Consider the following 144179-nt stretch of genomic DNA (forward strand, 5'->3'; position numbering starts at 1 on the left):
AGTAACTTCTTTAGGTTTTGTTCGGATCTAGGGTTTGAATGCTAGTGGACAACCAAATATTCTTCTTCGCAAATTAAGATACGACAATTATACCGCACATGCATTTCCGATAACATGTTAAGTGCATTAAACATGATATATGATTGACAAGTTTTGCAGAGACGAGCTTATTGTACACCATCAAGTGTTTAACGGAGCGCTTCAAGGTGATAGCGCAGTCACCTGTCCCCGAGTAGAGAAAAAGAGCTCAATAATAGCATATTTTGATATGGAGATCAAAAAGTGATATGGGTTTGATTGACATAAGAGATAAAAGATCTAAGAATAAAATCAAAAATTTACTCCTGGAACATCATCATCAAATCATATTTAGATTTTGTAAGATCTAACCAATAGCAGCGAGCTATTCGTATGATCTTGAAATATCAAATGTTCCAGGAACATTTTTCAGATATTATTTTCAGATCTTTTATCTCTTATATCAATCAAACCAATATCATGTTCTGATCGTCAGTATTTTACCTCTACCCGGGTCATAATCACCACCTGTTTCTCCGACTTCCCTGTGTTAACAACAACTAGGATAACGGTCGAATTTTGGACCCTTATGGGCGATTTCTTCACCCTGACTTAAGCGTTAAACCAGGTTTAACTATATGGGTAAGCCTAGCTTACCGGTTAAGCCGAGATGAAGAAATCGGCCCTTAGAGACATTATGAAGTTTGGATCGAAGTCAAAATCAAACAGATTAAAAGGACGTTGCACAAGATGATCATGTTAGTATGATCGAAAAAGCCTCCACTGTCCATTAAAAAAGCCCACAAGGTCATGTCTGGCTGAGAATTTGACGAAAACAACTGATTTCTGTGGCATCAATTTTCACTGTTTTGGACACTCAAATGCATTTTGGATTCTCTCAAGTATACCTATATTTTGGACCCTCAGTGCTTGAACCCGTTTGAAATCATTTTCTTCCAAGCTGCCACATGAACATGCAAGATCACATTCTAATCACTTGATTGACAAAGGTTAACTAGAAGAACTTGGTGCAGAGTAATCCGATCTTGCGAATGATTCTGAAAGGTTTAGATTGACCATCCATCCCGTATTTAACGGGACAACTCATTTTTCAAATATTCACCACTGGCATATTGCTTATGTTTTTGACTAAATTATTCGTTCTTTCAGTTGAAATAGTATTATATGTCAGCACAACTGTGTTGGCAACAAATAAAGTTATTAACACGATTTACTCCAGTGTAGCTTACGGCACACAAACCAATGTAAACTAAAGATAAATAAAGTTAGTTCGTACGCGTTTCTTCCAGACAACAGACGTTGTTCTTTTATTCTCTCTCGCTGTGCATAATCCGCCAACAGGTTATGGGCCTGTGCGTGGTAGAGAGTATCGGGACGGAAGAAAATTTGACGCCATTTTGAAATTTTGTCGATTTTTGCGAAAATCGTTCGTTTTTTGCCAAATATCGAAAGTTGTTCGCGCGGAAATGGATGGTAATCGGTTCAGCCTCCAAAAGTTGAATAATAACAACTATCCCACCTGGAAATTTAAGGTGGAACTGCTCCTTATCCGTGAGGATCTGTGGCGTTGCGTCGATCCCGGCGTTAAAAAGGCAGGAGAATCCGACGATGCCTGGATTGCGCTGGATGCGAAGGCCCGGGCAACCATTGGCCTGCTCATCGAGGACAACCAGCACGGGCTGATCCGTGCGGCTCCAACAGCGAAGGCGGCCTGGATCGCGATCCAGAATCACCACCAAAAAGCAACTCTAACCTCAAAAGTTTCGCTTTTGAAGCAGATCTGCGATAAGCGCTTCGCGGATGGTGAAGATATGGCAGAGCACATCTTTGCCATGGAGGAGTTGTTTGAAAGGCTGAGGAACGCAGGACAGGGACTGGCAGAGAATCTTCAAGTCGCGATGATTTTGAGGAGTTTGCCGAGTTCCTACGATACCCTGACGACCGCCCTTGAGAGCCGGTCCGACGCAGATCTCACCCTGGAACTCGTAAAGCGAAAGCTCCTGGACGAGGTGATGAAACATCAAGGCGCATCCGGAAACGACCAAGTCTTGAAGGTTGCTGGGGTACAAGGCCGAAGCAGCAAGAAGAAGAAGCCTCTGATTTGTCACCGGTGCAAAAAGGAGGGCCATAAGCAGTTTGAGTGCCCGCAGCGCGCTCGTGATTCGGACGGTGACCCGAAGCCGAAAGGAAAACAACCCCCGAAGAAAAGAGAAGATTGTGTTTCGTTTGCTTTCGCGGCCGGCGCGTGTGCTAACTCCGACGGCTCGAAGCCGTGGGTTGTGGACTCTGGTGCGACTAGCCACACAGTTGCCGATCGGAGCTTCTTTAGTGAACTGAACAGTTGTGACATTAAATACGTGAAGCTAGCCGACGGAAAATTGACGAAAGTGGAAGGCCAGGGGTGTGGCACGATCAAGTGCTGTGATGAAAACGGACTACCAAGGCAAATGAACATAAGTGTCGCGCTTTACACACCTGACCTTGCCATGAACTTGTTGTCGGTGCCGGCGATAGTGCAGAAAAATGCCGAAGTGATTTTTGATTCTCGTGGGTGCCGAATCACGCGCGACGGAACGACGGTGGCCGTGGCAACGTTGAAGCATGGACTGTACCAGCTAAAGCAACCGGAGGAGGTGGCGTTATCTGTGAGCGGTCATCACAACAAAGACTGTCCGCACGTCTGGCATAGACGGTTCGGGCACAGAGACCCGGCAGCGATTATCCGGATGAAAAAGAACGACCTGGTAAGCGGTTTGGAAATGTTTGATTGCGGCATCGATGAGCCTTGCGACTGTTGCCTGAAGGGGAAGAGCTCGCGGACCCCGTTCCCCAAGGAATCGTCAACATGCACAAAAACGACGATGGACATTGTGCACACGGACGTCTGCGGCCCGGTTGAAGTGCCTTCTGTCAGCGGATATCGTTATTTCATGTCTATGATTGACGATCACTCGCGCTACTGCGTGGTGTACCTACTCAAACACAAGTCAGAAGTAGCAGCCAAAATCCGGGAATATGTGGCAATGGTGCAAAATCGGTTCGGTCGGAAGCCCAGAATAATACGTTCGGATCAAGGTGGAGAGTTCACCGGGGAGAAGTTGCGTGAATTCTATAGGAAGGAGGGAATACAGCCGCAGTACACGGCGGGCTACAGTCCGCAACAAAACGGGATAGCGGAACGAAAGAACCGTTACCTTGTTGAAATGGTCCGCTGCCTCTTGTTCGACGCCAATCTGCCGGAGTGCTATTGGGCGGAGGCACTAAACACGGCCGTATTTCTCCAAAACATCCTCCCGACGAAGCCTGTTAAGTTATCACCATATGAGATCTGGTACGATTCCAAACCGGACGTGAAAAACCTGAGGGTTTTTGGATGCAGTGCGTGGGTGCATATCCCGAAAGAAAAGCGCAAGAAGCTGGCCCCCACTGCTAAGGAGCTCGTTTTCGTAGGCTACTCACTAGAGCACAAAGCCTACCGGTTTCTGGATAAATCCACGAAGAAGGTCATCGTAAGCCGTGACGTTCGCTTTATTGAAAGCGCATCGGAAGTAGGAGCTGATGGGGCTAACCGGAAGCAGAAACCACTCGTGAGGCCAGTATCCGTCCCCGGCCCGGAAGAGACAATAGTATTTGATTTGATCCAGAAGAAGAGCGATCCCGTCGTCGAAGTACGTGTAGAGCCAGGAATACAAGAAGGTTCCGGAAGCGATGTGTTCAACGAACCGGAAGCAGAGGCGGAAGACACTTTCCGCTCCGCACAAATCGACAGCTCCACCTCCGAGGAAGATTTTGAAGGTTTCAGTGACAGCGACGCCGAGCACGGTATTGAAGGCCCCATTGAAACGGTCCATCGTGAAAGCGAACCGAGGAGGTCCGAACGAGTCACTAAGGGAATTCCACCGCAACGTTTCGACCAGATGACCAGTGTCGTGTGACCAAACACTTCGTCAGTGAACCTCGATCATTCGAAGAAGCGATCCAGCGACCGGAAAAAGCCATTTGGCAGGCAGCGATGGAGGAGGAGATTACAGCCCTTGCAGAGAACCAGACCTGGGAACTGGTGCAGCTTCCTCCTGGCAGAAAGGCCATTGGCTGCAAATGGACTTTCAAACAGAAGGAGGACGAGAACGGCCAAATAGTGCGGCACAAAGCGAGGTTGGTCGCACAAGGGTTCTCTCAACGCTATGGTACAGACTACGACGAGGTGTTTGCCCCTGTAGTAAGGCAAACAACTCTTCGCACACTGTTGACAATCGCGAGTCGTGACGGGATGATTGCCAAACACCTGGATATCAAGTGCGCCTATCTCTACGCCAGCCTCGAAGAAGACATCTTTATGAAGCAGCCTCCCGGATTTCGGTCGGATGATAATCTGGTCTGTCGGCTGAAACGCTGCCTCTACGGCTTGAAACAATCCGCGCGGGTTTGGAATGCAAAAATCGATGGCATTTTCAAACAGATGGGATTCGAGCCCGGCAAAGCGGATTCGTGCCTTTACGTGCGAAGAAACAAGGACGGTAAGATGTGCTTCATAGTGATTTACGTAGACGATATGGTCGTCTTCTGCCACTCAGAGCAGGAGTTCGAGGAGATTCGAGCCAAGTTGGGACAACATTTCAAGCTGTACTCCCTAGGAGACCTTCGTCAGTTCCTCGGAATCCACATCGAAAAAGTCGACGGGCACTACACCATGTGCCAAGAAAGCTACATCGAGAAGCTGCTGGGAAGATTTGGACACGGAGATGCAAAACCCTCGAAGGTACCGCTTGACCCCGGGTACATAAAACAAAAGGAGGAGACAGCCCTGCCAACGAACACATCCTATCGTTCATTGGTAGGCAGTTTGTTGTATGTGGCGGTCAATACCAGGCCGGACATCAGCGTCGGGACTTCTCTACTATGCAGGAAGGTCTCGAACCCCACCGATCGTGACTGGACCGAAGCTAAACGTATGCTGAGGTACTTAAAGGGGACGAAAAACTTGCGGCTCCATCTAGGCGGCGGATCTGAAGGCCTCGAATGCTTCGTCGATGCGGACTGGGCCGTCAACGAAAGCGACCGGAAATCGAATTCTGGCCAAATCATCAAGTTCGGCGGCGGCGTAGTAAGCTGGGCCACGCGGAAGCAGAACTGCGTTGCCCTCTCTTCCACTGAGGCCGAGTTCGTAGCCCTGTCGGAAGGCTGCTAGGAAGTACTCTGGATGAAGAAGCTCCTCAAGGATCTGGCAGAGGATAACTCGGAACCCATAGTCGTGTGGGAGGACAATCAGTCCTGTATAAAAATGGTGGAGTCGGACCGCATCGAGCGTCGATCTAAACATATCGACACTAAACACGAATTCACGAAAGATCTACGTCAACGGGGAGTCATCGATCTCCGTTATCTGCCGACGGATAAAATGGTCGCGGACATCATGACCAAGCCATTGGACAGGATCAAATTGGAGCGGCACCGCGAATCACTTGGTGTCAAAACTTCTATCGGTTGAGGAGGAGTGTCAGCACAACTGTGTTGGCAACAAATAAAGTTATTAACACGATTTACTCCAGTGTAGCTTACGGCACACAAACCAATGTAAACTAAAGATACCGTGGGTACACAGTCATGGATCACTTAGTAGTATTTTTGACCTTCAAAATTCAATTAAAAATAAAAGAAAACAAATACTACGACTTTGAAAGCACCGTTGGCTATGTTTTGATTCGAACTTTTCATTCCCGATCTATTTGAAGTATAATCGCAAGTCATTTCCGCGTTAAAAAGGAATATTCCACTGTTTACAAAATGCCTTATTATGGATCAGCTCCACTGAGTCCCACACATTATGGAACATTTTTTGCCATATTATGGATCAGTGCAAAATTACTCATAATTCCAACTCTAATAATAAATTTGCATTTGTAAGGCTAAACTACGCAGTGCATTGGTTATTTTACTGGTGGAGTACCCGATTTTACAACAGGAATAAAGAGAAAACATTAAAAAGTCCGGAACCCATTTACTTCGATAGAGGTGCGCCACTAGGTTTCAGTGATGCTCTCTATTTTAAGTCTTATTTTTACAACTCTGTGTTTCAAGACACCTGGTTTTCAAGGTTACATGTTTTTTTAATGATACTTTTGATACTTTAAGGTAAGAATATTGTATCAAGAGCGTTGAGTGGAGCAAAAATCTATATTTGTTTAAAGTGATCCATAATAGCGTCAAACGATCAGTTTTTGGGTCACATTATGGATCACTGTAGAAAGTCACATTATTTTAGTATTTGAGTCCCAGAATAAAACAAAACTTCTTCTAATAGATACATACATATCTTATCCAACGTGTACGAGCGATTTTTATATCAAAATTGATGGATTTCGACACTTTTAGAGCTCCTGCAGCGGGGAGTAGCTTCTTATGGAATTCGGCTGTTTACTGGCATATGTAAGAGGATAACACTATCGTTGCAATAATATACATTTTATTTTTAGATTGAACTCTTGTAAATGGTTTTTTATCTCAGAAAACAAATTGGATCATGCTACAAAAATGATTTTCGTGCCGAAATATATGTTTTGAGCAAGATATTCGACTTTAAACATCAAAGTGATCCGTAACTGTGTGTGATCCATAACTGTGTAGAGACGGTAAATAAAGTTAGTTCGTACGCGTTTCTTCCAGACAACAGACGTTGTTCTTTTATTCTCTCTCACTGTGCATAATCCGCCAACATTATAAACAACATCCAGTTCAGGTTTTGGACATTGATTTCCTTTTTGTTGAATTTTCAAAATGTGTCCCGTATTAAAACGGGACAAATCTGGTCAGCCTAGAAAGGTTTCATCATGTCGTTATTAAATCAGTGAAAGTCTTGGTAATACGACCAAGAGGGTCCAAAATATATTGGTTATCCTACCTCAATTTTGAGGTGACCCAATTTTAGTTTCCTGGCGCTCATATATTTCTCCACAATTGCAATCGCAAGAGCAGTCATCTCCACCTCTTCGATCAAACCTGGAACTCTGCAGAAGCCCTTCAGTGTCGTATGTATATCAGTACTCGATTCTGGACAAAAAATGAGAATCTTGCACAGCAGACTTAATGAACTTCCTAGTTTAAATTGGTGTTAATAAAAGTGGCCCAATCTTAAGATGCTTGAGGTCATTCCTTGTCAAATGTTTGACTGCGTGTACTCGGAACCTTGGGAGCGTTCTGGCAATAGTTATCCAACTGGCGCTTTTGAACGCATTCCTTACGTCGAGAGTCACTAATTAACAGTAGCGGGTTCCCCCTCTTACTCTGGAGAGTTTGTCACCTGCTACAAAATAGCATGCGACAGATTTTTATACATAAAGCCGTGGAATGGATGATCCCAGACCAAAAAGAATGTTGGGGTTCTCAATTTTGTACTGCAGAACACCTACCAACAGAACCACAGAACCCATCGTCGATAGCCGATCGTAGATCGGCGAAACACTCAAATGAGTAACTACCTGTCTAGGCGGTGGGACAACAGACCGGCCTCAGAATTCTGGCTACCTGAAAACCCGATATTCAAGCACAGAACTCAGTATCGATCGTTTTGTACTAAAACTGATACCACTCAATTGCCGAACAACATTTCCATCGTGCAGTGGTGAATATCGATCCGTATGAGATCTGAGTTCAATCCTCTAAGCCAATTTTTCTACGATCAGTTCCGATCGACCCGTGCTGCACCAAAGAACACAGTATTGTGCCTATTAGTATTTCTTTTAACAAGTGCAGTGAACAAGATTAAGTCCCCTCTGGGGTTGTTAGATCATTTTTTCTATCGGAACTTTGCATGCATAGCATGCGTAGCTTGGAGTAGTTTAAAAGTGCTTGAAATGAGATCGGTAAGAAGTTGGATTATAGTGAAGTGGCCAAGGAACTTATATACGCATTGATCCCACCCTAGGCCTATTTGTTAATGCCACCGAAAGTGTCGTCGAGGAAGATCCGGTGAAGGCCAAGGTCGACAAACTGCATGTGCGGACCGCAGTCGTGCCGTGGCGTCACGTGGGTAGCTCCGGTGGACACCGTCCGGGGCCCAATGACTTCGCCGTTGGGATACACTTATATACTTCTACACATTTACAACACTAGCAGATAAGTACAACCATTTAGATTTAAGTTGATTTGGGGGGGAAATAAAAGGGTTTTTGCATGTAAAATTTCAATATTCTTTTTTTCATCTGGTGATTCACGGATTAGAATCGTTAAGCAAACTTTTGAGCCAAGCCGCGAACCTGTTCAGGCTGTTTTCTGGTAGAACAGCACTTCTGCACGTGTTCTTTTAAATAGGAATTTTTCAATTTTTGTCTCATGCCAGTGGGTTTTTCCCCGTGTGACAAGTTATCTCGGGACCCTAACCTTAATTATCTTGTAACTGACAAGGTAGCTTCTACAATCGACCTCCTCACACGGAAGCCTACTTATTACTTTAGAGATCATCTACACCCTCGGTCTGTCTGAACAGTCTTGTGGTGAGCAAGTATATTTGTTCTATATATCGACAGGTCACGGGGTCGTTTTCGCTATGGCAATAAGATCAGGCTCTATCGAAATAAGATCTGCATACATATCTGAACAAATCGGGAGTCTCTGCTTTTTAAGGCCAGGTTCGGAACTCCGTCCAGGTCTAGGGCCTTATCTACATTAATAGATTCTGCAATCTCAGCAAGTGCCTTATCGGTGGCCTTCCTCTCACCGCCAGTCACAGCCACCAGCGTCTCCAGTGGCTCTGGAGACTGCTCAGTGATAGCCATTACGCCTCGTGTCTTGGTCATCATAACCATGTAGCATCTACATACAGGTTCGTATTGGTACTCTGACACAGGCCACATAACATAAGTGGAACTCCATGGTCAGAGCGAAGGAAAAAGTTGTATCCTTTTCCAGCACGCGAAACTGTTATATCTCTCATAAAAGGCGTCGAACTGTCATTTATTTTGGTAAACAAAAAACATCTGATCCAACCAGTATTACAGTTGTGGCAAAGAATACAGGAACGAAGATTGGCATCTGAGATATGCGCAAAACTAGCTGCTGGAAATCCACTTATTCATTTTGTCATAAATTCTTTGCAATCTTCGAAATAACACATCCACGTTTCGCATATCGATCTCCCTTTATATTTAAAGCCATAAAACGTATTTTTGACTTGAGTTTACAGAGTTTTATTACAATTTATGTCCGATTTTAGTTCTCCACGTGCTGCCAGTCTAATCTATGAGGTCTTTGTTTTACTTCACAGCAATGAAAAATGGTATACGTGCTGAAAAATAGTATGGCAATAATGTTATAATGCATTTGACATTTCGATGCCCTGTCCCTGCGTACGAACTCGGAAAGGCATCAACTTTTTGAGCCAGAGTTCCACTTATGTGCACAGGCCCTCATAGCAGTCCATATCTTGTCCTTATTTCGGCCTTGAGCGTGACTCTGGCAGCCGCAAACGCCAGCCGTCGATCATTCCACAATTCATGGAAGTCACCCGCAATTAGCAAAGGACTTCGCCCTGTCAACTTCTCCGTCATGCAGCCTAAAATATGTTCCGTCGACCACCGAGAAGGTGCATAACATCTACAGAATAAGACCCATTTACCTTGGCGACCACGAAGTTCTCGTGAGTGGTTAACACCAACTCCTGGACTGTTACCTGGGTATTTACCCGGCGGCCATATTGCCGCCCACTCAGTAACTATGTAGTAAGCTGCGACCTACACGGTGATTTACCAGCTGAGGTTCTCTTGAAAGCCGGGTACTCTGGACATCCCGTCGGGTCTTGACTGTTCTCGAGTTTCCCGGAACAGGTCAAAACCTTAGGAGGTTTAGTGCAGTATTGCGCCTTACGGCTTACGTCTCTGCATCGCTTACACAGCTTGCTCTTGTTAGTGCCTTCACAGCCCGACGACTTATGCTATGGTACAAAACACCCGAAGCAAACCTCCGGTTGCTTGTGTATGCTCATTGCCCAGCGGACATACCGACCAGCTCACCTTGAGCTTACTTTAAGCTACTTTAACGGACTTGTTTGTGTTCGCCCCAGGTAGCTGAATCCAACTCGGATCCCTGTACCAGAGATTACCTTCGATAGTGGACATTGCTTAGGCTCCAAAACGTATAGATGATGGTGAATGCCAACTGAACTGAGCGGCGGATTGGTGGGATTTCCTTGCAGTCTTGTAAACAGTCGACACTTTTCACTACCTTCATTTCGGTGCCGCAGTCGGGTGTCAGCTTGCTTTGTTACATTCATTCACTACCGTTACTTCTTACACACAACACGAGCGGTAGGACGCAGATCAATAAACATAAACATGGGTCAAATCAATGTCGTCTGACACGATGACATTTGTCTAATTGTAGCTTTTCGTATGGATTTCAGTCAATTCCGATTATGAATGTTAATATTAGTTTATTCTTGCTTGTTGAATTGAATACGACACACATGTGGCCAACACAGCTCTCATTGTGGAAGAAGACAGGAATAACAAAAGCCGAACCGTCTCCCGAAGCCGCAATCGTGGTCAAGCGCATTCGTTTGACATTTTTGTTTCGTACGGTAGTTTGATTGATTGTGTTGCGAATGTAGGAGACGAAGGCAGCCGAATATCGACGAAAAGGTGTCAATGACTGTGATCTCTAACAAGACTGTTTCCTTGGCATGAACCCATGCATGAACCATGATGATGGTACCACTTCTTCGGGGTTTCCAGTATCCGAAAATCCAGTAGTGTAACACACAAAACGTTTATTTTTACTTGCAATAATACACTACACATCAATTTATTTTATACTATATACATTACTTCATAAAAGTTACACAATCTAAATATCTAACATTGAACACATATTTGCCAGTCCATCTGGACGTTGTCGTGGCTTCCTAAGCACTAAAAGTAGCTCGTATCCCGTATGATATTGCAGCTTCAGCTATTCCTTAACTTCGGCTTACTTCGGAGAGAATGCTCTTGCCTTACGATGGGGATTATGGGGTGATATGGGTAAGGATGTATTTCACCTAAATTCTTGGATGTCTTACTCCCAAACAACCCCGTCCCAGTCTAGTATTTCCGTAGTCGAATGGCCGTTACTAGCTCTTCCGCGTCCGTGAAATCGTCCTGGTTTTTAACCTTTATAGTCGTTACAGCGGGGGTCTCCAGTTAGCCTAGTGGTTAAGGCTATGGATCGCCAATCCGGAGACGGCGGGTTCGATTCCCGTTCCGGTCGGGAAAATTTTCTCGACTCCTTGGGTATAGTGTATCATTGTACTTGCCTCACAATATACAAATTCATGCAATGGCAGGCAAAGGAAACCCTTCAATTAATAACTGTGCAAGTGCTCGAAGAACACAAAGTTGAAGAGAGGCAGGCCAAGTCCCAGTGGAGACGTAGAGCCAAAAAGAAGAAGAAGAGTCGTTACAGCGATAAGAGACCTCACGTCGACCCTCACCAAGGACCTCTTCCGTCAGACAGGTGGCGTCCTTGCAGAGCTTGAGGATAATTTCGCCGGAACGCGTACGTAGGTCGAATACTGCGTACGGCATATCCAAGGTCCACGAGCTTGGCGTTACATCTCATTGCTTTCAAGACTTCCGAGTACTTACATAGACTCATCCGTCTTGATAAAGAACGCGTCACCCTTTTCTCGCTTGGCACCTGCTCTTCTGCCTTTCTTTGGCTTATCGTTCCTAAGCTCGTGTTCTTCCTCCTTCTTCTACAGGCTTTAAGTATTCGCAATAATCGGGACACAGAAGTACGGCTGTAGCTCTGTAATGAATCGGTAAAATTGGCCAAATAATTGGCCAAATTTGTGCCAAATTTCATAAAAATCGATGCAATACTTTTAACTGTGGATGATAAACAAACAGACGTGGTATTAAGCATTTTGTACAATCATGACCAATTTTCATTTGCATAATAGATGGTTCTTTTACGATACAGTTCAAAGTTCTGTGATGATAATAATGAAATTTCGTTGGCAGTTATGATTATTATAGAGACACTTTCTTGCAAAATTTCATCAACTTTGATCAATTGGTTTGAAAGCTACTGGTGTTGATAGGGGTGAGCGTTGGTGAAAATTTTTCGTGTTGTTCATATGCGATGTTTGCCTATTTATAACTTTTGAATTTCTCTGCCAATATTCATTAAATTTTCACAGATGGTAGTTGATTATGTGTATTAGATTGGCCCACATTTGTTATTATTATTATTATTATCATTATTAGCGCGCAAGCTACGACCGACAAACACGTGTTGCATATAACAACCGAGAGTAAACGGGAGAAGATGTCCTTATCCTGCTTTTGTTGGCCGAAACCGCAACTAAATTAAGTTTTATCATGATATGATCTTTTATAAAGTTGTTTTTTGGGGTATCAACTACCATTCCTTAAATTCTGAGCCAAATCGAACACGCCAAACCGGCGTGCTGAATGAGAGACTGGAGGTCATCCAATTTCCCATATATTTGGACTGACCATCCCATATAAACCTTCAACTCATTTGCGCCAGCTCAGTTTTCAACCCATTGAGCTGAATCTTCCACAGATTGTTCTTCTCATACGAAGGCACAATTCTAGAGGGTGCCCCGTTGAATTTTTAATTATTTTTTTTGGGTCAGTTTAATGTGTATATTATGCCTGCAAAATTTGATGATTATTGGTGTAGGGGATTCTGGGGTAATACGCACCACTTAAGGAAGATGCGTCCAAATGCATATAAAAATGCAATAATTTATTGGTTTAATGCATGCATTTGTTGCATATACTTTAATTCTAAGAGAAACCAAACAAAATTTCAGCCTTAATACAGTTCAGCTCTTGAAAATAACGTTTTTTGTAAAGACTAACATTACGGCTTCGTATGTTTATGCGGGGCAGTATGCACCCTTGCTCGGGCTAAAATGCACTACAACAAAGGGGCAAGACGCACCACAACATTGAGGCAAGATGCACCGTCGAGTTTAGAAATCTTTTTACTTCTTAGACAAAATGCATGTTTTATAAGGTTTTAAGACAAACAATAGCTCATTTTTGTTTGCGATTACTTACAGAGCACTTATAGATATTATTACAGCTTGTTTTCTATAGGTGCGTTTTGCCCCAACCAATGGAGTGCATATTGCCCCAATCAATAGCAAAAAATAAAATAGTTTAAAACATATAATTTACGTAGATTACTGTTTAAGTTATTTTTCCTATGCTTAGCATTGCCCTCAATTAACTGAATAAACACAACAGCATTAGGTGTTTGGTCGGTTTTCACCATCAAATCATTCGACAAACGATCGGGAAAATTACATCAGAATCGTGCTTTTCAATTTTATTCATTTTTCTCACTAATTACGTAACGCAGATATGTAAAATTTTCCAGATGCTCATTTATCAAGACGTTCTATTAGACTGATAAGGTTTCAAAGCTCTTAAACCGATAATCCTTGAAAAACAAAGGCAAACGTTTTGCCTCGACAGTGCGTATTACCCCAGATGCCCCTAATACTTCCAATAGTGCAACCGAAAGAATAGAGAGTGCTGGCTGACTATAGAAAGTAGAGTATACAATGTATACATATAAACAATATATACTATACATAGATCCGTGATGATGAATTCTTTGTATTCAAACGAACTGTCAAAATCTTTATGCAAACGAGCATGACGTCATGATTCCAACAACACAGATGGAACGCATAACGTCATATTCAGCCGCCGTACTCTTGAAAAATACTAATCACACGCTTGAAACATTTTACTCGGCGATGTCCGCGTATCTATGTTTACTCTACTATCTACCTATAGTGCTGACTAATTGCTGTCTGAGGGGCTAAAATCACGTTCAGTCTCAATACATGTTTCGACTATAAAATTGTTGATAGTGCATCGATTTTTTTTTGAAATTTTGCCTATGCAACAAGAAAGGTTTGTGTTCAAAATTTCAGCCATTTCCTTTGCCAAATTCAAAAGTTACAGCACTGGCAACAAAACTAGGGGCTGTACAAAATTCAATGGCGCACATTCTACTTTTATTGCTACAACAAAAAGTACTGCACCGATCCACATGAAATTTTGTAGGTAAAATGAACACATCTTAAGATGTTATTAGGCCAAATTTGAGCAATTTTAATGTATCTATTGCAGAGTTACAGCTGTATTTCTGTGTCCCGATTATTGCGGATACAGGCTTTATATACACTACTGCCGTGTTTCCCGGGCAGAAGAAAATAACTAACGAAGAACAAATTTTGATATTGAAAATGAATAGCTGAATGGCAAAATTTGTTAATTGGTTTGTTGGGAATAAGAGCTAAAGAACAAAAATAATAACTGACTTTGTTCTGGAAAATAACTCAATAATAACTAAAGTTATCCTTATAAGAACAAACCAAGGACAAAATATTTCAAAATGGAGAATAACTGAATAAGTTATTATCGAGTTATTGAGAGCAAAGTAAGTACAAAATAAGTTATTTCAAAAGAGATCATCATAATTGTAAATTTTGTTCTTATGAATGGAAAAAATGTAGTGTAAGTTCAGAAATGTTTTGTCCTTGGTTTGATCTTATTATACGAAACTAGTTATTATTTACTTTTTTTCTGGAACAAAGTGAGTTATTATTTTTTGTTCTTTTAGCGCTTATTCCCCACAAACCAATAACAAGATTTGCTCTTCATCAATATTCTATTTAAACTAAAATAAATACAAAATATTTCATCAATTACAAAATAAGATATGATTGCGAAATATGCCTTTGGGATGATATTTTACTTAGGATGCTCAGAAGAACTTATTTTGTTATGATTGCATATTTTGTAATTTTTCAATTATTTATTGTTATTCAATAATAACGATAATAACTCATAAATAACATTTTTTGCAATAATGACGTTTTTTGTTCTTAGCGAGTTATTTAGTGCTATTCATTAATAACATAAGACTGATAAAATGAGATATGATAGCAAAATTTATTATTTTTATGTCCTTGGTTTGTTCTTTGAGTCTACCCGGGTTCCCAAACTCTGTTTTCGCACCAGCCTCCTGCAGGTTCGCTTAAACGAGTAGAAAAAGCGAGCCTACGACACGTTGGGGCACCGCGAAAACCGAGTTTGGGAAGCTCTGCACTACTGCGATCTAGGGAGCGTTTTTCTCTTCACCCGCCCTCACCTGTGGTGACCCACCCTACTAGCTTTCGTGGACACCTGGTGGAGGTCTGACTAAATTGCATTACTGCCCTTCATTTTCGGAGTTAATCACCTCCTGACCTTGCGAGCGCCACCTGATTGCTGTCTCGCACGCTTCTGCGATTGCTTGTCGTAAGCAATCGCGTCTGGCGTATCCTTCGGGTTACCCGCGCATGCGAAGGCCTCCGTGCGAAGCTTCACAGGATCTATTGATGTCGCAAATGCATGGTCCTACCGTGGATACACAGTTACGGATCAATTCGATGTTTACGATCGTATGTTGCAGCTTAGCATCCCGACTAGATGAACATAACAAGAATATATCATAATTATATCTTAATGTGATATAACCAACAAATTATGTTATAATTTTGTTATGACATGGACTGTTTATTACTTTTTCAAACTAAATTATAACAAAATATATTATAATCTTTTGTAACTAGTTTTGTTACAAATAAATCAGAACAAACTCTGTTATAACTTTATTATTTTTGCAACTGAACAAAATGATCAGTTAAAAAAATAACATAATTATATCAGAATATGAAATTATTTTAATTTTTAGCTAAATTACAAAAAATAAGAAATTTGATTATGTATTCGTTTTTTTCATTGCTTGTAGAGCAATAGGTCGATGGAGGCAGGTAAAAGATCAAAAAATGCTTATAAGGAAACAGCTTTATTCTATGTAATTGAAAAATTTATGAAAAAACATTCAATTGCTGTTGAGGGGCTGCAGTTTTGCTTGTTTTTTATTGCGTAGAATGCCGGAAGCGTATCCGGCTAGCCTCAAAACTGAAAAGTACTCATATTTTTTCAACTTTGATCTGATTTAAGTGAACTTCGACTCGTTTGAATAAGAAATCTTTTTTTTTCATTGATTGGTTATGCGAATAAAACGATTGGGTTACGCGGTGTTCCCAAAAGTCCAAATTTTCTGGAACATGTTTTTATGCTATTGAGGGGCCCAGATGCAAAGATGTGTAAGTGACCATTTTGTCGAGTTTGAGCTGAGCATATCAAAAAATCTTCAGATTTCAAGCTTTCAGGAACATTTTAAAGATTATTTTTATGATGATTAGAAAAAAATACAGTACTCAGAGAAAATTGGGTTGATATTGAAACTCCATACATTTTGAATGGGATGAAAAACTGGTGAAAAACTTCAAAGCTCATTTACTCGAAAGTGGGTTTTTGTAACTTACACCCCTTTGCTTCTAAGCTCCACTATGCTAATATCGTCATTGTTGGAGTTAGCGTATTGAAAAGACATGGTCTCTCGTGAAACATGCTTCGTAATGATTACTTTGAAGTCAATACTTTGGGCCTAGGCTGGGCAGATATGCTATTGCAGCTGGTCTATGGAAAATTCCACGCGTATGGCAATTCGGGGTTTCCTTAACCCACGATGACCAGATCGGTTCAGTCGGATTTGTTTTAGATGGAAAAAATAAATCTGGATTTAATGAGATCAATATTGTCAAAATCGGAGAAAATTTATCGCAGATATAACCATTACATAGTATACCTTCTTTAGTTTATTGACTGCTGTTACATATTATGAAGTAAAAAATAAAGACATTGCAACTTCTAGAATTTTTATCAGACTCTTCCGTATTTTTTTTTATTTTATTCATTGGTTCAATTTCAGTTTTGATATGTTTATCTAAGTATTTATTTCCTCCTTTCAATATACCAGTCCCGTTACGGTGCCAAAATCCTATCACTTTTCTACGATTCCCAATTCTTATAGGTTAAGTAAAATTTTAGCTTCAAAAAGTGATACATCTGCACATGAGTTATTTTTAATCTCAAAATTGAGTAAACTTACACACTTAATTTTGAATACCGTGTTCGGTAAATTTTTGACGAAAATAGAACAGCTGAATACATCAATAACGGATGGTTTACCTTTTGCACCCGTTTTTGACAGTTGGTGTACTGAGCCTCAGTAAAATCGATTACCGTGATTTACCGAAAAAGTTCTGCTGTTCTATTTTCGTCAAAAAAGTACCGAACAGGCAATTCAGGATTGAGTGTGTAATTGGATTTATATGTCATTTTAACAGTACAGTGGCGTTTCGGTTTTATCACTAGTCGTTTTAATCACTACTCGCCCAAATTCACGGTTTTCTATTCGATTTTATCACGATTTTCATTTCGTTTTTATCACACTTGTTTTAAAACACTCCGAAATCAATATTAAATCAATACAGTACTCTCCAGTCCACCAAAACAGTTGAAAAATATGAGCTACGACTCATATATTTTGCAGAAGAATGAAAAAATTACATTTATTTCTCGTTTCGCCAAATTCACGGTTTCGTTTATATCACGGTAAAATTTTTTTTGACCGTGATAAAACCGAAAAACCACTGTACTGCTATTCTAACTTCTAATTATAGCTTCAAAAAGTACCGAACAGACTATGTATTATGAAGTAAAGAGTGTTAGTGTTAAGGGCCCATATAGCCGAGGCGGTAAACGCACGGGTATTCAGCATGACCATGCTGAGGGTGACGGGTTCGATTCCCGGTCGGTCCAGGATATTTTCGTAAAGGAAATTTCCTTGACTTCCTTGGGCATAGAGTATCTTCGTGCCTGCCACACGATATACGCATGCAAAATGGTCATTGGCAGAGGAAGCTCTCAGTTAATAACTGTGGAAGTGCTCATAGAACACTAAGCTGAGAAGCAGGCTTTGTCCCAATGAGGACGTTACGCCAAGAAGAGAGAAGAGAGAGAGAGAATGTTAGTGAGCGTGGAGATACCAAATGTGGTACCTACTAAATAATTCTAATCAATAAAAATGTCAACTATGTATACAGACAATTCTGCTCAATTGATGATTGCATTTGTCTATTATAACTTTTTTTCTTTTGATCTATTATTATTCGACCATATATTGTTAGATATTATATCATAAATATCTTCTTTCATTACTAAAAATAATCTAAAACAGAATAAAACTAAACAGCATCTGCAGAAGTAATCATATCGGTATATGATATAATTGTGATCAATTAAAACAAAGCCACATTTTACCTTCGCTCACGTAGGTACGTGTATGATCGCCGTTCTCGCAGCGCGAACAAAACAAAAAATAAAATAAAAATCATCTCCGTCCGGAAAGAATCTTTGTCGCCGCCAAAATGCATCCCATGACGAAGCTCAATCATAAATAGTCGACTAGCAACTTTTTCGTCGTTCTCTTAGTTCCTTGATGGAAATAGCCGACGACGGGCCATGCGAACGCCACCACTGTTATTAGTGTTTCAGTGCGCATGTCTGCGCACCGCGATAGCGCTGTTGGTAAGAGAGAGAGGTTCATTGTTTGATCTTGCATTCAAATCTCTGTCTATTTTTGTCCTGCGACTGACAAACAAGAAATGGTGGAATAGGGAAACTGGCAATACGTAGAACCAGTAAAGCTTCTTTCGTCGCTCACTTCAAGTGCTGTGATAGCCTCATTGGTAAAGGCGACTGAAAATTTACGATGGTAGGATTGGTGGTTCAAATCCCGTCCAAGTTTGTAAGTTTTATAATGAACTTGAAAGTTTTTTTATGTGACCTATCATTTTCTAAAAATAGAATAACACACTTAAAGTAATTACCCAAAAATGAGTAAAAACAAATTAGTTTTTACCCTATTTGATTTTTACCCTAATTGAAAATATCAAACTGTATTATAATTTTGATATATTTTATCAAAAACTTAGAACAGGGCTTGATATATTTTTGATGTATTTGTAACAAACTCTGATACACTTGTGTTAGAACCCTTATGATTTTTAGTTAGAATTTTTGTTATTTTAACAACATCCTGCATCTAAATTATAACTGCATATGTTAGAAAAAATCTGTATAACATAATAACATATTATGATATAATTTTGTTATGATCGGCTAGTCGGGATGGCATGGCGTTGCATAGTATAGTGTTTATGTAATGAAGATCATGCTGTGCAGTGAGGCGACATTTGACCGTAAACATCGAATTGATCCGTAACCGTGTGTGATCCATAACTGTGTATCCACGGTACTTGGCCGCCAGCGTTGACTTACGAAGTCTCCACGTGGACTGTTTGAGGTCCATTTGATGTTTGACTTCGAATCGAAGACGCAAAGTCAATAAACCTTTTCCGGTACGCTGGATTCCTGGTACAATGGGATTCCCTACGCTGGCACTTCGCGCACAGCTACCTCCTCCTGCTTCTGCTCTCTTTAGAAGAGACCTAGCTTACTCAGGTAAGGTCTAAGGCCGATTCAAAGTACGATTAAACCTGCTTAGAGCGATATCTGAGTGATGTTCGCGTAGTAACCAACAGTCAAGTCTACAAGTAGCTGTTGCTTTTGTCACCAGTCTTTTTTACGGGTCGAAATTACTTGTCGGGCAGCGGAAGAGCTACTGAAACCACTAGGCCCAGTTTGCTATACTGCCATCCGCACAATGTCTGGATTATTATCTTCAACACCTGCCCTGCCTAACAGCATTTGCGGAGGTGGGTACACTGCCGATCCAACATGGATTAGCTCTGGCGATCGGTTGCCGACTGAATATCTTCAAAACACAATTAGCGATGGGACCGCTTTTTCGGATGCAAAACCATCCAAACCCTATTGGATATGGTGATCCCTCTGCTTCCTCCGGTGGCTGGCATCCACCGAATCTTTTCTTCAAGATGGGTAGCGAGCGAAAATACCAAAAGTGGTCGTTGCTGTTAGGAAGCACTTCCTCAGGGCGCGAATGCCTTAAAGCGTCAGGGCCAGCTTTGCAAAAGAGTTTGCGAGAAGTACCGAGAAAAGGATATTCAGTACATTGACAATCTGACTCTAAAAAGGACGACCTGGTTGGCAATACGGTATACACAGACAGCCACAACAACAATGCTTTCCGTCGAGCCGGAAGCCCATGCTGATCAAATACTGATTACGTCGGACTCGGCCAGCGTTATCGACGCGCTCCTCCCGATCTAAGAAACTTTTTGTTCAGGAAATGCAGGATTTACTAAATAACTGCCGAAATGAGATCAGCTTCATGTGGATACTGGCATCAAGGACAACGAGGAAACTAACAACCAGGCTGTTCTGATGACTCGTGAAGAAACACTTCTTGTATCAACGATACCGGGCGATGATGTCAAGTTGTGGCTCAGAAATAGAATCCGAGAAGGATGGAAAATACTCTGGGTGAGACAAAAATCTTTCATCCAAAAGATCATACCAATTTCACTGCAATGGCCGAATCCCGAAGAGCCCAGGTTATTCTGTCGAAACTGGGAATAGGGCATACTAGAATCTCTCCATGTAACTGTTCGGCCTTTTCAGAATCGAATGCAATAGAGTACTTCATCGCAAATTGCAGGACTCTGAAGGTCAGTACACAATTACGGATATTAAAAGCGCCCTATTTCCAAATGAGGTATGGCAAACAACTCCAGTTCCTGCATCTTGCCCATTTCTGTCCCCTGTGACTTCCAACTTGGGACCTGAGGGAGACCACACCATAGGAACTCTATGTTGAACATGACCGGATTCACAAGCCAAAGTGACTGACCAGCAATGAAGAACAGATTCCGATGGGTGTTGATAACCTCCACCAAATTAGATGATGAAAGACCCTGCCAGACCCGGACCTAGCAACCAGTTGCCAGTTCTTTCCTACACCTGTGCATGAAACTCTGTTGAGGCTGTTGCTTTTATTTGTGTCATTTTTTTTTTCTGGAGTATTTCAAAATGTTTGAGTCAGTATGTATTACCTTAACATTGGAAATAAAAAGTTGTTGCAGCCCATCAGCGGCTTGCAACAACCGATATGATATTGTTGTACACAGTTGAGGTGCGTCGTTTGTCATGTCTCTCAGTTTGAATAACAAACGTATATCGTGCAACAGTTATATACACGATAATACAGCAAAGATATTTATTTTTGTTGCTTATGGTAAGCAATAAAGATAAAGATACACTTTTTTTTTGTTCATACATAATGAAGCGCTGTTTTTGTCATTGTTTTTTCGTAGCATCAAATTATTGATACACTGGAAAGACCCTACCAGACCCGGACCTAGCCACCAGTTGCCAGCTCTTTCCTACACCTGTGCATGAAACTCTGTTGAGACCTTTCCCTCTTTTGGAACCCTCACCCAATTTTCGAAGAGATGAAACTGCCAAGGGCTTAAAATCACTATTATAAAGAAATAATAATAATTTGCCATTCCTGCCTTTTGTTTTTTTAGCTTCTGTAGCCGAATTCCGGCGCACTATTTCTTCAAAGAAAAGAAATTTCTGCTTTTTCACATTGAATTTTCTTCCTTGTCGGTTCATCTTTCAGTTTTTTAGCTTTCTGGCTGTTTCAATCTTGATAATTTTCCATTCCAATGAACTTACTACGCATAAGCTAACATTATGTAAAGCTAAACAAATTGAAACCATGTTCGGAGAATCTGTTCAAAATAGATCATGTTTAAAGAAACCAAGTAAAACAACAACAACTTTATGTTTTACTGTTTCTACTAGGTATTTTTGTCCATCTAATTATAAATTTGTCATCGAAAGGGTCATGACTTGTGAGTGCTTTTAGTACATACACTGTGAAGCACTGAAGTAGCAAGCGTGCCGTCACACTTGAATGCAATTGCGCGATTTGTTGAATAATGGTTTCCAAGGTCAGAGCGCATAGCTTTGCATTCCTAGTAAACCGCGTGTCGCGTATGCGTACGTTATGTTCTTTCTGTTGAACCATCACCCTAATAAAAGATCGATTGTGTCTTTTCTGTCTCTGCTCCCACAGAATTCCGTCGACGAGATGGAGCGGAAGAAGGAGAAAATTATGCTGCTCTCGTTGCAACGGCGGCAGCAAGCCGAGGAAGCCAAAGCCCGCAAAGAGATCGAAGCCATGCAGCGGAGGGAGAAGGAACGCGAAAAGGAGGAGGAACGGACACGCAAAAAAGAGGAACAGTTTGCCAGACGGCAGGCCATCCTCGAAGCGCACAAACTCAAAAAGGCCATCGAAGAAGCGGAGAGAGAAGTATGTTTCTTTTTAGAAGGAGTGAAAAATCGTAGGAACGAATATCATCAGATCAAGATCAAAACAATAACAAATTTCACAATTCGTAATGCAATTGACATGTTTCTTTTTTCATGAATCATATTGAATGACGCTCTAAAAACAAAGTAAAAACTGAAAACGAGTACCTACCAAAGTTTATAATTTCTGAGTAAGACTTTGATACTTTGAACAACAAAATTTAGTATTATTCCTTTTTCAGGCATTTTGTTCAAATTATGCTCTATTGAAAGAGCACATTTTGAAACAAATATTCGAAAAATAATTATTTTCTTGTATTCTTTGTTGTTAGAAGTAAGAATTTATAAATTTTACTATTTGTGTTTAATTATTACTTTGTTTTTACTGTGTTATTCAATATGATTATTTAAAAAGAAATATGTGTTCTGTGTGAAATTGTATGGCTTTCAACTAAAGACATACCATTATATTTCATACTTAGTTTTGCAGTTCAAAAACCTTAAATCGTGACCAAAACAATTTTCCCTCAAACATCCGCAGGGTAAGACCATCGATCGGGAACTCCTGATCAAGCACCAGCAGAGCCAAGCTCAGCTGCAACAGTCCAGCCGAGGAGGAGGAGGCGGACACGACAGTATGCACCACCAAACCTCATCGACATCGTCGGCGGCGGCCAAGATGCGTCCGCAGAAACTCACCCGGCCGCGACCGAAGACGATACACGTCGAGACGGGCTCGGTTGACCTGAGCGAAACCTCCAGCCTTAGTAGTCGGGGTAAGAAGGGATCCAACTCGAATCTGACCGGTAAGTATTGATCTGCCCATCTGATGTTGATGTTTTCTGTGACCTTCATACTACCTACGGTGTTATCAGTGTCTTGTCCGATTTTCTATGTGAGAAACTTAGAAGAAACACTTACTGCACAAGGCGCGCAATGAGGAAATACACATGAAACGCCAACAAATATCAATAGAATAGCTTGAGGTGGAAAGAATGCAATGAATTTTTTTATTATTAAATAGGGGAGCGTATCTTCGGCAGTTTTGTTTTCTTTGTCACGGGGGGTTTTTTGAAACCTGTTGAGCCGAGAGTTGGCCAATCAAGCTGAATTATATGACCAAGTTGCAATCAACATGGCCACCAAAAACCCCCTATGACGAAGAGAACAAACCTGCCGATAATACTCTAAGTCACCCTAGTAAATATGCTATGTAATCGAACAAAACCCGTTTCTACGTATTGGATTTGTCGTACCATTTCCATATTAAACCATATCCGCCCGCCTAAGCATCATTTTAAAGTGAAAAAGACTTGAGAAGGTATTCAGAACTATTATAAAATCAAAATAAAATCATTTAGGTTTTTTAACGGTTCTCAAAACCTTCTCAAAATTATCAGTTCATTGAAAGGATGCTTGGACGGCGTTATATTTATAGGACAGTACTTTTGATGTGAATATCAATGTTTAGCCATACTATCTTCACAGAAGTTGTTCAAAAGATCAATAGATCTTACTTGGCGAACAATTTACTTCAGGATCTGTTCACTAGGTGGTGCAAATTTTGCTGCAAGGATTACAACAGAGACTGCAATTTATAAGCAGTTTTTGCGTTGATACATCGACCATGCTGAAAGATATGTAAGGTAGTTGGAATCGTTGGAAGCATTGTTCATCTGATTCTGATTGTAAACCATTTATCAAAGATATCTCTACTTTGACTTAGATGGCGCTACTGTTCAATTAGGTTGTTTTACCAATATTTCAGTCTAACAAAAAGATACAATTTTGGTGTTTTCTGCAATAAGATGTTCAGCTAGCCAAACGCCTGTTGCGCAGGGCTGCAAATAACATTTTCTCCGGGGTTCATCTTTGTAATTATTTTCTTCCATGTATTACTCCTGGGATGCTATAATGATTTCTCCCGCAACTTCTTCCTAGATTTCTCCAAGGATTTTACCCTAGATTCTTAGTTTCTCTTAAATATTCTTCTTAGAACTGTTACTGGGTTTCACCCTAGGACTCCTCACGGAAGTACTTAAGGAATTCTTCCCGGCATTCCTCCTGGAAGTACTAAAGAGTCTCTTACTGGTATTACTCCAGGGATTCCTACCGCGGATCCTCTAGAGATTGTCCTAAGGATTCCTCCAGGGATTTTTTCCAAGCTTCCTTTGGGATTCTTTCCTCCCGGGTTTCCTCCTTTAGCTATTTTTCTCGGAACTCTTACCGGGTTTTATCGCAAGATTCCTCCCGGGAGTACTCAAGAGACTCATCATGCCTACAGAGATTCCTCTTGGGAGTACTCTAGGGACTTTTCCCGCTGTTCCTCCAGGGATTCCTTTAGGGATTTCCTTAAGGATTCATCCTGATGTTTATCCAGGGATTCTTCTATAGTTTCCTTTAGGATTTTTTGCGGATCTCTTCACAGGAAACCCGAGATTTCTTTAGGGATTCATCCAAGGACTCCTCACTAAACTCTTCCCGGGTTTTTCCTGGAACTCTTAACGAGTTTCATCATATGATTCCTTCCGGGAGTACTCAAGATACTCTTCATGGGATTACTACGGAGATTCCTCCTAGAAGTACTCAAGATACTTTTCCCGGAGTTCCTTTAAGGATTCCCTTAAGAATTCATCCCGATATTCCTCCAAGGAATCTTCTCTAGTTTCCTTAATGATTCTTCCTAGTACTATTCATAGGAAACCCGTGATTGCTTTAAAGATCTATCCAAGAATTCATCACGAAACTTTCGAAACTCTTCCCGGTTTTTTTCTTTCAGTGATTCAGGATTCAAGATTCTTCATGGAATTCCTACAGAAATTCCTCCTGGGAGTACTCAAGAGACTTTTCCCGGTGTTCCTTCAAGGATCCCTTTAGAACCCTCTAAGGATGCATTCTGATATTCATTCAGGGATTCTTTTCTAGTGTTTTTAGGATTCTTCCCGGAACTTTTCACAGGAAATCCAACAATGTTTCCAAAATTCCTCACGATATTCCTTCCCAGAGTACTTAAGGAACTTTTCTAGGAATTTTTCTTTTGATTCCTTCCTGGATTTTTTCCAGGATTCCAAACGGTGTTCCTCCCGGGTTTCCTCAAAGAATTTCTTGAGGGATTCATCCAAGGTTTCCTCCCGGGATTTCTACTAGATTTTCTTTCGACATTTCTTCCGGAAGTACTCAAGGGACTCTTCCTAGAATTCTTCCCGTGGTTTTTCTCGGGATTCTTCCGGGGACTCCCATAAATATCCCTCAGGAATTCCTACCGGACTTCCTTCAGGGGTTCCTCATGAAAATCATGCCGAGAATCCTCCAAAGAATCCTTCAGTGGTTCTTTCCGGGATGGCTTCAGTTTTTTTTATCTGTATTAACGAGATTTTTAGCCCTAGGCTAGTTCATCTCGGGACCCACGCTTCACTTCCCTTCCGAAGGAAGAACTCACTTTTTGTGAGTTTGTCGGGAGTGGGATTCGATCCCAGGTCCTCGGCGTGAAAGGCATGCGCTTTAACCATCACACCAGGTCCGCTCCACACATGGCTTCAGTATTCCACAAAAGATTCACTTATGTATGGTTCCGAGTCTACTCCCGGGATTCCATCAATGATTACTTCAGATTTTTTTTTTCCGTAATTATTCCTGGTGTTTGGTTTCTGGTCCTCATCTTCTCTGAGAGTGGACTATATTTTGATACTTGGGGTTGTGATTGCCTGAAAAGGGCTGATGTGGATATATCAACACCAGGATTTCCTTCAGCTATTTCTCCAGCAATTCTACCCAGGATCCCTTCAAGGTTTCTTACAGGGATTTCTTCCTGAATTTGTCTCATGATTTCTCCAGGGATACCTCCAAGGATCCCTCTAGAGATTCCTCCAGGGATTCTTCCAGAAATTCTTCCCAAGTTTGTTTTTGGGATTCTTCCCGTAAAACTTTTACCGGATTTCCTCCTGGGATTCCTATAGGGATTTCTCCCGGGAGACCTTCCTGTATTTCGCCAGGGATTCCTGGAGGTATGTACCCAACTAACATTTTCAGCGCTATAAGCTTCAGTCATTTGCTTTCTGTTGTGTAACCATCGAGTAAAAGCAGTCAACGCTGAATAAAAGGAAAGCTAGTCAAATATAAATCATAAGCTAATACACGACTGCAAAACAAGCACCATACAGCTACCAAACTCGGTTTTCAGAAATCCATTGCTTGTCACTGGGGCTGCCTTTACTCCACCCTATTCCAACTCCGGGAGATTTCCCGGAAGATGTGAAAACTTGAACACATTGAATAGGAGTCCCCACTAACAAAACAGCTGCTACTATACAGTACAATTCATTATACTGACAAATCCCCAAACCAGCAGCGCTTTAAAGGCCGTTATGCGATTTCAATACGGCTAGAAGGTGTAATAAAGAAACTGTTGGTTTACCAACACGGCTTGTCGGATATAAACATTATTGTCAAAACAAACTTTAAGCGGGATATATAGCTACTACACAAATTCTTTACAACTATCCATGTATGTGCTGTGAAATTATTTGGGTTGCTTTTATTGCACTTTAATTCAATGCCGGAAGATTTGCCGGATGATGTGCAAATCGAGTAAGAGTCCCAGCCACTACAACAGCTGCTTTTATACAGTACGTTTTGTAATGTTGCCAAAACACAAAACAGCAGCGCTTCGTAGCCGTTTAAAGAACACACCGAGAAAAATTTCTACTCAATGACTGAGTTGGCCTTACTCATAAATCGAAAAATCCTTTGTTTTCTTACTCAGTTTCGGCTAAAAGTGGGACAACCCATTGGCAATGGGTTGTCCCACTTTTGACGGAAACTGAGTAAGAAAACAAAGGATTTTTCGATTTCTGAGTAAGACCAACTCAGCCACTGAGTAGAAATTTTTCCCTGTGCACTCTTTCAGCTAGAAGCTGTGAAGAAGAATCTGTTGGCGCAACCACACAGCTTGTTCAATGTAAACATTATTGCGTTTGACGTTTCACAAGCTTTTACAGCAAGATGACGTTGGGTAAGGTTTCTTGTGGCAAAATTATGAAGCCTTGCCTGGAGTAAAACAAAACGGGCTATTTTCTATGTTATTTATATATAGTAGTGTGGCATCGAGGACATCATCGGGACCAGTGGATACGGAGATCGGGAGTTCGATTCCAAGTAGCGGCAAGTACTTTAATTATTCAATTTTAAAAATGATAATTCCAGATCCACATGTATTGCGTCACGGTATCCATAACCTAATTATATTTAATCGTTTAATTTGGGGATGCCGTAAAACTATTACTTAACAACTGCGAAAAGGCTGAAAAAGCGCCTTCTCAAGATGTTATTCAGTTAGTGGTTACATAGGAGCCGAGAAAAGAGCTATGACTAGGTGGCATAGAAGCTGATCGCACAGCATGTACAAGCTGATTAAGTTCGCCAGATTCATTGGTATAGGGCTTGCATAGAAGCTTCCGTCCATATGTACAACACAGTAACTCAGCATTAAGCCGTATTAGGGACGCTTTGTTGACGTTTACATTCACAATAAATGTTAGTTGGGTATTCTTATCAATATTCATTTAGGGATTCTTGCCGTAACTCTTTCCGAGTTTTGTTAAAGGATTCTTTCCGGAATTTCTATAGCGATATCCCTAAGGATTCTCCCTGAAATTCCTCCTGGGATTCCTATACGGATTTCTACCGGGATACCTCCCTGGATTTCTCCAGGGATTTTCCCAAATTTCTTTCGTGCATTCCTGCCGGAACTGTTACCTGGCTTCATCAAAGGATTCCTCCTGGGATTTCCACAAGGATTCCTCCAGGGAATACTCAAGCGATTCTTCCCGGAATTCTTTTAGAGACTCGTGGTGCTACAGGAATTGCCCTAAAAAATTTTACCTATTTTCCTTTAGGAATTCTTCCCGGAACTATTCACGGGTTACCTTAAGGGATTCCTCCAGTGATTTTTTTCTTCAGGAATTACTACAGGATTTTCTCCCGGAATTATTCTTACGTTTCGTCTTAGTATTTCTTCTAGAATTATCCCAGAGGTTCTTCCACAGAATCCTGCAGGGGTTGCTTCTCCCAGGTTTCCATCAAAGATTCATTCGTAGAATTGTGTTTCCGAAATTACTCAAGGGATTTTTCTGGTATTTCTCCCACAGTTTCAAGGTTTGCTACAGAGATTCCACCGAAGTTTTCTCCATGGATTTTTCCAAGAATCGCTTCAACGTTTCCTCTTGCTTTTCAAAAATTTATTCTGGACTCAAAAGATGTATTCTGGGATTGTATCAGAAATTTCTCTCGGGATTCTTTCGAGGATTCATTCCGGGATTCCATTAAAGATTTCCTCATGGATGTTATCCAGGATTCTTCTTGAGATTTCTTTAGGTATTTTCTTTGTAAATATATTCCTTGAACCCCTGTAGGTTTTCTTCTCGTTAATCATCCCGAGTTTCCTTCTGAGATTCCTTTCGGGTTTCTTACAGGGATTCCTTCCGGGAATCCGGAAGGATTTGTTTCTCCTCCAGTTTTGTTTGTTGTTCCTCCAGTCATTCCTACCAGAGTTTTCTGTTGAATTCCTTCATGGATGTTTTAGGAATTTTTCCATCGATTCTTCAGGGATTCCTACCAGTATAGCTCCCGGATTTTTTCCCAGGATTTTTTTTCAAAATTCCTGAGAAGTAATGTATAGATGATGGGATAAAGAGAATGGAGAAAAAGAAAAGAGGAAATGATAGAATAAGGAATGGATTTCATAGACTTGCTAGTTACATTTGCTAGTGAAACATGATACCACCTTACTATTATATCTTTTTTTTTCGAACAACTATCCTCTGTTCCTTTGACTTGTTATTAGTTATTTTGCTATGGGTAGATCATAGCAGTGGTTTGGATTTTGTACTACAATACAGTTCTAATAAGCACTCATACGTTGAGGACCCAATTTGAAGATTTAGTAATTTTAAAGTTTTAATTTTGTGTTATCTTGGGTGTTAACAGATTAATCTGATTATATTCTATTGTACAGTTTTCAGAGTTCGTTTTGTGGCGTGATGCCAATCGAAACTGTTTTTTCAACGCGGTAATCTGTTATACTCGTTAAAATCGACGCAACCGAGTTTTTAATGGTTGATTCGCTATTTCATTGTACTCTTCCATCTCTTCGCTAATACAATGTGGTAAATTTGCGCTTCATTGTATCATCACGCTACGTGACAGAAAGTTTCTCAATGTGTGTTTTCCCTATATGTTAAGGCTACCCACCCAACTATGAACAGAGACAATTTTTTTTTCTTTTAGTCATTACAGTTAGTTTTAGTACCCTGTTTTAATCCTTCTTAACACAAATCGTATGTTTCCTTCTCTAATTTCCGTTTTATTTTTAAACCTTTCCGTTTCCATTTGTATTTTCTGTTCCTTTTGTGCTTTTGTGTGCGTACGTACTTGAACGCGCGGCGGGCTTATTGTTCTACGCCACATCATCATTGTTGTTGTGTGGGCGACTGTGGGTGGTTATTCAGGAATCGGCCTGCACAGCTCAAACTCCATGCGACGAGATTACTACCGAGGATCGCAGGACTCATTAGCGATAAGAGGTAATGTATATATTGTGAATCCTGATTTGCATTTCCGTGTTTTTGTTTTGTAGTACGTTGGTTCTGTTTTTTAGTTATGATTTTTTGTTTGTTTGTGAATATTTTGATTATTATGTTGTTGTAAAGTATGATTTAGATGTTTCGTTTTTATTTACGATTTGTTGTAAACGTCTCGCGTCCTGAATTGTTCGGATTGCGGTGTATGCCATGTCTTCGTTTTCGTGAAATGTGTCATTACTATTAGTATAAGATCAAACTGAGCAACGATGTGAATTGTTTGCACGAAAGTTGATGGTGGTGGCATTTCAATGTATGCGTCTACATAAAACCTATTTGTCTGTGTTCAATCTCTTTATATCATCTTATTACTGTTTGGTTTCTATTTTTTAAGGAGATATTTTACATGAATAGCAAATGCAAGCAAGTTGAGCTGGTACATACCACATTGATAATTATTAGTTGTTATACTGCTGGATTATTATTAATATGCTTATTCAAATGCGATAAGGATTCAATGGGTTTTTTGGTAGAAAATGATCGGAGTGATTCTACCTGCTTATGTATTCTACCCACAAGTATTCCAAGATTCAAATTCTACAAAAAATACACATTCCTAGTACCATTTGCTAGAGCTTCATACCACTAGGTCTGCCTCTGTCTCTATCCCCAATCATGTTTTTTTAAAATTTCATTGTATTTGTGAATTTTACCTAAAGCTATTTCTTCACACACCCTAATCATGTGCTCCATATTATTAGTAGAACCAACCCTCCGAGGACCGCAAAGCGATCTAAGGCATGTGGAAAAAGTTATTGACTAAAACCCGAATGGGGAGCCAACGCTGTTTAACATGTAAGGGATAACAATAAATAATAAAATCTCGTCATTTTATCGATCGGGAGGGGCTTAATAACTTTTTCCACGAACGTCGCATCGGTTTGCGGTCTTTGGAGGTCTGATTCCTCGTGAAGTTTTCTACAGAAATCATTCATCGACTTATTTTTAGGGATCTAGGGGTGACTCCTAGCGATTTTTCTTTGCAGAAGTAAAATTTCTCCATAGTGAATCGTATGAAAAACTAAGAATGGCGGGCGCTAAAATATAGTTTTTCCGAACGATCTGTAATTTTGCACAGTTGATATGGAACCAAAGTGGAACTCAAAAAGTATACAGGAGTTAGAGTTTTCCATTTTTTGTATTTTCCCATATAAACCGTGTACCAGGCTAGTGTCCATACTGCCCCGCCTACCCCTATTACCGAACTTTTGGTAAACATTGCCTGAACTTTGGTTAAATTGAGCTGGAATTCGGTAAGCCAAACTTTTACCTACACACTTCGAAAAAATCTTGTAATTTTGTGTCATTTTACGCCGACATATGACAGCGAGCCAAATGACACAAAATAAAGTTTGATCTTATTTTTACATGATACTGATTCAAGCGGGTTTGTAATTTTACCGCAATCATCTACTGCCGTTAGCATAACCTCAATCCCTTCGTTTTTTTTTACCAGAATTTCATTTCCCAGATTTTCTTTAGTATTGAATAAAATACAGACTAGACAACTGCTTTACATAAACTTTATTCAGTTATTTATCACTATAAGTGCAAAACGTTTCAAACACTGCTTTCCATATTGGTAAATCACTTGATCTGGAAGTTCTCTTTCCGCAACGCAGATTCTCACTGCCCTGCTGTTGTCAACTGTATCTGTAGAAACAGTATCGTGACGCATGCTGCCGTCCTCTTGGCCGTCCTTTTTCGATATATCCAAGATTTTCACTATATTCACTACACAAATAGATACTCAGTTTTCTAATTAAAGACTAAAAACGTACCGCGGATGATGTTCCATAAATCACAAAGTAACTAGCACGACGGAGTTTGACGTTTCGTTGTCAACAAACATAGCCCAAGTCGATTGCGTTATGTTTAATGTAAATTTATGGACCATAAAACTGAAAAATAAGTGTCGTGTTTAAATGTTGCTGGAACTCACTTAAAAACAAGTTCAAAATGCCTATAATGTATCTGAAAATGATTGACTCAGCATTCTTGTCTTCAAAGACGTAATAATAAATCATATTTCCGTTTGTGTCATGACTGATTACGTCAGTTTCTTCAATTAGGTCATTAGTAAAACTGAGATTTTCTTAGTGTGTAGATAACAACACGTTATAAGGCGTCTGGGATTTCAGAGGGTTTTATGAGGATCAACACCCCTGAATGTTCTGAGGAATGTTTTACGGCATTCCAGGGCGATTCAAAAGCCTTTAAGGTGTGTTTTAGGGCTTTGAGATGTCGTCATAGGGTTAGAGGAGCGTTTTAGTGAGCTTAATAGAGCTTCAGAGACGTAACGTTTCTAACCGTGAAACACTTCCAAAACTCCATGGAATGTCCCGAAATCTCCTAATACGCCCCTCCTGAGTTGCTCCTCAAACCCCTTGAAACGCCCCTCTGGGCCTTTCCTAAAACTCCTTCAAATGCCCTGGATGTCTCCTGAAACCCTTTTCCTGAAACCTCCTGAAACCCCCGTTAAACGCCATGGAATCCCCAGAGACCTCTAGAAATGCTACCGAAACTGCTTGTAACGCTTGAGATCGCTAAAACGCTCCTGAAACTCCTTTGAAACGCTCCTGAAGCGCCCCTGATAGCCCCTTGAAGCTCCCTAGGGCTTAAGGGTATCATCAGGCGCTCATAGAACCTGAAACTCCCCGAAATGTCATAAAACGCAGCAAACCTAAAACGCCTTGAAATCTCCCTGTGACCTCAGGAAATGTTCCTGAAAGTCCCTGTTACGCTTATTGAACCTCAAAGCCTTCGTGAAACTGACCTGATGAGAACCCGAGCAAAGTCTGATAGCAAATTGAAAACTAATTTTGAGGTTGTGATATTCTGAATTTGGAAAACTCAGGTTTTGGTTAAAACATCAAACTTAAGTGCAAATTGATAACTATTTTCCCTTAATTATCATAGATTCTAACTTTTCCGCGTACTGCATCTGCCATATTCGAGTGCATTCTTCCAAAAGTTTAAGGCTTCGCTTTGTGTCTTCTATTGTTCCTTCCAACAATGATTTAGTTAGGATGTTGGGTTTTTTTCCTTTGTCGAAATTTATTGGACCCTTTTCCTTCGGAATACAAACACTTATTGAAGGCAGATTTTTTTCGATCAGCTTCAATAAGTGCTTCAATCAGCTGCTGCCATATATTAAATTTAGTTGTAAACTATAACATACTGCTATTCACATCTTAAGTAATTCCCGAAGAAGCAGCTTCCCAACATACACACACCTTGTGTATTTTCTCCACTGAATCTATTATTCAAATCGTATTAGATTGTCTATTATCTCTTTCAAGATTTTATTTTCGGTGTTGCCAGTTTCACTACATATTTTAAGAATGAGGCGATACTCGTCAGGGACTGTTCGTAAAGCCTGTATTCGCAATAATCGGGACACAGAAATACAGCTGTAACTCTGCAAAAGATACATTAAAATTGTTCAAAATTTGTCTAATAACATCTTAAAATGTGTTCATTCCACCTACCAAATTTCATGTGAATCGGTGTATTACTTTTTGTTGTAGCAACGAAAGAGTAAAATGTGCGCCATTGAATTTTGTACAGCCCCTAGTTTTGCTTGTCAGCGCTGTAACTTTGGAATTTGGCAAAGGAAATGGCTGAAATTTTGAACACAAACCTCTCAATCCACATTTGTTGCATAGGCAAAATTTCAAAAAAAATCGATGCACTATCAACAATTTTATAGTCGAAACATGTATTGGGACTAAACGTGATTTTAGCCTTTCAGACAGTAATAAGTCAGCACCCTTTATTGCTTCGATTGTACTATTGAAAGTACTGTACCAATAATCATTAAATTTTGCAGGCATAGTATACACATAATCAATTAGCTTCTGTGAAAATTTCATGAAAATTGACAGAGAAATTTAAAAGTTATGAATAGGCAAAAATCGCACATGTAAAACACGAAAAATTTTCACTAACACTCAACCCTATCAACACCAGTAGCTTTCAAACCAATTGATCAAAGTTAATGAAATTTTGCAAGAAAGTGTCTCTATAAGTATCATAACTACTAACGAAATATAATAACTATCATCACAGAACTTTGAACTGTAGCGTAGAAGAACCATCTAGTATGCGAATGAAAATTGATCATGATTGTACAAAATGCTTAAAACCACGTCTGTTTGTTTTTCATCCACAATTAAAAGTAATGCATCGATTTTTATGAAATTTGGTACAAATAATAAACATACACCAAAGAGTTCTCAGTCAATTATTTGGCCAATTTTATCGATTCATTACAGAACTACTGACGTACTTCTGTGTCCCGATTATTGCGGATACAGGCTTTAAACCACGTGACATGTCTATTTCCCCTCCCGCTCGTAGACTTTTGTTCACACAAAAATTTTGAAATTTGTAAGGAGTGTAGACTTTGACCAGACACCCCTCCCCCAAGGAATCTACGTGGTTTATGGTACGGCCCCGTACTACAATTCCTTAGAGAATTTTTCCAAGAGGTACTTGAGCATTTTTTTTCAGTTTTTCTTCCTCTCCCTGGAAGATTCCCATCTAAAGATTCTTTCAAGAATATCGCACATGGATTGTTCAGGCATTACTTAAAAATTTCTTAAAGCAATCGTGTAAGAATGCTTCTAGTGTATACTACCAAACACGTCCCCTTTTCTATCAGTTTTTTTTTTAAAGATATCTTTATGGATTTTGCCTTAAAAATGTCTCCCAAGTTTTTTTTTTTGCAAATTTTTCCACGAATCCAGTAGCTTTTGGCATATGATTTCGTCTGACGGGTTCTGCTGGCAGATATTTCTCCTAGAATGCCCTATGGATTTCTACATCGATCTCGCTAAAAATATTTTAAGGAATATTTTTGAAAAAAAAAAATGAACGAAAATTCTGACGAAACGTTTTTTAATTCATATGATGATGATGATGATGATGATTGTGTACCCACCATCAGCGCAAGGATTACCTATGGCTGCAGAGTCATACCGGAAGGGAATGATCTACCTGATGGTTTGTTGTAGCAGGGTAAGCTAAATTTACTGGAAACCTTCGGAAGACAACACGATGGTTGTTATCTCGTGACAAAGTCTGGCCACCCCACGAACATTTGTCCAGAAACCAGTTCATTTAGCTTCCTTAGGCTACCCCTCCCAATATCCCAAGTATCATATAATTTGAATATATTTAATTATGTAGTTGACCAATTACCTGATTTTACCTGAAACAATAAATATTATGATTATGATACATATAATTTTAATTAACCTACATTACAATTACAACTTTATTTACCTGAACAGCGCTGAAAAAAATGTTATTTTATTAAAGTTGAAGTTAAAATCCAGCAAATGGTATATTAGTAGTGAAAAAACATTATACAAAAATAAAAAAACACAGAAAAGTAAACTAAATTGTGATCTTATAATTTTCCAGCATTTAAAACAAACAAAGCTGGAAAATTAAGAAATCAAAATAGGTTATGGTAGATTTTACGCCGTAACGCACCATTATAAGGTGATCTACCCACGTTACGGGTAGAAACGTTTTTTAATTCATATGCAGATAAACTTTCTGCAATCAATATGAACGTTGTTATACGAATCAAAAGTTCTTCACTTAATGACCAATTAGTCAATTCCAGTTGAAAGTACCATATACATACTAGAATAAAAACAATCCGCAGCTCACCGAAAGGCGATGAAACGCTAACGATACGCCTATAACCTCCCTGAAGAAGGCCCAAACCAAGGGCCGAAACATCGGAAGATATAAAGTAACCCTGTGTTGGCTCTATTTCAAAGTAACAATTTGTAAATAATTTGTGTGGCTTCAAAAAAGTTCCTTGTGTGAGTGTAGCTGATCTGGCGATACTGAAGTAGCAACTGCGGGCGGTCAATCAAGCTCAATTGTGGCTTCAAAACAGTTTATGAGTTAATAACATAGCCTATACACTGAAAGCTCCATTCAAGTCGATGCATGGCTGATCAAAAATAATTTTCACCGTGCGAGCAATGACTAAACTGTACAGTTTTATATTTTTTGATAAATCTCCTTTGTCATGCAAAGTGTTATAAAATATAAAAGTCTTTAGTTTTGCCATTGCTTGTACGGTAAAAATTATTTTCGATCAGCCATGCATCAACTTAAATGGAGGTTTCAGTGTATTTTATTAGGCTTTATGAAGATTGTCAAAGCCTCCTCTAATCCATTTGATTCAACAGTTTTGTCATTTTATGATTATTAGATTTTATGATATAGGTATTTTGAGAATTGGATTGTATATTGCCAGTTTTTCGAAGAATTTGTTGAAATTATTCAAACATTCCTGGTTTTCTGAGATTTTTTAAAAGTTACTTGTAGTAAGTAATCCTCTTATTTACCCAGATAAGAGGTGCCAGATCATTTGGGCAAGGAAGTCCTTTTTTGGCCACTTTCCACCAGTCAGTTTCAAACCAATTGACTTGTTTTTTTTGTGTAATGCTTGATGCTATAACCCGGGCATAGAAAAATAACAAAAGAATTTGTTATTGGTTTGTTGGGCTAGAAGAACAAAAATTATAACTGATTTTGTACCGGAAAATAACTCAATAATAACTAATTTTGTCATTATAAGAACAAATCAAGGACAAAATATTTTGAAATGTGGAATAACTGAATCAGTTATTATCGAGTTATTGAGGACAAAGTAAGTACAAAATAAGCTATTTCTAAAAAGATAATAACAATTGTAAATTTCGTTCTATGATTGGAAAAAGTGTATTTTTCAAAAATATTTTGTTCTTTGTTTTGATCTTGTAATAACAAAATTAGTTATTATTAATTTATTTTCTGACTTACTTATAACTGATTTTGTTAGTTACTATTTTCAAAGGAAAATTTGATCTTCTCAAATTATTATCTCTGACAAAACAAAATAACCTCATCAATAACAAAATGAGTTATGATATATAATAATAACTCAGAAATAACAAATTTTGCAAAGATATCAATTTTTGTTTTTGACGAGTTATTTAGCGTCTGTTCCAATTGGTGAATTAAAATTAATTTTTACATAAATTTGACAGTTCGACACTCAAACTTGACAGTTCTCCTAAGGAAATAATTATCGAACTTTCAAGTTGAAGTGAAAATTAATTTTAATTCTCCAATTGGAACAGATCCTTAGTGTTATTCATAAATAAAATAAGAATGATAAAATGAGATATGATGGCAAAACTTGTTATTATTTTGCACTTGATTTGTTCTTTGCCTCTACCCGGGAAGTCTAATCGCATATAAAATCAAGCAGAAGGTGCCCAAAAAAGGGCCCCTGCCCAAATGGTCCCACACCCTAGTATACCTCGAACCATTTTGCATAATATATCCAACCGAGTATAAATTCTACTGTGAAGTGAAAAAAAATCTTGAAACAGCTCACCTTGCTAAAAATATATGCTATTCATGTAAAGAATATGTGTCCTATGGTGTCATATTTCATACACATTAGGGTCTTCTGGTGTTGGTGTTAGGCTTAGCGTAAAAATGCTTCCTGTAGTGATAAATAGTCAATTGTAAGTGTTCCCCTAGCGTTGTTGTTGAAAAAACCTTCATAATACCCCAATACCCCTCCTTGCCTGCATCAACCCTCCTGATGTACAAGTATCTACTGTTCTAGTAAATCCAGCCATCTCCAGGCGAACTGGATCAAACTAACCTAAATTGTTTTCTTTTCTTCTTTTTTTCCCACCCACTCGTATACTAATCATTGCACATAAATATCACCCACTCGAATCGCGTACCACTGCAAAATCTCGCGATACGCCTCTCGAACTGTGTGTAAACAACAACACTCGCTAATCTCGAAAACCACAACAACCCACTCGATACGTCGTCACGTGCTAATCACGAACGTGGTCGTCGTCGTTATCTTCGACACACTCATTAGAATCACCGGATGAATATCCTAGTAGCAGCTCAACGCCAATAGGCCGACGGGGTTCCTACAAAACTGGAAGAGGTTGGTGGCGGTTACTCTCAATATGTTTAAGATTGACTTCTCCATTCTTTCTTAGATATACAGGGGATAGACAAAATGATCGGGACAGACAAAATTTTCACTTTCCAAAAAATGTTCAACTAGCTGTAACTTTTCGAAAAGTGCATCAAATATTCTCAAATTTTTACTGTAAGTTCTTCAACTAGTTGTGTATCAGTGGACAAAATTTGGGAAAGATCGGACAATTCTTTACGAAGTTATAAAGATTTTTGAAAAAGATAAAATTATCCGATAGCCAACTTTGAGCTGTTATATCTCCGGATTCAATGAACCGATTGCAATGAAATTTTGACCATTCATGACTTATATAATGAACTCTGGAAAACATTTAACTTGACTTGAAATTTTTAACAAGCAAAAAAGTTATAGCGATTTTATTTTTTTCACGATTTTTTAGTAAATTGGTCTATTTTTATTATGCATTCCATTACTTTTTCAATTTATTGGCGGCTATGTTGTTACTTTCCTTCAAAACGCATTTATATATAAGTCAGTTAGAGGGAAACTAAATGAACTATAACTTGCATCTTGAATTTAGAGACGATGTTGATGTTTTGGATAATTTGATGATTTTTTAGAAAAATAATCTAATTGTTATAACTTTCTTCCGTGTTAAGAATATTAAGTTAAGTCAATGGTTTTTCATAGCTCATTATATAAGTCATAAATGGACAAAATTTCATTGCATTCGGTTTATTGAATCCGGAGATATAACAGCTCAAAGTTGGCTATCGGATTATTTTACCTTTTTCAAAAAGCTTTATAACTTCGTGAAAAATTGTCCGATCTTTTCCAAATTTTGTCCACTGATACACAACTAGTTGAGGAACTTACAGTAAAAATTTGAAAATATTTGATGCACTTTTCGAAGAGTTACAGCTAATTGAACATTTTTTGAAAAGTGAAAATTTTGCCTGTCCCGATCATTTTGTCTATCCCCTGTACTTACCCCTTTTTCCCGACTCACTGTATAGCTTTTGGTTACTAACCGTTGGTTTGTTTGAACAATTGGAACCAGATTGACTCTAAATCTAAATCTTCCTAATTTAGTTGATAGATTGTAAGCAAATTTTAGAGGTATTGGAACATCTTCTTGCATGACGTTAACCCATTGTTTCACATATGATATTTGATCGACAACACGCATACTGATCATCTTCTTACATTTAGTTAGGAATTGTTCATTTCCTATTGCTTACGCATGACGATTGAATGAATCATCATTCACTTTCACGTTTCCGTTTTTATTTGATCACGTTTGCATGATTTATTATTAGTCGGGTTAATGGAGATCCAAATTCACTATGAGTATTGTTTTTTTTTCGAAATCTAAATTTTAATTTGTTTGATTTTAGGGTTTCAAGTTCTGAAATTCTTCTATATGCGCACTTATTCTCATTTTGTTAATTTTAGTCACAATACTGTTATCTATTTAACCCTTATGTGGCCGGCAGGGTACCCGGGTACCCAGCACCCATTTAAAATACACGGTGTAGAAAAAAGCAAAAAGTTTGCCGGCCACATAACGGTTAATTATAAAATAATTTATAAAATATTTATCATTAAGGGCTTTGGTTATGAATCTTTCGCGGTTGTCGCTCAACTAGATCAGTATGAATCTTTCACTTTTCACTTAAATATGATAAGTTTTTACTTCAAACAGGTATACATATATAGTATGTTTTACAAAAACAACACACATTTCTAAAGTAGTGAAACTGCAGAATCCACAAACCCTGTTAAGACATTGTTCTCCATTCAATGTGCCAATATTCATACTTCTTCAAAAAATAACAATTTCGATGAATATTGGACCGTTGTTCAATGGAATGAACCATAGGACCGGTTACTCTACCAAATATACAGTGAACCCATGTACAACAACAACCAAAAAAAAACACCCAACCAAACTGTGAATACCCATATCAAAAACAACAATACCATCAACTCCCATTGTCATTGTAATTGCAGAACCGGCGACGATCGAACGAGGTCGTACCTTATCACGTATCTCGCTAGCGAAAGGTGCCAATTTCCGGGGACGTAAATCCAACTCCCTGATGAATCTATGCGGTAAGGTCCACCTCCCTCCTACTCATACAAGCACACACCAAAAAAGGTGTTACTTACTCAAACACGATAAAGAATTCAGGGTGTGGTTTAGGATGGTTTTGGGTTTTCCAAGGTTTGAGGAGCAAAACACAAGTTTACCTCAATACAAGTTTCGGTTCACATTTCGCTAAACACCACACTTAACAAAACGGGATGCAAATGTGTTGTTGCTTTATTGGTTCGTTTGATTTCTAATTGGGCTTTTTTATGGTTCACATTTTTTTTAAAATTATTTTCCATTTGTTTCAGTAGAACAAGCACATTTTTGTTGGCAATATTGTGTCAGGACACCGCTTTTGTAATGATTACGACATTCTGTAACTAAAATAATGGTATGAAGGGAACTAATAAGCACTGAAAAAAAAAACTCAATAGTTTTACGACTCAGATTAAGGAAAACTTAAGAAATATGGTGCAAGCAGAAGAATCTACCGTATCACAAAATAACTAAAATATGCTGTAGAAAAACTACTCAATACCAAGAAGTTATTGCCTATCATATTCTGTTTAAGTTGAAACAAACCTATGTCGCATTGTCACAACCAATTGAGATTGCGACATTGTCATTACTTTTACTTACCTACCTACTTTCAGTCCTGATCACCCAAGGCGGTGCCGAAAGCCGAATTGAAAGACCTCCATCCTGGGCGATTGCCCGCCATCCATCGCATTGACCTGTGGCCAAATCAAATTTCTGTCGACTTGCTTGATTTCGTTGTTGAGGCTGCGCCAGCATGAGCCTCTGGGTCTGCCTCTGCTGCGATGTCATGCTGGGTTCCAATCTAACGCTTGCTTGCATATTTTGTTTCCGTCTCTGCGTAGAGTGTGGTCGACCCAGCTCCACTTTCGATCCCGAATTCCTATCACTATCGGCTTTTGATAACATTGACGATGGAGCTCCATACCATACACCGAAGACATCTATCGATGAAGACCTGTACTGCCCCCACTCGCATAACAGTCCCATTTGCAAAAAGTAGGAATTGAGAAAACAGCATTTGAAGTTTGAAAACTTGTTTCCATATAAAACTTTGAAAAATCGCCAAACTTTGAAGAATATTTCGATCATCTCGAAACTTTCACAGATTGCTTTGCACATGAATATATAACTGTAAAAAATATTACAATCACTACAAAGTTGTTCAGTTTTGTGTTACGTGACACAAAAATCCATGATGGGACTGTTATGCGGGTACTTTTGATATGGGACGCTCATGACTTGGTATTTTTTTCACATATTGACATAAAAATTCATAATTTTTATTATTGTTTTTGGAAGTACATCGAAAATGATGACTATTCATAACGTTAACTCAAAAGTGATGAAAAGTCAAATGGGACAGTAATGCGAGTGGGGGCAGTGTAGCCGTTGAGTTTTCTCCACTGACACACACCAAGTTTCACTGACGTACAGCAGCTCAGATTTCACGTTCGGGTTAAAAATTCGGATTTTGGTGCGTCGACTGATCTGGTTGTTTTTCCATACATTTCTTAAACTCGCAAAAACAGCCTTCGCCTTCTTGATCCGTGCACCTATGTCGATCTTGGTGCCGCCATCGGCCGCCATTTGGCTACCAATATATTGGAAGCTTTCATCATTCTCCACTAATTGCCCAGCTACCGTAAAGCTGGAAGGGTGGGCCGTGTTTACATCCAACGATTTGGTCTTGTTGACGTTGATGGTAAGACCTGCCGCTGAGGAGCGATTGGCAAGATCATCGAGCTTGCTCTGCATATCAGAGCGCCGTTGAGCTAGGAGAGCAACGCCATCGGCCAGTTCGAAGTCGTTTAGGTGCTCCATGGTAATTGGCTGCCACAGCAATCCACGATTTGGTTCACGGTCAATCGCACCTACCAGGATCTCGTCGATTACGATGAGGAACAGTAGCGATGATAGTATACATCCTTGCCTCACTCCAGCAACGACCCGGATGGGATAGGACAAAACACCGTTGTGCAGTACTCTGCACGAAAATGCCCTGTACTGTGCTTCAATGAGGCCGATGATTTTCTCAGGGACTTGCGCCTGAGGGCTTCCAACATGTTTCCGTGATTGAGACGGTCGAAAGCTTTTTCGTAATCAATGAACACAAGGCAGAGAGATTCTTGGAATTAATTGATTTGCTCCAGAATGATACGGGGCGTGACAATATGGTTCACACAGGATCGTCCGGCACGGAATCCTGCTTGTTGCCGTCGGAGAGTTGCGTCAATCTTTTCCTGTATCCGGTGAAGGATCACTTTGCAGAGGACTTTGAGAACGATACACAGTAACATGATGCCCTGCCAATTATCGCATACAGTCAGGTCACCCTTTTTGGGTACCTTCACTAAGACGCCTTGCATCCAGTCGGCCGGAAATGTCGCGGTTTCCCATATGTTGCAGAATAATTGATGCAGTAGTTTGCGGATACTACGGGGTCAGCTTTGACAGAACATTTGGAACGGTGGCAGAACAGTACACCCGCCTGAAACGTGAAGCAGCAAAGGTCGGACTGGTGGTGAATGCGGCTAAGACAAAGTACATACTGGTAGGTGGGACTGAGCCAGACAGGACAAACCTTGGCAGCAATGTTACGATAGACGGGGATACTTTCGAGGTGGTAGAAGAATTCGTCTACCTCGGTTCCTTGCTAACGGCTGACAATAACGTGAGCCGTGAAATACGAAGGCGCATCATCAGTGGAAGTCGTGCCTACTATGGGCTCCAGAAGAAACTGCGGTCAAAAAAGATTCACCCCCGCACCAAATGTACCATGTACAAGACGTTAATAAGACCGGTGGTTCTCTACGGACACGAGACATGGACGATGCTCGAGGAGGACCTGCAAGCACTCGGAGTTTTCGAGCGCCGGGTGCTAAGGACGATCTTCGGCGGCGTGCAGGAGAACGGTGTGTGGCGGAGAAGGATGAACCACGAGCTCGCTGCACTTTACGGCGAACCCAGCATCCAGAAAGTGGCCAAAGCAGGAAGGATACGATGGGCAGGGCATGTTGCAAGAATGCCGGACAACAACCCTGCAAAGTTGGTGTTTGCTAACCATCCGGTTGGTACAAGAAGGCGTGGAGCGCAGAGAGCACGATGGGCGGACCAGGTGGAGCGTGATCTGGCGAGTGTTGGGCGTGACCGACGTTGGAGAGCTGCAGCTGCAAATCGAGTATTATGGCGACAAATTGTTGATTCAGTATTATCATGAATTTGATGTTAACTAAATAAATGAAACGGGGTCAGCTTTGAGCATCTCAGCTGATATGCGATTGACCCCGGGTGCTCTGTTCGATTTCATGCTACGGATTGCTGTTTCTATCTCCTGCACTGATGTTGATCTCCTGAGCTTCGGTGTTGACACGGGTAATGCGTCGAACCCTTGGCGGATCATGCTGAGGTATTGATAGCGTGGCCAACACTTGAAAAAGGTTTCCAAAGTGCTCGAACCAGCGTTTCAGCTGGTCAGCCGGGTCGGTCAGTAACTGTCCAGACGTGTCTTTAACGGGCATCGTAGCATTCATCTTGATCCCATCGTAGAGGAAAGGGATGTCGCCTGTGTTTGCGGCTTTCTAGCCTTCGTCGGCTAGGGAGTCCGCCCACGCTTTTTTATCCCATACATGATCGTTTCACTTCCTTCTAGAGAACCGAATAGCGCTGACGGGCTACCTCTTTGGCTCCTCGTGTTTTCGCTCGCTCTATCGCGACTTTGGCGTTCCTTCGCTCCTCTATCTTCCTCCTGCTCCAGGTATCTGTGATCCACTGCTTTCTTTGGGTGCGTAGCTCACCTAAATTATTCTCGCCGATGGCGATGAAGGCGTTCTTGATGGCGCTCGATTGATCTTCTACGCTTCCACCTTCTGGAATATTCGCAACACGGTTCTCTAGCTCCTCGACGAAGGACCTTTTCACCGCAGCGTCTTCCAGTCGGAGTGTGTTGAACCGGCGCCCGATTTTTTCCTCCTGTCACTGGACCCTGGCAATGCGCAGTCGGATCTCGTCGATTAGAAGATGATGGTCGGACGCAATGTCGGCGCTACGTTTGTTCCGCACATCAAGAAGGCTCCGTCTCCATGGCGTCCCATGACGTGCTCATAGTCCGAGTTGTCGGAACCAACCTTCGCGTTGAAGTCGCCCATAAAGATCTTGTTATCACCTGTCGGAATCTTGTCCACGACAGCCAGGGCCGGATCTAAGGGGGGGCCAGGGGGGCCCGGGCCCCGGGCCCCCACATTTTAGGGGCCCCCACAAACACCTGTTTTCGTTGCTAACATTAGCTTTATTTTTCATTTTACTCAAGTACTGTTCGAAAATAAGGAAAAAACATTTTTGGTCATCTCTCCGAGGGCCCTCCACATCCGCTCGGGCCCCGGGCCCCCACAATCCTTAATCCGGGCCTGACGACAGCATTCAGTTGGCTGTAAAAGATCTCTTTGTCTTTCATTTTGGCAGCATCAGTTGCGCGTAACATTGGATCATGGTAAGGTTTCGAACCCGTGCTCTGAATATGGCTACAACTATCCTCTAACTAATAGTTTCCCACGTCGTGAGCGCTGAGCAGGAAACCAACTCAACGGTGGCGGGGAGCGTGATCACCTCGTAGGTCAGAGTACACTGAAGTTTTATTTACGCGGTTTTTTTACGCGGTTTTTTACGCGGTACCGCGTAAAAAAAACCGCGTTATTTCAAAACCCGTCGTAAAAAAAAACCGAGTTTTTTCAAAAACACGCGCAAAATAGTCAGGATTACATCTAACGTGACTTGATTTTTTTAGACTTTTTTTACGACGGTTTTTTTTTTTTAAATAACGCGGTTTTTTTACGCGGTTTTTTACGCGTTTTTTTTAAGCGGTTTTTTTTTACGCGGTACCATTACCGCCAACCTGTGTTCTCCAAAGTTCGGCCAATGGACTTCGCTCAGTCCTAGGATCTCAAGCTTCATACGGCATGCCTCATTGGCTGGTTGTGCCAGTTTGCCCTGCTGGGCCAGGGTTAATACATTCCAAGTTCCGATTCTTGTCTGTTGTTTCACGCTCAAAGTCGTTGCCGTTGAATCAGTTCGTAATCTTTCATTTTCGGTTTCTGTAACGGTTTTTTGATTTCGGAAACGGAAGGTTGTTGGTCTAAGGCCCCCTATCCACCGTGGTGGAGCTTCCACCTTAGGTATAGCTTCCGGTGGAGGAGCATTTCATACTCAGCCGCTGGATGCCAGAACAGACACTGTTTGAACCACACCTCTTTGGTGAACAGACGCTCGAGACGTACCTCATAAATCTAGCTGAAGTCACAAGGACAACAGTGCCCAGGCTGCACTACCAGCTAAGCACAGCATACAACTCTTAGCTTGCGGTCTTTGTCATCGCTTGATCCGTGAAAGCATGAGGTAGGAACTTGTGTGGACAAGAGCTATGTTGGACGCTCTTCTTATCGACTCATCGTTTGCAGGCCGCGTGACTTTATGGTTTAAGTAGTTTTGTTTATGTTTACTAATAATGAAAATCAGTGACAGAAGAAATTAATTGGTTTTAAACATAATTTTACAGCATTTATAAATGTACAAACTAATAAAACTTGATATTGTACCGACTTTTCAAACCCTCTAAGCAGAATTGCCTCTTCAAATGTTTGGGTGTGTTTTATTCCAAGTGAGGGTGCATACTGCCCCGCATAAACATATAAAACAGAAAAACTAGCTTGTGCAGAAAACGTTTTGCAATGAATGCACGTATTAGAACAATATTATTGTCTTTTTATATGCATATGAACGCATCTTCCTTAACTAGTGCATATTACCCCTGAATCCTCTACATGGCGGGATCTAATGCTTGAACAATAGAATGCTTTAACTCATTGATAGCCAAATCAATCATTTCTGGAGTAATAGTGATCACGTTGAAGGTGAAGACTTCACTAGATGTATTGTGGAATACCAGAACTTGATCAGTAGCTGCATTGGTGTCATTAAGTACTGTCAGTATAGCAGTCTGCTCGTGTTCCAATAGCCGCTCATTGCTATGAAATAATTATTTATGTAACGAGTTGCAAAAACTTGATTTTTTTAGCACGAGTCGTACGAGGAGTTTTCCAACGTGTTCCATACAAAATTTTATGCAATGATTGTTTCATAATGCAATCCATTTGAGTTGCATTATGAACATTATACAACTATTTTTCATTATGCAACTCATTTCAGTTGCATAATGAACAAGTTCGGAAAAATTGGCCATTATGATACCAAAATGGGTTGTATAAATTATAAATTATGATACTGAATTGCATAAATAATTATTATTGGCATAAACATGTACGATTGTCTTCATTCGGATATTATTGGGCACGTACATTTTTAATATCCCCTGGAAACAATATTGCATTTTTGCAGAGAACCTTCCTACTTACGCTCGTGAAAGGCTACTGGTACACTGAGGGTACTTGTTTACAGTTATCTGTCAGCAATGCTCGTGCACGTCTCTCGCTCAGGAAAATTTCGGCAGGAAGGCCTTCCTCATTTTTCTTGGTTTTCACGTTTTCACGAACGACCAGAATGCCTTTAGATTGCGATGTAACCACCAGAGGTTTTCAAACTTTTTGGTGTCGCGGCGCCTTTTGAAATTTTCCAAAATGTCGCGGAGTACCACCATAGTTTTAAAATAATTTTCATCATTTCAACACAAGTTTTTGTCAATTTCCAAATTACTTTCAGATGTGCTCATTCTGCGAATGGAGTGACGTGAGAAAATTCGGAGTCGTATATCGAGATGACGAATCCCGTCTCGAATGACTCGAGTGACTCGCCGTGTAAATCAAATGGAGAGTCACCTCATTCGAGTCGAGATTTCTCACCTCGATATACGACTCCGACTTTTCTCACGCCACTCCATTCGCAGAATGATCACAAGTATCATGTTTTCTAAGATTTCAGAGAAATTGTAGTTTCCCAGAATGCCTTTATTTGAAAAAAATAATAAAATAAAGTTGCTTAATGATTGCATTACAATTGGTAGGACTACAAAAGTCATATTGATTACAACGATAACAAAATATACAAATATGAAAAAAGAAACTTCAGATGTAAATCTGAAACAAATAACTGATTCCTTATAATTCAACCTGAAATCTGTTGCAATATTTTGAGACATCCGGTTGATTTGCCCTTTTACAAACAGCATTTTTTTTTCGGAATTGCAATACAAAACTTTAGGAGATTTTAAGTAGTGAAGCAAATTTAGGCATGCTTAGATATTTATATAAAGAGGTTATTTAGAACCTCAGAACGACTAACAAACTACTTCTGAACTATTCTGAAAAAAAAACTATATAAATAAGTGTTTTGAAATATTTACTTCGAATAACAAGCTATTTTTAAAATCCTGAAATGACCTGAAGCATACAAAATTCAAATAACATGTCCAGAATCTTAACACAAGTTCTCGGATCTTTGGAAATTTTAAAAATTTGGTTAAAATCGATATGTTTGAAGAGGATATCAGAAATTCCATTGAACATTCAAAAACTTGAAAATTTTTGGAAGAACGCCATGAAGCGACACTTGTTCTACTAAACAAGTAACAATGCGTTTTGAATAAGGCGACGTAATAAAAAAGGAGATTCTACGTAATAAATTGATATAGGCATATCATAGTTCGTTCGTTTTACTTCTGCTCAAGAGACTGCGGCGCACCTGAGAAAGCATCATGGCGCACCAGGGCGCCGCGGCGCACAGTTTGGAAAGCACTGCTATACTGTATAAAAAGCCACTACAACATCTTAAATTTCAATCAGAGGTTACACATACTGAACCGATTTCTAACAAGTGATAACGGATAACACACAAAAACCAGTGGTCCAGCGGAGAGTTCAAGCATAATTTTTCAAAACTCACTGATCTGAGTAAATTCATGGTCAATTTTGACGACCATCTCACTAAAATAGTTTTTATATAAAATGACTTTTCATAAGTTTTTTCGTGCTTTACATCACCAGGGATATAACATACACTAGGTAAGCAACAAAACCTACTCATTCCATATCATTTTCACAATGAATTTTGACAAAAATACACATACACCAGGTTGGTTACAGATACGTCATGCCAGATACGTCGCTTTTGTATGGTGCCAGTTTGGTGTATCTGTTACTTTAGATTTTGGCTAGATACGTTGTTTGGTTTTCTCATATATTAAAACGGTGTATCTATCAGCAAAGTTGTAAAGATTAAAAAAGTTAGATAAGGTATCCCGGGGCAAGTGGGACCTAAAAAAATGCCAATTTGGTTTTGTCATGCCAAAAATTTCAGAACACATTTTTTTTTTAATAATGCCAATGAACCCAAAAGACGTTGTTGGTATATTTGTACTTATTAACGTGCATTAAAACTGTTTAAAAATTTTAAAATTCCGTATATTATGCATATAATGAAAAGTTTAGCAGATCCTCATTTACTGCGATTCACGGGGCAAGTGGGACCTATTCAGAGTTTTTGTTCAAAGGGCTTAATATAAGTTGCAACAAATAAGGTAACATAAATCATAAATCTCTTATGTGAATGACTATCTTTAGAGATTAAAATAAGAAGAGGTTTATGGTATCGTGCATGAATTACGTAACACATAAAAAATCGCTGAGGAAAAAAATACTTGAATCAACTCTAGCAGCTCATGCAAAATAAATTGATTTTTTTATACAAAAAGCGCCGTAAAGTGAAGAGACAAAAGATTTCGAAACTTGGTCTCTATATTAAATAGTTGATGAATCTCGCCAAAAGTAAATCTGGGGTTTCGAGATTTTCAGTAATATCTTCTCCCTTACATAATATTACGATCATTAAATAATGTTTTTTTTTAAATCATGAATTTTGAAAAGGTCATTTCCCTATCTTAATTTTTTATGGACGGTTCCTGAATGCTGAAAAGAATTCATTATGCAGCGTTAAGTGAAAAAATAATGGAAGATATTTAGAGAAATACATAAAAAATACACGCTTCTGATTTTTTTTTTCGTTTTACCCAAGGTTTTACCATTTTTAACAAGAATTTCATTATCTAAATAGAGGTAATAAAGTATAATTCAACAGTAGATTACTTAACGCGTAAATTTTTATTGACTTTCGTGCTAATCTCATCTTAGGCTGGACAAGGCGAGATGACCCCATATAATTGTGTTTGTCTATTCTCATAGAACCTACTTACCCCAGATAGCGAAATGCACTGGGGCAAGTGAGAGCAGTAAACTAAAGGTAATAAATAAAAATAAAATACAGCTTTTTCGCTTGAAATCATTTGCAAGAACTCCAAATACTATCCTGAAACCGAAAAAGTATTTGTATAATGACAAATTTATTTTTAAACGACGAATGTAGTAGAGCACGTCAATCTCACCTAGTGAATTGAAAATTACATATGAACAACAATAATGTATATGGTCTCTTTATGGTTGAAACAATAACATTGTTTGTATTCAAAGTATCCGTAGGTGTGATACCTATGCTTTCCATGAAGAATGTTAGTCTTAAAAATAAATAATAATAAAAATACTAGCTATAGGTCTCACTTGCCCCGGGGTACACGCATACCAGGAACCTACATATTATCGAACTTGCATGAACCTAAAATCTTTTTCCATAGGGTTTCAGCTTATAGTCTTACCATTCAGAAAAGCCTTTGTTCAAAATATTCTATCGGTAAAAATTGAAATAAATCAAGTTCGAAGATTTTCTATCAAATGAGGTACATTCAGAGCATAATTTTGTTGATCATTCCGAATTGCAAACAACAAGGCATCGTGCGTGACCTGTCACATACCCGATGGTCTCTTCTTAGTTTTACTACACTTGTCATTTCTCCGGCATCTGTGTTTTATGATCAGCCCAAGGGGGTCTTCCGTGGTTAATTAGTTCATTTTTTTCTATTTTGTGGGCTTCGTGGTCATGCGGTTAGTGGTGGTTACGCGTAATCTGTTACAAACATATGTCAATGAATAGACAATTATCTATAATTGTCAACTTAAGTTTTGTGTATGAATTTCAAATGTTGACTACTGTAAAAACTTTACTGTAAGCAATCAAGTGATGTTACACGCGTTACTATATATTACAATTCGTTACCAAGTGATGCCCACCAACTTGCTTACAATAAGGTACACTGGATGAAAATTGGATCCTATGACGCTGCAGTGAAATTTTCATAAAGCTACTTCAATTTTTCACTAAAATACGGATTTCTTCAATAGTAATTTTTTTCACATAACTTATCACAATTCAAAATATGAAATGTCTATTAATTTGAAATTTTGACCAGGGTGCGGGCACCGGTTTTGGCCAGTCTAAGGGGAATCATTTTTATAAAAATAACCAATAATCCAGTAAAACTACCAATGTGCCAAATGAAAGGTTTCGATCTATACTTTATTAGAAAAATGCAGAAATTAAGCTAATACTTGATTTTTGTATTAAAAGTGGCACTGCCAAAATAGAAGCATTGCCGCAGTTTTGGCCATATTCTCAGCTTTGGTTTCTATTTTGGCCAATCACGTGTATTTCTTATGGGAGTGGCCAAATTAGAAGCACCCTGGCCAAATTAGATATATAGGAGCTGATTTTTTAAGGAAAATTATTTTTTTCTTCCAGATTTTAATCATATTATATTAGAATCTACTAGTAAAAAATAAATTTATGCCGATTTAAATCGCAACAGGCTGAATACCGCACTATGGCCAAAACTCTGGGCTGGCCAAAACTGAAGCTTCTACCCCATAGATTGTCAATATAAACTGATGATGAAGCGGTGCAATTTTCAGTCAAAAATATTGATAATTGCCAAAGTTACAAAAGATTGAACTTGACGGATTTTGGGAGGAAAATACGGCTCGGTTTTTTTGCTACTGAGTACTTGGAGATCTTGCAGGCGATATGCTAAGCTCATGTATCTGAGAGCTGGCGCGGGCTACATCAGACGTACTCGTACTAGTGAAGGACGCCGAGCCAAAGTGCTTCATCTACACATTTTTGGCGGAGGAAGTCCTTGCTCGAGCGTGTGCAGGGATCTTGCCTAGGGGAGGGGGGTGTTTAGGTGACTACAATGATGGTGTAATATATGATCATGGTGCGAAATAGAATCAAGGTGTCACACAATATGAAATCCCAATATGGGGTTTCAACATGCTGTGGCCATTTTTATTAAAAAGCTTTTATAAATTGACCAGTTGATTATTATCAAGCCCTGAAGAAGGTCCGATCCGAGGACCGAAACGTCGGCGAAGATAAGAAACAATCAACGCTAAAACCAAAGATTGCCTAAGCCGAAATCCGAAATTGTAAATCGCCACGTACTTAACATTGGGATTCTGGAGGAGGCTTTGATAAACGTATCGTATAACTGGCAGTTTGAGTGTTCGGCTAAGCAGTCAACAAACTCTTTCAACAAATCATTTAATTAGTTCAACAGACACAGAACGAACAAAGATTTTTCCTTTGAAGATGACAAGAAACATTGCCAAAACGTAAAGAAACGCATACCAGAAACCTAAGTATTATCAAACTTGCACGAACCTTAACTCTTTTTTTGGCATTTCACACCGTCTTCTGCCAGACGCTGAACAGACTGAATACCACCATATAACCACCATATAACAGACAACACACTGAAGCTAGTTAGGAATTTTTCGTTTCACGAAAAGTTTCTTCAGAGTATTACTCCATGACTTACTACATATACACCTAAACGTTTAACTCCACTAACCGCATGACCACGAAGCCCACAAAATAAAAAAAAAATGAGCAAATTAACCACGGCAGACCCCCTTGGGATTATCATATAACACAGAGGCCGGAGAAATGACAAGTGAATATAATGTTTATAAAACTAAGAAGAGACCATCGGGTATGTGACAGGTCACGCACGATGCCTTGTTGTTTGCAGTTCGGAATGATCAACAAAATTATGCTCTGAATATACCTCATTTGATAGAAAATCATCAAACTTGATTTATTTCAATTTTTACCGATAGAATATTTTGAACAAAGGCTTTTCTGAAAGGTAAGACCATAAGCTGAAACCCTATGGAAAAAGATTTTAGGTTCATGCAAGTTCGATAATATGTAGGTTCCTGGTATGCGTGGGGTACCTTACGTCGTTTCGAAGAATATGCTTAGTTAAACAAATAAAGCAATAAATGATCAAACGTTGATGTGGATTCATTAATTTGCTTTATAAATCATACTTGCAGCTGAAAACCCGGATTTGTTTACATTATCGAGTTATGTCGGATTGAAAAGTTATGCTTGAGTTTTCCGTTTGCGAAAAGTTTTCACCGACTGGAGGGGAAGTCGAACTCACACTCCGATACTTACGAAACGGCTGGACGACTGACACATCTAACCGCACGGCTACGAAGCCCACAATGCGTCTTGTGTAGCGTTTGTAGAGATACTGGTTGTTGGTGCGATAATGATTGCTAGTCAGAGCAAAAACTCGTTCAGTAAATGTATTCTTGTTTTCGCTTTTTTTCCGAAGTGTTTTGAACCTTAACCGTTTTAACTGCCGCAAATGCGCTCTACCCCATATAGGCTTGGGAGTTGGAGGAATATGATCTGCAATTATCTGATTCATTGTATGAGTAAGTTTGTTAAGAGCCTCATCAACGCAAGAACACGTGTCAAGAAAATCCCAGTCAACTTGTGTGAGTGCTTGCGTCATAAAATCAAAATCCGTTTTACAGACAACCAGAATCAGTGCATTTTTGATAAATATTTTCGTATAGAATAGCAGCAGATAGATGATATTGATCGCTATTTCTAATGCGGAATGATCAGCAACAAGACTGATAAAGGGCACCAGCGTTTGTTGCCCTATGACGACATACCTGTGATATTCCGAAACTCATTGCATCATTTAAAATTCTTCATAAACTATAAATGAGCTGAAATCCTCATAAATGATTGTCTATTTATAATGCTCCAGTAGGTGATGCTAATTATTCGAATTGGCACTTTATTACTAAATCTCACCGGTATGTGTAAGATCGTTATGCGCTGTCAAGCCCGACTAAATTGCAACAGTACATCTTCGAAGAGCATGTTGTGTGTCGCGTGTGCATCCGTTAGCACCATTAGTAATCATTCAGAGATCCCGTTTGAAAATAGTTCAGGTTCAGGTTTTGTTAGAAACTCGCGTTATAGAATAAGTCTTCCCGTTGGAATAAGTAATCCGCACAAGAACCGGCAGTTTCCATTATGGTACTGTCAACGCTGTCGCATCGTTAACCTAAGGCAGCACCTACCCACTGTAGACTTCCGGAAATCTCCAACGATGGTGTCTCATCGATCAGTTGCCACACAGACCGTATCTGATGATCGTGAAGACGAAAGTAGTCCTACAAATATGTTCATCAATTGTACATTTGGCACCGGCACTCCAAACCGCAGATCATACCAAAATGTACAGAAATCGTTTACGGATGCATACGAGTATCTGCTGATCGGTAGTAGTTTAGTTAAGCGTAGACCAAATGTAGGAAATAGAAACCTACGTCGAAAAACAGTTTCATTCTACGACAATGTGAACGGTAGGAGTAGTGTTTTTTTAAGGATACACCAACAAATATGAAATAATGTAGATGGATAGTTGAGCACTTTATAAACAAGCTTTCTCACACAGTTACACTAACACCAGATGAAACCTTTTGTGGTTCGGTTCAATACTACTACTCAATATACTTCTATTTACATGTTTATTATGACTTTGAGTAAGAAATCTATACTACACATACATCTTTACAATATCGATTGGTGAGGGGAATAAGTGTTATTTAATAAAGTTCTACTCTGGTTATTATTTCATGTGGATTTGGGTTTGCAGTACTTCTTTATGTTTTGGTTATTGATCTGTTTTCATTCGCATTCATTATAATTATTGCCATCACAAGTATTTATTTTTTCTTAAACTGTTGCATTGTTTTGTTATGCTTGTACTAACGTTTTTATGTTTATTGTTTGATGTTTGGTTTATTGTTTTTATGTTGTTCATAAATCATCTAACGGTAGCGGAAATTATGTAAAAAGTTAACTTGATTGGTCCCTATATCTTCGGTCTGACAATTCTCTGAATCGGTCACTAATCCTAACCCACAAAATTGTCTTGATTCTGAATTCTAAAATCTCGAAAATGTATGTTCAACAAACAATCTCCTGCTCTGTGCAGCCTTCGACAATTCCAGCTCGATATTAAATCATTCCTTTTCTCTCGAATCTTTTCTCTTCATCCATCCCCACAACATACGATACCATCATTGCTGCATTTTGCGCGTGCCCCATTTACCCCGCTGTGCCACATTGTTACGCCGTTTGTTGCCCAATTAAACCGCACTGAATACTACTGTCTTGAAACCGAATACACAAAAAACACACACAATCACAAAACAAACGGGTACCCCGCGCAATCAACGCCTACTAATCAACCGCCGATTGTGGATTTTGCCCCGCCTACTATGTGTATGTTGCCCGCGCACCTGGCCACCTAACACCATCGATCCGACCAGATTCCGACTCCGGTCTGGGACGTGCGACGCCGCCGAGACGTGCGCCGTCGCCCGGCATGGGACCCTCGAGTCGTCATCTACCATCGCCGTCGGGCCCCGGTTCGCTACCGCCGGGTCTGATCACCAAACGGCGCGGCTTCGACGATGGATCCAGTGATATCTCTTCCACCGCCAGCTCCATGATGGACTACAATGGTTTGTATCGCTCGAGTTTCATACCTACTGTGGCCCCATTGTTCAGTTATAGAGGCTAAAATGCGTCATACCTTTTATTGAATGATTTAAGTTGCGTTTGATATCCCAATTAATGCCAATTACTAATGCAATAAGAATTGAGAACACTCAGCGAAATCAAAATGGCACCATTCTGCAGTTTAGAAAAGACTTTTCATTATGAATTATATTTTCATCGTTTTATGCTACGAAAATAAGTGACTCAAGAATAGTCGTTTGGTTTTCCTTGAAAAAGAATAAATAGACTTTCGAAACGTCGGCATTTAATAAATCTAGAAAAAAAAAAATTAGAAACAAAGTGGTGCCATTTTTATTTCACTTACTATGAATCCCTAGTCTAACTTATCCCTCCCATTCATTCCCCCCGCAGGTCCGAAACTCTACAAACAACCGGCGACCAAGTCGAACCGGGGCATCATCCTGAATGCCGTCGAGTACTGTGTCTTCCCCGGGGCGGTGAACCGCGAGGCCAAACAGAAGGTGCTGGAGAAAATTGCCCGATCGGAGGCGAAACACTTCCTGGTGTTGTTCCGGGACGCGGGCTGCCAGTTCCGGGCGCTGTACGGCTACTGGCCGGAGAACGAGCAGATCATCAAACTGTACGGAACGGGACCGAGCCAGGTCGACGATGTGATGTTCGATAAGTTCTTCAAGTAAGTAGCGATTCTTGTTTTAAAATTATTATTTATAGGGTCATTGGTCAACTTTCCAACTACTGCTGCAGGAGGAGTATTTCTATCCGTACTTGGTCCAGCAGTGCTTGAAAAGTGAGGCATTTTTCCACAAGCATTTTTCCTCTTTGAATGGCGCTTTTCAGCAATGAGCTACTTAAGGCGAAACTGGAAGCATTTCCTCACTTTTTGGTTTTTGATTTTTTGTTAAATAACGAAGCATTATTTTCAAAATCGGTTTTCGTGCATATCCCTTTCGTGACGAATCAGCACAATTGTGCTGTTGAGCAATAACAGTTTTGTGTAATTTTTTTAACTGTTTCGTCTTTGGTTTACCTGATGTAATTTGTTTTGATAATTGAGCCATTACTTATACTTGCATGTGTGCAAACAAACTTTTGCTTATATGTTGTGTGTGAAATTGACCACAACAAGTTAAACAAAAAGTGAGCAAAAATTGTAAAACATGAAAAAGTTTTATCTGTCGCAAATTTTTAATTTTCGATTTATCTAGGTGAACAAAGCTAGGAATCGTAAGACAAGGAGTAGTTCTAGCGATTGCCAAAGAAAAAATGTTGATATGTTAAAAAGTCTGAGAGTTCTGGAGAGCCAAATTTGAGCAATTTGTATGGAAATTTCACTTTTTTGAGCTCCGTCACGAAAGGGATATGTAGAGTATGGATCAAGGTATCTTCTGATTTTTTTTTGTAGTGGAAAATGTTTTTCGTTATTGCAGTAACCATTTTTGAACAAAATTTCACAAAAAAATGATTTCTGCAAAAATGGAAAACGTTTTCCACCTCAAAAAAAATCAGAAGATACCTTGATCCATACTCTACATGTGCACGAAAACCGATTTTGAAAATATTGCTTCGTTATTTAATAAAAAATCAAAAACCGATAAAATGAGAAAATGCTTCCAGTTAGGCTAACATGCTTCAGAAGCAAGTGGGAGCATGAGCAATCAAATTTATTTATGATAGTGAGAAACGATAGTTCAGCAGCATATGCCTCTCTGGATCTTTCTCTTCGCCGGTGTATACGGCAATGAATATACTTCAGAGTGTCTAGTAGACACTGTCTACTCGTTAAATAAAAAAAATACCTGTTTCTTCCAGTTTTTTTTTTCAGGGGGGAACTAGCATTAGCATTAGCATTAGCATTAAGCGAGTCGCACAAATTCGTAGGTGGTACAGTCCTAGACCGCTGTTATGAGGGTTGCCTCCTTCCCGTTTGAACCAAAGCACAAAGATTTGGGACTAATCTCTGACTCTTAGACAAGACTGACGCAATCCTCCAATGGTCGAGCACTGTCCTGGCCACGTCCTTGCGACTGCTGAGGAATGGGAAAGGATGGTTAGTTTTGGACACCTATGAAAAATGTAGACAACTCTACGATCTCTCAGGCCTAGGTGTCACGGGAATTTGGGTGTTGTTAGTGGAAGGGTAAACTCCGAAGGATACGCTTGGTTAACGTTCAGGCACACCATTGTTAGACTGCTTCGAATCAGTTGTCTTGCCCAATTCATCCTCGTCATCTTGTTCGCATTTGGTTGAATTACTAGATTCTTCGGTTGATAATCTGAAATATAAAATAATATTAACATCGTACGTCAAATAAGCTACATATTAGTGATACGCTCGCCACAGTTGCATATTTTAAAAATATTATTTATATCGTACGATACATTTACCTGAATCCTGCTGAAATAAAATGTTAATTAGCAGTACATTGAAACACAAATACTACAAAACACAAGGAAAAGAGCATCAAACTTTGATCTAGGAATATTTAAAAATACGGTAAATATCAAGATCAAAATTTGATTTAGTAGATCTTACACCGCAACGCACCATTCTAAGGTGATCTACCCACGTTACGGGGTAGTTTTTTTTTCAGGGGGGAACTATGCAAAAATATCCACAAAAATTAAGTAAGAAATGCTCAAGATTTCTTTTTACTAAATCTCTGAGTTCTTCATTACACCAACAAAGCTAGCCATGAAAATGTTTGACACTTCTCAGGTCATTTTGACAGTCTACACACATGCATGAAAAAGACGGATCATATATTCTACTTTATCGAACTTGTTGCCGTCCTTTTCATGCTCATGTTACATCTGTCAAAATGACCTGTGAATTGACAGTCGTTTTGAGGTTAGGTTTGTTGGTGTAATAAAGAGTTCTTAGAATATGCTTTTGCGAAATTGTTTCGTTCGTTTGATTTTTGACATTTCCACCGATTTTTTTCTTCTAAAAGAAATGACAACCAAACACTCTAAAAAAACAATCAAAAAACATACAACAGTCCAATAAGTAACCCAACTGACCATATACCTTTGAGTTCCTTACACAGTGTTGAAACGGAACTTGGATGTCTTTTTCTTCGTACTGGTGGTGTAGCAATGTTGAGATTTCGGAAATCTAGTCATGATTCTATTTTGAATTCCTGCGGAGATTCCTCCTCGTATTTCTACCCCAATTCTTCCTTTTAATTCTTTCGCAGTTTTTCAAAAAATCTTCCCGAGAGTTCTTCCTTGAATTTGTCCCAAAGGTTTGCCAGAGTTTTTTTTTCTGACTTTCTCCAGTTTTCCCAGTAGTCCATCCAGAGGTTTTTTACGTATTTGCTCCTTTCAAGATTTTTCGGTGTTCTTCCTGGGATTTCTACTAGTATTTCTCCCACGATTTCTGCAGGATTTTTCACGGGGTCTCTGCTGGAGTACCTCTCAGGGGTTTCTTCCAGAGGTTTTCCCAATATGCTTCCAGAGTTTCTCGCTGGATTCCTCCCGGAGATATTGCAAAGTTTCATCTGAAATTTCTTTCATTGATTTTCCGGGATCGCTTTTCAACAGTTTCTCTCGGATTTTTTGCGAGATTTTTGCAGAAGTTCTTCCAGGCACTTCTTCCAGAGAGTTTTCCGACATTTCGTTTGAATTTCTTCGCGGGATTTTTTTCGTAGTTTATCATGGGATTTATCTAAAAGGTTACCAGTGTTCTTCCTTGATTTTCCTTATTACTTCTCCCTTGGATTACTCTCAGATTTTTTTTACGAAACGCCCAGTTTTTCTCAGGATTTCATTCGAAGTCCTCCCTAGAGTTCTCCAACGTCTTGCCAGATTTCACATGGATTTCTCATTTCCAATATTTCTCCGCGAGTTTCTTACGAGGCGTGGAGCCTCGTAGCCGTGCGGTTAGGGTCACCAAGTTTCTAATCGCACCATGCTATGGGGTGAGGGTTCGATTCCCGCTCCGGGCGATGAAATTTTTCGTGAGAATAGTTTCTTCTCCGTATCCACTGGTGCATGATCCTTGTGTCCATTTTCTAGTGTTAAGTTTCGTTCAGTCTGTAGAGTTTCTGGGTCCGTATCTTTTTTTTTCATTTTTTTTTATATTTTGGCTGGGTGCTTCTATTTTGGCCACTCCCATAAGAAATAGGGTGCGGGCACCGGTTTTGGCCAGTCTAAGGGAAATCATTTTTTATAAAAATAACCAATAATCCAATGAAAACTACCTGTTGAGGCAATGGCTCGGGAGTGGCAGGACGTGGCCTCGGGAGGGACCCTACTTCGGCGTAGCGACTCACCATCAACGGGAACCGGTCATCAAACTACCACCTCAGCTGCAGCAGATCGATGGGAATAGGCGATGGAGCTTCTTCTCGTCACTTTAAACACTTAGAACTCCACTTCTTAGACTCGAACACAATAACTTTATTGAAAGAACTAAATTTCAATTTTTATTCCGAATTACTTTTTACTCGGCACAAATTGCAACCTTGCAGCTTGATAGGTGGGCGATAACTAACTTTATTTTCAGCTTGTGGCGATTTAATTTCTGCTATATTGAACAGCTGACTCGGGCTATGTGTTGGTGAGGTTTGCCGAACCTACACTACTTTAATTTGACATTTGTCGAACTAGTTGCAAAGTGGATTCTGCATTAGCAAAAAATGAAAAAGGCCCTAGCATTTACCCGGTCCTGAACATCGCCGCCACCTTGAAATTCAAAATTTCAACCAATTCAATATACAATATTTCATACAACATCTACCCGTTACTAAACTCATACAATAAAAGAGAAAAGAAAGATAAACAAAGTGTGGAAGTACCTTAACTAAATAGAACTAACTTTCATCTAATTTCTCTTTCGTCTTGACGTTTCTCCTCGGTCGGTTGATCTCGGTGATGCTGTCATCGTAGTTGGCTCTGGCATCAATTCGTTCATTCGCTGACTCCAGGAACGCATTCGGCATCGTTGTAGGAAGGAAGCAGACAAATTTTTGTGATCGGCCGCTTGATGATACCACGGGAAGTTTTCAAGGTCACCACCCGCGTAAGCTGATCGTTGCCGGGATGAATATTGACGATTCGAGCAAGTGGCCACTTCACCGGATGCTGCTGTTCATCGACGAGGATTACGAGTCGGCCGGGAAGAAAAGCGTCGTTCGGCTTGTTGTTTTTGGTGCATAGTTGCAGCTCTTGCAAATATTCGCTTCGCCAATGGTGCCAAAACTGTTGATATGCTCGTTGTGTCGCTTGGAGACGGTCGAGCATGCTGAGGGAAACTTTCGTGAGATCCGGCTCGGGAACTGCGTGCATCGTTGATCCAATTAGAAAGTGTGCAGGAGTTAGACACGCCAGGTCGTTCGGATCCTCAGAAAGGGGCACCAGTGGTCGGCTGTTCATTGCTGCTTCGATTTGGGTCAGCAGCGTCGTCATCTCCTCGAAGGTCAGGCGAGAGTTCCCCAGCTGGCGATACAGATGTGTTTTGGCAACCTTAACGGCTGCCTCCCATAATCCACCGAAGTGAGGCGCCTTTGGTGGACACAGGTGCCAATTGATGGATTCGTTGGCGCAAAAGGTGTGGATGTCGTCGGTGTTTTCCTGCAGCAGACGATGGATTTCCTCCAGCTCATTTTTTGCGCCTTCAAAATTTTTCCCGTTGTCGGAATAGACATCGGATGGTCGACCTCTGCGGGACACGAATCTCCGGAACGCTGCCAGGAACGCGGGTGTCGATAGGTCCCCAACCAGTTCGATGTGGACAGCCTTCGTGCTGAAGCACACAAAGATGCAGATGTAGGCCTTCGTTGGTTGTGCTCTTTTGTGGATTGCCCGAAGATAAACAGGTCCAGCGAAGTCGACTCCGGTGATGCTGAACGGACGGCTCGGTCGAATGCGGTGGATTGGGAGCTGGCCAAGCTGCTGTGTTGCTGGAACGGGACTCGCTCGGTTGCAGCGGAAGCAGGCATGTATTACGCCCTGGATTAGCCTTCGTCCTCGAATAGGCCAGAATTTTTCGCGCATAGCGGCTAGTGTAAGGCGGCCGCCACCATGGATTAGTTGAAGATGGTATTGCTTGGCGAGAAGGCGTGTGTAGGGGTGAGGATTTGGTAGGAGGACAGGGTGCTTGGTAATGTAGGGTTGCTCTAACAAATTTAATCTCCCTCCCACTCTAATTATGCCTTCAGGGTCTAGTATGGGGCTTAGACGGCGGATCGGCGACTTTTTTGAAACTGCATTGCCACTGCGTAGGTGCTTCAACTCCTCTTTGAAACCGTCGGCCTGGGTCAACTTGATGAGTATCGACTGACTAGCGGCGAGTTCCTCTTGCGAAAGTGCGTTGTTGGGAAGCGGATCACAGGAGGGAAGTGTACGGCGTTTTTCACGACAGTAGCGGACAAATCGTAGGCAGTATGCGGTAATGCGGAGCATTGCGGAATGCGAGGAGAATGAGGCGAAGTATGGGTTGACGAGTGCTTCGCTTCTGGTTACTGCCACGACGACCTTTCTACGTTCCTTTCCATCATCTGGGTATTCTGGCACTTGCTCACATGGCCATTGCTTTTCTGGTAGCGAAAGCCATTTTGGTCCATGTTTCCATTCTTCGCATTGGATGAACTCGTCGATTTCCATACCTCGAGATACGTGGTCGGCGGGGTTCTGCTTTCCAGCTACATGGTTCCAATGTGCTCCGTGGGTAGCTGATTGGATGGCGGAAACGCGGTTGGCCACAAACGTTTTCCAATTGTTGGGAGGAGCGCGAATCCATTGGAGCGTAACGGTGGAGTCACTCCAAAAATAGGAAGCGGAAATGTCGATCTGGAGTGCCTCGCTGATTTTCGTATGCAGTTTCGTTGCAAGGTCGGCGGCACATAGTTCGAGCCGCGGAAGGCTAATACGCTTCAGTGGGGCGACACGTGATTTTGACGCTAGTAGGTGGACGGCTACGTTGCCCTGGGAATCAACGGATCGGGCGTACGTGCATGCGCCGTAGGCTGCTTCAGACGCATCAGAGAAGGTGTGGAGCTGGATTGTAGCGTTCGGGAGGAGAGCGTAGCGTGGTACGTGGAAATCAGAGAGCTTCGGTAATTGCTTGGCGTAGCTGTTCCATTTGTCGGCAATCGATTCCGAAACGGCGTCGTCCCAGCCACAAGGTTGCACCCATAGGAGCTGCATCAACATTTTTGCACGGATGACAACGGGTGATACTATACCCAGGGGATCGAACAGCTGGGATATGCCGGACAGAATGGTTCTCTTCGTGATCGGTCCATGGCTAGGTCGTAATGCGGTTTCAACTCGGAAGATGTCTGCCTCGGGTTCCCAACAAATCCCCAAAGCCTTGATGGTTTCATCCTTGCCGAATTGTATTGCGGATTGAGTCCCGATTTGGTCAGGCTCCAGTCCTTGTAGAACTTCAAGCTTGTTGGAGGTCCACTTCCTCAGACAGAATCCGCCCTTCGCCATCAGTTCTCCCAATTCGGTCCTCAGCTGGATGGCTTCAGGAATCGACTGTGCACCACCAATAAAGTCGTCAACATAAAATCCTTTTTTGACTGCTGGTCCTCCCAGAGGGTACGCATCTCCTTCATCGTCGGCCAGTTGAACTAATGTACGCGTTGCTAGGAAGGAAGAGGGTGCCATGCCGTACGTTACAGTCAGAAGGCGGTAGGTTTGGACTGGGTCAGCATCATGGAAGCGAAACAGGATTTGTTGGAACGGTGTGTCGTCTGGATGGTGCAAAACTTGGCGGTACATTTTCGCTACATCACTCACCACGGCTACTGGGAAGGTTCGGAAGCGAAGGCAAATGGCGTGAATATCGTCCTGCACTACCGGCCCTACGAGTAATGCTTCGTTCAGCGAGTGACCGGAGGACGTCTTGGCGGAGGCATCAAAGACGACGCGGACCTTTGTTGTCGTGCTGGCCTCCTTTAGCACTGGGTGATGCGGAAGGAAACATTGGTTTGATCCTTCAACCTCCTCGTCGGACACCAATCGCATATGGCCTAACTCCAAATACTCTCGCATGAACTTATGGTACTCCTCTTTCAACTGGGAATCTCGGTGCAGTCGGCGCTCGAGGAGCTCGAAACGACGCAGTGCTGTAGCTCTCGATTCTCCAATAAGCTCATCAAAATTTTGTTTCCGTGGTAGTCGTACTATGTATCGTCCTTCAGGGTTCCGACTGACTGTTGACGCATAGAGGTCTTCGCATTTCTTCTCGTCCATCGAATAAGCAGATCTGGTCGGAAGTTCCTCTATCTCCCAGAAACGTTCCAAACTTTCTTCGAGCGATACCAAGGACATGGTGGTGATGGAGCAAGCGGATGCTTCTTGGCGGTTCTTGGGGGTATTGACGGCACCAGATACTATCCAACCGAAGGCGCTGTCTACCAGCAGTGGTAGGGAATCGGACAAGTGAATTCTGGCGGCAGACTTGAAGCATGAGAAGAAGTGTTCATTCCCGATGATCATGTCAATACCGGAGCTCAGGTTGAAGTTTGGATCAGCATAGAACAAGTCTTGGGGCAGGTTCCAATCTGCGATGGGCACGTCTTGGGCAGGAAGTTTAGGGATGACGCTTTTAAGGACCAGGAAATCAACGTCGAGAGCGAAATCTTCCTTTCGTGAGCGAATCTGCGTTCGGACAGCATTGCGAGCGTGCTGAGGCTTTTCTCCAACTCCATGAATCAAAACGTTCACTTTGCTGCGTTGCAATCGTAGGATCTGCGCCATGTTCTCGGAGATTATGTTCGGCTGGGATGCACAATCCAATAGAGCACGTGCCAAATGCTCTTGACCATAGCAGTCGACGACCTTGAGAACCACTGTCAACATAAAGACGTTTCTACCACAACCTTGCATTGGAATACTGCATACGCTCTCTTCTGGCTTGGACAACGTGGACGCTGACAGCAGTTCAGCTGGACCCGAAGTGGCTACGTTGGTTTGCACGGAAGACTTGGAAGCACCTGACGACGATGGTTCAACATTGGGACGATTGGAACTCTCAGAGTAGGCAGCGTGGATCAGGGAGTGGTGACGCTTTTGACAAACCTTGCAACTGTACTTAGAGGCACAATTCCGAGCGAGATGGTCGTTGCGGAAGCAGTTGAGACAAAGTCGTTTGGAATTGAGGAGACTCATCTTTTCGGCAATTGGAAACTTCTCGAACTTGTAGCACTTTATCAGAGGATGGCGTTGATCACAGGCGTAGCATTTCATCGACGAACCTTCGACAGCTGCGTGAGAAGAAACCTTGATCGGAAATGGCTTTCTGGGAAACGAAGTTTGTGGCTGTGGAGTGACGGACTGATGGTGCTGGTTAACCGAGATCGATTCGAGGACTCGCATACGACGATGGAGGAATTCAACGAGGTGTTTGTACGTAACAGCATTCAGAGTGGACGCATAATCCTCCCAGGCCTTCAGGGTATCATCATGCAATCGCGTACAAAGGATGTGCTCCAGCATGGTACTCCAGCTATCCACAGGTTCGCCCAGCTGACCTAATATTTTCACATGCCGCTCGAAGTCATCAACTATGGCATGCAAGGCGGATGCAGACTCTCTCTTCATCTTCGGACAGTCCAACAGTGCTTGGAGGTGGCGTTTTCGTAGGAGGTACTCATTTGCGTAACGGCTGACGAGAGCGTCCCAAGCCAATGGATAATTTGCCGCGCTAATCCCAATTGACTCAATTAGTTGAGCTGCTTCACCTTTGATAGCAGCCCTTAGATAATGGAATTTTTGGATGTCCGCCACATCCGTGTTTGTGTGTATTAGTGCCAGAAACGTGTCGTGAAAGGCTAGCCAGTCTTTGTAGTCCCCCGAGAATTCAGGCAACGAGATAGTAGGCAGTTTCAGACCCTTTAGAGTGGAAGGAGCCCCGGTGGTAGTGGGTGGAGGAAGATTTCCGTTCACATTAATAGGAGCAGGAAGTTTAGAGCGTAGGAAAGCTTTTATTTTAAAGAGCAACGGTTCAAAGTTAGAGCGATAGGACAGATTCCTCACCATGCCTTCGTTACCTTCCTCCATTTCCTCTAACTCGGCCTGCACGTCCTCCAACCCCTGCCAAATCACGTCCAAATTCTCCAACCGCAATTCGACCTCGAGCTTGTCCCGTTCCTCCTGGTACTGCGCCATAAACTGCTCAGCACGTCCTAGCGAGGCGAGTAGGGTAGTGCGACGGGAGGCCAAAATCTGCTTTCGGCGTTCGTCGGCCATGCTGCGGATGGTTTGACGTGGGACGAAGAACCTGACGAACAAAAAGACCAGGAAGCACTGGCGCACAGGAAATAAAACACTTGGAAAGGTGCTCACCTGACCAAGGCAGTCAATATGCCTTGTACAATTTCAATCCGCAGGAACACAGCATGCAACGTATAAACAGGCCGTCGATTGGCACTACGGACCACGGCGTGGTCGTCGGGCTGTCCACCAGAGCGTAAGGTCGACACTTCGGGAAACTCACAGGAAGGATTCGGCATGCACAGTCAGTCACAAGCTTCACTGCTGTACACGCTGGCGTTGGATTCGAGGCAAGCACACTAGATGGCCACACCCGGTATGGGTTCGTAGGATTAGGAGACACAGGCACGGAATTCTTCGTAGCTCGGTGCGATGGCGTAGCTAGGCGATGGCGAACGTCCACTTTCACCGTTGATGAAGATCAGCACCGAATCGGCATGCACATGCGAAGCAAAAAGATCTAAAAAGCACCAGCAAATAGCGAGGGATATTGTTGGACAGGCAATTACCTTCTGCCTGATCTCAACAGGCCTTGAATTTATCAAAAAAGCAGGAACGGATCCAGGAACTCGGGGCACCAGGTCGGATGATACCACGATGTTGGATGGCGTCACTAGGGATCACAATAGGTTCTCTTTGTCCCTATTCAGGCTTGGCAATGATGGCGGTATATTCAATAGCCGGATGGCTACTATGGCGTCGAGAAGGCTCCACAATACGGACGGAACAATCGCTTTTGTTCTGTGCGTGGCGTCGAAGATGGCGAATCCAGCGGGCAGCGTGGTCCCGCGGACGGAAAGCGAAAACGGTCGGAGACGTCTTCACGGACGGAATTGCCACACTCCTGGTCACGGCACCAGTTTTATGTTGAGGCAATGGCTCGGGAGTGGCAGGACGTGGCCTCGGGAGGGACCCTACTTCGGCGTAGCGACTCACCATCAACGGGAACCGGTCATCAAACTACCACCTCAGCTGCAGCAGATCGATGGGAATAGGCGATGGAGCTTCTTCTCGTCACTTTAAACACTTAGAACTCCACTTCTTAGACTCGAACACAATAACTTTATTGAAAGAACTAAATTTCAATTTTTATTCCGAATTACTTTTTACTCGGCACAAATTGCAACCTTGCAGCTTGATAGGTGGGCGATAACTAACTTTATTTTCAGCTTGTGGCGATTTAATTTCTGCTATATTGAACAGCTGACTCGGGCTATGTGTTGGTGAGGTTTGCCGAACCTACACTACTTTAATTTGACATTTGTCGAACTAGTTGCAAAGTGGATTCTGCATTAGCAAAAAATGAAAAAGGCCCTAGCATTTACCCGGTCCTGAACACTACCAAAGTGTTGAATGAAAGGCTTCGATCTATACTTTATTAGAAAAATACAGAAATCATTCAAATACTTGATTTTTGTATTACAAGTGGCACTGGCCAAAATAGAAGCATTGTCGCAGTTTTGGTCATATTCTCAGCTTTGGTTTCTATTTTGGCCAATCACGTGTATTTCTTATGGGAGTGGCCAAAGCACCCTGGTCAAAATAGATATATGGGAGCTGATTTTTTAAGGAAAATAATTTTTTTCTTCCAGTTTTTAATCAAAATGTATGGTTTTTACATCTGTAATCATCATATTATATTAGAATCTACTAGTAAAAAAATAAATTTATACCGATTTAGATCGTAACAGGCTGAATACCGCACTATGGCCAAAACTCCGGGCTGGCCAAAACTGAAGCTTCTACCCTACACGTGATTGGCCAAAATAGAAATCAAAGTTGGGAATATGGCTGAAAACTGACTAGAACTATTTTGGCTAGTGCCACTTTCAATGCAAAAATCAAGTATTAGCTTGATTTCTGCATGTTTCCTTCAAAACATAGATTGAAACCTTTCATTTGATACATTGGTAGTTATCATAGGATTATTGATTATTTTTATAAAAATGATTTCCCTTAGACTGACCAAAATCTGTGCCCGCACCCTATCGTATCGATAAATTTTATCCGATAATATCGATCGTTCATTGAATCCTTTGGCCACGAACCATCTCTCCTGTCGTGTTTCGCATGAGCTCATAGACCCGTTTTCAATAAATTTGGCTCTTTTCAGCAAGTATTTTATGCTTTCATTGTGTTCATCATCGTGTTTTGTCACTTAATCTTGTTTGTACACCGCAACTGCAAAGCCTCTGTGAGATTTTCGGTTCTTGTGCTTCCGATTCGGCTACGCGTGCATGCATACCTTTTCGCGAGCTTCCCACGATTGGTTCTCATTGAATCGACTCCGTTTAGACTTCTGCTTAGAATACTTCCTGGGTTGTTTCGAATTTCATCCTCATCAGAGCCACCATCATCATCATGGCCTTCAAAAACATGGCCTTATCATTACGCCTGGAGATCATCATTGATTTTTGTGTGACATATTTTGTGTATTACCCCTTGCATCATGTTCATCTAATTCCGTTTGTCCCGAATTCGTCGAAAATCGATGGTGCTCTATAACAACCATGGGATGTGAAGAGTTAACAAACTTTAGTTCCATTCCTTCACCATCACTTAGGTCTTAAACTAGGTTTAACAATATGGGTAAACAAGTGAGTGGTGAAAAAAACAAATATATGATTTGTGGGGTTACTTCTCTCACTAAAGACGATTTTCTGGTGGTAGTAAATTCGAAAAGTTCATCGTGTAGAGTAGGGCGGGCAAGATGAGCACTAGCGTGGTTCAAAAAATCGTTTTTGCTCCACAGCGCTTATTCGATTCGTAACCAGAGTCTATGCCTTCTCCCAAAATTTGAGCTCATTTGGTTGAAAACTGAGACTGCACAAGCCCTTCAAAGTTTGTATGGGAATCACTGGGAAAACGATGGTTTTTATTCAATCGACCGTAGTATTTCCCCAAGTACCCTACGCTTTATTAGCTACAACTTTGCTGAAGACTGCATTCAAATCGCATGTCTCATTAATTAGTTACCGATTTTTATTCAGAATCTAAATCTTTTCTCATGATGGTTAAACTACTCGGTGGGCATCACTGCATTTTACAGTAAAACATAGTAGCCATGATTTCCGTGTGCTATCTTTGGCGCCATATGCAGCAATGTTGCCTGCTGGAAAGCTGAAGGATCATTGTTAAAGCTTGTGCATTTGGTTCAAATCGATAACTAACTAATGAGGCGTGCGATTTGAATGCGGTCTTCGGCAAAGTTGTAGCTGATAGAGTAGCCTAGGATTACCAAGGGTCAACTAATCCTCTAGGGCACTTGGGGAAATGCTACGGTCGATTGAATGAAGAACATCGTTTCCTCATAGTAATTCCTATACAATCTTTGAAGGGCTTGTGCAGTCTCAATTTTCAACCAAATGAGCTCAAATTTTGAGAGAAGGCATATAATCTGGTTACGAATCGAATGAGCGGTGTGGATCAAAGACGATTTTTTGAACCACGCTAATGAGCACCCTAGGATCACGTTGAGTTTATTGAAAGTTAACACAATTTTTCAAAGTAAGAAATCAAACTTTGAACTAGTCAAATTGTAATCTTAATTTGAACCATTTCGAAATTCATTAAAACGACGTACTTTTTAGGCAAATATTGTCCCGAAAAAGATGTTAAACAGCTTTCCGTATTATAACCTGATAACATGGACTTTAAAAGCATTGAAAAAAGTGTTTTTGTCATGGAAAACATGCAATTGAAAAATCACTGTGATTTCACCCATTTCCCCCCAGAGAAAGCACATTTTCGGTGCACTCGTACAGCTAATGCATTGTATCACACGCAATATGTGAACATGTCAAATGCAAGCTTATTTATCGTAGAATCGACCAACCGAATGATATTCCGCACTATTTGTCATAAAATTATCAAATTTAAGTAATTCTTACTTGGAGAATGTTAAGTTGAACCATTTGTAATCTAAATTTGAACTAGTAAACGGGGGCGAGCTTCCAGTGTTGGCCGGCAGACTGCGCTAGTGGTTGTTTTGTTTACTCTTGGGGGATGAAACATTCCAAATTTAGTTTCCAAGTTCCTGAAGACTTTAGAACATTCTTAGTTGAAATTCCACTGTCTAATGAAAAATAGTTATGGAAATTAGCAGATCCATGTGTTTTTCTATTGTTTAGCACAAAATTGGCTGTTGTGAGAGATGCTCGAGCTGCTGCCGCCAGTAGTTCAAATGAGCATGAGCATGAGCATGATTGACCGCCCGCGGTTGCTCCTCTGTTATTGCAAGGACAACTGCATTTACACAAAGAACCTACAGATGATGCTTGGGATTAGCTTTCTCTTCATTGTGTAAATGCTGGAATCCCAATACTTTTCAATAAGCAATACCAGCGCCGGCCGCGTCCGAATGCAGGTCAATTGAGGATAGGGAAGGAAGTGATGACGTGATTCTCGCTTAGGCCAATAACCGAGGAATTCTCTGCGTTACTACGAGAAATCACTAGGAGTTTGGACAGGGGATATGGAGATGTGTTGAGGATTTCGTCGTGATAAACGAATGTAATGTTTTGATTCGCGATTAATAATGCGCTCGCTAAGAAATACCCTTCTAAGCCTTGGATGACGAACGCGATCTATTGTGCCTCAAAACTCACTCTACATTGTAGGGTTTGTACTGGCATGCACTCTCTATGTTTACATTGAGTGTGTAGATGGTGCGAATTGAGTTGTTACGAATGAGCGTGTAGAGTGACAGTTGCGATAAAGTGGAGCGTCGGCGGACGACGGACAGCGAACCTGTGGGAAGTCTGGTGAATCCGAACGAGCGGAGAAAGCTTCTGAACTGGAGAGCTGGAGTTTGCCGTTGCGAGAGTTGCTTCCGGAAGTGGACCCTACAATTGGCGACGAGGATGGGATGGAAGGCCTCGTATACGGTGAATGTTTTTGGCCCCTTGGACGTGTTTGTTTTCAGATGGATTGCTGGCAGGTTGGTTGGTGTTGTGATGATGGGAGAAACGGTGCAAAAAAAAAATTTGGCAGGTGAAGTTAAAAGAGGAAGTGTAATTATTTGCACGTAATTGATGACATAATTTTTGGACAGCTCATTGAGAGAGCGTGCTGGTATGATGTTTCAGTGGAGAAGTGTGAATGCGCGTGGTACAATCGGTATTTATCTGAACAATTTTTTTCAACCGTGGCGGGTTGCCGGTTGAAGAAAATTTTAACCGTGGCGGGTGCCGGTTGAAAGGACAATTGAGACCGTGGCGGGTGCCGTTCGAAAGGAATTTAACCGTTGCGGGTGCCGGTTACAATTGAGGCCGTGGCGGGTTGCCGGTCGAAAGAAACATTTGATCGTTGCGGGTTGCCGATCAAAGAGAATGATTAACCTTGAAAGTCCCTACAAGGGTGCTTGGGAGCAAGGTAGTGATTCCATGGCTTGGGGGCGCCTGGAGAAGGATTCGTAAATTCCTGCAATCAGGTGACATCGAGGTGTTGTGTTGTCATGACTTGAGGGTGCGTTGAATACACAATAGTAGTTGGTAGTGGTTTTGGCAGTTCCTGTAACCACAACATGGTAACATTTCCATGGCTGGGGGGCGCATGGAAATAAAGTAATTTACTTTAGAAGCTCCTTCCTTCAGGTAGGGTGCTTGGGAATAGGGAAGTGTTTCCATTACATCTCGAAGAAAACCAGAGTATATTAGTGGATCCATTGATTGGGAACAGTGTGATGATTGGCAGGATGATGGAGAGGCGATGCCTTGCATGTTGTGTTTCCAGGCAGTGTAGTGTTTCTATGAAGTGATCAGAAAGCGCCACTGTAGCCTAGTGTGTTTGACGTAACTCCACTGCTGTCACAATGTTAATGCCCATATACGCCGGCGGCTTTGTTTACATGCGGTGAACACTAGAAAAGTTTGCTTCATTGATCCATTGATTCTGGCTTGGAAGAGGAGAACAGGGTTTTCGTAGTTCGATGGATTTGATGCAACAGTTGTCACAATTACACCAAGCGAACGTGTGATGTTCGATGGTTTGTGCTAGGGGTGGAAGGGAAAGCGAGACATGTTTTGTTTACTGACCCGGATGCTGGATTCAAGAATGGATTGTTGATTATACCAAGAGTTGCTGAAATTTGGTTGTTGAAGATTGGCTAGCTATCTGTACGCGGATGATTGGGATTGGAATGGTGAAAATTGGTTGGACTTTGTGCGTCATTGAATTGCGCACTTGAGAAGTTGGCTGAAAAATAAAGTATCTAGTGTTGAAAGGAGTTGACATCTATGATTAATAAATCTTACACCGTTCACCGAAGGGGTCAGCAATATTATGAGAAGCAGTGTGTAGTTCGAATGAAGCATAAGTTCGGAGAGTGACACACGTGGCTCCTATCAAATAAGGCACAGACAGAAAAAGTGACAGTAGAGAAAATAGTGACTTCAAGGTTTTGGGTTTATTGTGAATGGCCAAGATGTGTTGTGTCAAGAAAACTGAAATTTTTGAGAGGTAAAGAAATCCTTAAGGTATGTTTTTGTTTGGATTTGTTAAGTGTGGGAACTCACATCGACCCGGAAACCTCTGCACCAATGGAAAAAGTTAACTGGTTGAAGAGTTAAAACATTTGGAGTGTGAAAACAGGCATTGCCCTATGAATTTAGGCATTTTGTCTTACTTTGTCTAGTTTCTCTCATATACATTAATTATATTCATTCACTTGCTTGACGCATAGGTGCAGTGCGGCTTATAGAATTCTATTGAACTTTGGCGAATAGAGTGGCTTCTCTAAATTATTTCCTTGTCATGGAAAAGTGAACATTATGTGAAACTATTGACAAAGCTATTGACTGTTCATTAATAAAAGGTTGGAAATAGAATTGGAAAAGGTTTGAAAAGCCAAGGGGATGTTATTCGAAAATAGTTGAGCCACGTCACATCACGTTGATGTTGGGGAGCATGTGGGCCAGCATGCAAAGATGCAAGGTGGTTGATGGTAGCTGCTGAACACAGTGTCTTGTTTTGTGGATTGTTCTGATAATTTGTATTACGGGGTTTGATAATTAAGGAGGGGAAGGTTATGGATAATTGTTTCTGGTTTCGCGGATGTGTTTTCGTGTTTGACAGATGTTGGATCTCCAGTTAGTCCAATGCAGTGGTGCTTGGGCTGAAGTATACTTCGGGCTAAATTGAGATTTAGCGTCTAAGCCGCGGGCCGCAGTTTGAGCAACACTGTTCTAATGGATAGGGCATGCAATTTCTAACCCAGAGAAGCTGAGTTGGATTCCCGTCTCGATCGTAAGGTATTCGAGACTTCCTGGATGTGATATATCAATGAGCTTTCCACAATGTCTAATAGCAGGTGGGGAAGGTCCTTGATGTTAGATTGCTTATGGAATGTTGCAACTGGGCAGGTCAAAGTCAAGCGGAGGCATTGTGGATTGTTGTTTTCAAGTATTAAGTTGCATAGCGTAAATGATGGGTGCTGAGTGATAATAAGGCTGGTATTGCATTTCAGAGCATGGGTTAAATTTGCTGAATTCAAGGGATTCTGTAGTTTTAGTGTTACATAAAGAGAGATTGTTTAGATGTCAGGTTCATATCATTTTTTTAAAGAAAGGTGGGGGTGTAGGGTTTGTACTGGCATGCACTCTCTATGTTTACATTGAGTGTGTAGATGGTGCGAATTGAGTAGTTACGAATGAGCGTGTAGAGTGACAGTTGCGATAAAGTGGAGCGTCGGCGGACGACGGACAGCGAACCTGTGGGAAGTCTGGTGAATCCGAACGAGCGGAGAAAGCTTCTGAACTGGAGAGCTGGAGTTTGCCGTTGCGAGAGTTGCTTCCGGAAGTGGACCCTACATACATAAGTATTCATTCGCAACTAAGGAGAACACAAAGCTAAACACCGACGCATCTGTAGTTTTCATTTCCGCGCGAGACAATGCTGAACGCGATCGATTCACAAGTATTAACAATATAACACGTGATAAATAAATCAGACAGATCTTACCGCATTGTTCGCCGTCTATCTTTTACCGACCCTCTCTTTTTCCAGAAATTCATGCAGCCTTTAAAATTCATGCAACCTTTAACTCTTAGAACCTCTTTTACTGAACATAAAAACTTGATTAGGAAAAATGCCGTTACTTGAAGTAACGGACTAATCAAAGTGTGCCTCAAATATAAAAATTAGACTAAACAGACAAAACTTAATCTAACAAAAATATCTACGGTAATTGCACAAATATTATCTTAATTTGATACAGTAAACAATAGTATGAAACGAGCTCACCCATTCATGTGCCTCCATTTATCTCTCCATCGCTGGTTGTCCTGGTTTCTTGTACTCGAACGAGGCTAAAAATCAAAATTCAAAAGAACCACTAAATGCATCCACGGTAACGCGTCGAGTTCGAGCCCGAAATATTTTGCTTCCACCGGAGAAGCAAGCGACTGGAATGGAACAAGACACACTCGCGCCGATCGAACGATTTTTCGGTTCTGAATCGAGCTCAGGCCCGAAAGATTTTGCTTCCACCGGAGAAGCACGCGGCTGGAACTGAACAAGAAACACCCGCGCCGGTCGAACGATTTTTCGGTTCTCTGCTGCCGCCAGTAGTTCAAATTAAGATTAAAATTGGTTCAAATAATGATTACGATGGTTCAAATTAAGATTAAAATCATTGTTGACGAATAATCGAATTTTTCAATGAAATTCGGTGCAAATACAAACTTTTTACCATTTAACAGAAAGCTTATACCCGTGGCTTTCATGTACATAAGATTTTGCCGTAGTAATTTATTTCCATGTGGGAGAAAAAATCACTCAAAATTTGCGCTACTTCTAGGCTGACCAGATTTGTCCCGTTTAAATACGGGACACATTTCGGAAACTCAACAAAAAGAAAATCAATGTCCAAAAACAGAACTGCATGTTGTTAATAATGCTATTTCAGCTAGAAAGAACGAATAATTGAGCCAAAAACGTTAACTATGCACCAATGACGAGTGTTTGAAAATTTGGTTGTCCCGTTAAATACGGGACGGATGGTCAGCCTAGCTACTTCGGAAAGCCGCAATATGGTTTAACTTTTGATTACCTACCCTATAAGGAGTGAATGGATCTAGACGTTCACTGGATATTTTTCAACTAAAGTGAAATTATGCACGGAAAAATGAACGAAAACAAAAATGCCAGTACTTAATGTTCTACAATTGGCGAATTACCCTATATTTTAGCAGGTAAACTTGATTTCTACGCTCGTGAGCGGCTATTGGTACACGAGTGGCTATTTATACATTGAGGGTATATTACCCTAATTAAATTCGGCAGTGCTAAATTGTCCTACATGAGTGGTGCATATGTTTATGTTTTTTTATGGAGCAAATCATATTTTATATGGTGCAGTTTGATAACACTTAAAGCCTGTCCACGTTAAATTTCGGACACCAAGTCGTTGGTATCACAAGCAGTCCAGTGGCAAAATATGCAAATGTTGGTGCTTCCTGATTAATTTAATCCTTAATCTAGAAGAAAAGCTTTAGTTCATTCAATTCGGTTGATGTGCGGTAAAGTTATGACGTTTTGAAAAAAAGTGATGAAATGGATTTTGTAAAAATGCGATAAAAATATAAGAAAGTGTGGTCCTGTATCATCAAAAATAAATTGTATTGTACCACCAACGATTCCTGAAATGGGTTTATTTTGAAGTACTAGTCCTGTCGAATTTCTTACGAGTTAAAGGATGTTTATTTTTACAACCAGAATCAAGATTGTTATTAGTGTCTGCAGGTTAAGAATGATAAAGAAATCGATTTTTCGTATGCCTCTTAAACCAGAGATGGTATGGCAACAATATACATATCTAGGACCAAAAATTGCCACCTTGAAGAAGCACTAGCCTTCCTGTACCGAACCATGTTCATGTTTTGATTTATCGCTGTAAGTTTTCAAAAAATCATCGAATCACGTCAATCTATTGTACCGTGTATGCATCAAACTTTGCGCAGTTAAGAAAAATAAAATTTCTAATCGTTATAAAAATACAAATAAACAAATAATATCATGAACAACATGCTCATACGATAGACTAATGACCCTTCTTTGAGTCTGCAATATTTAAAAAATCATAATATGAATTAAAAAAATACTTAAAATAGAAAAACTATTTCATTGCCTTGTTCCTAACTTTGCGCACAAAATCTTCGATTGTTCCTAACTTTGCGCATGCTATGGATTGCTTGAAAAAGTCATCAAAAATACTATTATTTAGTGTTTCCCCATTGAACTAAAGTTATTCAGGTAGTGTGCTCTTAACTGATCTTTGTTGAAATACTTTGTCCTACGAGACAGGGGCGACGGAGGCCTCCGGCAGTTCTTGAATTCGTCTGCGGTTCGTACTAGGCACCTGCCCTGTGAACAATCCAAAATTCATGAGGGGTTTTCCAGTGGGTAGAGATCAAAGGTAAAAGCTTCCTGATAAATGGAGTGATCGTTACGGATAGGAACAATAAGGGATCATTTAAATATGACGTCCATCTTTGGTGGGAGTGGGGTGGGGTTGGAGTTGTCTGAAAAAGTGTGATATGCCATGTATTAGGTATAGGTACTATGAAGCGTGACTGGGTAACCCGGGGGAGAAGGGGGTTCTAAAATTCAAAATAAATGGTGGACGTCATATTTGAATCGTCCCTAACATTGACCGCCGGAAAAGTCAAATGAAGGACTATTCACAAATCACGTAACATTGTAGACAGACCAAGAGTGACTGCCGTAGTGCTACGGTTCATACGATTTTCTACTAATTTCCATACAAAATTTGCTACATGGTGGAGGCAGGCCTGAAATTGTCAATACAATTGTTACATAATATTTAAATGGTTCATAAGTCATGTATTCACGTTCATCATGCATTTACTAAAAGTGCGCAAAAATTAGGAACACAGTGCAAATATTGGTTCCAAACATTGCGCACCACTATTTACTAGTTAAATTGAAAAAAATATTACGAACTGTGATTGATATTACTAGAATATCACCTTTTTGTCAATTAACTGCAAAATTAATCATCGTTGCACAGTTTTGTCGAGGAAAATGTTGATTTTAAGTAGAGTTACTTCTTGGCAGCCGTGTTAAGGCGAGGCAAATTTTGACGTTTTTGTGTATTTTTTGTTTATTATTCAACATAAACAAAGATTTTATGGTAATATAATTTTCGTCAAATAATGTTTATGTTTACACAATGCTAGTGCAATGATTAAACTGGTGAATATGTTGACATTTAGTTATTTTTTTAATTATTTTACAAGAATGCGCAAAGTTTGGACCTGCGCAAAGTTAGGTGCGCACACGGTATAATAAGTCAAAAAGTTCAAATTTCATTAAATTTGTATTGTTCATAATTATACTGAATTGATGATAGTTTAAACTCCTTCGATTGGAATCAAAAGTATATGCTATGAGAAACATTCAAGAACAAAAAACATGCCAGAAAACGCATACTTGTGAGAAAAAGCAAAGAAATTTGGAAAATAGGGCCCTTAAATTTGATATTTCGATCGGATCACTATAATGTCTCTACTGATGCCATAAACTAAAGATATACCCAATGTACATTTTTCAATTTTCCTTCGACCATAACATCATGTTTCAGTGATATTTTGTATGAAGTTGGTTACACCGTTTTCGAGATTCCGCAGTTTTTAGGTGTCCGAAATTTAACGTGGACAGGCTTTACGGAGCATTTATCTATTTTCTATGGTGCATTTTAATTTTTTTGTGCTGCGATATTCAATTTAATATGTGTGCAATTTTATTTTATCATGGAACATTTTAGTATTGGGTAATTCTTGCTGAGACCGGCCCACTATTTACACCTTGTCTTCAAAAATGTTTAAGGTGGCGATTATCCGAAAGTCCTCGCTAAAAAAGTAAAGAAAATGCATTTGGTTACTCGAATTGATGGACCCCCCGTTAGTTAGAGCCACAACAATTTTTGCAGACCTCTTGATTTTTGTCAAATGGTGGCTCATTTATACCGTTACAACTCGAAAGTTTCTCCAAAAACCACCTCAAAACAAATTGTTGTTGAAAGATAGAGCTACTATTTACAATAATAAAAAGTTGGGTCGGCCATATTGATTTTGGCCGGAATCTTGGATGTTTATACCAAAACATTTTTTTCACCATGATGGCAACCACCGATTTTCAAATTTTTTGCATCAATTGAAAGCTGAGACATTTAAAAAGTACATATCAATCAATTAGATTAATTAATCTTTCGCGAAGCTAGAACCGTTTTCGTAAAACACTATTTTTCAGACAGCTTATTTTTGATCTGTCATATCTCAGTGACCAGAGAACCGAATTGAATGAAATTTTGAACGTTTATCAACAATATATTAGTGCTTCACATTGTCTAGGCGTATTGTAAGCCTCGGAGTGTGGGTTCGATTCCCGATCCAGTCGATGAAAACTTTTCGTCAAACGAAAAATTCATCAATGGGCCACTGAATGTTCTGTGTATTGTCCGTTGTCTTGTGTAAGTAATGTGTTCAGTCTGTGCAGCCTCTGGCTGAAGACGGTGTGAATTGTCTTTTTACAAACGTTCAAAATTTCATTCAATTCGGTTCACTGGTTTCGGAGATATGAGTTCAAAAATTTGTTGCCTAAAAATAGTGTTTTGAGAACGGTTCTAACTTCGCGAAAGATTAACCAATCGAGCCCAAATTTGTACCCATGATGCACATATAATAGGTTGACAGTCAAAATTTGAGAATATTTGAAGCACTCTTTGAAAAGTTACAGCATGTTGAACTTCTTTGTGAGAGAAAAAAAGATGCCTATCCCAAACATTTTGGCCACCCCTGTATAGCAGCATAACTATCATCTTCTATCTATCTATAAAAATGCAGTGGCATACGTGGGACCGCGCATAACTCGCGAACGAAACGTTCGATTTGGGTCATCTTTGTTTTATTCTGTTAGTTTTCACCCAAGGAAGGTTTATGAGCCGAAAAACATTGAAAAATTAAGAGTTTTTGAAAATCGATCCACCATACATTTTGACCGGGGATTTGGGTCTTGCCTACAAACTTGAAACGTCAAAAAACGCAGTAGGCAAAACAAAGTTTGCCGGGTACAGCTAGTATTATTATAAAAATAATTTCACATATTTTTTCTGCATTCTCTCCCACCCACAGATACAATTCCGGCGGCAAATGTTTCTCGCAAGTGCACACCAAACACCTCACCGTGACGATCGACGCCTTCACGATACACAACTCGCTGTGGCAGGGCAAGAAGGCGAACCTGCCGAGCAAAAAGGACATGGCCCTGGTGATTTGAAGCACTCGCCGCGCCGGCGGTGGCGCCGATCGCCGACGATCTGTTACTGCAACAAAAGTGCTATAAGAAGGAATTCCTGCGCCTCAGGAATCTCTCGTTTTTTTTCTTGTTTTTGGCGTTCGCGTTCCAAGGAAGGAGCATACCTACTCTGTGTGTCAAAACAACAACTAACCTGTACTGCAACAAGCAAACCAGCAAAAAAAAAACAGGAATGGGACAGTATTTTTCTTCCTTCCCCGGTAAATCGTGTCGTCGTGCGTGTAAGTTTGTCTATTTTTTATTTTCCGAGGGAAAAGTTTTGCTGCAATTATGATGGGTGACCTCATGCAACGTGGATCCGAGGACAAAGGAACAATGCTCTGGGTAGTGAATGTGATTCTGATCATCAGCTTAGGGACTAGGGACTGCGCCAAACGAATTGAGTAGGTTTTCCAGGAGAAACTTGATTGATGAGCTAGTACCGCTTGATTTTCCGCGTTGTCCGTTATAGAATCTTAGCAGAGTCAAAGAGCATCCAGCTCGCCTTTCTTGTGTTTTTTTTCCTCTTTGTAAAAAAAACGTAGCCTTTCTCTTGTAAAATTCTAACCACACTTTCCGCTGCATGCTCTGAATAGTAGGATAACTCGAACAATTAACGACTGTTGTACATAGGCTATTATGGATATATCGATTATATTAGTTAGCGCTCTCTTTCTATTCCTCTAAAGTTACACAGAAAAAAAAAAACAAACGAGTTAAGTTCATGTTCATGCGGAAAGGTCACTTTTAGGAAATCAAATTACTTGTCATTGGACGCGAAAAAAAACAAAGTTCTGTTTGTTAGTAACTACCAACCACACTCTATCGATTGCACACCGTGGTCAATAAATGCGTGTAGGAAGTGTGAAAATTTTCCTCATTTGCATTAGGGGCATTTCTCTGCCTTCAGACAACCTGCCCTGTCCTGAGCATTTCCTGAATTAACATAGCGGGTGGAAACTGATAAAAAGGTCTTTAATTTTACTGATTTTCACTTTGGTCAAGGAAAGTTATTCTGAGGAATTCCATATCACGTAAAGAATGTTTTCTTCTTTGATAAGATGCTGAAAATTCGTTCCATGCGTTGGACTATTCTGATAAAGAAATTTCTGGTATAATCCGAGAAGCAATTTCTTGAGAACTTCCTGGAGAAATTTCTTGAGCAATTCCTGAAGGAAACTCTAGAAAAATTCCTGGAGGTTAAGAGGCGAACCAGCCAAGGGCTGAAAGTCTCTATAATAAAGATAAATCAATCAATCAATCCTGGAGGTATTTTTAGAGGAGAGGTTCCTGACTGAATTCCTGGAGGACACCCTTGAAAAATTTCTGAAGCAATCCTTGGAGGATATTTGGGAGAAATTCCTGGTGGAATTTCTGGAGAAATTCGTAGATCAATTCGTGAAGAAATTCCTGGAGGAATTCTTGGGGGAACTCCTGGAGGAATTTCTGAATGAAATTCTGGAGGAATTCCTTGAGAAATGTCTGGAGGAATGCTTGAAAAAAAAAGTCTGAAGGAATCTCTAAAGAAATCCATAGAAGAATTTCTGGAGAAATGTCTGGGGGAATTACTTGGAGAACCACTGAAGCAATTCCAGGAGGAATTCCTAGAAGAATCCCTAGAGGAATTCTTAGAGCAATCCTAGGATAAATTCGTGGAAGAATGCCTGGGGGAATTTCTTTCATTTTTCATTTTAATTTTGCAGCATTTGGTGGGGCAATGAGAGCGCAAGTCAGTCCAAAGCCGAAGATAAGGAGGGGTAATGGCTGAATAGTCTTTGCTGACCACATAAACGCCATGGGATAGGAAAAGGGTATTTTGGTGTGGGGTTAGGGTGTTGGTACAGACTTGACAATATCAATGCTATTCAGATGCAAAATAATTTTAAGGCTCAATAGTGAATCGCATACCTTCCAAAACCAAAAAAACAATAATCCACAAAATGCCAAGCAAGTCATACAAAAAAGGGCCCGATTATTTATTTTGTCAATTGTAACAAATGGAAACTTCTACCCTCTCCGACTCGCCAGTCACTCCGGAAAAAATGTCCCTTCAGTTCTGGAAAATATATTATCCCCAATTAAGCCTTTAATCGAATTGTCCGCGTGGTCTTGTAGTACCCCTACTAGGTAAGAACCAGTCATTGCCTTGCCATACATATTACATGCTAGACATGACCCCATGGATAACATTTGCATATGTAAAAGCTTTGCTGATGTGACTTTCCTATTAGGCAATTCTCTCATCTCATGATTGTCTTCAAAACCTTGTCAAGCATAGAAAATTGAAATTAATAAACAATACATTACAAGGTTCGAATTCCCATAGAATGAGATCATTCATTCGCACTACAACACCATAGGAGATAATATCACATTGGCTGATTACAGTACAAATGCGAAAAATCTCCCTTTTCCCCCTATCCGCAACCCGGGAACGCGCCCTGTTGGATTTCGAAAGCCTCGGAGACCTTCAATCAGGCTTCCCAAAAGTACCGCATCATGATAGCATTTTGATGGTTGTCACACTCTTATTCCCATGACAGCCTTGTGAATGCATGGTTCATGACAGCCCACAGAATAAAACTCATGCGACCTACAACATCACTGTCGGGAACTGCTCACATGGTCTGCTTTCGCTGTGCGTTCGTTCGCCGATGACAACCTAGGCTCTAGCCCAAACCGTCTCTCGTTGGCTGGACACGAAGTGACGAAAATCGCTGCGCTCGGCCCGAGAATTTTACTTCTGTTGAACGTGTCGAGTATCATGGTATATCGCACGCTCAAAATTATCGACGCGTTTCATGTATGATGTATTTTTTCAAATACAGAATATGCACCTGTAAGTCTTATTCTAGTAGAGTATTTTGCATAGCATTATTTTTTATTGGCATGTGAAATGCACTGCCATGTTTTCAATATAAAAGAGAGTTGAATCTCACATCAGTGGTATATTTTAGCCAGATTACAATTTTGACAAACGCTGGCACAAACTTCTTTTCGCCCCTGGGGCATCTTGTGAAAGGCATATCATGTTTGTAAAAAAATATTTATTGAGCACATATTTTGTGAATAACTTTTAGCGTTAAGCCATGTGCTCCCGTGACAGCCTATGACACCCTTTACGCGACAGCTGGCTTGGTTAGCCGAAGATTGTCATCGCCATGCGGCCAACAATACTGCACTCAGGCAAATAAACCTAAGATTATCATAAGGTCTAACTTATGAAATGGCCTTTAAACAATTCATAACGGCTAGAACGATTTTCATAAGGTCGGTCTATGACGCAGAATCGACTGACAGTTTGGCTTTTATACACATTTAGCAACACGATATTTTCAAGCGTCGATAGCCGCGTGGGTTGGGCATGAGCTCAGTGATCTCGACGTTCATGGAACGATTCCAGTCTGCATCATTTTGTGATTTTTCTGCTCTTTTCATAAGTTTATCTTATGTAATTAGGTCATAATAAGCATGTTCAATTTTCATAAGGTATTCTTATGGCATCCATACTTTACAGTTATGGCTAAATTTCATAAGGTATTTTGATGAATTTCGGTAGTTTACTTCGCTGAGTGTGACGACGTTTCCCACTCGGCTCGATACGACTCGAGTATGCAACTGTCAGGCAAGCAGCCGAAGCAGCGGCTGTTTAATACATCTTTCGCTCATGCGTGTGCGTGCTGTTGGCGATACATTTCTCACTGATGGTGTTGCACACGGTAAAGAGAGATGGTCTGCACACATAAGAGAGTGTCGACTCAGCCTTGCGCGGGATGTTGCGAGAAGGATGTACATTTGGAAAGCCTGCCTTCAATGGCATTCCCATACACTAACCCACATTGCCCATTCAGGGGTCTAACTGGGCCTATTACCCTCCCTCAGTTTGTAATATTCTCACCAACTTGGAATTATATTTTCCCGGCACATAAATGACTTCGACAAATGTTCGATATACTATGCAGCAGCATGATCAGTATAACTATATCAGATGACTTGAAGATCTGATTTTTACAGAATTGTTTGCCATTGATTATACATTCAGGTATTCCAATCATTACTGCAAAGCACATCGGCCACATGCCTGAATTCAAAGCTTCCTGGAAGATATAATCCAAGCCCAGGGAATGCCTGGGGGAATTTCTGGATGAATATCTAAAATAATTTTAGAAGAAATCTCTCACGGAATTCCTGGAGGAATCCCTAGAAGAATTCTTGGAGGAATTTCCAAAGGAATCCCTTGAGCAATCTGCGGAGAAATTCCTGGGGAAATCCCAGGAAGAATCCCTGAAGACATGCCAGAAGAAATTCCAAAGGAATCTCAGGAAAGGAGTTCCCGAAGAAATCCCAGGACGAAGTCCTGAAGAAATCGCAGAAGAAATTCTTGAAAAACCCTAAAGGAATTCTAAGAAGAGTTCGTGAAGGAACTCGTGGAAAAATTCTGGTAGCAATCCCAAGATGAATTTCTAAGAGAACCCCTTAACAATTCCTGGAGGAGTTCCTTGAAGAATTCCTGATGAAATCCCGAAATAAGTTCCTAGATAAATCGTTGGAGGACTTTTTAAAATAATCCCTGGAGCTGTTCCTGAAAGAATCCCAGAAGGAACTCCCGAGTGAATCCCTTGAGGAATTTCCTGGAGGAATCTCATGAGGAATTCCTTAGGTAATCCCTGGAGTTATTTTTAAGCGAATTCCTAACAAAATTTCTGTAGGAATCGCTGAAAAAAACTGAAGGAATCCATGTCTGCAGTAATTTCTGGACGAATTTTTTTAGACGCATATATTTTAGAAACTAGGTATGTAGAAATTCCTAAAATATTCTTTTAAATTTTCTTTGGTGGAATTTTTTGAAAGAAGCACTTCGAATAATTCTAGATGGAATCTAGTAGAATTCTTGAAGAAAACGTATATGGAGAAATCTCTGAAGAAACACCTGCAGAAATACCTCAAAGGATCTCTGTATCTCTTTCTTTGAGAATCCCTGGAGAAATTCCTGAACTAATTCTCAAAAAAAAAAACGCTGGAACAATCACTGGAGGAACCTCTTAAAATATCCCAGGAGAAATTTGTGGAGGACTGTCTGGTGAACTCCCAAGAAGAATTCTCGTTAATACAGATATAAAAAAAATCTTGAAGAAATCTCGGAAGAATGATGGAATTATTGAAGTAAGCTATGGGACTATTCCTGAAGGAATCCTTCGATGCATCCTTGGGGAAGTGTCATTAAGAATTTCTGAAGGAATCATGAGAGGAATTCCTGAAGCATTTCTTGAAACAAGCCCATTTATTAAAACAATGGATAAAATCCTAAATTATTTGAATAGTTTATTTCTTTAGAACTCTGAATTGTTGATAATATTGTTGAATCGAATATGGTCGTCAAAGAGCCAATGGTGATGCAACACGAAGTTTTAGCCAATGATGCAAATGATCACCTCACTAGTGCTCATCACAACTCATCAACTGTATAGGGTATGTGTGCCATCAGTAATCTCATGCTCCCATTTTCATCCTATTCGAAAACAAGCGATTACGGAACTGATTGACTCCGTTCTTTTTGCTTTCATGGGTGCTCACTTCTAACAAAAAATACAAAAATAAGAAACAAAACAAATAGCGCTTCAATCCTTTGTTTTTCATCGGATGAAAATGGGAGCCGCATGCTTAACCCTCTAATACCCAACCCCGCCTTTAGACGGAGTATAGTTTGAGCATTTTTGTAATATATGTTTCGTGGAAAATCAATTTTTTTATATTTTTGGCTGATATTTAGGACTGTTTTGTATATCTCAAAATGGTTTTGGTGTATTTTAAAGCGTATTTACATTTTTAAAAAATCATTGAAAAATTGATGTTTTAGTCACCTTTTAGAAGTCATGGTTTATTTTATATTAAATCACCAGAATTAACATATTTTAAATTTTTCCCAAATCTTGCTATCCTAGTTTAATAGTTTAAGGGAATCGAATACACTCTAAAATTATTTTCCTTAAAATTACACGGAAAATAAAATTTTCAATGAAAAAAATTTAAAATAAAAATATTTCAACAATAATCATAAAATCTCAAAATGTTTTCATCTCAAAAAATCCGTACCCCAAATAGGCTTCAAGGAAAAATATAAAAGTGTGGGGATGTTCAAAAATAAAAATTAGAAAAATTAAAAACTATAATTCACGAAATCGAGAATTAAAAAGAATCATCTTCCAAAACATGTTTAAATCGATTTTAGATGACGAAAAATGATATTTAGATCAAAATCATAAATTTGGGTATTAGAGGGTTAATAAGGGAAGCAATACCCTATTTATCGCGTGCGATTGAACTGTGCACTGATCAGCGATGACCAGCAGCAAAGAGGTGGCAAAACGAACATGATGTAAATCACAAACGATTTTGCACACATCTGACTGGGCCGTCACACGCTCGCCCGAACAGCCGAACCATACCGAATAGGTTGGTTTGCGAAACTACGGCATGAACGCTCGACACGCACACAGAAGCAACATTCGCATGTACCGATACCATACTAATAAAGCTTCCAGCCAACGATGCTTCGCGATAAGCTGTCGAAAAGCATCGAAAGCGATGAAAAGAGATGCTTGGCTAGAACGCAACGGCTCAACGGCGAAAAGGAAGAGTCAACTATGCTGATTAGTGTTGAGTCCGTTCGTGTGCTTCTCGTATGGGAGGTTGATTGAATAAAGCGAGGATGGGTGAAAACGTATTCGTTGTCGAAAGCAAATCGCATCATTTCGCGAATGTTTTCATCAAATAGCAAGCTTGGTGTTAGCGTTTTTTTCTGTTCTCATTTCGCAAAAAAAAACGATGGTTGAATTTATTCCTTATGAGCATGAACCTGAATTTTTTCGAGGTATTGTAATCTTCTTGGGATTATTTACTGTGAATATATTTAGGAAGTTTTACCTGCAATTCCGATGAAAATTCCTCTAAAGGGATGTAGAGGGATTGGTGAGCTCGTTTCATGCTATTAAGTTTTTGTGTTCTACAAAATCTTCACAACAAGTGTCGACTTAATCTTCTAGAATCTAGGTTACTACTTTTTGTTAAATTCTGTATTTATTTAAAATCTTTGAATGGTTCGTCATTTTAGGATTTCCCAAGGGAATTTTACTGAATCTTTCGTAAGTTTCAATTTTGCTTGATTATCTTTTACATATTTTGAGATTTCGAAGATTGTTCCAAAGGAACTCTACTTAATCCTTCCTGGAACTCTCCTTAATCCTTCTAAGATGCACCACGATGACGTACGGCATGATCAGCGAACCTGTGTGGGTCATATTGACCCCAGCATCAGGTTAAATTCCCTTATTATTCTTTTGAGATTCTTCGTAAATCATGTTTCTGAGATGCCTCTAGGACCTAGATAATCTCTATGGAATTTCGTTTTCTTGGAAATATCTAATGCATTTTTCCGAAAGAGAGATAAAAAAATGCCTAATTTTTCACGGGCTAGCATAGGCGTTGTTTTTAGCATTAACAAGATTTAAAAGTTTCTTCTGGAATTTTCAGAAATCCTTTCGTAATATCTTCAGAAGGTTCTCCAAAAAATCCACAGTTCTAACAACAGCAGCTTGGAATTTCCAATAGAAGTTCCACCAAGAATTCATCCATAAGTTCCCTTTGAGGAGGGGTGCCCTCCTGGATTTCATTCTGGAAAACTTCCAGGAGTTGTTTCTAGGGATTTTCAATTTGATTTTATTGAAATTCTTCATAAGTTCCTTTTGGGAAAATTTTAGGAGTTCGCTCTAGGATTTCCTTGTGGAATCCCTGGGAGTTGTTCAGGAGTTCCTGAAGAAATGTTTAGATCAAATTTTTCCTTAAAAGAAGTTCTCGTTGGAATCCCAGAATCAGCTCCTGAAAGAATTCCCAGGAGGAATCCATAGAAGGAATTCGTTGAGGAAATTCCAGATGTGTTTTTTGGAATAATCCACAAATGGAGCTCCTATACTGTAGTGAATCGCATATCAGTATCATCTTTGCTGGATTTCCTATGCAAATGGGACAGGTATGCGATTCACGGCAGTATAGTAATACCCAGAAAAAAAAATCCTGGAAAAAATTACGCGGACACCGTTTTTAGTCAGAGGCTGTACAGACTAAATGAAACTTAACACTAGACTAGGGACACACGGAGCATGCACCAGCGGATACGGAGAAGAAACTATTCGCACGAAAAGTTTCTTCGCCCGGAGCGGGAATCAAACACTCACCCTATAACATGGTGCCATTAGAAGCTTGGTGACCCAAACCGCACGGATACGAGGCACCCAGATGGAATTTCTGAGGGAATATCTATTAGGAATTCCTGAAAGAAATTCACAAACAGAGTATCTGGAGAAAGTTTCACCTGGATAAATGCAAAGGAAGTAGTGAGCTATACTAATTTTATAGGTCGCTACTTAACGTTACACTCTGTATTCGGATTGGCGATCAGTTAGGTGACCCTAGTCAAAATAAACAAGTACCCCATAACAGTCTGCGCGCCAACCTGTTGTAGGTTTGGAATCCGTTATCCGGAAATTACTTTAGAATTTCGTCCCAAAGAGTCTATACTACATTTCCCAAAATTTTTCTCGGAGTTCCTCGGAAATTCTTCCAGGCGTTTGTTCGGAGATTTCTACTGGAATCCTTTTGGTTATTGCTGGTATTACTCAAGGAGTTTCTTCTCAAATCCCTCCAATAATGTTCCTGAAATTACATCTCGTAGGAAGTGTTTTTGGTGGGATTTCTCAAGGAGTACCAGGAGCTTCTTTTTCAATTTATCTAAGTGATCCCATGCAATTCTTCAATGGATTGGCACATATTACCCATCCGTCCCCAAAGGGTTAAAGTGATTAAATTTCAACTCATAGCCAAGCGCTAGCGCTGGAAATACGATTAACTATTTTTTTGAGGTTTCCCAGTTTAGTTCAGATTTGTGTGAATCTTGCTCATTATTGAGTTACTTTTTTTTAGCGTGTAAGAATGTTTCTGGGATCCCTCTGGGTAATCTTGCTTGATGATCCCGTGTGCTACTCTGAGATTTCTTGAGGAATTGGTTCTTCCAAAGGTTCCCTTCTGGAATTCACCCACATATTTCTTCTTAAATGCTTCCATCATGAGTTTTTTTTTCTGAGATTCCTGCTTTGATTTCTGTAAGAGTTTCTACTAAAAATCCTTGATTGTTAATATTCTAGGATTTTTCTATGCAATCCACAATAGTTCATCCAAGCCTCCAGAGGATCGTTCTGAGATTCTTTCGAGCATGTTCCAGAGAATCCTCTAGGTCATCTGGAAGGGTTTTCGGTGATTTCGTGCAATTTCTTCAAAAAATATATTGGCATTGCTTAAGAAGTTTCTTTTGTGATTTCCGCAGAAGTGCCTTCAAAATCCCTAAAGGAATGTCTCCGAAAACTCCATCAGGCGTTCCTGCATAGATTCTCCAGGAGTTTGGGATTTCCGTTAAAAGTTCCACCAGGCGTTTTTCCATGAGTTTCTGTTTAGATTCCTCCACGAATTCACGAACTTCTCAGGTGTTTTTTCCCTGTCATCTCTTGGAATTCCCCCAGAAGTAGGTACTTTAAAAAAAATCCATCTGGGATTCCTTCACGAGGGTTTTTACGGGACAGAATTTTGGGCTTTGTTCAGGTAATCTCGTACAATTTCGTTCAGATGTCTCTCAGAATTCGCTAAGAAGTTTTTGTTTGAATATCAAACAGTTCATGATCCATGACAGGTTCTTTCTGGATTTAGACCACGATTCCTTCCTTCACGATTTCCTCTAGTTCCTTCTAGTTCCTGCGGTAATCTTTACATTTTTTTTTTCTGAAATACCCCTATACTGCCCCCACTCGCATAACAGTCCCATCTTTGCTGGGATTCCTATTCATATGGGACATTTATGCGAGTGGGGGCGGCATACATTCTGTCTAAGATTTCTCTGGCAGTTTCTTTTCGGGTTCTTCCAGGAGTTCTTTCTGGGAGTCTTCCAGAATTTTCGTCTGAAAATACTCCGGGAGATCTTTTTTGAACATTTTCATAAGATCCTTTTTAGAACTATCCAGGAGTTCGTTCAAAGAATCATCCAGGAGCTCCTTGTGGGAATGTTTAAGGATGTGCTCACTATGAATGGGGTGACGTGACCCAACACGACTCGCATATAGAGTTACACGGCGTGTCATTTCATTTGATTCGAAATTTATTACCTCGATATGCGAGTCGAGTTGAGTCGCGTCACTCCACTCGTAGAACAAATACAGGAGTTTCTGTAAAAATCTCTAGATCCAACTCCTGGATTAACCGTCAGAATGAAATCTTGAAGTAATCCCAGACTAAGCTTCTGCAGAAATCCTTAGAAATTCCTAAAGAAATCCCTAGAAGTTCCTATCAGCAGGAATTCTCCAGATAGCATTCCTGGAGCAACCCACAAATGGAGCTCCTAGAGGAATTCCCAAAAGATATTCCCAGATGTAATTGTGTTTATTCTGCGAATAGAGTGACGTCACGCACGCAGCTCGACTCGACTATCGAGGTAAGAAATCTCGAATCAAATGAGGTGACTCGCCATGCAAATCAAATGGAGAGTCACCTCATTCGAGTTGAGATTTCTCGTCTCGATATTCAAGTTGAGATACATCACGTCACTCCATTCACAGAATGAGCACAAATTTCTGGTAAAATCTCACAAATTCTGGGGATTTGGATTGTGAAAAGAACCAAATCATGTGCGATAGTGGAATCGAGTTCAGTTCTGCGTCTAGAGTTATTACTAAGGAAATTACTCTTGGAATTTAAAAGATCGAAGATCTTTTTGAAACTATCCAGGAAAAAACTTCCACAGACGAGTCTGCGCGAAATTTCATGTTCACTACTAATAGTGAATCCCTCATAGAATTGTTCATTGAATTGCTCTTTATGATGAAATAATTGCTGAAATAATAGTTCTAGAATATATTTCAGAATCCTACCCGGAAAACTTCCAGGAATGTGTGCCGGAATATTCAGTTTTAGTATTTCAGAAAGAACCACTTGAAGATAGCGACACGTAACCTGTATAAGACAATGCATCGTTCTCCACCGACGGCTTCAAAATATTGAAATATTGGTTCTGAAAACGCATCTTACGTACGATTGACGAAAATCAGTGGCAACAAAATACCTATTTCATTATCCTTTTTGCCCGCTTTTTTACTTTTCAAAGTTTTTTAGAAATCAGCTCCCAAACAGCTTATTTCAACAATAACTCACTCACACAAAAGTACTGACGGACGACAAAGAAGATGTAACTAAATAACTAAAACAAACACAATTTAACCTAGGAAATTGAAAATAAAAAAAAGTAGATAATAGTGATATAAGTATTAATTTATTTCATCCCTCGTTTTTCACCCCCCACCCCAGGGTAGCTTCCCTCGTAGTAGAAGTTGTATAATTCGAATTTGCATAGCGTTGCTGTCGTTCTTCTTGTTTTTAAACCGTTTTCGTTTCGTACCTAACCTCACTCACTTGGGGCGACGCCGTTAACACCGAAAACCTTTAAACCTAACCCAATTGAACGCGGAACGCGGACAAACCCCCGGAAATGTTTCGATCAAAATGACCACAGCAGCCAGGAAAAATCTGATGTCGGAAAACAAAAAAACTGTATTATTATCGAGAGGAGCTGAACAAGCCGCGAGAAAAAGTCCATTAGTTGTGTAAGTTGATGTTTGCGTGTTTGTGTGCGTGTGTGGCGCGATCGAATTCCCATAAACACGCAGCTGAATAAAAAAGACTTTTGCGAATGTTTTTACATTTTAGGTTTTAGGATACTAATTCGTTTTGTTAACTTTTTCTGCCGCGGTGGTTGTCGTCGCGGACCCCGCGGACAAGTCTCTCACAAACACACACACATACACACACACACAATCCGTGTCTAATCATTACGTTTAGTGAAGAATAATCATGATGGAAGTAATACTTGGTATGCATATAATTTGTGGTTAACGCTTAACCTTGTGCAAGAGAAGGTGGGAATACGGTAACAAGGAAATTGAAATGGGTGCATTTGTGCAAACTAAACTAAAAATAAAACAAGAAATGATTAACTTATCGATGACTCAAATCAAACACAGAAAGATGAGAAAGAAAAGAGAAATGTTATTGAATAACTATTTAGGGCCGTGTATGCCGAAGTATGAAACAAAAAAAAACAACACTGTAATTCCTAACTGATTTATATTTTAATCGAACTACCAACGGAATGAAAAAAAAACAAGATATGATTCGGCTGTTGATGGAGATGGACTTCCAGACGCAGCAACGCCACTTAATTTACTAGTAATTTGTTCTTTAATTAATTAAAAAAAATCCTCACCTCTTTGTTCGAGAATGTATGTACATCAACCCAACCTCCTTAATATTGTGTATTAGTCTGATGGAAACAAAAAACAAAAAAAAAGAGAAAACAACAACAAAAAATGAAACAAACCAAGTTAATGAACGAAAAACCAATTTTATTTAAGGATTAAAATATAATCGTTTTTATTAACAATCCGCACCAGGTGTTGATTGATCCGAAATCTTCCTGTTGAGAAATTTACTTTGTCATGTGCTCTAATTTCCGTTATATTGCGAATTTTTTGAAAAATTTCCACTCTGCGGTAGCCGCCGAGTTCTACCGCAGCTGTCAAAGTCCTACCGCAGCCATGAAAATCATCCTATCATTGAAAAAGATGGGCAAATCAAAGTATGCTAGCAAGGTGAAAATTTCATTATTGCACTGAAAACAACTGAAAACCAACAACAAACAATAATCATCGGCGTCATATCCAAGGCGTCGCTTGGGCTAATCAATGATGCCTCAGAGAAAATCAGTAGTCTGACAGCTGCGGTAGCTTTTCGATCTACCGTAAAACGGAAAATTTTCTCTAAATTTGTAATATCACATGGAAAATAGCGAATAATTAAAGATATGCCTTCATTTGTCGTGCAAGCAAATGTGTGTATGTAGAAATTTTGCATATGAAACATCATATTTCACAACCACACACAACCAATTTCGACCCGGACATCAATTTGCTCCCGGTTTATGGTACCGTAAAATGGACTATCTTTGACAATGTGGGTAACTTTAATAGTACGACTGGCATGGTATAGTATAGCTTATAACTATGATTCCTTCAATTAGTTAAGAAAAAGGCAAACGTAAATCAAAACTATGCATATGAAAGTCCATCTTAAACGTATTTTCATTAAAACCGAGTTTATATTTAACTTTTTGGGCAAAAAATAAAAAAATGTTAGTATTTTTGTCATTTGTCAACTTGAAGGGGTTGACAAATGACAAAAATACTAACATTTTTTCAATCTACTGTATCACTTTGTTTCGACTTTTTCTTAATGAATGGCCTCTTATTCTTGGTAGATCCATCATAGAAGATTTCAAATCTGGCCTTGAATCTCTTAACAAAGTGCGTTTTTAAAAACTGGAATCAATTTTGTAAATTGGGAAATAAATCTCCATACATAATTAAACGCCTAAAAGTATGCAATGCACTAGTTATTTGGGGTGATACACAAATTATGTCACGCAAAAATCGACCTTTTTTAACCCCCCTTCCCCCCTATGTCACACTTTTTGTATGGGACCTCAATATTTTTTGTTAGGGTCGTCACGTTGAGCAAAACCCCCCTCCCCCTAAGGACGTGACGTAATTTGTGTACGACCCCTTTCAGGTAATTAATGACGAATTTCGCGCCAACTCGACCAGTGGTTGGCAACACCCTCTCAGAATCGAATGAAACTTGGTGGGCATGAAGACTAGGTTTTTATAAGCAACTTTGCATACTTAAATTTTCGAAAATTTTCAAGAGTAACATTTGAAGAGGGCCTAATTTTTTTTCGAAGAATTTTTTAAAATCAATGTAACTCAAAAATGACAAGACCTATAGAAAAGTGTTGTATGGGGGACTTTTAGAGAATTGTCCAAGCTTTCATGAGAAAATATTTTAAAAATTCTAAATACATTTTTACACGCTAAAAAATATATTTTTAAAATTAAAAGTCAATTTACAGAAAATGCCCACATTTTTATGTTTTGAAATTTTTTTTCCAAGAAAGTCAATATTGTTGCCTTACTTTCCTCCATACATCACAAGATGGGCACTTTTAAGGAAAAAAAGTTTTTCTAACAAAAACTATTTCATGTTATTTTTTTTAGCGTGTTGCGCATTAACTCGTACAGGATGTATCAAGAATCCTTATACCCATTTAATAACACTCAATGGGCATTACAACTTTGTTTGATTGGGTGCCTTCTTTTTCTTGGCGTTACATCCCAACTGGAATAGAACCTGTTTCTCAGCTTGTTTTGATATCTGAATGCTTAAAACAGCATTCTGTTTGCTGAAATTGTATTATTGTGTGCCTAGAACCAGTGAATTAACATCATTATTAGAAGCGAATGATAAAGAATCGGTTTTATTTCAACAATGGCTAACCACTGATCGATGCAATTTGGAAACTATTACTAAGACTATAGACGAGTTTGTTCCGTATTTTGTAGAAAAAGTTGATAAGCTTATAACTCATGATTTCATTTATAAAGAACAATCCTCATTTTTTTGCGGGATAAAAAAGAATCTCTTAAACAGGGTGAAGTATTAACAATTTGTGACTTTTCAGAAAATTATTCATTTATCATTCAAAATGCAGCTCAAGGTTACCATTGGAATAATTCTCAAGCTACCATTCACCCCTTTGAAGTGTACTACAGAAAAGAAAATAAGTTGGAAAACTTGAGCTTTATAATAATATCTGAAGTACTTACACACGATACAACAGCAGTTCAGTTATTTATATCAAAACTGCTGGATTTCATTAAACAATCGATTGATTTCTCAAAAATTACTTTCATGTCAGATGGAGCAGCAGCTCATTATAAGAACAAAAAAAAATTTGCCAGTTTGTGCAGTTTTCGGTCCAATTATGGATTGGAAGCAGAATGGCACTTCTTCGCAACTTCACATGGCAAAGGTCCATGTGACGCTGTTGGAGGTACTCTCAAGCGAATGGCAAAACGAGCAAGTCTTGCTCGAGATTATCGAAACACAATCACAACTCCTCGAGAACTGTATGACTGGGCAGTTAAACAGTCAGATATACATGTAACAAAATTGAATTTCTGCTTTATTTCAAATGAACAATATGCAAAAATGACGGATGAACTTGAAGAACTATACACATACAGTCACGTAAAAACAATACCTGGTACACAACAATTTCATTCATTTGTGCCAATTTCTGAAAATCAAATTGAAGCGAAGAAGTTTTCGAATTCAAAAGATAATCCAAAAAAATTTACTTTGTTTCAGATAGACTAAAGATCTAATATTCAAAGAACGTTACAATAGAATGTATAAAAGAAGGATGTATATATTGTAGAAAAGAAAATAATTGAATACACATATACATATGTACATATTTCATCAATACACAAGCGTTTTCATTGATATAAAACCCTAAAAGCAAATTTGTCTTGAGCCCTTTCCAATATCAAGCACGTTTTCAATGTCAAGCACGTTAAGATATTAAAAAAGTAGTTGAGCCCATTAAGTTTTAATGGATTGTCATTAGGATTCTGGATACATTACTGTACGAGTTAATGCACAACACGCAAAAAAAATAAAATGAAAAAGTTTTTTTTAGAATCTTGTGATGTATGGAGGAAAGTTAGGGAACTATATTGTCTTTCTTGGGAAAAAAAAATCAAAACATAAAAAAGTGGACTTTTTCTGTAAATTGACTTTTAATTTTGAAAAGATTTTTTTAGCGTGTAAAACATTTTTTTATATTTTTTAAATGTTTTCTTGAAAGCTTGAACAATTCCCTAAAAGTCCCCCATACATCACTTTTTTGTACAACTTATCATATTCGAGTTATATTTTTTGTGAAAAAAACGGCTAATGCGCAACACGCTAAAAAAAAACAACATGAAAAAGTTTTTGTTAGAAAAACTTTTTTTCCTTAAAAGTGCCCATCTTGTGATGTATGGAGGAAAGTTAGGCAACAATATTGACTTTCTTGGAAAAAAAATTTCAAAACATAAAAAAGTGGGCATTTTATGTAAATTGACTTTTAATTTTAAAAATATATTTTTTAGCGTGTAAAAATGTATTTAGAATTTTTAAAATATTTTCTCATGAAAGCTTGGACAATTCTCTAAATGTCACCCATACATCACTTTTTTGTACATCTTATCATATTCGAGTTATTTTTTGTGAAAAAAAAACGGTTCAAAAACTTTGACTCTTTTTAAATGTTAGTCTAGGTTAATTTTGAAAAAACAAAATACGCGAAGTTGCTTGAAAAGGTAAAGTCTTGAAACCTACAAAATTTCATAACATTCTGAGGGGGTGCTGCCAACCCCGAAGACGAGTTGGAGCGAAATTCGTCTAATGCTACTTTGTTCAACATTTGTTTATAAAACATTCAGAAGCAACACAAACAAGAGAATTCACCATGAATAGCATGCAATTATATGTGGTTGTGCCGTTAAAAATATAATTTTACTAAGATAATGGTTTTTTATAGCTGAACTCAATGTGTTTTTCACTCAGTACTCCCCAAACTCATTTTTAAATGTAGAATTTTACTAAAAAATCCATGTTTTGTCATAAAAATTTAATCTAATATATTCCACAAGGCTTTTTTCATCATGTTCATACTCCTAAGATTTCAAGTTGTGATGATACTTTAGGATTTGATGTGTTTTTCAGGGCACTATCAAAGTTACCCCAAAATAGAAGTATGATTCTCGCGCATATGAAAAATTAAAAGTCACCTAATACATTTAACATTATCGGATCTTTCAATTGCAATTGATAACTGATACCCCAGTACTTGTTTTAAAAATATTAAACAAGGGGAAATAATGTTACATGAAAAAATATCAAGAAAATTTGCTGAAAGACTATCAAAGTTACCCCGTTTTACGGTACTTTGAACACATAAAGTGATTTGGATTGCGAAGATTTTGACCGACTTTTCGAATACACAACTACCACAGACAAACAGACTCACTCTGGGACAAATCGACAAATGATATCTTTATTTTATTCGACACTAAAATTTCGTAAACAGCAATAAAAATGAGGCCATATAACGTTCAATTTGAGTCGTAGGTAGTTTCAGAATAGTGGCGCAGTCGTGTCGGTACAGGGAATGACCAGAGCAGAGATTCCGACCGCAGGGAACTTTCGAACGCGTAGGAAATACGGAAATCGGTTTACTGTTTTCGAAACGTGTTTTATTCTCGGCGTGTACAAAAGGTTATGACAAATCTAAAACAATGCAAAGTATTACAGAGGAAGGTATAACGTGTTTCTCTTTTTGCTTGTGTTCAGTGTGCTAGCGCCTGTAACGTAACACCAACAAGTCGATTTTTTTTTCGTCAGGAAGCGCTCACTGCGAGAGCGATTGCAATTGGAAGCTGCACTTACACTGTGTACAGCGCCTTAATGTATTCTATTCTAATTCTACTATATCGAATTGGTTGTTTTTGCGCTGCTGTTACTTTTCTACCCTGTCCAAGGTAGAATGATGAGCACGAGCATGTTGATTTGTGACTCTTGTTCCTTTTCCAGTTCGATTGGGGGTCCCTTATGAGTTGTCGTTTCGACGATAATCAATTATCCGGATCCATTTGAGCTATGAGCTCAGAAGAGGGTCAAGGTGCCAGCCGCTCTCGTGGGGAAGAGCAACTGACGAAATACCGGCCCAGATAACCAGTAATCGTATAACATGTTGCATAAGATGATAATGTGGAGGCCATATACGTGCATGCCGCCATTTAGGCGCATGTAAAATGTACGCATATCGCCTCCACTTTAACATCTTATGCAACATCTTATACGATCACTGGTTGACTGGCGGGGCCGGGATCGAACCCATGACCAACCATCCACTTATGAAGTGAACGTGTAGCCACTACGCCACGAGCCCCGGCTAGAAAGTTTTTTATACTGAAAATTTGTTCTAAAAATTTTGGCTGAGGGGGGGTTTAACCCTAACCCTCGTTTTCCAGCGTTTCACTTTTCAATGGTTGATTCACATCGTTTTTTCTCCTGTTTGACGTTTGTTAACTACCACCACCTCGGTATATAACGGTTTGCGAAACACCAGTGTGATTAGCATTGGGCAATTATGTTTTCGTGACGATCATTTTAATCGCAATTTGTTCTGTGTTAAAACTAACATACATATTTGTATGTGCACGCCATCACCATGAGGATAACACATACTCAACAACATTGCTTGAAAAACTACGAGTGCTAGCATGTGCTCCTCGAGCAAGGTCCATAGAGGACAGGTGATTTAAGTATTTTGTACATGGTGTATTTGGTGCGTGGGTGAATCTTTTTTGACAACAGTTTCTTCTGGAGGCCGTAGTAGACACGACTCACTCAACTGTTGTCAGCCGTCAGTAAGGATCCACACGGAGAAACTGAAAAACTCAAAATTAGGTACTTTTAAACTCAATTTTGAGTTCTTTTTCATCTCCCTTTTCATGCGCTCTTTCTGTTGTTGTCAGAGAGTGAAGAGAGAAACAGCCCAACTTTTGCAGTTCAGTGCGTCAAGCCAACACTGAGTTTCTAGCACAGTACTCAAATTTGAGTGAATACAACCTAGTCAAAATTTCAGTTGGGTGAAAAAAACTTAAAATAAGGTATTTCTTTCACATGGACGCAAGCAAGAACAACCCAACAAAAACATCGATTCCATCAACTCAAAAGTGGCTTGACGCCCGCAACCTCGAAGTTGAGTGGAAAGAACTCACTTTTGGGTAGTTTCGTCTCTCCGTGCAAGGTAGACGAATTCCACAACTAGGTACCATGAACTTACTTACTTTTAGTCCTGAGCACCCATGGTGATCAGAGGGCCGAAGTCGTTGAGCCAGTTCGAGCCGTTGAATGGGGTTCGATAACACTAGGTTGTTGGCCTAAGGTCCCCTATCCACCGTGGTGGGGCTGCCACCTTAGGTAGAGGTGAATTCCATATTCAACCGCTCGATGCAAGAACAGACGCTGTTTGAGCCGCACCTCCTTGGTGACGCTCGGTACGTACATCCTTAATCTAGCTGAAATCTGAAGGACAACAGTGCCCAAGCTGTACTGTCAGCTAAGCACAAAACTCTTAGCTGGCGTTCTTTGTCATCGATTGACCCGTGCGTGGAAACATGAGGTAGGAACTTGTGAGGGCCAGAGCTATGTTTGACGCTCCTTGCCGAATCAAAATTTTTGTTTTCCATCAGAATTCCAGGAATGCAAAGGTGTTTATGTTTTCAAAAGAATTTTCGTCTGATCTTACTTTCGGAAAAAAAAAACATTTTTCTTCGCACAATGGTCCAATTTTGAGAAAAGCTGTCAGAAACTCAATTTTTAAACATCTCTTAAATGGGTTTCTGTATTATATTGCGCATTGCGCAGTTAAAAGTGCGACGAGGAAGTGCGGAATCTCAAATAAAAGTGCGATTTGGTGTCAGATCGTTTCGGTGTCTTCACCGCACTTATTCATTAGCTCATGATGTGCGGTGAAGACACCGGAACGATTTGATGCAATATCGCACTTTTATTTAAGATTCCGCACTCTGTCGCAGTCCAGTTAGCAATGCAATAAACTATATCATCATTCATCTACAATATCAGAAGCGTTGACTGTCTTTCAAATAAATTGGAAATCCTGATTCTGTATCTTTTACAGCGCTAAATAGCTGCTGATGGAAATATTGCTGATTTTTTTTGATAAAGAACACAAGCAAGTTCAACCTCTACAAAAGTCTAATAATCTAAGTAATTCAATGGCTTCCAGAAGTTTATTCGTATGTTTTTGTGTGTATTAGGCACCAGCACAGGAAAAATAAATTAAAATAACACTTTTTTCTTCAATTTTTGCCACGTATTTTCAAATCTGGACTACTGTGCGGCGCATCATATGTTGGTTCTTTGTGTAAATGCAGATAAATGCAAATAATAAGTGTTTGACATGTTATATAATTATGCAAGTACACATTTCTGAAGAATTTCAGAAAGAATTGGGTTACTTTGATAATTTTACATTGATTGTCGTCGCCCCCTTCCGTTTGTCCTCTTCTTGTCGTTGTCTACCGATAAAGTCCATTCTTTTTAGTTCCGTTACAGATATGGACAATTTGTCCCATCAATGTTTTTAGTTGTACACTGTGCTGTGGAAGTTGGAAGGAAGGGAAACGAATTTTTGCAGTTCGTTTCTGGTTCTAGCGATGGCTATGAACATATGAATATACATGAGTTGTATATGTAGAGAAAAGAGAGAAAGTAGATAGAAAGATACAAAGTAGGATGAAAGGGACGGGTCAGGAATTGAACCTATGACCTTCTGCATACGAATCAGAAGCGGTAGCTACTAGACCACCACGCCCGTTTGTCAAACTTGGTTACGTTGTATGAAAAAACAGCTGGTGGTATTATAGTTTTGTCCGTCACTGTAGCTCTTAAACTGTTAAAATGGTGATTGGTTTTGGAGTTTCATAGAAATAATTAATTCATTGCATCAAATCCTATAGTATCAACTTGAAATTAATGGAAAATAAATTGCTTCTGAAATATTGTGTATTCTGTTCTATCTTTAGGTCTAGTGTAGAGGTTTCGACTCTATTCAGAGTGCTGCTAGAAACTTGGCAAAAAAAACTAATGAGAACTTGCAATACATACTTCGTTCTAATGTCACAATCGCTTCAATATCAGGTCGGTATTAGAGATGCAAGGTAAATTTGCAGAACTTACTAGATTTTATGTGTTTTTCATAAAGTGTTCATATTGCCTTATTGGCCAAATTACCCCGACTATCCTTGCACAGAAACTAGGAATAGGCTCATTGACATAATCCATTGTTTATGGTTAGGTACACACTTGAACATTCAACAATTATTCCCCTATACATTTCAAATTTTTCGAACCCTCATAAATGGCGTGATCTTCAAGAAGTCCGGTGTATATGTACAGTAGGAAAAAGGGCAGCAGCAATGGAAGAAAAAAAATGTTCAAAAAATATATTTATCAAAATAAATATTATTTACCTTACATAACCACTGATAAGTCAATTTAAAGTGTCCTTTATTACAAATGTTTAAAGTTTGCACGAGGCAGTAGATACATTACAGAACATAAATCGACAAAAATGCTACGCTCTTCATGGATGTCCCATCACCATGCTGCATGCATGCATGCGACAGAGATAACAGCGATCACCTATTTGAACAAACTACCTCCAATTGAAAAAATTAAAAACTTTCCATAAGCTGCTCAACTGCGTATTAATGGTATTAATACGACGCTCAGGGTATTTATCGGCCAGAGATTCAACCTGTCGCTCTCTGTCTCGCTCACGCCCAGCAAACAAGCAAGCAAGGACTCCATATAGCGCTGTTCAAAACAAGAAAATACGCCGCTGCGTTGTTGGTTGCAGTTTGCTCACATGCAGACTCACACGTCCGTGTTTATTCGGTAACAAACGATCGAGCAAAACAGTCTCGTCTCAAATTTAATCCCACGGATCAAGTGTAACTGCTATAAGCACATATTCGCAAAATTTGCTCAAAACGCACCAATACCATCTACCAACCAACATCAGCCACGCGTATCAGGTGTCGTTGGTGTTTCAAGTGGTGCATTCTTTTGTGGGCGTGTACCCATTATATTCGCAAAAAAAATCGCACGATCACCGTATCTCAGGTAAGTCACGAGCGAGCAGGTATCCAAGGCGCACGGCCACAAATTAAGCCTCATTAACAACTGTCCGTTATCAGGATTGCCGAAAAGAAGTACAAAAAAAATGTGACCGAGCAAATAAAGAGCTTCCCCCCTGGGGCGATAAGCGTGCACTAAACAAGCGTGCTAACGAGTGTTCAGTTCACCCTTTCTGTTGTTTCTAGCTCGAGCCTCTGCTGATGATCCGAGAAAGGAAGGAGTCTTACCGATAAGCCAAATCCATCAAACCGCACCGCCTCTAACCCTTTAGCGTCGCTCATGGCCCTTACCTACAATAAGACAAGTGCGCCTTTGTGTCCCCTATTACACAGTGGGAGAAAACGAGCTCAAATTCCCACAAAAATATGCCAATAATCTCTGTGACAGACTCAAAAAAACTTTTTTTATAAAACATCACGAGCCGCAACTACATTTTGTATCGATGTTCTCCGATTGAGCTGAAAATTTCAGGGTTTTCCATAAAACCTGGAAAGTCAAGGAATGTAGGGAATTTTGTTGATAGCCAGGGAAATTCTTCACGACGAGCATAAAACGATGTAGAGTAACTGACGTATTTTCGGCAGTTTTGTTCTCTCCGTCATGGGGGATTTTCTGAAACCTGTTGCACTCAGAGTTGGCCTCAAATCCTTCCCAATCAAGCTGGATTATATGCCCAATTGTCAGGCAAGTTGGCTCACAAAAACCCCCTAAGACGAAGAAAACAAACTTGCCGATAGTCACCTTATAATATTTTATACAAGCTCTTACAATTATGTAATTTGGAAAACTAGCTTAAGTGTCTCCCTATACTGTTAAATGCATGATTTCCGATTTACAATCAAATCAATGTATGATCTTAATTCTGATCCATTTTAGTGGAAATACCTAAGCAGGGCCGGATTTACAAATGTGTGGGTCCGGGGCTACAGTGTTGGGGGCCCTTTATATGGAGAATATATTTTTGCTGATTAAACATGCAAATAATTAAAAAAATATTGTTTATTTTACAAATATAATAATGAAGGTACCGTCGTTGGGGGTGACAATGGATCAAAACATTATCTGAAATATATCATCAAATATTGCAAATATCGAATCTAAAATTTTATCGTGTCATCCAGTAGCTCCTGTCAAAAAAATAGATTCTAGAGCAAGTGGTTAATTTTTAATCAATCATCGAAAAAAGCTTGAAAATAACGCCTTTTTAAAATACCACTCGATAAAACATCACACTTTTAGGTGGATTGATAATTTTCAGAACCTCAAACTTATATTTCAAGCCTAACTTTATCAAACACTGTATGTAACATATGTAAACTAAAAAGAGATTTTCACATGAGGTGCTGAATTTCGTTAAGGACTTCGTGTATCACTCACCTTTGGGGATGATTTGTGAAAAAAATACCCGGATTTTCACGTTTCTGAAATGCTCAATGTATGAATTGCTATGGAAACAGCGAACTTCCCCTTCGATTTTCTCTGTTCGTGGATTTTGTTAGATACGGTGTTTGGTAAAGTTAGGCTTGATTAATGATATAATATAGTACTGGTAAGTATAGGGTGTCCCAGAAAGTATGGGCACAACTTTGTATAGCGAGAATACATTATTTTTTTAACAAACAACAATTTCTATATTTTTGTATTTTTATTCAAAGTATTTTTATTGATACTTGTAAAAAATATACATTAAAAAGAGTTTTTTTATGCAGAATGTTTAAAATGAAAAAAGAACTTTCAAAACTCCTGCACAACCTACTTTTTTACAGTTTTGCCAAATACACAATATCGAAACAATTTTTTTTTGAATTTTTTCGGCATGATATATTCGAAAACATGTTTCCCCAGATGCTTGATTAAAATTTTTCATAAGAATATGGTTTGCCTGTGCGTACCGGCCCTTCAGAATTTTGAGAAAATCGAAAAAATCGCTTTTTCTATTTCTGGATGAGACATGTCCACATTCATTCGAGTTTTAAAACATATTTTAACGAGAACAAAGATAATTCAATGTATACATAACAAAGCTGGAGTACTTATTTAAAAAAATCTATAAAAAATTCTTCAAAATGTTTTCAAAAACACTCAAGTTCAGCAGATACTGTTTGACTCTGCTCTGCTAGAATTTTGGGGTTCCTCTAGAATTTTGTCGAAGATTTTCTTCAGGACTTTTTCTTAAGGAATTGCACAAAAATGTTAATAAGTTAATTTGGAAGCAAAATTTAAAATTTAATGAATAGCTAGACCAATCATAACAGACTTCCTCTGAATAATCACGACACATCTACATCTTGCCCGGGGCCCAGGCCCTCTGCCTCCCATAAATTCGGCACTGTACCTAAACTACAAATTGAAAGCAGTGTTCAGTGTGATGTGATGAATGTGATGAAAGCTCAGTGTGATATATTGCGACATTTGCACCCATTTAGACTCGTCCGAAATTCATTATCATCACAGTCGAATTTCGCACACGACTTCGCAGCGGCTGGCATGCACAAGTTCGGTTGAGTTCAAGACAGGGACGTCGGATGCACAACAGGTAAACAAAATAAGCTTGATTAGTGCTTAGATAATTAATACATAGATTTGCAACTTATGAAAATAATCGGCAACAAAACAGTAGCGCCTATCAAAGAATGGTGGTCGACGGGTGAACTATTCATTTCCTCCTCCCTGCGCATTTGTAGCCTGTAATTTAAGGTATCCAAGCAACCTTCAAAACAAGGTTTGAAATTTGTTATCATTTAACTCAAACAAGCTGTCAATTCGCGTTTGTTCGATTTGAAATCGAAAATAATATTTCTGAGTACGGCCAAAGTACGGCTTCCAGACCAAACAATTTATTGCAGTTCTGGGGATAACCAGGTATGTCACACAATCTGTGTTGGCCTAACGTTGTTTTAAGCACAAACTAACGCTATTTTTTTTTCAGCTCACGCGATGTGAGAAGTGGGAGAAGACATGTGACGTGGTCGGCAGTTGAGAAGATGCTTATGTTGGCCGCAAACATTTCGAGACGCAGATTTCTGAAAATTGCGTTAAAAGAATCAAGGGTAAAAATTGATTAGATTGTATTATAGCGGTAAAAATCACTGGTACAATTTATTTATAGGCTGAGACCAATTGAATCTCGTCTGAGTGATACTCATTTCCAGACTCCATACACTTCAAGTTCCATGGAAATTCATAAGAAAATGATTTCAAATCTCTTAACGGACGTGGCGGGAGAATTTGAGATCGATCACAGATCTGTGGATCGATGGTACGCGAGATTCTGCTTCAAATATACTTTTGGCGACAAGATTGTACGACGACCCCATTAATTCTTTTTACCATCTCTTATTTATGAAATTCGTTTATTAAATGTGAGAAATGTAATCACACTGTACATTTGTTCTACATCAACAGTGCCCCTATGTCTACCATCTGGATCAAAACTACTCCTGGGGGTCGTGACCAACTGTGACCAACAGTTCGGAAAAAGATAATCCAAACTAATGACGGGGGATGGTACTTGCTGATGCGAGACCTACCAAAACAAAATTCACCATTTAAAGTTGAGCATGTTTACCCGGGGGACTTTAACAGTGATTCTAGCAATCTTAGGCTTATTCTAGTACAAAAACTTATGCTTTACCAATACATGATTAATTATGATTCCATGAGATGTGTGGATGCGCTGGAATAGATTTCGCGAAAGTCTTTGGTTGATCATTAACACTTTTCAATGCAATCCCACCAAACTTAAAAAAATCGATTTGACCGTAAAGAATCCATCGGGCTCGAATGCTCGATGAAGAAAATTAGTGGAGTGAGACGCCTTCTTCTGTTTGGACCAATATAAGGTGTAGAAATTACGATACGCTTTAAAGCCAATTGGGTGGACAAGGTATCGGTCCGTAATTAACAACACGGATCCCTACAAGCTGGCTGTTCCGGTGGCCCTTCTGAAAATCCTAGTTCTGAAGTGCGTACTCCGGGTTCGTCTTGGGTTAGTCTCATTTGCTTGTCATTTGTTTTCACTCAATACACAACACGTTAGTTGCCAAGGTTTCAGCAAAACCATCAAGTGCGCAGGGTAGTTCAATTGAAAATGCGCACCCGCTTCGGTGGATTACTTCACCCGTCGACCAACAGGTGGCATTAGGTGCAACCGCTGCAGCGATGCCAACTGCATGCATACTGCGATGGTTAAGTTGGATATCTATGTATTAATTATCTAAGATTAGTGTGAAATTTCGCTAGGAAATGATGATTCAGTGGATTCTCAAATTATCGCAGTAGTCTAAACATTAATGAGGAACCCAATACTGAACTCAATATAATGTTTAATTAATTTTCGGTCCATTATTTGGTGGTCAAATTATTGGAGGGAGGGGGGGGGGTTGTTTTTCAAAGACTGGTTTTTTATTTTTTGTATGGGAAAATCGGAAAATCATCAACTATTGAGGGGGCCAAACCAGGCTTGCCACCCCCCCCTCTAAGTTAGTTGGCGTCTATGTTTGGTGATATCGTTTTTGAGATACCTCAATAATTCCTACATGTTGATGTGTTTCTAATGAAATTGTTGGCGCATTCAGTTTGAAGATGCCCTGTGCGTTAAGCATGGAAACATTTTTTTAAGCATGCAAGTTTTGAAGGGTGACTTGTATGGGAAACATCGTACCTAACATAAATCGCCTAAAACTATCAAATTCGATTTAGTAAAACGAAATATTTAGCATGAGTCGTTAATATAGATGTTAATTGAGCAATTTACCTTTTTTGATTACAAAATATTCCCATGCTTAATGGCTTGCAGTCAAAAAAGCCCAAAATCGCATATTTTGCCCTATAAATTGAGGTATACAGTGTTGGACAAAACAATAAGACCACCTGCCAATTTTCATACAAAATGGCCAAGTTTGACGATGTGATGCTCGGTTTCTAGTGAACCGATTTGGCTGCAATTTTGACAGTCGCCATGTAGCTACATGAATATTGATTTGTATTTAATTGATTCAGTTCTGTTCACTACATCCAAAGTTACAGATATACGAAACGAAAAAAAATAATAGGACCAGATTGCCATTATTTATAAACCTGCACATAATACTATATGGTACGCATCATTGGAATATCTTATGAATTCGCAAGTTACACAGCGCAACATTTTGTTTTGTCTCAAGAGCAAACTTATGTGTCTCTGAATGATTTTGGCCCGCTGAATCCGACTCCAGCACGTCGCAATTTTGAGCTAGAGTGTCAGACAAAACAATAAGACCACCGGTCCTATTTCATACAAAATGGCCAAGTGTGACGATATGCTACTAGGTTTCTAGTAAACCGATTTGGCTGAAATTTAGACAGCTGACATGGAATTACGAGAATTTTGATTTGTATTAAATTGATTGAGTTCTGTTCACTACTTTCAAAGTTACAGATATACGGAGCGACAAAATTTAAACACCAAATTTTTATTATAGTTATTTGTGGTTTTTCGCCCACATTTTTTCACCAAACCATCAATATTATAATATTGATGGTTTGGTGAAAAAATGTGGGCGAAACTATGATAAAAATTAGGTAAAACGCAGGGCCGGATTTACGGGGGGGCCAGGGGGGCCATGGCCCCGGGCCCCCACATTTTAGGGGCCCCCACAAAATCTGAATTCATGAAAATGTGAAAAAATAAAAAATAAAGTAGTGCACTTTTAAATTACTATCGTTTGGAAGGATGTATATGATATGTATTGGTTTTAATTGGAAAAACTGTAGCTAACTGTCCTGCGACTAACAAAAACTTCCACCAAAACTTGTAACAACTTTTGAATAAAGTAATCTTGTGCAATTGCACAAGATATTTTAACAGCAATTCTAGTGAAATCATCTGAGTTTCAAAACTGAGAAGAATGGAGAGTTAAAAAGTTCTTGCTTAGTACTGATGAACATTTTTGAATATATTTTGGAGAATTTTCCACGGAGTTCTTAGAAAAACTTCGGAAATTTCAATAGTTATTCATTTTTATTTTTGCTTCATATATAGGGTTTGATTTTAGTTAACAGACTTACGACCTATTTGAATTGAACCCAGATCTGTTAAAATAAGATCTAGAGGAACTCCAGCAAGAACTATTTGCGGATAATTTTGAAAAGTTTTTGTCTGTATTTCTTAAAAAAAATAGTCGAGTTCCTAAGAGATTTGTTTTTTGAAATAGGAGTGTAATTTTGATGAATTTCTGACAAAATCTATAAATTTATCATGGAAATTGCAGAAGAAATTTTTTGAAAAATCTTTAGAATTCATAATAAAATCTTAAAGGTTCTATTTTTTATTCGGCTTTAAAACCAACAAGATTCTCACAAAAAACAAATCTAGAAATTTCACAAAAATCAAAAAGAAGTCAGAAGTTCTGTGAGGTGAGGAACTCATCACAGATTATCGCTAAAATGTCCTAAAAAGTCAGTATTTGAATTTTCGTTTAAAATAGCTCTAGAAAATTTCCATTGCTCCATGAAGTTTCACCAGAAATTGGGTTCAGAATTTTGTCGAAAACTCTTTTGGGAGGTCACTACAAACAAACTTCCCTAGAAGTCGCAAGTTATAACGTGATGTTGATAATCGACCATCAACTCCTCCAAAGACTACTCTAGGGCTTGCGCTAGAAATTCTTTTTAAAGCATTTTCAAAAACCACTCCAGCTAATGGGCTATAAATTTTACTAAAAATTTCTCGATGGTCTTCCTCAAATTATTCTGTCTTTGTGTGTATCTTTGAATTTTTATGTCACACTAGCGAAAAAAGTTTTCTTCTTTACATAATTTCTTGTATCATTGTTGTTATATAAGAAATTAAAATCTGGATTTTTGTTAGGAATCGGTAGCAGTTTTTTTTATATGATCCCAATGATTTCCACAACTACTATAAGATATTTTGTTCGATTTTTTCCATCTATATGAGCAAAAACATATCATCTGAAAAGAGGGCCCCCACAGCATTGTGGCCCCGGGCCTCCACATTTGTAAATCCGGCCCTGGTAAAACCCCACCAGGGATATGCAAACGTTCTGCATGCAATCTGTCAAAGATGTAAATAAATCAACAGTAAAGAAACTATCAATAATTACGAGGAGAGTATGAAAAGAATCCAATGACGAATTTACTTGAGATCTCATTCCCTCGCAATTCTACAAGTCGTTTGAGGCTTAAGAAGAGAAGAGCACAACGGAACTGATAAGATAGGTAGAATATTTAGAATGATGAAAATCTATTCCTTTATGAATGAATCACACTTAGATTCGTTTTCGCTGTTCGGTAAAAAAATCGCAGAAAATAAAAACGGTTAAGAGGAAAAACAACAGTTTTTCGGTTATAATCGTTTATTTTACAAAAGTTCGGTAGTATAATTACTGAATCGATTGTAATTTCTAACTTAGACAACATAATACCGAAATCCAACGGTAATTTGTCATTGGAAATTACCTTAGAAATTCGGTAATTTTGGTAGGCTCCCGAAAATTTAATTTACCGGACGTTTGGTAGTTGTAGAGATTACCGAACGTTCAGCTGTTGAAAATTCGGTAAAAAAAATACCGTATTACGGTACCTCGGAGTTCGGAATAGGTCGCTATAGGTCCGATAGGGCAGTGGCTTCTATTTTAGGTACTTTTCCGCTATAACTCAGCCAATTTTGAACCAATTGACTTGAAATTTTATACACGGCTAGATACTATCCCACAGCGTTCCAAAAAATGTGTCAATTGGTTCAAAATTGACTGAGTCATAGCGGAAAGTGCTCAAAATAGAAGCCACTGCCCAAGTGGCTCCACAACAAACATAATTGCTGTTCAACGGCTGAATAACCGCTCTTAAGCTTGATTTTAGACGTTTTGGCTGAATAAGCTGTTATTCAGCTATCATTGTTACTAAGGCCGGTTCCCTACATGTTTTATGGGGAATAACTGTTGAGATTTTTTTTATTTAACCTATAATTTACCCATTTGTACATATGTACGTTGACTTTTTAAAGAGTAAGAAACTCTGAAAATTTGGAAGGAGAAGGTTAAGTTATGCCGTTTTATTCCATTCTCTAAAAAAATTATAATTGTATTTGTCATCCAACATTTTACAGCTGCAATATTAATATTTAAAAATCCCTGAAAGCTTGAGAACGTTGTCCTAGGTTGTCATTATTTGCAATAACGCCCGTTATAAAGACAGCTAAAACTATGGATAAAATGCATCCCCCGAAATAAAAATGGAACTTTTATATTCAAAACCGAAAATCATATAAAACTATGAAAATAGTCCATTTCTTCAAAATAAATACCAATGCGTGGTTAAAATGGAAATGTTATAGAAATAGACTATTGGAAAGGAATTAGGAACTGGCTCTGAAAATAAAAGCTTAAAACACTGCGCAATGGCCCAGAGGCGCACTTTTCTAGCAGAACGAGAAGTTAAAGCTTAACAAATCATAGCTATACAGCAAGACCTTCCCTTGGATAGCTGGATAAGACAGCGAATATTAGATATGTTTTTTGTGATATTCATTACAATATTTTCGTCATTCATAACGAACATACGCGCCAACTTGTGAGGTAGTTGGTAGTTTTTTTCGGCTAAATGCACTAGTTTTCACGTGAAAATGCCTGATTTGGATGAACAGCATCGATTTTGAAAGTATTTCATTGTTTTTGAGAGGCCTTGCCCCTCCCAATTACGTCACAAGTTGGCGCGTATGATTACAAATTTTTGTAATGAGATATTTTAGACATTGTTCAGACATCAGATCCAATGTCGTCCCGAATGATGGATGTAGGGAGGGGGGGGGGGGGGGGGGTTGTGAAGGTAAGACGGACATGATTAGGAAACACTCTATTTTGACAGTGTAAACAATGCGATGATTGAAATTTTTTCTCCATACTATTTACTTCAACTAATTTGCAAATTAAAATCTATTTTGTAAATTGGAAACCTCCATACACTGATAAACGCCTAACAGTATGCAATGCTCTGGCAATTTTACGAAACTCAAACTGTTCCAACAACAAAAATTCTAATATCAACGATCATCAACGATCAAATCTGACTATACATGTCAATGGTTGCTACTCCGTTATTGATCTGAGCTGGTATCAATTGCACTGAGATCCAAATGAATAAGGGCTGGGACACTTCACTTATTCTCACAGTGCAATTCTAGCAGCTCATACATTTTGGATCAATACCGGCGCCGGCCACGTCCTTATAGTCAGTTGGGAAGGGAAAGGAATGTTAGAGTGTGCTGGTTGTTGCTACTAAAGACCGAGATCACCTCTGCATCCCCACATCCAGCACGGACTGGGGTATTTGTTAGACGGAAAGGATGGGAGATCTGGGAGTCACCGTTGGGTCGGTGATGCGATCCATGGATAGGGAGTTATTTATAGTGTTCGTAAGGTGATAGATTAAGGTGAATAAGGTCAAGCGGCACAGCACGCTTCGGTTGCATAACTTGTAGGCGTTATATACACTGTGCTGTGAGTGGAAATTGGAAGGGAGGAAAACGACTTTATTCCAATTCGTTTCTGGTTCTAGCGATGGCTATGAACATATGAATATACATGAGTTGTATATGTAGAGAAGAGAAAGAGAGAAAGAGAGATAAAGTGAATAGAAAGATACAAAGTAGGATGAAAAGGGACGGGCCAGGGATTGAACCCATGACCTTCTGCATACGAATCAGAAGCGGTAGCCACTAGACCACCAAGCCCGTCATCCAACAACAAAAATTCTAATATCATGAATTTTTAAACAAAAAAATCAATATGAAATGCTTTACACGGCATTCACAATCATTTTTGTACTCCACAGATTTCATCTGTGAACAATGTGTGGGTTTTAATATGTTTCTCATGGCACTATCAAAGTAACCCCAACACTCTCCGTCTTACCCACCCTCAAGGCGGACCGTTTTACCCCCAAACAACGCAAAACATTCATTCCACCACCGTTACCTGAATTTCGTTGTGTATAGGATGGTTTGAAAACAACTGAGAAACTCAAAATAAAATGCGAAAACTTAGCGATTTGAAGGTAAAAAAGCTTATTTATTGCCGCCTCAAAATTAGATCCCATAACAAAAGCGTGTAACCAGGTAAATGATTGTTTATTGTTTGCACTTTTGACATATGTATTCTCTCATGGAGTGGTTCAATAAATCATCAACTGATAAGAAGATAGAGTTAATCGTAAAAGAAAGCCAAATTTCAGCTCTTAAGTGACAGAACTAGGCAGTGGTCCGTCTTATCCACCCGGTCCGTCTTCCCCCCCCCCTATAGGGAAGTGGAACCATCTCGGCAGGAGTCCTATTTTGGGCAGTCTTCTGCTATAACTCGGCCAATTCTGAACCAATTGACACAATTTTTGAAACGCGATGAGATACGTATAGTATCTAGCCGTGTACACAATTTCAAGTCAATTGGTTTGGAATTGACTGAGTTATAGCGAAGAGTGCCCAAAATACCGACCGCTGCCCAAGTGGTTAGTACTAGAATTCAGTTTTAATAAATATTACACCACCTTAAAAAAATATATATGATTATTGATTATACATTAACCCTCTAATACCCAACCCCGCCTTTAGACGGGGTATAGTGCTAAACATTTTTGTAATTTTTGTTTCGTGGGAAATCAAAATTTTGATATGTTTGGCTGATATTTAGGACTGTTTTGTATATCTGAAAATGATTTTGGTGTATTTTGAAGCGTATTTACATTTTTTTTTAAACCATTGAAAAATTGATGTTTTAGTCACCTTCTAAAAGTCATTGTTTATTTTGTATTAAATCGCTACAATTAACATATTTTAAATTTTTCTCAAATCATTCTATCCTAGTTTTATAGTTTAAGGGAATCGAATACACTCTTAAATTATTTTCCTTAAAATTACACGGAAAAATAAAAATATTTCAACAATAATCATAAAATCTCAAAATGTTTTCATCTCAAAAAATCCGTACCCCAAATAGGCTTCCAGGAAAAATATGTGAGGATGCTCAAAAATAAAAATTAAAAAAATCAAAAACTGAAATTCACGAAATCGAGAATTAAAAAGAATAATCTTCCAAAACATGTTTAAATCGATTTTAGATGACGAAAAATGATATTTAGATCAGAATCAAAAATTTGGGTATTACAGGGTTAAAGTTGCTGTTTGGACAACTTGCCTTAAGCGCGTACAGCCAATGATTGAAAGCAGTTTCTTAGGGGGCATCCATAAAGTACGTCACGCTTAGAGGGGGGGGGGGGTGGTTTGAAAAGTGAAACAAGCAATGTATTAAATATAGGAAAACCCGTACGAAGGGGGGAGGGGGGTTGAAAATTCACATTTTTAGCGTGACGTACTAAATGCATGCCCCTTACTTGGTAGCAGTTACTGTAAAGCCTGTATCCGCAATAATCGGGACACAGAAGTGAAGCTGTACCTCTGTAATGAATTAGTAAAATTAACCAAAAAAATAACTGAGAACTCTTCGGTGTATGTTTATTATTTGTGCCAAATTTCATAAAATTTAATGCACTACTTTTAACTGTGGATGAAAAACAAACAAACCTGGTTTTAAGCACTTTGTACAATCATGACCAATTTTCATTCGCAGATGTTCAGATGTTTTTATTTCGCTACAATTGGCTTCTTTAGACCAAGCCCACTCATGGGCTCAATCAAGCGTTTTAACGTTAAGTAGAGCCCCGAATAAAGATGCGAACCGCACCGGTCGCTGCTAAGTAGGGCTCGAAAGCGAAAAGTTTACGTACGGTTCGTAGCAGGGCTTAGAATATAGAGACACGCAAAGTACGGTCTCTATCCGTAGGCTCGTGCGCTCTCTCGCGTTTAGCTCTCTGGGTAGCGTAAAGAGGAGACGAAAGAACATGAGTATGGATTTGTTGCCAGCCATATAGTTTCTAGAGGATGATTTTCTTGTTTTGTATAGGTAGGAATTTATTTTAGTTTGCATCAAATATTTGAAATTTTCAACCAATCAATATCATAGATCGTTACACGAATAACACAACAAATGGTCTGACATAGAATTGTGATAGAGTGACGATACAAACGCAGAAAAATAATAGGTTTTGATTGACAAGCTTTGCTTAAGTATGTTATGAATAAAGTTTTCACTTCTTCGCCAATTTTAGGATCATGCATATCGAAAATGTATTGATTTTCTCTTAAAAATAGTTACGATTGCTCATAATCGCACCTTTAGTTTTCGATTCGGCCGATCGTTTGGAAACTAATATTTGAAGAAATGTATAGTGATTCAGTGAGTTTTGCTGTTTTAACACGTACATGTTTGAGCCGGGTTTTCTACGCAGCAAGTAAAGCTTAGTTTCGCACATTTAGAAAAATGTCCAAATAAATAACTCGCGAAGTTCGTTCCAACAAGTTTCAAAATTATCGTCATCCGACGCAGATTCCGGTGAGAAGATGTACGTATTTTCTAACCCGAAAAGAAACTATTTGACGGTAATAAGTGACCACAAGGTTTTCTTTCTTCACTTTCCGGGCTGAGATCCTCCGCTTTGAAAGAGCTGTGCCTCGCGTTTCTTTTTGTCGTGTATATTATGTTTCCAGTTCAAAACCGAATTAGCGACATTTTTTCTTTGACTTCCGCTGCGTTTGCCTTGCGTTAAACACCATGTCGGAAGTGGGGCGCTGTATAGAGCACCAGGTGTACAATACAGCGCCCCACTTCCGACATTGTGTTTAACGCAAGGCAAAAGCAGCGGAAGTCAAAGAAAAAATGTCGCTAATTCGGTTTTGAACTGGAAACATAATATTTCAAAAAGGCAAAAGAGTTTTGGTTTGATTACTGTTTTTGAAAATGGTGGTCGTCAGTGGGTGGTTTATTAAATATAAATTTAAAAATATAAATTAAATAATCGAGACATTAGGAAGAAAGTGTGCGAAATGGGTAACTTCACCGTCCACGCATCCTTCCTCCCCTGTAAATTCGAGAAGTACCTTGCCGAAATAAAATATTCTGTACTCCAAGTATTTCGAAGAATCATCTTTGCGCGTAAATACAACGCAGTAGACCAGGCCGCTTTGATGCATGTGTCATATCTCTGATATGCTGCAAGCATCAGTATTGACAAGAAAAGTAACACGATTGCTTTCCAGGGTGATTCCGCGTATGTATGAGATTAGATAAGAGTAGTTACGATTTTTCAAAGATGCATTGACTGTACCTAACTCAACTCAGATATCATAGAAACACTACAGTTATTTCTTTTTGTAAAAACTAAATCATATCGATAAAAATCTTAAAAAATGTAGTCGAGCTGCCAAGTTTCACCAATTAAAATAGGCGGTGTGCAGGACTGCCATATTGTAGGTTCCTCGTTATAGAAAAAGTAAGGCGTTGGATGTTAACATACAACAATTGTTGTATGAAGTGCCAAAAAGGAGAGTGGGCTCATTATGTACTTTGACAAATACGCAGTCTACTACAAGCGCATAGAATCTGCTTTCAACAAAATATTCATATACCAGCATCCAAAAGATCGCAATATATATTAAGATTTGCGAGTGATGCTTTGTAACTAAAAGCTTGTGACTGAGTATAGAATTAGCTGATGTTAAAATACACGTTAATGAAAAAAGGTTGCGCAAACTTATCGCAGACTGTTAGAAGACAGCTTCTACTATGACCAGGATTCAAGAATCTTGACCTACGCGAAGTTGTAAAGGAGACAACTACGTTATAAATGTGTTGGTAATGCAAGGGATGTAATTATTCAATAAACCTAATTATTAAAAAAGATGCTCATAATCTCAAATTCAGATAAATTTCTTGCGAGAAAGGCAACATGAATATTGAAGAGATGGATATTATTTTAGATAAAAATTCAACCTACAAGTCATACAGTACACAGTTAGAAAAAATCACCGACTTCGGTAATGTTTTACCGAAATCTCAACCGTTAAGTTTGTTTTACAAGAAAAAATCGGTAAAGGTAGCAACTTTTACCGAAGTTCGTTAGAGTTTGACAGATAAACGATAACATTTTACCGAAATTTGTTATTTTTTTACAGAATTTCGTTAAAAATCCATTACCGAACGCTCAGCGGTTGAGATTTCGGTAAAAATTACCGAACGCGATTAGCTGTGTAAGCAACAAACATATAATTAAAAAAAAGATTGCTTGAATTCCGGGATTAAATACAATCATAAATTATTGAGAAAATGATATCTTTAAACGCACCATAACTGGTACAAATCTCCAAGGGAATTATTTATTTGAATTCAATTTTTACTAACAGTTTTCAGTCTGGTCTAGTCTAGTCTAGTCTACACATACACAGCCATTCATTGAAAGAATCCTGGAAAATGATAGAATCGACTACTTCTATCATTTTTCTTGTCATTATCAATACTTGCAAGGCACCGAAGATGTATTACAAGTATTGAAGCGGCCAGGCCTACTGTGCAGCGTTATTGAATACAATTGAACAGAACTATGGAACGGCGACATCTCGTCAGCCGCTCCGTATCGTATGTGTAATAAATGTGAAGCAAAAACGTTGGGAGTGACGTTGCTAAGAAAGTTAATGTCACTCCGTTGGGGCTCCTCTTCTTCCTGGGATGGGACAAAGGTATTTGTGGTATTAACCAGGCTTCAAGTGCATGAGCTGCTCATTGTGAGACACATAGAAAATCATCTCTCGCACACCGTTGCGGAAAGTACGTGCGATGCACGCAAAAACGGCTACGCTCAAAAATGTGTTTGACCTGCACATTTTTAGTAAACATCCATGCCGCACATGACTGTGTTGGAAACACACATTTTTTTTAAAATTGCTCGTACGCTCACATGAGCATGTATTTTGCAATAATTTCGACATGGCAGCTCACTGGGTTTATAAACCACCTTCAAATACCGAAAAATATTGATATTTTGCAAAAATGTGAGCGTACGAGCAATTTTAAAAAATGTGTGTTTCCAACACAGTCCCTGTGCGGCATGGGCGCTACTCAAAAATGAGCGTTTTTATTTTAGAGAGTGAAACTGTCTGCTGCTCACGTTTTGTTTGTTTGTCGCATCGCACATATTCTTGATTATGATGTGCCGTGCGACATCACCTCGCAACGCATTTCCCAACGCATGCGTTTCATGTGTATTAGTGGATATGCTACACTGAGCCAACTCCCCCGGTCTTAATTATATGTCAGTCCTATATTACTGCACTATTGGAATAACATATGAATCTAATCGTAGGTTGAAAATGGGAAGTGAGAGTTATATGCGACGCATGTGGTATGACTCTCAGATCGCCATTATACTGTTATGTGTCTTGCATTTTGCTTCTATCATGTGGGCTGGGTGCGCCAATGTATATGCATCTCTAATAATATCCTTCACATTTTGAAAAAAAGTTTCCTTGGGCTGGAGCGGGAATCGAACTCACAACGCCTAAATGACCGACGCCGCTAGGCGCACGACCACGAAGCTCACTTATTGGAATTGCGAAATTCTGCAAAACGTATTCCACTTTAGCTGCCAATGTTGCATTTCCACCCGGCCAAAGCTATATGCAAAGCTAATGTGTCGATCGTGTTATGTGCATATAACTCCGATATGCGCAAGTGTCATTGAGTTTTATTAGAAGGCTTTTCAATCTGAACTGTTAATGTTGTGATACGTATAACGATTCATTTAACTTGAACGTGTCAGGCTACGGGTACAATGTACGTGTAGTGTCTGATAAAATAGGCTCTTGGAATTATTTCAGTGTAGGCTTTCGCCTGTTTGATCCTTAAACTCGATTTCGATCGCGCTGTAGTACGACAGGTTTCTGGTAGTGTTGTACATTTTACAACGGCGCGCGTCCTGAAGGGTCAATAATATTGGCAGCTACATAGATTGGCAGTAATATTGATATGCATATAATAATTCATGCGATGATGCGCATCAAGGTGTCTATGTTTTTTTATATACAAAGACATCTGACATGACTGAGATGCGCAAATGATTCGTCGTTTGGTATTGCGAATCTTTTCTGAAATCCGCATACTGGCCAACAACTTGTGCGCCGACAGCCCATGCGCCGGGTTGTGCGCCATACAAAATGTAAATAAACAAGTGTCAAAAGGGTCGCGCCAAGAGCTCTATCTATCTTAGGGTTCGGATCCATTTTTTGTCTAAAACATTGTACTTTCTTATGTCTGGAAATAATGCACAACAAAGATATTATTAACGGTAACAACGCTTTTACTTCATTAAACCACTGATTAATAGTGATTTGGCTAGTGAAAAACTTGGCGCATAGGCAATCGGCGCACAAATTGTGCGCTGGTGTGCGGATTTGAGTTAATCGTCGCAAAGTGCCCAACACACATTATACCCTGGCGCACAACCTAGAGGTCGAAGACAAACTTGTCAAAATGCTTAAAATTCTCGAGAAGCTCAATACCGTTTGGAAAATTAAAACTTTCGCAGTGGAACGATGGTCTTCTACGCAGAGCTGCCACATTACAGGGTTGTATACGAAAAAAATTGGCACCCCTCGTTTATTTTTGAACCACAAGGTAATGAAACAAGTTTGTCAACTCAAAAAGTAGTATATATTTGAAACTATTTGAGATAAATAAAATAAACGAGGAGTTGCTAACTTTTTTCGTGTACGGAATACAGATAATGTGGCAGCTCTGCTTCTACGCTACGCGAAATTCACACGAAATCATCAACAGACAGCGATTGTTTCGATTTCGAACGCGCTATAGAAAGGCTTGCATAGGGCCGTCTATAAACTTCGTTTACTCTAAGGAGGAGGGTGTATGGCCGCTATACATTAGGTATATACTATATTATGCAGCAGCGTCAAGTTTCATGAGTATTTCCTTTTCCCCCTCCAGTTAGAACTCAATCTAACTCCACGTCCATTCTAAGGCCTGAAGTATACAGGGTAAAATATTTGACAAGAAAACAAGATGTTTGACCATTGGTTTGTTTTGGGCAAATATTGGATCCTGTGCTCTAAGGGCTTAAGCCTCTGCAACTCAGAAATGCACTTTGACACAATGCCTTGGAATGGCCTTACAGCTTTAGGACAAAAGATTGAAGGACAGAAGGTCAAAAGAACAAAAAGTTGAAAGCACACACTTGAATGAGTTTCTGGAAGAATCGCTGGAATGTATTCAAAAAGAAATGTCTGGAGAACTTGGTCTCACAATCGACTTAAAAAGTCAAGAAATACTCTAACAAGTACTTATTAGTTTAAAGTAAGTCACAGTGACTTCTGTGTAACCAAAACCTGCGCTGCCGTGACTCCTACATGACATGTGTGTGGCTTGAAAGAATTCCTGGAGGACGTATTGTAAAAATCCATGTATAACTCCTAAAGAAACTGCTGAAAGGATATTTGGAGGAATCCCTAAAAAAATAATGTGCAACTTCTTGGAGAAATTCCTAGAAACATTTCTGGTGAAATCTCCACACCAAACTGGTGAAATTTCTGAAAGAATGCTTGGGTAAGTCCTAAACAATCGTTAGAGAAGAGAAGAACCCTTGAAGCATTCTCTGGGGAATTTTTGAAGGGTTTTTCCTTGACAAAATTTTGGAGGAATCTCTAAAGGACTTTATAAAAGAACACCCTTAAAACATCCCTGCAAAAACTCTTAGAGGAATGTGTGGAGGAGTTCTTGGAATAATCAATGGATAGCTTTTTGAAGGATCTCTTGGAGAAAAAAAAGCAAAAAATATATTCCTGAAAGAATCGCAGGACCAATTTCTGAAGGAATTTCTTCACAACTGCAGGGGTATTTTTGAAGAAATGGAACAAATCCGTGAATAAATTCCTTGAAGATTTCTTGGAGATACTTGTGAAAGAATTCCTGTATGACTTCTTGGAGAATTGGGTTCTTTATGGGTATCCAGATTATTCCATAATCGGAATCTCCGTCAAAAAACTAGTCGAAATCCAAAATTTCATCATTTTTAATGCCCGGGAACTATTTTTTAAATGCATTTATAGTTCGTATGGGATTTTTTTTTGTTCGGAAAGAACAGTCATTTTATCGATTGAACTGTTATTTTATCCACAAAAATAAAAACTGTTTTGTTTATTGACCCATCAAAACAATGTATTGGAAGGCAATAACATCACGTTAAACTCAGAAAAATGAGCTCTTTCTATTAGGGTATAGAAAATAGCAATATTTTGTTCACTAAACAACCCAATTTCCTGATTCCTGTATGGAACCCACTAAAACTATCTTAAAGAATTACGAAACAAATCGCTGGTGGAATTCGTCTAAAAATCCTTGAAGTCATTAAAAAAAATCTTCAGGCAATCCTGGAGAATTTCTTAGGTGCACCTCTGGAAAAGACGATGAAAGGATTGATGAAATTTCTAAAGGAACCCCTGAATATTTTTTTTTAAGATTCCGGGAGGAATTTTTGAAAAAAATCACTAGAAGGATTCCTTTAGAAATACCATAGTAGACTATTCGCAGCAATCCCTGGAGGAGTTCATGGAAGAATATCAGTATCACCAAGGAAATTCGTGGAGAAATCCCTGCAGAAATTCCTGAAGGAATTCCTAGAGCCAACTCCTAGAGGTAGACGTGATGCAATTGATAGAGAAATATCTGGAGATATTCTTGGAGGAATGCCTGGAGGAGTTCTTGAAGAAATTCCTGGAGAATATTCTGGAGGAATTCCTGGAGAAATCTCTGGAGGAAATCCTGGAGGAATAACTGCAAGAACTTCTGAACAAATTCCTGGCGGAATCTGCAGAGGAAACCCTGGAGGAATTTCTGAAAGGATAGTTGAAACAATTCCTGTAGGAATCCCTGGATAAATTCTTGGAGGAATTCCTGGAGGAACTTGTAAAGGAATTCTAGGTGGAATCTCGGAAAAATTTCCGGAAAAAAACTCATGAAATTCCAGAAATAATTCCTATAGGAATTTCTGAAAGAGTTCCTGGATGAATGTTTGATAGAATTTCAGAAGGAGTTCCTGGAGGAACCCTTGGAGAAAATTCTGGAGGAAGCCCTGGAGAAATTGATGGAGAATTCCCTGGAAAAATTTGTGGAGGAATCTTTGGAAGAACCCCTGTGGGAATTACTGGATAAATTCCTGCGAGAATTTCTAGGGGGATTCCTTGTACAATTCTTGGAAGAATCCCTGAAGAAATGCTTGGAGCAATTTCTGGAGGAATTCCTTAAGGATTGCCTGGAGGAATCGCTGAAAAAAAATAAAGGAATTTCTGCTGGAATTCTCAGAGAATTCCCTGGAAGAACTCCTGGAGGAATCCCTGAAGGAATTTCTGAAGGAATCCTAGGAAAAATTCCAGAAAGTGCTTAAGGAATCGCAGAAAAAAGTCATAGAGATTTCTGAAGCAATCCTGTGAAGAGGTCGTGGAGGAATTGAAAATGGTTGCGTCTACGCGATTCAATCATTGATCTGGAATTGCTCTGTGTGAACCTTCGATAAATTTACTCAATGGTCCACATACAGCTGTTTTTAATCATTTTAGTGCATCGTTGCATTCACTTGGTGCTTATGTAAAATAAAATATATAGTATCCCGGATAGAGGAAATAAAGCTCGATAATAGCATATTTTGATATGGACATCAAGAAAAGTACTTGATTGTTAACTGAGAGTTTACATACAAATTATTATTTTGCATTCGCATATCATTTGAAAGGTACGATAAAACTCTATAGAGCATATATGCTGAAGAAAGCAAACAATAATTCGATTACGAAAACATCTTGGATTCACCCAGAATCTGACTCGTAACGCTCGACCAAACGTTCAGCATTGTATTTCTGAATATTCAGGAATCACCTATTTTTTTGAAGCCAAATTGAGTGCATCGAATTGTGGGTTTTCTCAAACAAAATGTGTGAGTTGTTTTCACTTTCTACCCTATCGATGCTGTCAAAAAAAAACAAACAAAAATACGCCGACCCAACGGGTGCCCCTGCCTATGAGCAAGTAAACTAGTTACCCAAAATTAGGTTGTTTTCCCTCTTTCCCCCACCGATGTTGTCAAAAACAAACAGAGATGCGTCTACCCAATGGGGGTCCTTGAGCCCAATAAGCCAATTTTGAGTAAATGTAGGTATACTCAATTTTGGGTTGAATGAAGGGGGGTCTTGGGTTGAATTTACCTACTCTTAAGTATTTTTTTTTGCTGGAAGTAAAGGCAATTTACCTAGAGTGAGTTTAATCGATTTACTCAAATTTGGCTTATTGGGCGGAACTATGGGGTTGCGTCAAAAGAACTCAATTTTGGGTAGTTTGGTGGTTCCGTGTAATATTATTCGTTCAAATACCGTGCAGAAATTTAATTTCATAATTACCTACTCCGTTGCAAAATCGGCACTCGATGTTAGAGCGCATGAGGCGTTTCATTGCGCAGTCTCATGCGCCGTTCTCATGTGCAGTGTCACACAGTCATGTATCATTATATCAAATCGCATGTGTACATTGAGACAGTTTTGCGATGTGCTCCAAAATAGTGAGACGCACTGGAAATGTATGTGAATGTATCATGTCGCACGCATAAGAGTGGTGTCGTGTGTACTTCTAGCGTGTGACATCCGAAAAAGAGAGAGAAATGTGACGGGTTGTCTCACAGTGCGTCGTCTCATTGATGTGCGCGTGAGATTTCTTGAAGCCTGGTATTAACCCCTTATGTCCTGGCTCGAAAGCCTAGGTTTAAGCGCCATTGCTCGCTCTCTGAAACGAGAAGAAAATATAACGATCCCTTCCCCGACTGGATTAAATACCCTGTATTATTACCCGACAAACTACTTAGAATTATTTTGTTATAAATATTTGGTAGGAATTCTCATATAGAGACAGCTACACCTAAATGGTATGAGGGTTTGGATGGGTGACATAAGAGAAAAACGAAATTTGTGTCAGCCTTAGTAATAAAGTTTAAAAATCAAATCAATTATTCACCATTTCAGTTTGTAGTTATCGATTTTCATCGAACTCGAGACGAATAATTAGATGAACAGTTTTCAGTCTTAGCCAAAACCCCATCTTTCATAATATGAGCACAAATTATTATACTGAATAAGATTTGCGAGATTGCATGCAATAACCCCATAGAAATACACAAAATATTGCGATGATTTACAGAAGTGCAAAAAACCGATGGTACGGAGAGAATAGAGACCACCGGTGCGCAAAGGCGACCGATCATTATTTTACTCACATGGAAACAAACGCACCGGTCGAAAATGGGTTGATAACAAAATTAAAAATCGTTAACGACGTGCTGTTGCGTGTGTAGTATTAAGCCCACGGGTGGGCTTGGTCTTAGCGATGTTGAGATAATCCCATATTCTGAATCTGCATGCCAAACTGAGCCGAAATCCAAATTTTCATGAGTTTTGGTGCGCGGGAACCTATTTAAACGTTAATTTGAAGTTTGTATGGGAGCGATTCGACGAATCATCCATCGTCGCATTTTGTACTGAGCGGAGCTGTCAAGCAGTTGAACAGCTGTCAAAAGGTGATTTCAAAAAATATCTTTGAAATTGATTTTAGGTACTAAGATAAAATTCTAAAAATCTGAAAAAATCATAGTGCCTCAGAAAAAGGTGCTCTTTCGTATAAAACATAAAATCGATACATTTATCAAAATTTAAAAACCCAATTCATAGTTCTGTGAGGATACTTATGAAATTTCGTAAGTACTTATGATAATTGCAGAGACAGTTTCTTGTAAAATTTCATCAACTTTGAAGAAAGAATTGGTTTTAAAGTTGCAGGTGTTGACAGGGGTGAGTGTTAGTGAAAATGTTTCGTGTTTTTCAAGTGCGATCTATGCCTATTCAGAACTTTCGAATGTCTCTGCCAATTCTCATGAATCTTTCACAGAAGGCAGATTATTATGTGTATTTTTTTTATCTGTATTAACGAGATTTTTAGCCCCAGGCTAGTTCATCTCGGGACCCACGCTTTACTTCCCTTCCGAAGGAAGAACTCACATTTTTGCGAGTTTGTCGGGAGTGGGATTCGATCCCAGGTCCTCAGCGTGATAGTCAAGTGTTCTAACCATCACACCAGGTCTGCTCCACAGATATTATGTGTATATTGTGCCTGCAAAATGAGATGCTTACTTTCAACACTACAATCGAAACAATAAGGAGCGCTGAGTAATGTATGTCTGAGGGGCTAAAATCTCGGTCAGTCCAATACATGTTTTGACTATAACATAGTTTATAGTGCATCGATTTTTTTTTTGAAATTTTGCCTAGGCAAAACATGTATTATGAGAGGTTTGTGTGCAAAATATCAGCCATTTCCTTTGCAAAATTCAAAAACTACAGCGCTGAGAAACTAAACTAGGAGCTGCACAAAATTCAATTGCACGCGTTCTACTGTTTCATTGCTACAACAAAAAGTACTGCACCGATTCACATGAAATTTTGCAGGTGAAAAAATAAACATCTTAAGATATTATCAGGCCAAATTTGAGCAATTTTAATGTATATATTGCAGAGTTACAGCCGTATTTCTGTGTCCCGATTATTGCGAATACAGGCTTTAATTCAATTTATTTGGCTTAAATGTATTTACAAATAATAAGAAAAATATTTACAGTTTGGCATCCATTTCGCGCTTCTTAAAGGAAACTTCCTTTCGAAGTCAAAATATCTTATTTCTTATACCGATCAGCGTTGCCAGTTAAACAAAAAAAAAACCTTTTAACGTCTATTCAGTTAGAATCATTAGCATTTGGCCGATATCATAACTAAATATTCATTCTAATATTTTTCTGCAAGTTTAAGATGAATGACCCTATATCTAACAACACTGCCTTAAGGTTTAATATGATTTCAAATTAAAATATTGACAATTTTAAATAAAGTGTTCATACACATTTAAAAAAAAATGGCTGAACTAAGTCTCATGTTTTAAGTTTACTTATTATAGTTTGAATGAGGCCTGGACATTGGCCGAATATTGGTAGAGATATGGACTTGAAAAAAAAAATCGGTTTAGAAACACAATATGAACGTACAAAAGTCGAAATGACAAAAGGTCGAATATTTTTTGCCCAATTCTGAAGCGACCTTATGTGATAGACACCGGTGTAAAGGGTTCGATTCCTGGTTATTCCAGGAACATTTCGTAAAGTAAATTTTCTTGATACTTTTTGGCAAAGAGTATCTTCGTGTGTGCGATATACACATTAGCAGACAGAAAAAGACATTTCACTACTGTACACTTTTTGAGTTCCATTTTGACCCCATATGAACTGTGCGGAGAAACTTTAATTTAGCGCCAGCCGTTTTAAGTTTTCATACGATTTACTATGGGTAAAATCATTCTGTCAAAAACAAAAAATCGCCCCAAGTTGCCCCTTAGCTTCTAGAAATAAATCGATGAATGATTTCTGTTGGAAATTTTAAGAGGATTCAACCCTCCGAAGACCACAAAGCGACCCAAAGCATGTAGGAAAAGTTATTGACTGAAAATCGAATTGGACACGAATGCCAACTTATTTGGTAAAGTGTCTTTAATAAAATATAATAATAATAATAATAATAATGAAAACCGAATAGCATGGTATTTTATTGTCTGTATAAATGAGATTTTTACCCCTAGGCTAGTTCATCTCAGGACCCACGCTTTACTTCCCTTCCGAAGGAAGAACTCACATTTTGTAAGTATGTCGGGAATGGGATTCGATCCCAGGTCCTCGGCGTGATAGTCTTGTGTTCTAATCAACACACAAAATCCGCTCCTCATAGCATGGTAATGCTGTTTAACATCTAAGGTAAGGAATAACAATAAATAAAATCTCGTTATTTTATCGATCGGGTACAGCTTAATAACTTTTTTCACAATCGTCGCATCGCTTTACAGTCTTCGGAGGTCTGATTCCTCGAGAAGTTTTCTACAGAAATCATTCATCGACTTATTTTTAGGGATCTAGTGGTGCTCCCAAGCGATTTTTCTTTGAAGAAGCAAATTTTCCCCATAGTTAATCGTATGAAATACTAAGAATGGCGTGCACTAAAATATAGTTTTTCCGATCGATTTGATATTTTGGACAGTTGATATGGGACCAGAATGGAACTCAAAAACGAAAAACAGAGTAAGAATTTTTCCATTTTTTATGTTTTCCCAAATAAACCGTGTCCCAGGCTAATACATATTAAAATGGTCATTGACAGATGAGGCTCTAAGTTAATAAATGCGAAAGTGCTCACACTTGGGCTGAAAAACAGGATTTGTCTCACTTGGGACGTAACGCCAAGAAGAAGAAAAAAATATTTGTGATAAAATAAAAAATAGAATATGTTTGTGTGAACTCCACACTTTTTATCAGAAGTATACAGGAATATGCAGTTTTAGGGTAAAACGGATTCCGTCTGAATGTTGAAAGCTAATCCCAAGCATCATCTGTTGGTTCTTAATGTGTAAATGCAGTTGTCCTTGCAATAACAGAGGAGCAACCGCGCGGGCGGTCAATCATGTTCATTAAGGTGGCCCACACTTATATGAAAAACAAAAATTACGAGAAAAGCCAAGTCTTACCTCCTCAATCAGTTGTTTTGGACTCCCAGAAGCTACGTTCAAAATTTGAGCAAAATCGATTGAGCCTAAGGGGGCGCTCAAATCGCTTGAAGTTTGTATGGGAAAACTTGGCCAAATGTATGCAGAAATTTTAAGTTTTCGAATTTTACCGCTAGGCGGCGCTGTAAACGTTTAATAATCAAACCCTTTGGTATTATTGTAGGCGACTATATGCCAAACAACTTTGTCGAATACCGCAAAGTGATCCAACGTCTGTGAAAAAAGTTATACCCTAGGAAAAGTGAGGATAAACTTTATTGTCATTTTTCCAATACACGTAAAGGAATAATATCAATAATGAAATCTCAATACTTTGCCTCACTTTGCCTAGGGTATAACTTTTTTCACAGCCGTCGGATCGCTTCGCGGTCTTCGACAAAGTTCTCTGGCATGTAATCACCTACTATAATACCAAAGGGTTTGATTATTGAACGTTTACAGCGCCACCTAGCGGTAAAATTTGAAAACTTAAAATTTCTGCATACATTTGGCCAAGTTTTCCCATACAAACTTCAAGCGATTTGAGCGCCCCCTTAGGCTCAACCGATTTTGCTCAAATTTTGAACGTAGCTTCTGGGAGTCCAAAACAACTGATTGAGGAGGTAAGACTTGGTATTTTTCGAAATTTTTGATTTTCATATAAGTGTGGGCCACCCTAATGTTCATGCTCAAAACGGATTCCGTCTGAATGATTTATAATCAATCAATTAATTATTTAATCAATTTCACAAATGACCTTTTTTCTCTAATAAGTGCTTCCATGTTATTTATTCTATTTCAGCGACGAAGTCTCTCCTGAGGGAATTCGAGCTCGCGTTTTCCCACTATCCCCATCACCATCGATCGGTGTCGCCCGACTTTGCGAACTTGACTCTGATTCGCAGCGCGCAGAGATAACCACCGTAGTACAAGTGCGCACTGCTATAGGCCAACCGCGGGCAGCCACTACACCACTACCTACAAGGAATCTTTTTGCACAGGCCGGCCCCGACCAGGAGAATAATCCTTCCAGAACTAATAAAAAGTGACCCGTCCATAGGCGGTTCATCAGTTACCGTGTAGCTCCCAGTGCGGTAAGGTGCCTCCGATCAGCGTGTTTGTATAGTGAAAGAGAAGATCAGTGAACTTGAACTTGTGTTTTGTATTCAACGCTTCGAACGCACAGTGCTGTTTTAAATTCCATATTTGTGACCGGTGTTTTTAATTTCGCGAATCCATTCAAAATGATCAAGAGCGTGGAAAGGGCACAGATGCTGAAGCAGTTGAGCCGGCTATTGCTGGCGTCCAACGGCGCGGCGTCCCAGATGCACAACATGCCGGCTAAATGCAGAGTGGTGGCCGGTATGCAGAAACGCCTCTCGTCGTCGTTCGCCAATCCCAATGGTGAGTCTGTTTTTATTTATTTATTTTTTTCAAGGTCTATTTTTAGCACGGAATTTGCGTTCGTTAATAAAGACCGGTCCAGAAAGTATGGACGCATAAAGAAAATACTGACGTTTCAAAACTATTGATGACTAGTTCTTTTTGAAAGCTACATCCTGTTGGTCAACCTATTTTCTCAGCATATGTATAGCGGTTTTTGCGATTTCAACAGTTTGTTTCTAAAAACATGAACTTTCAGCGAAACATCATTGAAAAAATGTGCACAAATGATGTACAGAGCTTGAAAGATCACTAAGGAAATGAGCAAAATATGGTGGGAGTAAGTGAGAAAATCGTACAAGCAGCAATCAGCAAACACGGTGGGGATAACACGTTTAAGCATAGGCAAAAATTGGATTAAAAATAAAGATCCTGCTAACCCTCGGATGGAAAAACAAATAATGAAAGTATTTAAGTACAAGAAAAAACCTTCTCATTTACACAGAGCGGGGTATGCCCAAAAAAGTTACCATTTCGAATTCCAATGGTCATCGTGGCAAAGAACATTTGAATTTTCAATCCTATTGTAAACAGAAACAGCCAAAACGAAGCCCGAAACTAGAACCATCGATCAGGCCCAGTCAACTGAAGACTGGGTGCGTCCATACTTTCTGGGGCAGTCTTTATGAGGAGAAAGTGGTAGCAATTTGGGGAGTGTCTTTGTGCCAATATTCTGAAAACAAGCCCAATAACGGGAATTGATGTCACCTTCGCGAATGTGATGTTTTGTTTAAAATGCGTCGGGAAAATGGGTGATGAAATACTTGAAAAGATTTCTTAAATTCTATACATTGGAATTCTTCATTGTTTTGAGTAACACAAAGCATTGAGAGTTTGTAATACTCAGATGTGGTTTTTAGAGCCAGCCTCATAATTGAGAATTGAAGTCATATAACTAAACACTTTAAAATGTTCAAACCATCACAAGACTAAAATCCTAATTATTGAAATGCTTTGGTAACTAAGTCAAAAAGATAACTTTTCATATAAAACTGTTAAAATGCTATTTCCAAGGGCTGAAAGTCTCTCAAATAAAGATAAATCAATCAATCAATTAAAATGCTATATGTAGACTGGATGGATTTTGGAAACCATCAATAATTGTTATTAGTATTCGATGTTCAAAGTTTACACAACAATGTATTACTTATTTATTATTTACACAACACGGATTGCGCTCTTTCAAAGCCAATTTCGTAGAAAAATACTAACTTGTAAAAATTTATGACATCTTATAAGTAGGTCCCTAGAAGCGAATTTTAAACTGTGTTTTTGCAAATATTTTTCAATTTCCTAAGAAGTTCAATAAAAAACTTTTAATCGTCAGTCAGATTAATGTCAGTTTTTTTAGCACATCTATCTTTATTTTTGATCCAAAGGGGTGACTAAAGGTCCCATTAGACATGACAAATATTTGGCCAAACAAGCCCAACAAATGACCAACACAACGTAAATCATGGCAACCTCGGATGAATGTCGGACTACCATGGCAAATATTTGTCATTATGACAAACAGTCTAATGGCCCCTTGACAGTATTATTGAATAACAAAAAAATAACTTCGTAATAACAGATTTTTCCACTGATTCGATGAAAAGAACTGATTCCAATACCTTTTGAAACAATTAATCGTACAAAATTAAAAGTCTACTGTTCAACACGGTCAATTTTGTCGAATATTGCTAAGAAATTTCAACTACCCTACACTGAGAATGTTAACAAATCTTAGTAGCTCGATTCACTTAAAATTTTTCCTCGTCGAAACTGAACGTCAAAACTGAGAAAAAATATACAATTATAACAAAATTCGTTCTTCTGAGCGTCATGGAATTTCTGGAAATACACTCTATCCCCTAATCTTGGGATATTTTATTACGAATTCCTGGATTATCTTTATTACACTGCTCGAAATTGATGCGCACTATGGAATGAAACCCAAAATTACTCGCTAAAGAGCCACAATGAAGGAACATTTAGGGGAAATCGGGGCAAAACGCGCCTCCTAAGGAATGACTCGACTTTAAGGTATTAAACATACAAAAAATATCCATTCTAGTTCCCGGTATTCTAAAGTTTATTATGCAAAATTATGATTTTTGAAAAATTATGGGCATAACATGCGTTATTATTTTTGTTGTTGCGAAAACGCGCCGCCCGAACGGTAAAAAATGTAACACACCAAGAAATAAGTGGTTTCAAAGTAGCACCAGAGTGGCCAGTCAATTTCAGATTTTGATTTCCCGGCTTCCTTCTGTTTTTTTTTTTAATTTCGGAGATTTTATTACAGCTAATACACTAATTTGAATTGACACACCATATCCCTTTCGGGACGGAGCGCAAAAAAGTGAACACTTATATTTCCAGAACACTTATATTTCCCAACAAAACAATATTTTTTTGTTCCTCATTTGGTAGATCTACTCTTCAAGTTTTGATTTCTAGCTTTGACTACCTTGATAAATCGAAAATAAAAAATATGCGACAGATAAAACTTTTTCATGTTTTACGGATTTTGTCCATTTTTTATTGAACTTGTTGCGGTGAATCTCACATGCAACGTAAACAAAGGATTGTTTGTACACATGCAAGTATACACAATGGGTCAATTACAGTCGAACCTCCATAAGTGGATGTTCCTTGACTCGATATCGACTCATGGAGGTAAATTTTTCCACACTGAAAAAAAATTTTGGTTACTATGATGGTCCCCCTAAAAAGCTTCCCAAAGAATTTTTGTTCCACTAGTCGATATTTCCTTGAGTCGATGGTCCCTTCAATATCGACTCATGGAGGTTTTACTGTATCAAAACAGTTTACATTACATAAAACAAAGACTAAACATATGAAAACAATATGCAAAACTTTTGTAGCTCAACAGCACAATTGTGCTGGTTCAAGCAAAGAAATTGTGGTAGTGTTTTTCACAGTTTGTGTAACTTAACCTTCCTACGGTGTTCGGGTCAATATGACCCGGATCGCACTTTTCAGGCGCAATATCTTTTGATCCTGATTTGCTATAGCTTTGAAACTTTGTGACTTTTAATCTTTTGCCAAAAACTTATTTTTAAAATTTTGACCGATAATTTTGGCCGTTTCTGAAGGGCTGGACAAAAAAAGTTACGTTTAAGGTGTTCGGGTCATATTGACCCGGATTTGGTACAACGATTTCACAATCATTTCCCAATAAAATAATAAAGTTTTTATACTCAAAATTATCGTTAGGGCTTAAATTTTGTGGATCCGGCTCAAAACTAAGGTTCGGTTGGATGTGGCCAATTGGAACCGACGCCAGAGGGACCATGGTTTGGCCATTTTCGTAGGAGGGTATTTTTCGCAATAAGTTATGCGAAATGCAGATGATTTGAATGTTTGGAGCACCGGAAAAAGCAGCACAAACTGCCCCAACCACTAAACTAACTGACCAGATGAGTTTTGGCTATCAGGTGGCCACAGGACTAAATCTTGAGGCCTCGGAACGGCTTCCCGGAGACCCCCGATAGGTGACCATTTTACAAATATGGTGAATCCATGCCGTGCGACATATCAAAAGTTGCAGAATTTTATGGAGAATACATCAGTGACCATGTCAGAAGCCAGAAGTAAGATTGGCCATTTGGTGGTCCCGGAACTGATTCCCGAGACCTCAAAAATGTGGCCAATTCTCGCAGTTTATATGACCTTGCCGTATGGCACATCGAAATTCGCAGAATTTCTTTGATAATTCACCAGTCATCAAACCAGCAACTGAAGACAACATTGTCCGCTTGGTGATCTCGGAACCGATTCCCAGGGCCGGTTCCGAGGACCCCGGAAATGTGGTCAATTCTCGATTTTTTTTACTATGCCGTGCGACATATCTAAATTTGCAGAATTTTGTTGCGAATATATCAGTGGCCACATCAGATACGAAAAGCAGGATTGGCTACTTAGTGCTCCTGGAACAGGTTCCCGGTAACCGGTTCCCAGGACTCCGAAAATGTGGCCAATTCTCGCAGTTTGTATGACCTTGCCGTATGGCACATCAGAATTCTCAGAACATCATGTGTAGATAATTCATCAGTCATCAAACAAGCAACAGGAAACAACATTGTCCACTTTGTGGTCCCGGAGCCGGTGCCCAGGACCGGTTCCAAGGACCCCCAAAATGTGACCAATTCTCGATTTTTTTTACCATGCCGTGCTAATTTTTCAGAATTTTGATGCGAATATATCAGTGGCCACGTCAGATACGAAAAGCAGGATTGGCCACTTGGAGGTCCCAGACCCGGATCCGGAGGCTCCGGAAATGCGGCCAGTTCTCGCACTGTGTATGACCATCTCATGTGGCACATCAAAATTCGCAGAATTTCATAGATAATTCATCAGTTATCAAACCAGCAACTGAAGACAATATTATCTACCTGGTGGTTCCGGAACAGGTTCCCGGGACCGGTTCTCAAGACCTCGGCAATGAGGTCAATTCTCGTACTTCCTATGATCATGCAGTCCGATGCATCGAAATGTGCAGAATTTTGATGCTCACATCAGGTGTCAGAGGCAGAATTAGCCACTTGGTGATCCTGAAACCTGTTCCCAGGACCCCGAGAATGTGGCCAATTCTCGCATTTTGTATGACCATCTCGTGCGGCACATCAAAATTCTCAGAATTTTATAATGAATTCATCAGTTTTCAAGCCAACTACGGGAAACAACATTGTCCACCTAGTAGTCGGAAAAGTGCTCAATTCCCGCAATGATCACGCAATTTGATCACGCTGTCCGATCTATCAAGAGTTGCAGAATTTTGATGCGAATACATCAGTGGCCAAGTTAAATGCCAAAAACAGGATTGGCCACTAGATGGTTCGAAACCCGGTTCCCTGGACACCTGGAATGTGCCGTGAGACTTATCAAAATTCATATAATTTCATAGATAGTTCATCAATTATAATTGGAAACATCATTGTCCACCTGATGGCCCCGAAACCGGTTCCCGGAGAAATGTTGTCAATTTTTGTGCCAACCCGATCACCAAATTTGCAGGGTTGTTGTCCAGCATTCTTGCAATATGTCCTGCTTATCGTATATTTTCGGCTTTGTCCACCTTCTGAATACTGGGTTCGCCGTACAGTGCAACGAGCTCGTGATTCATCCTTTACCGCCACTCACCCTTCTATCACACCGCCGAAGATTAGTACGCATCGGTCGAAACTCCAAATGCTTGCAGGTTCCACTCAAGCATGGTCCGTGTCTCGTTTTCATAGAGAACCACCGTCTTATTGGCGTTTTGTACATGGTCCATTTGGTGCGTGGGTGAACCTTTTAGACCGCAGCTACTTACACTGATGGTACGCCTTCGAATTGCACGACTAATTTTGTTGACAACTGTCAGTAAAGATCCGATGTAGACGAATTTATCCAGCTCCTCGAAGGTATCCCTGTATTTCGTTACATTACTGTCTATAGACGGATCCGGTCGTGTTCCGTTCTGCCTACCAGCATGTACTTTGTTTGTGCCGCATTCACTACCACTGCGACCTTTGCTGCTTCGTGTTCAGGCGAATGTCCGTCACCTTGTCACAGTGCCCAGCGAAATTTGAATGATTTGGATAGTTCACCTGAAACCCAGATTTATGTGTAATGTGCAAATTTGCTGCATTTCCAACTTTCCGAAAACTGGGTCCTACACCGCTTGGTGGCGAATATTTCCATGTAGTACTAACATGCTAACTTTCTTTTACATTCTGAATATTGATGAAAGTCTGGAAATTTTGATGTGCCATGAGCTTGAGCTTGATTATTCGCCAGCAGTTGCTACACCAGTATCGCCAAATCAGCTTCACTCACACAAGGAACCAATGAGATAGCTGCTCGGGATATTCAGTGTTGGTAGTGTCCTATTTTTTTGGCGAGAATGGCGCCTCAAGTTGCAGGTCAATGTGGAGAACTAGGGGAACATAGGCGAAACTATGGGGGGTGCCAGGCATCCCCTAGAATTTTAATGCATTGCAGTGAGTCGATGAATGATGAATGGATGAACTAATGAATATTTGTTTGTAGTGCACCCTCTGGCAAAAATCCGCAGTTTCGCCCATGGACAGGGCAGTGATGATTGCAATCGTTGAGAAACCGGTTCCTCGAATCAGGTGGACAATATTGTTTCCAATAGCTTGATAACTGATAGGGTATCGCGCCACTTGGGCGGTGGCTTCTATATTCGTCTGTTTTCCACTATAACTCAGTCAATTTTGAACCAATTGACTTGAAATGTTGTACACTGGTAGATACTATACCTATCTCACCACATTCCAAAAGTTGTGTTAATTGGTTCAAATTTGACTGAGTTATAGTGGAAAACAGACGAATATAGAAGCCACCGCCCAAGTAGCGCGATTCCCTATACCCTATTATACGCTACGTGAAAATTTACCATATGCAGTCATACGAAATGTGAGAATTTACCGCGCTTCCGGGGACTCGGATTCTAGGGGTCTAGGGAACTACTTCCGGAACCGTGGCCAAACCTGTTTTTGACAATTGACATGGTTACTGGTTGCATGGTATTACCATAGTCAATAAAATAATTTACTACATATCCGCCGGGGTCCTCATATTCATACCAGGTGAACAATGTTGCTTCCCGTAGCTGGCTCGAAAACTTATGCATTCTCCAAAGATTCTGGAAATTGTGGTATATCGGACGGCATGGTTATTGAAAATGCGAGAACTGGCATAATGCTAGGAGGCCAGGGAACCGGTTCAGGGTCCACTTGGGGAACAATGTTCTCTTCAGTAGCTGGTTTGATAACTGGAAAATTATCCATGAAATTCAACGAATTTTGATAAGCCACATAGCAAGGTAATACAAAATCAGGGAATTGGTCACATTTCCGGGGCCTCGGGAACCGGTTCCAGGACCAACAAGTGGCTAATCCTGCCTGTAATATCTGATGTGAGTAATGATGTATTCACATAAAATTACTGCAACTTTTTATAAATCGGATGGATCATAAATCATAAAAATGAGGAAATTGATCTTTTCCGGGGTTCGGGGAGCCGGTCCCATGACCACTAGGTGGATAATGTTGTTTCCCTTAGTAGGTTTTAAAACTGATGATTTTTTTTATGAAATTCTGTAAATTTTGATGTGCCACACGAGATGGTCATACAAAATGCCAAAATTGGTCACATTTTCGAAGCCTCCGGAACCGAGTCTGGAACCACCAAGTGGCCAAACCTGCTTTTGGTATTCGACATGATCACTGATATATTCGCATCAATATTCTGCAAATTTCGATATACTGCACGGTATGTTCACAAACAATCCAAGAATTGATCACATGTCCGAAGTCCTCGGAACCGGTACTGGGAACCGGTTCCGGGACCACCAAGTGGGCAATGTTGATTCCAGTTGCTGATTTGATAACTGATGAATAATCTATGAAATGCTGCGAATTTCGTTGTCCCATACGGTAAGGTTATACAAACTGCGAAAATTGGCCACATTTCCGGCGTCCTGGGAACCGGTTCCGGGACCACCAAGTGGCTAATCCTGCCTCTGATATCTGATGTGAACATCAAAATTCTGCAAATTTCGATACATCAGACAACATGGTCATATTAAATGCATGAATTGACCACATTTCCGGGGTTTTGAAAACCGATCCCGGGAACCTGTTCCGGAACCACCAGGTGGACAACGTTCTCTTCAGTTGCTGGTTTGATAACTGATGAATTATCTATGAAATTCTGCGAATTTTGATGTGCCACATGGGATTGTCATACAAAATGTGAAAATTAACACCATTTCCGGGGCATCCGGAACCAGGTTCGCGACCACCAAGTGGCCTATCCTGCTTTTCGTATCTGATGTGGCCACTGATATATTCGCAACAAAATTCTGTAAATGAAGATATATCGCACGGCATTGTAAAAAAAACAAAATTCACCTCATTTCCGGGGTCCTCGGAACCGGCGCTGGGAACCGGTTCCGGGACAGCCTAGCGAACAATGTTGTTTTCAGTTGCTGGTTTGATGACTAATGAATTGTCTATGAAATTCTGCAAATTTCGATGTGCCATATGGCAAGGTCATACAAACTGCGAGAATTGGCCACATTTCCGGGGTCCTGGAACCGGTTCCGGGACCACTAAGTGGCCAATCCTGCTTTTCGTGCCTGATGGGGCCACTGATATATTCGCATCAAAATTCTGAAAAATTCGCACGGTATGGTAAAAAAATTCGAGAATTGATCACATTTTAGGGGTTCTTGGAACCGGTCCTGGGAACCGGCTCCGGGACAATGTTGTTTTCTGTTGCTTGTTTGATGACTGATGAATTATCTACACATGATGTTCTGAGAATTCTGATGTGCCATACGGCAAGGTCATACAAACTGCGAGAATTGGCCACATTTTCGGAGTCCTGGGAACCGGTTACCGGGAACCCGTTCCAGAAGCACTAAGTGGCCAATCCTGCTTTTCGTATCTGATGTGGCCACTGATATATTCGCAACAAAATTCTGCAAATTTAGATATGTCGCACGGCATAGTAAAAAAAATCAAGAATTAACCACATTTCCGGGGTTCTCGGAACCGGCCCTGGGAATCGGTTCCGAGATCACCAAGCGGACAATGTTGTCTTCAGTTGCTGGTTTGATGACTGGTGAATTATCAATGAAATTCTGCGAATTTCGATGTGCCATACGACAAGGTTATATAAACTGCTAGAATTGGCCACATTTCCGGGGTCCCGGGAATCGGTTCCGGGACCACCAAGTGACCAATCTTGCTTCTGGCTTCTGACATGGTCACTGATGTATTCTCCATAAAATTCTGCAACTTTTGATATGTCGCACGGCATGGATTCACCATATTTGTAAAATGGTCACCTATCGGGGGTCTCCGGGAAGCCGTTCCGAGGCCTCAAGATTTAGTCCCATGGCCACCTGATAGCCAAAACTCATCTGGTCAGTTAGTTTAGTGGTTGGGGCAGTTTGTTGCTGCTTTTCCCGGTGCATTTAGCACTCCAAACATTCAAATCATCTGCATTTCGCATAACTTATTGCGAAAAATACCCTCCTGCGAAAATGGCCAAACCATGGTCCCTCTGGCGTCGGTTCCAAGTGGCCACATCCAACCGAACCTTAGTTTTGAGCCGGATCCACAAAATTTAAGCCCTAACGATAATTTTGAGTACAAAAACTTTATTATTTTATTGAGAAATGACTGTGAAATCGTTGTACCAAATCCGGGTCAATATGACCCGAACACCTTAAACGTAACTTTTTTTGAGCACCTTCGGAAGATTAATTAACAGTTTTTACAGAAGCTAATTTTCCTTAAAAAAATAACAACTTTATAATTAATAGGCTTAACCTAGTGAAAATTACCCGCTGTAACTTTTTCACGTCTGTATAATCATTAGAAACACGTATACTATGGACAAATTAAAATTCAAATTACGAAAACAAATCCATTCTTTTCATAATTTAATTTTTGGAGGATTTCCGGAAGAAATTTCTGGAGGATTCCTTAAAGAAACTGCTTGGGCTCGGCTGTGAACCCAACGATTTATAAACGGAACAAAAGACTGGGAGAACCAGTACTGGGACCAATTCCGGGAAAGTTTATTCTAATGGTTTCTCAAATACTTTTTGGTGGAAGTGTAGAATTAACAATAAGTAAAATACAAAAACAAAACTTGTTGGTGGCTTCGGCATTTGGTTCTTATTTGGTTTGCTTCGTATCCAAGTTGGTAATGACGATCTCTGGTTTGGATGTTCTCCTAGTATATGTTGGCGTTATTTCACTGGTAACTTCGATGGCACAAACTTCTTCGGAAAGCGCTGGGCGCGAACAGAAACTGGTAGAATTACTAGTATCTACGAATTCTTGGAGAAATTCCAAAGACCATTCCAGCATAAGCCACGACACAGTTAAGGATAATTTTCAGAATAAACTCCTGCAGAAGACAAGCTTTTGGAAGATACTCCCGCAGGAATTCCAGAAGGAACTCATGGAGAAATCTCATAAAAATCTTGAAATAACTTCCGTAAAAACTTTTGAAGGAAACCCCAGAGGGAATTTCAAATTTCCGACTATACGTTACTGCAGTCATAATTCAAACGCCAACGGCTGTTTTGCAGTTACGGTAAGAGCCGATGCATTTTGCCCCAAGGGTACTCGCGATTTTGGACCTTAAAATACACGTTTTAGGTGTAATACGGCACTTTTTTCACGTCAATAGTAAATTTCGCGAGTGAGCAAAGAGATTGTCATATTAAGATATGAAACTTTGTCAAAATAACGAAAAAAGTTTTCGCATTCTTACAACAGAAATAGTTAAAATCGTTTTCTAATTTTATTATTATTTTTTTAATTATGGTGCTCAAAGTGTTTTATCTAAGAAGATAGAGAATTAAAATCAAAACTCTTTATCAGGGAGATATTGCGGTGGGATAGGCGGTGGCTAATGTTTTTGAACGAATTTCTGGATAAATATTTGCTATTGAATTGTAACTACAGGGGATGGCCAAAATGTTTGGGATAGGCAACTTTTTTTTCACTCACAAAAAAGTTCAACGTGCTATAACTTTTCATAGAGTGCATCAAAAAATCTCAAATTTTGACTGTTTGTCACCCTATTATATGTGCATCATTGGTACAAAATTCAGCTCGTTTGATTAATCTTTCGCAAAGTTAGAACCGTTCGGGTAAAACACTATTTTTTAGACAACTCATTTTTGAGCTGTCATATCTCGGAAACCACTGAACCAAATTGAATGAAATTTTGTACGTACACTAACAATATATAAATGCTTCTCAAACCATTAAAACATAGATACTTTTTGAACGTTGAAAAAAGTTAGCATGGATTGACACTTTTTGGATTTTTCACGAAAAAATGTAATTTTTTTACGTCAATGTGAATAAATTTTAGTGTTGATGTCCAAAGGTTTTCAACTTTTGTTCTCAAGGTATCTTTAGTCAGATATATAAGAGCCTATTTAGATTAAAGAAAGAACACATTTAGTAATTTTTGTGTGCTAATGTAAAATTGACTTATTTTCCTCTATATGGGAAAAAAATTCAACCCGGTATAACTTAATTCGCCGTGAAAAAATATTACATTTTATAACGCTGTATTAAGTATCAATATATTGTTGATAAGCGTTAAAAAATTCATTTAATTCGGTTCACTAGTTTCCGAGATATGACAGCTCAAAAATGAATTGTCTAAAAAATGATGTTTTACCCGAACGGTTCTAACTTCGCGAAAAATTATTCAATTGAGCCCAAATTTGTACCAATGATGCACATATAATAGGTTGATAAGCAGTCAAAATTCGAGATTTTTTGATGCACTCTAAGAAAAGTTACAGCATGTTGAATTTTTTTGTGGGAGAAAAAAAGTTGCCTATCCCAAACATTTTGGCCACCCCCTGTATCTCTCGCAGATATTGCTAAAAAATACTTCTGTGAAGACCACTTGATCAGTCTATCTGAAGTGCCTTCTGGATTTCTGTCAGATAAACTGCAGATGATATGCTCTACGTTTCCTAAAAAAAGTACATATTAGAGATGTTTTCAGGAAAAAAAAAACTTGAGAAATTTTTATGAATTCTTTTTTTTTAATTATTCGTTTATATTAGCGTTCCAGCTCGGGTGCCAGACACTTTTCACGATTTCCTGAATATTTTTTTGCAAAATGTTGAAAATATTTTCTTTTGCAATTCTTGGAATAATTTTGCGGTTAAAAAAAATATATAAGATTTTTTTTTGTTCCACACTTTGTTACAAAAGCTACAGATTTTAAAAGTATTCCACAAGAAAATAGAATAGAAATTTTTCAAAAACTGAACAGGAATATGCTGCAGGATATTTGCCTGCAAATATTCTACGATCTCTGACGTTTATTTAAAAAAATAATATTCGATAAGCCCCACAAAATTATATCAGAAGTATTTAAAATGATTCAGCACAAAGATTCAGTCACATTTTTTCCAGAAATTCGAAAAATTTAAAAAAATGTTAGAATTTCCACCCGAAATTTCGATGTGTTACCCAGACAGCTATACATCTTCCAATTTATCAATGTTCGAGTATGAAAGGCGATTCTACGAGGGAGATTGTGAACTCGAGGAGATTTAGACTTTATCCCTGAGGAGATTTGTTCCTCAAGTGTTTTTTCGGAGTCTAATTGGTTTTCTTTTAGAATATTTTCCAAACTACTTCTAAACGAAAGACCTTTTTTTGGTTGCATGTCCTTTGGATTTTACAATGCCTTATATTTATTTTAATGGCTGATTGTTAATTTTTAACTCTCAAAAAATTTTTTGACTCATTCCGGAAAATCTCAATCACTTTTTATCTATGGTGCTTTGATGGCCGCAAAAAGCCGTTTCCAGATGAATTGATGAGCTCGATCCATATTATTTCTGTTTATAGTAAATGAATGTACATAAATATATTTTTTTTGTGTGCCAGTTTGTCCGCAACTGTTTCAAAAGAAAATTTATAATTGCTAATTTGGTTCATTCCATTATTGTCGAAGACCTCAAAGCGATCCGAGTATTGTGAAAAAAAAAATATATATATATATGTATAACTTGCGGATCGTCTAATGATGCTTAACCCTCTAACACTCAAATTTTTTATTTTGATCTAAATATCATTTTTCGTCATCTAAAATCGATTTAACACTTAAACTACCGAGGGGGTAAAAACTCCCGCGAACTACCAAGGGTCCAAAAAAAGTCGGAAGTCCAACTTTGACAAGGCATTTCTCGGCCGTTTTTCAACCGATTTCAAAACTTTTTTTTGCGATGGAACCGGACAGGTTTCAAAATCATCGTCCATTTAAAATAAATATAAAATAGATGCGTCTACCCAAAGTTATTAAGCAAAAGGCACTTCCTAGTTTTTTTGAGAGCGCATTTATTGCGCACATTGATCAATAAAACAAAATTTAAAGCGATGACATATTGTTTTTTCGACTCTAAATCATGCGTACAGCTGGAGTGAACATGTTTATGCAAAATTAGTGATTTTTCAGTACACTGATAATTTACCTTACTCAAAAAACTGCTAAAATACCCTATTTTTCACATAAAATAAGCAATAAATCAAAATTCAAAGCGATGACATATGGTTTTTTTTGGTCTTAAATTGTTCGTAGGATTGTTCTCGACATTTTTGATGAACAATGAAAATGTTCTTATTACACTCTTATTTTGTTTCACCCGGAAAACCACGAAAATTCCATACTTTTTACACAAAGTAGTCAACAAAACTAAATTTAAAACGATAACATGTAGTTTTTTAGCCTTGAAATGTTCGTAGCAGTTTGGGGGACATACTTGAAGAATAATAGTGATGTTTTCATAACACTCAAATTTTGTTTCACTCAAAAATCAATGAAAGTATTACATTTTTCACGCAAAGTGCTTAACAGAAATAATGGCTTACAATGCAAAGTAGTTTTTTACCTTTAAATTATTCGTGAAAGTGTACTTGACGTTCTTGATGAGTAATAGTGACGTTTTCATGACACACTTAATTTATTTTACTCGAAAAGCTACAAAAATACCATAATTTTCATACAAAACAGTCAATAAAACAAAATTTAAAGCCACAACATGTAGTTGTATGGCCTTAAATTTTCCGTTACAATGTTCTGGACCTGTTTTTGATAAAATGTTGATGTTTACATTACACTAATATTTTGTTTTATAAAAAAATGTACGAAAATCCCACAAAAAAGCGAATAAGCCAAAATTTAAAGTAATGATATGTAGTCGAGTCAAGTACAAGACACTGAAGACGACCTTACAGTTGAGGTCGAAATACGTATCTGTCAAAGGATGCAAATTCTTAGTGGAATTCAAAGGAACCGTACTTAACCCGATTTTCTTTTTATTTAATGATATGTAGTTATTCAACTTTGAATTTATCGTAGTAGTTTAGTGGATTTATTTGAACAATCCTAGTGAATTTTTTATAACACTAATATTTTATTTCACGCGGAATACTAGGAAAATACCACATTTTTCACACAAAGTAAACAACAAAAAAAATTATAAGGCAATGCATTCTGGTTTTATGGCTTGATTTTTTTCGTGAAATGATGAACGTTGAACAATAATACCGCCTTCATTACACACTTAACCCTCTAATACCCAATCCCGCCTTTAGACGGGGTATAGTTTGATCATTTTTGTAATTTTTGTTTCGTGGAAAATCAAAATTTTTATATTTTTGGCTGATATTTAGGACTGTTTTGTATACCTCAAAATGGTTTTTGGTGTATTGTAAAGCGTATTTACATTTTTTGAAAATCATTGAAAAATTGATGTTTTAGTCACCTTTTAGAAGTCATTGTTTATTTTGTATTGAATCGCTACAATTAACATATTTTAAATTTTTCCCAATTCATTCTATCCTTGTTTAATAGTTTAAGGGAATCGAATACACTCTAAAATTATTTTCCTTAAAATTACACGGAAAATAAAATGCTGTGTAAAAAAATTAAAATAATAATATTTCAACAATAATCACAAAATCTCAAAATGTTTTCATCTCAAAAAATCCGTTCCCCAAATTGGCTTCCAGAAAAAATATAGAAGTGTGGGGATGTTCAAAAATAAAAATTAGAAAAATCAAAAACTGAAATTCACGAAATCGAGAATTAAAAAGAATCATCTTCCAAAACATGTTTAAATCGATTTTAGATGACGAAAAATGATATTTAGATCAAAATCAAAAATTTGGGTATTAGAGGGTTAATTCATGTTACCAAACAAGTTTTTAAAATACCATCATTTTCTTACAAAATTGTTAATAAAACAAAATTTGAAGCAATGACATGTAGTTGTTAGTCTTAGAATTTTCCGTTGGAATGTACTAGACATGTATTTGATGAAATTTTGATGTTCACATCACATCCACGTTTTGTTTTACTAAAAAATCACGAATGTGCCATATTTTTCACACGAAATTCAAAACAAACACATGCAGATTTCTATTACTGACTTTTTTGTACCAGTTTCAGGTTATCTACTTCCTGAAAAAAATACAAGGCAAACCGAAAATTCACCAGGGATTTTTTTATTGGTTTTATTTGAGTCCATTTGCGTCTCCTGAACATGCAGTAGCAATCACCAAAAAATAAACGAAAATCCAGTGAAAATGAAAAAAGTTACGAACTTAACTGGTTTCCAAAGTTAAGGTTAGGTTATGTGTCTTTATTAGAGAGATTTTCAGCCTTCTTTCATTCCTGTTTCTTGGGATTCCTTTTCAAATTCCTTTCGGAGATTTTTTCGTATTCCTATCGACGTTTTTACCCTAGATTCAAACAGTTCTTTCCGAAAATATTCCTGGAGAATATTGCAGGATTTCTGAAATCCAAATATTGTCTCCTGAAGGTTTTTATGAGAATCCTATAGATTTTCTTCCAGAAGTTTTCCCATATTTGCTCTCAGAGTCTCTCGTTGGATTTTTCCTCCTGCGTTTTGCCCAAACAAATTTTCGTGGAATTTATTCTCTTTTCTCCGGGAATATACATCAGATGTTGACGTAGAATTTCTCTTAGAGATTCTCTCGGAATTTCTCTTGAAGGTTTTCCGCGATTTCTTCCGGTATTCGTCTTGGTACTTCTCCATGAGATTTTTCCGGAATTTCTAAGGTTTTTACAGAAACTATTGCTGGGATTTCAACTGAGGCTCCTCCCGGATTTTAAAGGTGTTTCACGAGTTTTCTGAAGGAATTGCTTTTGGGATTTCTCCCGAAGTTTTAGGAAATTTCAATGATTTTTTTTCTGGAGTTTCTCCCCGGATTTCTATTGAAGTTACATCCGGGATATTTTATAAAGGTTCTTGCGAGAGTTTCACCTGAGATTACTCTCGGAGTTTGTGCTCTAGGAACTGAAATACAGAGCTCCAAACTTAAGCATTTTGTATGAAAATCGGTCAATGCGTCCAGTACTGTACTTTTCTAGAAGTGTTTCTCGGAAAACCTCCTGCCTGAGATAACCTACAAAATTCATTGTTAAATAACCGGGGACATGTCGGAATGAATCCACGTGATTTTTGCGAGAAATTATGCAATGAGGAACGCGAGAGAAACTTCGGAAGAAATCCTGAGAAGAACTGGAAAATCTCGGAAAAAAGCTCTGGTAGGAAAAATTTAGAAAATTCATGAAAGAACTCTGAAAATTTCTAAGAGAAACTCCGGATGAAAACCAGCGAAGAAATTCAGGAGAAATATCGGAAAATTCTTTGGCAGAAATCCCAGAAGTTATTATCGGAAATCTCTAAAAATATCGAAAAAAACACGGAAGGAACTATTAATGGGAGCAAATAAAAGAAAAACACTTTGCATGGGAACTAGGATGGAAACTTGAAAAAACTGGAGAAAGCCGGAAAAAAAAACTTCGAAAATGCTTCAGGAAAAATAAATAAGAGATCCCTGAAAAATATGATAATATTCTAAATGAGTCCTTGGAGAAATTTATCAAGCAATCGCTAGAGGAATTTCTGATGAAAACCCAAAGGAATAATACACGGAAACATTTCAAAAGTTTTCTAAAACAATTCCTCTAGAAATAGAACCCCTAAATAAATTCCGCATGAATCCTTGATGTTTTTAAAAATATCCCTGAAGGGATCTCTGGAATATTTTTGAAAGATTTTCGAAAAGAACCCACGACAAAATATATTGAATGAATCTTTGAAAGATATCATAAAATATAAATGCACCTTTTGGGAAATTTCTGAAAAACAAATGTATATAGAAGAGTTTCTGATGCAATACCGTAAAACGGGGTAGCATTGATAGTTTTTCAGTAAATTTCCCTAATATTATTCCAGGTATTTTTCCTGATTTAATAATTTTAAAACAAGTACTGGTGTCTCAGTTATAATTGCAATGTAAGGACAGTTTTAATTGTTTTGGGTGATCAATATTATTTTTTCATATGAGCGAGAATCACATTTTCATTTTGGGGAAACTTTGATAGTGCTCTGACAAACATATTAAATCCCAAAAAATATTACAGATTACAACGCAGAGTATCAGCATGATGGGAAAAGCCGTATGAAACATGTTAGGTTAATTATTTGTATCAAAACATGAAGAATTTTATAACATTATAAATAACAAATTGAGTTAGTACTCCACCTGATTGAAAATCTCAGTGCTTTTAGCTATCAAAAATAATTATCTGTGTCAAAATATATTTTTTACGGTACATCAACATGTGACTATATGCTGCGCATAGTTTAAGTTCTCTTTATTTGAGTTGTTTTTGATTTTTTTATCAACAAATTTAGAAAACATACACTCGTTGTTTGGGTCACTATTGTTTATCAAACAAATCTAGAACTTTTTTACAAATAATTTCATGGCAAAAAAACTATAATGCATTGACTCCAATTTTTATTTGATGACTACTTTGTGTGAAAAATGTGGTATTTTCCTAGTATTTTGAGTGATATCAAATATGAGTGTAATAAAAACATCACTAAGGATTTTCAAATGAATCCACTAAACTACTACGATATATTCAAAGTTGAAAAACTACATATCATTGCTTTAAATTTTGGCTTAGTCGCGTTTTTGTGGTAATTTCGTACATTTTTTTATGAAACAAAATATTAGTGTAATGTAAACATCAACATTTTATCAAAAACAGGTCCAGAACATTGTAACGGAAAATTTAAGGCCATACAACTACATGTTATGGCTTTAAATTTTGTTTTATTGACTGTTTTGTATGAAAATTATGGTATTTTTGTAGCTTTTCGAGTAAAATAAATTAAGTGTGTCATGAAAACGTCACTATTACTCATCAAGAACGTGAAGTACACCTTCACGAATAATTTAAAGGTAAAAAACTACTTTGCATTGTAAGCCATTATTTCTGTTAAGCACTTTGCGTGAAAAATGTGGTACTTTCGTTGATTTTTGAGTGAAACAAAATTTGAGTGTTATGAAAACATCACTATTATTCTTCAAGTATGTCCCTCAAACTGCTACGAACATTTCAAGGCTAAAAAACTACATGTTATCGTTTTAAATTTAGTTTTGTTGACTGCTTTGTGTAAAAAGTATGGAATTTTCG

General features: G+C 39.1%; 2 protein-coding genes across 2 annotated transcripts in view; both read left to right on the top strand.

Moving 5' to 3' along the window:
- The first annotated feature begins 22010 nt into the window (after positions 1-22010).
- On the top strand, positions 22011-79052 carry LOC134284294 (patronin-like). Its single transcript, XM_062843091.1, has 8 exons — positions 22011-22260; positions 22801-23065; positions 29765-29839; positions 37818-37889; positions 39900-40001; positions 54558-54752; positions 55162-55444; positions 78150-79052. The coding sequence occupies exons 1-8, from the start codon at positions 22039-22041 to the stop codon at positions 78292-78294; spliced, it is 1359 nt and encodes a 452-aa protein (XP_062699075.1). The 5' UTR covers positions 22011-22038; the 3' UTR covers positions 78295-79052.
- A 20733-nt stretch (positions 79053-99785) lies between these two features.
- The window catches only part of LOC109424732 (ornithine aminotransferase, mitochondrial), a 61552-nt gene continuing 17158 nt past the window's right edge, over positions 99786-144179 (top strand). Inside the window, exons 1-2 of the mRNA XM_029865197.2 lie at positions 99786-100062; positions 125440-126041. Coding sequence (XP_029721057.2) covers positions 125882-126041 — 160 coding nt within the window. The 5' untranslated portion in view covers positions 99786-100062; positions 125440-125881. The remainder of the gene's footprint in view (positions 100063-125439; positions 126042-144179) is intronic.

The sequence above is a fragment of the Aedes albopictus genome, chromosome 3 (assembly GCF_035046485.1).
Source record: "Aedes albopictus strain Foshan chromosome 3, AalbF5, whole genome shotgun sequence".
In the NCBI taxonomy this organism is placed as follows: Eukaryota; Metazoa; Arthropoda; class Insecta; order Diptera; family Culicidae; genus Aedes; species Aedes albopictus.

Bases quoted from the DNA above. Each gene is read 5' to 3' on its own strand.
- LOC134284294 (XM_062843091.1), top strand. From the start codon at position 22,039: ATGGAGCGGAAGAAGGAGAAAATTATGCTGCTCTCGTTGCAACGGCGG. The intron at 22,261-22,800 runs GTATGTTTCTTT...AAACATCCGCAG, and splicing joins TCGAAGAAGCGGAGAGAGAA to GGTAAGACCATCGATCGGGA. The intron at 40,002-54,557 runs GTAAGGTCCACC...CGATCCGACCAG, and splicing joins CTCCCTGATGAATCTATGCG to ATTCCGACTCCGGTCTGGGA.